This window comes from Anabrus simplex, chromosome 10 (assembly GCF_040414725.1).
Source record: "Anabrus simplex isolate iqAnaSimp1 chromosome 10, ASM4041472v1, whole genome shotgun sequence".
NCBI lineage: Eukaryota > Metazoa > Arthropoda > Insecta > Orthoptera > Tettigoniidae > Anabrus > Anabrus simplex.
This window is the reverse complement of record NC_090274.1, coordinates 34,396,033-34,540,211: the sequence shown is the minus strand read 5'-3', so window position 1 is coordinate 34,540,211 and position 144,179 is coordinate 34,396,033. Positions and strand designations below refer to the sequence as shown.

General features: G+C 38.2%; 3 protein-coding genes across 6 annotated transcripts; all 3 read right to left on the bottom strand.

The window, feature by feature from the left end:
• Positions 1–39,378: 39,378 nt before the first annotated feature.
• On the bottom strand, positions 39,379–101,462 carry LOC136882008 (zinc finger protein 628). The gene is made up of 7 exons (XM_067154498.2): positions 101,289–101,462; positions 100,858–101,040; positions 100,517–100,668; positions 92,453–92,701; positions 75,319–75,495; positions 55,978–56,167; positions 39,379–40,354 (listed from the first exon to the last, which is right to left on the bottom strand). The coding sequence occupies exons 1-7, from the start codon at positions 101,421–101,423 to the stop codon at positions 40,199–40,201; spliced, it is 1,242 nt and encodes a 413-aa protein (XP_067010599.2). The 5' UTR covers positions 101,424–101,462; the 3' UTR covers positions 39,379–40,198.
• A 22,444-nt stretch (positions 101,463–123,906) lies between these two features.
• Positions 123,907–129,802, bottom strand: LOC136881922 (zinc finger protein 93). Of its 4 annotated transcripts, none has more exons than XM_067154370.2 (2): positions 129,397–129,802; positions 123,907–125,592 (listed from the first exon to the last, which is right to left on the bottom strand). In XM_067154370.2, the coding sequence occupies exons 1-2, from the start codon at positions 129,397–129,399 to the stop codon at positions 124,198–124,200; spliced, it is 1,398 nt and encodes a 465-aa protein (XP_067010471.2). In that variant the 5' UTR covers positions 129,400–129,802; the 3' UTR covers positions 123,907–124,197. The 4 variants fall into 4 exon arrangements, 3 of the variants coding, with proteins under 3 accessions (XP_067010471.2, XP_067010469.2, XP_067010470.2); XM_067154368.2 differs by lacking the exon at positions 129,397–129,802 and adding an exon at positions 129,145–129,237; XM_067154369.2 differs by lacking the exon at positions 129,397–129,802 and adding an exon at positions 129,014–129,025.
• Positions 129,803–139,348: 9,546 nt separating this feature from the next.
• LOC136881786 (U5 small nuclear ribonucleoprotein 40 kDa protein) lies at positions 139,349–141,063 on the bottom strand. Its single transcript, XM_068229379.1, has one exon. It carries the CDS (start codon positions 140,980–140,982, stop codon positions 139,948–139,950), a length of 1,035 nt encoding a protein of 344 aa, XP_068085480.1. The 5' UTR covers positions 140,983–141,063; the 3' UTR covers positions 139,349–139,947.
• Between the last annotated feature and the right edge of the window lie 3,116 nt (positions 141,064–144,179).

Here is a 144,179-nt window from a genome sequence, read left to right as displayed (position 1 = left end):
AGGAGGGACGGTCCCCCCCCCCCCAACCACTTTTTGGAGAGGGTCGATGACCTTAGATGGTAGGTCCCTTTAAACAAGCATCATCATCAACATTTTGGAGAAAATATTACATTTTTACTCCATTTTAGCCGGCTAAAACTAGGAATTATTTAAAAAAGCCATTTGTACAAGCGCTTGTCTTATCACATAATTCTTTTCTTTCTTAATTTTGAATTATTAGCGGAAATACGCACAAAATGCTCTTCGTCCCGCTTAACCAATTTGTATAGTGCCACAGCAAATAGTGGAGACCTTGCCTGTGCTATGAGGAAGGGTACCAGGGCTATATACAGACACTGAGGTACGATTTACCATCTTGCCCTGTGCATTCGTCAATCTGACAGTCTCTTTAGTGAATGTTAGTTTTTTATTGTATAGTCAAATACTAATGGATTTTAATTGTATAATCATGCCACATTCCTTTTCAATTGTAATAAATGTGTAATATTGTTCCTTTGGTGAATTTTTTGTTGTATAGTGTTGAAACAAAATATCAAAAACTATTATCGTTAAACTGTCAATCTTTACCCCTCTGTTGAAATTCACAGAGCAAGCATAAAAAACTTACTGTTTTGTAGCCTTTTAAGTTTTGATGTATAAATCCCCTTCCCCCCCCCTCAATATCCCACAAACCCGGGTACTGTTTGTTGTCTGTATACTTTTTTTTTACCCCCACACTTTTAATTCCCAATTGCTGCTACTGCCAGATAGTGAGACATTAAGTAAAGCTTTGAGAAGAAGTGAATTTATCCTTGGTTTGGAAAAAACTGCATTGTGTTACATTGGCACTGTAATAACAAGGTTGAATAGGAAAGAAAAAATACAGAAGAAAAGTGTAAAGGCATTTTTAATGCAGCAAGTGACATGACTGCTTCAATGGGTGAAAACATCTGTCTCCCACATATTTGTGGTAGGCAAACTTAAAGAATGAATGCATCAGCTAACGATCCTGAGGTATACTTCAGCAAGGTGGTAGACTATTCTTGCCTTTTTTTTCGATCCCTTAATAAGAATTTGCGATAACGTTGACAAAGTGACCCCTTTAGAAGGGGTTATTCCCAGCAATTTTTCTAAGTTTTCAGTAGACAAAATTATTAAAGCAGCAGAGATGTGAAGCAGATTGCACAGCAACGAGCACTGAATTAAGAGCAGAAATATCACTATGGAGAGATGACTGGACAATGTCTCATCCAGAAGGCAATAGAAAGCCAAAAATGTGCATTGTTAGCTCTATGTAATGAAGACTTCTTTTCCCAATATCAGACTATTGCTACAAATATTTGCCATCCTGCCAGTCACGACAGCCTCTACAGAAAGTTTTTCAGCCCTACGGAAGCTAAAAACCTACAAGTACAATGGGAGAGAACCGGCTTAATGGCCTTGCATTAGCAAACAACCATATGGTAAGGGCAATAATTAATGTTGAAGATCTCTGAAGTCAAAACCACGAAGGTTGGACATTTCTAACTCGTCAAATGTTGATTGATGTGAACCACTAATACATAACTGTGCATAGTAAAGTTGATGTACTTTAAACATTATTTGGTGGAATAAACAGCCTATCAATACATTATTTTAACTAGTGTTTACTATACTGTAACTATTTCCTTAAAGTAAACTTGGGAAATTTCATCACTACGGAAGTAAAATGTCCCAATTACCCGTTTTTGCTTTGTGGTATGGTATTTTTTTTAAGTTAGCCTCTCCCTTTAGGGAATTCTGAATCAGTACCGTTAATACTGTTGAAGGAAATCATGGAACATACCGTAACAGTTTGTTCTGTAATGGAGTTGTCTATCACAAATAAATTTCTATTTACTAAAATATCTGAAAAACTGAAGAAGGTACCATAGATTTTTTTTTCTATTTGCTTTACGTCGCACCGACACAGATAGGTCTTATGGCGACGATAGGATAGGAAAGGCCTAGGAATGGGAAGGAAGCGGCCGTGGCCTGAATTAAGGTACAGCCCCAGCATTTGCCTGGTGTGAAAATGGGAAACCACTGAAAACCATCTTCAGGGCTACTGACAGTGGGGTTCGAACCCACTATCTCCCGATTACTGGATAGTGGCTGTACTTAAGCGACTGCAGCCATCGAGCTCGGTATGTACCATAGATACAAGATGTTAACAATGATCTGGAAAAGGCCCAGAGAGAAACATCAGAAATACTGGACAGAAATAAAGCCAGAGAATGAAGTCCCTAAAAGATCAGGGACCAAGTGGTCACAGGAAAGAAAACAGGCTTACACTGAAAGAATGAAAGCAATATTGTCTGTTAGAAAGGTGAATCATAAATGTAATGCGCGATCCAACAGGGTCCATACGCAAATAATACAAAAATATCTTCAGCATCTATAATCTTGATAGTACCCTAAGTACATTATAGAACTGCTTGGGAAAATGCTCTGTATTTGAGCTCAATCTCTTTAGCTCAACTTTCTTCATTGGGTTCGCAATTTAGTATAAATATATTTCACCTTGGTTCCAAAATGTATTAGAGAGCAGATTACATGTTGTGAAAAATAAAATGCTTACATAATGATCAGTGTACTCTAAAATTCATAATTACAACTTTTTAAAGAAAACTTCATATCAGGGAAAGATTTGCATGTTACTATGGAACTTCTATTGTCACTGCCTCTCAATTACACAATGACAAACTGTACAGCTAAGCAGTGTCGAAACTCAGAAAATATGCCTCAAATAATGCCATCATTCCATATATTAAGCCATTCAAGAGAATTTTCACCAAAGTAATCTGTTTCTGAAATCTCCCATATATTTTAAATGATTAGTTTTAATCTTAATTTATCCTCATTATGAAAATGTATCTTACATTCTTTTATATGGTCTCTTCTTTGTTGTTTGATTTTCGAATATCAATTAATACATCTAAGTTAACCCTACATCACTAACCATTTGTCTGCTGGACGATGTGCGGAGAGATGAAAATGTTCTTTCCCCGCCCTTCCTGTAGGTAACATTTCTGATACTCCTCCTCAGTATGTCTTAACCTGGGAAAGCGCGGAAGTTCTCTTGTGCTCTATTTCACTGTAGTGTTATGGAGTTGCTGTTGTCTGAGAAATGAATGGTTAGTAATAACGTGACAGTAGGACCTATGGACTGTAGAAGAAAGACCCAGCACTGCCCTCTTTGTATTTATTTCTACATAATAAACATGTTCCTTATTCTGAGGGAATGAGAAAAACCAGTCTCAAGAACGGACTATGCATGTGTTGATTGATCTGATTACACCTCACCTTCAGGACCGGTTTACGCAGCCACTGAGAGCAATGTTAGGTGAAAAACTCAAAGTAACTGTGGAAGTACGCAAACCTGAAAATGAGTAACCCTACAATAATAAAAATATGTGCCTTCTCTCCTTCAAAGTTGCAGAGAATGACTCTCTTCTTTTGCGCTGCTTGCAATCGGGCAGTATGTGATCACCACCGATTAAATACCTGAATGGAGTTATATGTAGGTAGTTATGAAGTAAAAGCAAATAAACTTTATAGTAAATCATCATTCATAAATATTAGGAAGATGCTTAAAGTAGGACACAAATGCACTTCTCAACCATTCTGCCGATAAAGCATGATCCTGTGTTTAATTTCAGAAGGAGTGGTAGAGAGATTGAATCCAGAACAGAATGAAAGATAAAATTTGTGCAATTTTTTCCTCTGAACGTATTGAAAGTGATGTCTGCTCAATGTATTATTTACAATGCAGTGATCAAGAATTGAACAAATGCTTTTCATGTAGTAATGACTTTTAGGTCTTCGAAAATACAAAACTGTGCTTGTAGTCTAAATGTGTATTTTTAAGTTTTGGTTTACTTTCATTATGTGCATAAAAGTAACAATTGCAGATATTAGTGGTTTAATTTATGTAGTCCCACAGACAAATGGTTAGTGATAATGTTGGTTGTGGGGGAGATTAGTGATCCAGGGTTAAGTGGCAGTTACAATTAAATGGGCCTCTGGTCCTACTTGTAATTAACTTGCAGTTATTTAGTTTCTTCTGGAAAAATAAAACAAAGAACACTTGGTTCACAGAGATCTAAATTTATCAATGGTCCAAATTAAAGGCAGAGAAGAGAAGGGGATTCTAAGGAATAAACACCTACGATTCAAACTCATAACAGTTGAAAGAAGGAAGTACACCATTACTGACAACCAAAGGGCAGCCAGGTCCGACAGGATGAAGTTTTGGGAGCGGAAGAAGCTGAATATTTAATATCATCAGACTTTAATGTAGGTATATGACTGATTAAAGTGCTCCAATGGGGGCATAAACTATGTTAAAAAATACATTTCTAACTACTATTAAAGCTGCCAATGAAACTAATAAACTAAGCTTACCTTGCACAGACCATACACCATCAATATAATGAAGATTTGTTTCACAGGATATAAATAAAAAACACAGGTATGACTGAAAATCAGCACTTTTTTTATCTTGTAAATTTCCTACAATGTTTCATATAAGTAACATATCACATTTAACACACATTCAACATAAAGTCGTCACCACACTTGTTTTTTTTTCTTTTACATACTGTTTTTAAAGCTAATGACATCTCCTGGACCTAGTTTGGAAGCCACATTCTACAGATCCTAGAACAGTTAGGACTAGTGCCTGCGTGGCATGAGAGGTTGGTTGATTGCTTGTACGATATTTGTCCAGGATGGCTACCCTTTGAACTTGCTTTAGCCGATTGTTTCTCATCCAAGAGAGCAATATTTACATTGTTTTCCACTATGTACAATAAAACCTAGGGGGAAAGAAAGGCTCCTCCAATGTACCTACTTATACTTATGAAGAGAAATAACATCACTTGTATTCCTCATGAGTATGGCTGTATAAAAAATATTTCAGTCATATCTATAATAATGTCATCCATGCAGAGAAAACTAAGATTGAATGCTACCATCCTGACTTACCAAACGAAAGACTTAAAAGAGTACATCTATGTAATACTTTTAAGAAGTCAGTAATACCAATACTGTGGACAAATCACTTCAGTTTACTTATAGGTCATGCATTAGTGGGTGCAAGACTAAGCAACACTCCTAGTATGGAAACCGATAATTTTAAAAACATGCATTAAAACACAGAGATAACTTGTCTGCTGGATTGATAACAGTAGGCATTAACGAGTTAGACCAATGAACAATATGAAAGAAAACAGTAAAAGAAAAACTGTTTCTAGAATAAGAGGGGTCAAATAAAAAATCAGCAGTTAAAAAACATCATAGTCCTTGAAAACATACAGGCGAGTGACATAACAATTCTTGTGTAGCCTCAGATACTATGTGCAAGCATTCTGATGGCCAGCCAAGGCTGAAACTAGTCCCTAGTTTAGTCATGTAATTAAAAAATACTGCATTTTATAGTATTGAAAAGGTGGACCATTATGACATTAATTTAATAATTATTACTGTGATCACAATTCAATACGGATCAAAACCATGAAGTTTATATCCTATGATTCTGATTTGATGCCATTTAGGCTGCCAGGTGTTGACTGCGATGTTCCACTTTACTTCACCAGATGGCACAGAAAATGGAATTCTTATTAGCGAGCTATGGCTAAGTTTTAATTTTGTTGTGTGAAACCGGAATCAGACCACAGAAACCTTGCACGCGATGACATTTCAATACATGGAATGCCGAATAAACTCTCTTTTTTTTCTTTCTATCCTTCAGAATTTCTACTACCTCTGCTGGATCTTGAGATCTGGAGGCTGGTATTTTACCAGTAATCCACAGAGACAGCCTGAACTGAAAATGGCTGGCCTATCTTTAACAGAATGCAGTCACTCCTCCTTTATGCCAGCGAATGGTTAAATGCTATATATAGTCCATGTTTTCAAGTGGTGCAGAAATATGGACTCTCAAATTTGATACCATTAGTTGAAAGATGGCTTGATATAAGAATGGTAACCTGGGTTGACAAGATCCCAAATACTGAAGTCCTGTTAAGACTTGGCGTATACAAAGAACTTCTAAGGATTGTGAAATGCCAAAAGATCTGTTATTTGCGTCACCTACAGTGAGAGTCCAACTCTTATCCCATTTTGCCACGAGGTCAGGTATGAAGTGAGACAAATCTTTGTAACAAGATTTTATGACAGGATACCCCTCCTGATGTCAACCTAATCAGATAAGTTTATGAGATGAAATGAATGATGTGATATATGATAGTAGGAAGGGAGAGGAAGAAACCTGGTGCCAGAACATAGCCTACTCCTGTTGATAAACTTGACCATAATAGGTACTGTTTATTCCTGTACTGACTTGTATAATCTCATTAAAAACTATTTAACACAGTATTCTGGAAAATTTAGAAATTTATCTTGCAAAGAAAAATAATTTTGATTAGAGTTTACATGAAAAATGCAGATGAAAATCCATTATAATAAACTAGCATATAATCATTTAGGGAAGAAAAGATAACAGAAGGAAAAGATACAATTTGAAGATCTTGAGTATAAATAAGTGAATTCTCATTGTATTTTATATGAAGGTAGTTTCCTAATGTACCATTAATAACGTTTTTTTCACTGATATTATAAATTGTGATAAAATACTTTAAATTTAATAAATAAATGAAAATTGTTACATTGTTTTTATCCATTGATATAGATATATATTGATATACAGAATCTCTATTTTAACTTAGAATTTGACAAATTGAAGTAAGTTTGTATGATCGCTGATGACCAACCAAACCCCCACCTCATGGCGTAACAGCCCTGAAGGGCCTTGGTCTACCAAGTGATCGCTGCTCAGCCCGAAGGCCTGGAGACTACAAGGAGTCGTGTGGTCAGCACGACGAATCCTCACTACTGTTATTCTAGGCTCTCTAGACCAGGGCCGTTATCTCACCGTCAGATAGCTCCTCAATTGTAATCATGTAGGATGAGTGGACCTCGAACTAGCCCTCAGGTCCAGGTAAAAATCCCTGACCTGGCTGCGAACTGAACCCGGGGTCCCGGGTAAGAGACAGGCACGCTACCCCTACACCGAGGGGCTGGCCTACGATCGCTGATGAAGAGAATGTTTATTGTTCTCGAAACGTGTAGGATGAATAAATAGGGTTCATAAACAGAAAGTGTTCTCTCAAGGTGGATTTACAATTGCAAGAAATCAGCTTCATTTTCTGTATCAAATTCTAATCACAGAGGCTTACAATAATTGAAAATTATCCACCTTTTTGATACTTTTTATTTGCTTTTTAGCAAATTAATTCCTTATAAACAGTACATGTTTAGTTCTTATTTGAGAACATCTTCAGCTGTTGCTAATTTAGGTGAATTACTGAGTTTTTAAGTACATTATTTTCAGGTACCTTGTTCCTCTTAAAAACTATTTGAATATAAATTGAACTGAAATGAAATTAAAACTATGTGGTGGTTAAATGGGTGAAATACGAGATGGGATGGATACATAGTTAGCCTACTTAAAAACTATATCTATTAATTTGAATAGTTGTTGTTAAAAAAATTTTCAAACTCTGGTACACTAAAATTATTCCGCTTGACTTCCTGTTAAAAAGTTTTTTAAAATGTATGACTCCTTGTCACTGTTATAAATATTGTTGAATGTTCACTTCTTTCTCTCCTTCCAAGTTGGCTGTGTTTGTTTTGAGCTTACTTAATATATCTTAAATTGAGTATAATGCGGAACCTTCAAGTTGATTGCCGTTTGTTAATTATAAAGGAAGCTGTATAATAATGATGTGTGTTACAGGACACAAAGCAGCTTCAACCGTAGCTCCTCCAAGGTCGCGGCAGGATTGGATTTTAACAACAGTAAGAAATTGTGACGAAGCTCTCCAGGCTTTTGGAACACAACCTAGTGATTAAAAATTGTATAATTAATTTGCTAAAAAGCAAATAAAAAGTATCAAAAAGGTGGATGATTTTCAATTATTGTAAGCCTCTGCAAGGTGGATTTAAATGATTTTTAAATATTTTAGCCTACTCCTTTCGAATAGCACCAAGGTGTCTGCTCACGGCTTTACGTCCATATAATGTAGAAATCACCAATAAGGTGTCATAAGCTTTCGCTCCATATGAACACTCCAGAGAGGTTTGGTACTGAATCCAGGCTTTTGGAACACAACCTAGTGATTAGAAATTGTATACCACCACCTCTCCTGCCCTGCTGGCCAACATTCTGACGGTGAAAAGTTTTTCGACCAACAGAACTCAAACCAGCTAATCATGGCGCCAGACCGCGTAGACTTGACGCCTTAACGACTATGGCCACTAAGCGGGCTATTTGGATCACCTACTGAGAGGTGAAAAACATAGTAGCTGGTGAAGACAAACATCACGGCTGTGCAACATCTAGGAGTGGACAGGCGCTCGAAAAACTGAACAGCCTTTAGTACTGTATATCCAAGGACAAGCAATGCACCCACAGAACATGCTAAAGCCCCACCTCACCAGACCAAATATTTGTTGTACGATTCCAATAGAGTAGAACAAATAATTATTAGAAGTTTTCCTTAATTTCATTTATGTAAGTGATTTTTGACATTGAGATTCATAATTACTTTCCGACAGTGTTCTTACGATGCATCAATGTCTAGGTCTTTTACACTTTTACCATACGAGCTATGAAAATGGAGATATTAAAGAATTTAGATTTTTATTGCAAAGTCCATCGCTAACATACAAATATTTTCAGGCATGATAAGTAGACCAACGATGGTGGTAGATGTTGCAATTGTTTTTAAAAGGTGCAAAACTGCATGTTCATCAGTCACTATTGATCAGGATGATAATGAAGATGAAGGAACAATCACACGAAGAATGGAATCATAAACGGGGGAGGGGTATCAATCCAACTGAGAGCCTACTGCCACATCAGGGCAAAACACTGGCAATTTCACAGTTGAAAATGGCTGAAGAGCTTGAATACTTTAATATTCACAATCAGTGAAATTAAATAACAATTTTTGGTACAAAAACCACAAGCACATGGAGGTAGACGTCTCCTCTAGTGAAATGTTGCTGCATGTGATTTAAAGCAGGCTTGCAGAGTGGTGTCTCAATGGGACACAAGCCACCAATGCCGCAATCCATGCGACAAGCACCTTGCCACACTGCGGTGAAATGCCAGTAATTTTATAACTGTAAAGGTTTAAAGATACTAATTTTTCTTTAACAATTTGCTTTACATAGCACGGACACAGATAGGTATTATGGTGATGATGTATAGGAAAGGGCTAGGAATGGGAAGGAAGTGACCATGGCCGTAATTAAGGCCGGTGTGAAAATGGAAAACCACGGAAAACCATCTTCACGGCCGCATACAGTGGGGTTTGAACCCGCTATCTCCCGAATGCAAGCTGACAGCTCTGTGACCCAAACTGTGCAGCCACTTGCTCGGTAAAGAATACTAATATAATTATGTTAAATTATATAAGAGTTCCTTTTTATAAAACAAAAAAGAGTTTTAATACTGTTTTAATAAATTTATATGGCCAGGGAATATTAAATTAGAGTATAGTAATGCCTGCTTTATCATTAAGCACAACAATATTACCGATTAGTTTAAAAAATGACTTTAAAAACATTCAACCTCAAATACAAGCCCATGTGTCAGCAATTGAATAGTAGCATTCATCTATGAACATGAAGATTCAATTATTCTCCATGAAAATGAAATTTACAATAACAATAATAATGATACAAAAAACAACAAACAAATCACACCAGTACGATATAGGTATCTAAAATATGTAACACTAAATTTTATTAATTTATAAAAATATATAAAAAATTAAACAGTACATTTAAACTACTCACCAATTACTGATTGAATATTCCCTGATTATGAAATATGGCATTTGCTTTATAAAAATTTAATAAAGTTATTCTGTTCAACAACAATCATCTGCAGCTGTAACACTAATAAATAATACTGCACTAATACTACGACAAAAACTGATCAAAATAAATGGTCAAAATAAATAAATAAATAAATAAATAAATAAATAAATAAATAAATAAATAAATAAATAAATAAATAAATAAATAAATAAATAAATAAATAAATAAATAAATAAATAAATAAATAAATAAATAACTGAAAATACTCGGCAAGGCTCATATAACCAGAAAATATGTTGCACAAATAAGGAAGCTGCTAATAAAATCTCTTACTACTCTAAAGTAAGCTGAAAAATTAGCTGTATCTTGCAATGCACATTTTTTAAAAACACACAAGCGCTTATCAACAATCGACTAAAGCAACTGCCAATTTTTGTGGCAAAGGATTGTAAAAACCTCTATATGCGAGTAAATAGACAATGTTGACAACAACCATCTTCTATTGCCAAACAGAACAGGACTGACGATTCCAATAAATAACATTGTAATTGTATTCAGCAGATCTTTGATTTTCACTACGAAAGGTCACAAACAAAATTCTTCAGCTGTATTAAAATATACTCTAACTGCAGGTCCCTCTCAACAGGAAGCTCAAGGAAACATTTTTAAAGTTGAGGGGAGGAATGATGAAGTCACTGCATCTTCACTATTTCGACACAAAGACAAAATGATCAGAAACATTAAGTATGTAAGAAGTGGCATTACTGAGATGGCAGGCTGACTTATACCGCTTTCTCTCTGAATATAACTTTTATTTCCCTCCACTTCAAAAGTCTTTCCCAGAAGATATTCTCCATCTCTATTTAAACAGATCTGAAGCATAGTTGGTAATTGCTACCCGTATTGTTTCATTTGTATGCAAGCAAGCTTGCAATTTAACGTGGCTATTTATTTTGTAATCATAGCCATTGGACCTCCAGTTTTAAATGTTGTCCGAACCACAGGGCTGTGACTTTTCATTTCGAAAATCCTATGTGATATGACCAGGATTCAAAAAGCAGAATGGTGATAATCAAATTCAAGTCTTTACTGCCATTCCTAGTCATTACAGACTTAAATTCTAGAAGACTTTTATGGCTTGAAACTCCCACAAAGGAACTATTCTCCAGCATTTTTTAAATACACTGATGAGCAACTGATTTAGAGCAAGCTGCCATTTTGGCAAAAGGGTGCAGTCGTCGGCTCGGAAAATGGAATAGTTCAGTGTGGTACACGACTGCAATGTCACCAGACCTCGTACTGGCCATGTACGTAACACGTGAGCACAGGATGGGTAAGACATGAAATCTTGGCATATTTGATTGCGACCAGATTGTCAGTGCCATACCCATGGGCTATTTCATCTCCAAAGTTGTGCAACAGGCCTTCCATGGATAACCGTGTTTAGAGAGTACCGTGAGTACATAGATTATGGCAAAACCATTGCCTGGGTCAACAGCCATGGAATACACCGTGCTGACAGGGATCAACCGCCGAATAACGTCAATGGTAAGAGCGGAGAAAATGGGAATCAGTAAGAAGATATCCCAGCTGGAAACTGTTTCTGACAAATGGTGTTCCGTTCAAGGGTTTCCCAAAGAAGCTGCAAGTAAACATACAAAGGGGGTCTTCTTAGAAGAAAGTAAATATGCGATGGAATGAAGATATACTGGCAGAATATCAAAGCCAATGGAATAATAATAATTCTCAAATTCACTGTGCTGAAGTTGTTATTCTGTGGTCCATATTGAACAAAAGAGAAATGACTCAAAATTAAACTGTTATTCCTTAAAAAACCTTGACCTTGTAATTCTTTCTGATCTTTGCTGTTAAAAAATCTGCTCTAGATCTTAATGCCAATACTCATCTCAGTTATGCAAAAATTGCAGCACACTTCACAGATACCACAGGGTTTTATGGATATAATTTTGGTAGAGAACGATGTTGCATTCAACTTGAATAACTAATTCACAATCCCCACAGGATTTTTGGAGCAAAAAGTAACTAAAACCTTTCATTCTAATATTTCACTGAAATTGCTTATGAGCTATAGAAAGTAATCAGCACACATCATGTCTCCCTATCAGTATACAGCTCCTGCAGATTCATGAACCTCATCTTGCAGATTGGCAATGACTTCATCTTAGTAACCCGCAACAACAAAAGGACAACTTACAATGTTATACCAAGTGGAGGAATCGTTTCTTCATTTGGGAGGGAAATGCGTGGCACAGGATTATAAAATGACTAGTTTAAACATCAGACTTTTCATCGGTGGTGTGACCAACATGGTTGGCAAATCTACACTACTATAACAAAAACTAAAGGAAATGGACAAGCCCCAAATGTACAGCCATTAAGTTACAAGTCTGCTAAGTACATAATATTTGCATTGAAGAATAATAAATACAAAATAACTCTACAATTTGAGCCAGGAATAGAGGACAGATGGGAAGAAGAGAATGCTATTCCCAAGTGAAGAGAAGGTCCTAGCAAGTTTGTGGTGCTTATGAATACTAGCACACATACTCAACTTATACATTACGCACTCTCCCTATGTGGATGTAGCTGTCAACTATATCTGCATGTTAAATTATTTGCCCGTCCTTATTCAATTACGACTAAGGCTGTAGGAGACGCATGTAATATACAGGAGGTGAACGTAATGGCTTCAAGAAGACAGCAGTAAGATTCCAACATTTGCAGCTCCACAACAAGACTTCAAAGCAAAGTGATACAAAGTTATGACAAAGTAGTTGATGTGTGTTTGCACAATGAAATTTACAGTAACTGTTAAAAAAGGTGTTACATAAAATTGTTGCATCAATGTAATTTATAAGAAAAGAATTCATGAGTTCTTCCATATGTAGGATTTTGAAAGTTTCTTAAGTATAAATAATATGTAAGAGTTGGTTTACACAGGGCCACTTTCAGTGGCCAATATGTGCCATAGCCATTGAAATTGTGATAACAGCAATTGGTGTGGCAGCCACACCCATGAGGTTGCTGACAAGGGAGGATTATGAAATTATGTTCTTTGTATGTTGCAGTTAAAAAGCGTAGACGAAATCAAACAATTCATGCTCATCCTTCAATGGCTGAAAGATCAATGAAAATACTATATCATGTGCTGTTCAAAGATCTGAGGCAAGATGACAGAGGTTTTTGTTATTTAAGATGACGGAAAATTTGTTTCATGAACTGGGTGAGAATATCTAATGCAGTATCATAAAAATCGACATGAAGAAGAAGGTGGCTGTGGAGCACACACTGGCCACTAAAAAGTGCAAATTGTCTCTTGACTAGTGACAACGATATCTCCAGCATTCTACATTAACATACTGGATGTTAGACTTATAGTTAATATATTCTTTCCCTAATGATGAATTAAATATAATACAAATTTTATTCACTTATACCTTCACAACCTTTGTTCCTCCTTTCAGCATAACTACATACACTATAGTTCATATCAAATGGAAAGCTGCTTCAATTGCAGTAATTTTTATGCCTGGCGCAAATGCAATACAGTGAAAATTTCCAGTGCAGTGAGCAAGTAGAATAATGCTACGACATAGCAGCCACTTTGTTAGACAATTTTGAGTAGCATCTTGAAGCCATAATGCTTCCCATTTGAGGCAGACTACATCATGTTCCTTAATGGCTCATTTCAATACATTTGTGCAACAGTTTCACTGAAGTCAAGGTCATCTGACTGCTTTCTTTTCTGTTCTTTTTGATCCTGCAACTATGCAATATTCCCTTCCCGTCTCTGTTATGACAACTTTCTGACAAACATCTCTTCATTCGGGAATAGCAAACAATAATATCAAATTAACTGAACACAAGCAGTCAAAATTATACATCATATTGTTACCATGTCAAAGTTTGTATGTAATTGGCCTAATCAAGTTCTTTATATATATTTTCCAACACTTGGGGCTTGGGCACTTATCTGTCCAGGGCACACGTTCTTGTAATGGCACAATACAAATACTGTCGGAACGGAACACATTCAAGAAGGGTAAAAGAAACAGAAACAAAAACAAAAAATACCACACAATATACAACTAATACTAATAGTTAACTTCTCTTCAAACACTATTAAACAAAGCATGATCTACCCTTTCCAAAATCATCACTATAAAGTTACAAATACAGTAATCTACAATTAGCTAAGTGATCCAGAATATCTCTAGTTAAGCAGAATGGCATTTTTCATCTTATGTATAATATTCAGGCTTACTGTTGACACGTCAGAGATCAAGGTTTCCTATAACTCTGAAACAAAGACGCAGAGCTAGTCAGAGATACTAGGATCGTCTGCTGTCAGATAGTATGCAGTTATCAGTGCAGTGGAACCTGGCTGCAATTACAAAGGTGGTGCTGATGGTGATTATTGTTTTAAGAGGAAATACAACTGGGTAACCATCCTAAATACAATAAAAAACAGTGAACATAGATCTGAATGAGTGGCCAAGAAAAGAGATGCATGCATTCATTCAATTGTAAGAAGGAAAAACAAAATTTAGAAATTTTATTTACTAACAAATTTCTTCTTCAGTGCTGTCTCCCTACAGAAGGCTGGCAACCATCATGAGTAGTTATACCTATTTCGCACTTTCCACATCAGTGATTCTGTATCGTGCTCGAGATTCAATACCCAGGATAATCTACTCCCCCCATATCCACGATTCCCTTCTATGATCAGTTGTACCAGGCTATCTTTGTCATTTCAAAAGATGTGACTGAAAAAGGTTACTTTCTTGTGCTTTTCAAGGGTTATACTTCACATGATTTTCCACTATGATTGGGTACCTCCTCCCTGATGACAACTATAAATGTTTTGAAGAAAAAAAACAAAAAAAAAAACAACAAATTCCTTGCCTATTGAAAATTTCAATACATGATTTTCTGATTGAAAGTTTCTTTTTTTTTTTGGTTTCCATATTAACTAGCTGTAATACCCAGCACTGCCCCGGTTATCTGAAGCTCACCATCAATATTTGGTAGTTGCTACAATGATAGGATTTTTGACCAATCGAAAATTACATTCCTATTTTTAATCCTGGAAATTAGTTTTGATATTTACTTTTAGGATTTGTATTAACTGTTAATATGTGTGAAGTGAATTCTTCTAGATGTCTTTTGTTGTGACTGACGTTTTACATACTATTTTAGAGTTATTATTGTGTGCCTAATCAAATATGAAATTAATAACATGATATATGATAGTACGAAGGGAGGTGAAATCTGGTGCTGGCACACTGTCTACTACTGTCAAATAACACCAAGAAGTCTTACCATTAATGCTTTCATGGCTCGTACTTACAGACATGATATAGGCTTTTTGGGCTTATGAAATGAAATGTCGTATGGCTTTTAGTGCCGGAAGTGTCCGAGGACATGTTCGGCTAGCTAGGTGCAGGTCTTCTGATTCGACTCCCGTAGGCAACCTGCGTGTCGTGACTCCCGTAGGCAACCTGCGTGTCGTGACTCCCGTAGGCAACCTGCGTGTCGTGATGAGGATGAAATGATGATGAAGACGACGACACATACACCCAGCCCCCGTGCCAGTGAAATTAACCAATGATGGTTAAAATTCCCAACCCGGCCAGAAATCAAACCCGGGACCCCTGTGACCAAAGGCCAGCACGCTAACCATTTAGCCACGGAGCCAGACTTTTGGGCTTATGCCGTGTCAAGAAAATAAGTTAAATTCTTTACATTTTGCAGAGAACTTTGCTCTGCGTCTTCAAAAGAAAATCTTGACGGTTCACGAGGAAGACTTCTCCAAAAAACTTCATCTTATTTTCTTGACATGGCATAAACCCAAAAAGCCTATATCATGACCAAGAAGTCTGTTCACAGCTCAATGTCTCCATCTGATGGATGAATCACCATTAATAGCATCATCAACAAGTTTTTTTTTAAATCGAGATTTGAACTGGCTAACCACAGTGTCGGACCATATAGACGTGATACCTTAACACAATTATGACCATCAGATGGGCTTTATAGAAGATATAATTATACCACTGAAATTCAACAGTAGTATAATTTGTTTGACAACGATGTTGCAGATAACATTAGTAGCTCAAGATAGAATACACCACCCTGTGTTCCAATAGTGTGTTCAATCTGATATTCTGACCTACCTGATTTCAGCTGCTAGAATAAAGTAGCATGACATATCAAATGAACCACAACAATGACAGGATGAGCAACTTACCTAGGTCATATTAACATAGAAGACTAGTATATCAGTGACTTAATCTGTGATATTTTTATCATCTCGTTAAAACACCAATGAAGAGAAATGGACTCAGGATCAGCTATAAGAAGACATAATACAGGCTCTACAACTGCATATAGCCAGAGCTGTTGGTTTGCACACCACTTTCCAGCCAGTGAACCACTGATGATGGCTAACAGATTTAAACATCCGCCATGCCACAACTGATGATGTAAAGGACTGCATCAAAGCTAAATGGATGAAATTGTGATCAATGATGTTCTGTTTTACACTGCCAGATGAGAGAGAAATGTAATGTTATTGGTTTTCAGTCCCACTAACTACTTTTACCGTTTACGTGCCAGTAAATCTACAAATACAAGGCCGATATATTTGAGAACCTTCAAATACCACCGGATAGGCCAGGATCAAACCTGCCAAGTTGGGCTCCTAAGTCCAGTGTTCTACCGTCTGAGCTACTCAGCCGGGCATTGAGAGAGAGAAACAGATCTTGTTTTGGGTGATCTATGGCCGAGTTTTAATGAATTCTGTTAGGTAAATACCAAATGTATCATCAGAGATCTTTAAGACGTCAACATTATACAACATGGTGAGAACCAAATGGACTTTTCTTTTCCCTCCTTCAAAATTCTAACTACAGTACCCCTGCAAGTTTGAACATGTGATCTTGGGATTTGGAGGCCGGTACTCTGCCATTCATCCACAGAAGGAATTTCCACACCACTGCAATGACCAGGTTCCATGCTGGACAGCTACACACTACCCAGCAGTGAGACTACATGCAAGCAGGCTGCACGTCTCTGATTCTGCATAATAAACCCTATTCTCTGACATGCTTACAACTGTACAGTACAAAAACGGCATAGACCCATTCTTATAGCAATCAGTTATTGCAGCAACTGCAATCAACAAGAGATCACCAAAAATTTAGGAAAACATATCACTGAAAATTAAGAATATCAACTATATCCTAGCTTTGACCGTTTCATTTTTAATATCATCTTAATTTTATAACAGTTCCATTTTATGAGAACAAAGTGCTTTGAAAACTAAATGCCAAAAAAAATCTATCATAACCACAAAATAATCACTGGATCATATAGCTTTAAAAAAATAATCAACGGGTACCTATGACAGTTATTTGTTCATTACCATTTAACACTAACTTCTGTACATGGTATACACAATTTGATATACATATGTAAGCAATATATATTGCAGCTCTTACAATCTATACCACACATTAGGGGTCAATTAATGATTATCAATACAATCTCTGTAAAGAGGAGAATTTCACAACAATAATTTCAAGTTTTCTCAGTAACAAACATAGGAAACCATACATCTGATTTCAAATTAACATTAATTAAATGTTATATGAGAGAAATATTAAATTCATTAGAACTATCATCCTATATTTCATAATCAATATTACCAGGCAACTTGACTGCAAACTTGACACCATATCCACATAATTCACTACCTCGTTTCATACAGGCACTACAAAACCCAGATATGAGTGTCCCAGAGTCAGCATGAATACCAGAATGAAAGTTTTAATGCAAACTTAATATTTCAGTTTAAAAAAAAAAAAAATGCTGAATTAACCATGTTTCCATACAACTTATTACATCTGCATAACATGTATTATGGCTACTATTTTCTTCAGAATTTTAAAACATCAAATTTCAGGGCGGCCATCCAAACCCAGTTTTTACAAAACTTAGAAAATGTTTTGTACTGAACATCACTTTTAGGAGCCAAAATTTGTCAATTTATCTCCTGACACTTGCTTGTTCCTTTCCGATATTGATTCAATTTTATTCAGTTATGTATCAGTTTTCAAGATCTGCAGTTTGCAACGTAGAGGATTCTTCAATAACTTCTTAACTGAAAAATCAGAGTTTTTTTTTTTTTTTTTTTTTTTTACAGAAAACAACCCCTCATTAGTTTCTGCAAAACATTAAAACACTGACAATATTCAAGCAACCCAACAGTATGTGGTAATAATGCACCTAATTTTTCAAGTAGCCACAAGGTAGCACATAACATCATTTTTTACTTTTAATATTCTTAGGAAAATTTGTGCCACAATGCAAAGGGGAAGAAGGGTATCCAGATATACATGAAAAGACTAACACAGTTCTGTATATTGTTCCTTACTCCACTGCAAATTCTATGGCAACAAATCTTTGATGTGATTTGTGCAGAATTACAACAGAAAATTGATCTTGTTTTCAATGAACTCTTTTCATTGTAAAATGCCTTTTATATGCATTTTAAGCACAATCACTGTACATTTTTAAACAAAAAATTTTCTGCTGGAAGTATTTCATAGATATTATTTTTAACATCAACCAATAAGTTAGGGCTTTTATACGAAATATTTTGGGGCAAATTTATTAAAAACATAAGTTAAGGAGTTAATTTGATTTATAAGAAAAACGGCAACATTTGGAAGTTTGTTCACTAGGAACATTATCTGATACTAGATTAGTATCATATAACAGGACTCCACACAATACATGCTTACAAAGTTGTTGGTTAGTTAACACAATTGTATTTATATATAAAAAGAAACCATCAGAAAATTTCTGACAATAGATTTTTAAACAATATTTTCAGTACATGGATACTTTCCCTTAGGATGGCCACTCTGAACTTCTGTAAGAATTGCACATATACCACATTGCATTAAACAGCAGAGGCTTTCTCAACCAATATATGCACCCTGAGTTTAAACTTCCCCGATCAAGAACAAATAACTTGCACGCCATACATTCCCTTTAAGCATTTTAAATGCTCAATTATTACTCTAGTGTCCTGGATAGATATTGGCCAAAAAACAAACTTTTAAGAAATATACACTATCATGGCATGTATCATCTACATAGTTACCAGTTCACAAATCACAGCATTTGATATTATAACAGAGAACTTAACTATTTATAAAATTATTCCATTCACTTGCACTGTTTTTCTTTGTAATACAATCACCAGATTATGAAATTGGGGGGGGGGGGGGGGGGGGGGGGCAGGCAGGAGAGAAAGAAAACTTCTTCATATATGACTGTTAAGATAAATATCTCTATATATGCAAAAATATGCTTTAAGTACTTTGAGAAATTTAAGGCCTTTCAACAGTATTTAAGGCAAAATGAGATTGTGAACCTATGGACGCATTGTGGATGTTCCACTGATAAGCAGGAACAACAATAATAGTGCTAAAAACGTGCACAACTATTAGTGATTTCTTGTCAGTAGTTCACAGTTATACTCTCCGAGAGTATCTCTATTTCTAATAGAACTATTAAAAGGAAATCTCATAGGGTGTTTCTGGGGTTTAGATGAAGACTTAATTGACTAAGGATACTAGGAACAATATTCTTTTCAGAAGAAACCACAGAAGTACTAATTCAGACTTTAAAAAAGAAATATATAATTCAGTTTAGTCAATGCAGTCCTTACTCCATACAAGCCCTTCAAAGAATAAAAAAGTCTTCCCATCTCTGCCAACTCTTAACCCATTTGTGTCATTTGATGAGCAGTGGTTACACTAAGTTATAGCATTTTAATCCTGTAATGACTACAGCTTGCAGTGCAACACTGCTTAGTATAAATGCATGCATTTCAAATCCTAATGCACAAGTGTCAGTTATATGCATTCTGAAATGAACTGAAGACTTATTACTTAGGAAATTCCCCAACCTAACACACACCCCTTGATCGACAAACAACAGTTTATCTGCGGTGGCTTTATTCACATTCCTTTGTGATCTCAGTTGCTGGTTACTATCATGGCATTGAAAAGTTGTACTCCTGCAAATGAAGATTAGATAAGAAATCTCCCAGAATACAGTTCAAAAGGCAGCAATTTTAACAATGGCAAAACTGTGTGTGAAGATAATTCTGATGATATTGATATACTATTGATAAACAATAATGTTATTTGCTTTATGTCCCACTAACTACTTTTATGGTTTTTGGAGATGCCGAGGTGCCAGAATTTAGTAATGCAGGAGTTCCTTTACGTGCTGATAAATCTACCGACACAAGGCTGATGTATCTGGGCACCTTCAAATACCACCGGACTGAGCCAGGATCGAACCTGCCAAGTTGGGGTCAGAAGATCAGCACCTCAACCGTCTGAGCCACTCAGTCCGGCAGAGGATAGTGACATCATTAGTGAAAAGTAAGATTTTTTTCAAAAGCACAGGCACTTTCAGAGACATGTTTGAAGGTATGTGTAGCCTTCATACATCCAGTATATCCACAGAAGGCGGTGAGTTGTTAAATAAACTGTTACCTTGCTTTCCAGCCACGAAAATGTAGAACTTCTATCAAGTAACTGAATTTTGAAGGAATTTGACTTGACCTGGACACGAAAATGAAGATAAAGTACAATAAAATAACCAAACAAGTCGCTTGCCCATTCACCTTTACGAACTACATCAGATATCCCACATTCTATCATTCCTATCACAACTTTTCATTCTCTTATCTAGTGTATACTATTATAAAGAGAGACAAAAAAAAAAGAGCATGCAAACAGGATTTACAATTAAATTTCCCCACAGAGAGCTCTACATGCCTTTTCTTCATAACTATAAGTGTTTCCCAGATAATAGCATTTTAATGTGTTAAAAGAGCATTTCAAGCATACAGCTGGGGGGGATTGAGGTGAAAATCAGTATTTGTATACATTAGCAAAAGTCCAAACATTGTCGTGCTTTTAGATTCTGTGAGAGAAATTCTGTAAATTCGGAGCAAGCCAAAGAAAATGCACTTCTGGAACCTTAAAATGTGTTAGAAGTACAAGTAATGTTCCCTGACTACAGGAACTGATATGCTAATTGATGTAGAGGCTGAGGAGAGACATGAAATGTGACAGAGTTTGATCATAAGTAAGTTGTTATTGGACTGTTCACTACCGCTACCAAAGGCATTCATATCTGATTTCTGATTCTGACTACAATGCACATGGAGCTGTGGGTACTGCTAGTCTCTATAACAAACTAAATTTCAGGGTAGTGAGGTTTTATTGACTCAGCTACCAGTAATGTGATATCCATTACTTCAGCAGTCAACTAGATAATAATTCAGAGGTAATTTGAATGCTGAGATTACAACATTACAAAGAAATTCTACAGTCTGTAACATTCATAACATTTAAAAAATAAGAATTAATGAAGCTAAACACATTATTATATAACCTCGGAGAGTTACTAACAGGAAACTTTACAACAAGATCAGGAAATAAATTTCATTGGTAAAACAGTAAAAGTGAATGGAAGATTTTCTTTCTTTCATTTTCATACAAAATGTTTACAAATATTTGGAACAAAAGATTTGGAGTCTACATTACTCCCATTTGCAGCGTTGGATCTGTTCTGGTATACATTCACATCTGGAGACTGAGGAAGCAGTCTCAAACATCTATTTGAAGAAACATATAGATAACCAAACCATAAGCACAGCTGTAGCCTATGGTGTGAAAAACGTCTTTTATTTAACTATAAAAAGATTTTTGCTATTGTATATGAAACAAGTACCTGATTATTTTCCTCCTGATAAAGCCAATTCAAGAATGACTTCCACCTCAAGACACTGAACTTAGCTACTTACGTAGCCAGTATATGATTGACACCTTAGCCTAGAAATTTAATTGATTCATTAAATAGAAATGCTGATATTCCTCGTCTGTATATACTTCCACTGCATCAGAAACACCTGATAAGGAGAGGTGCCAACTTTCAAAAGTAAAAAACTGGGAGTTTTAAAAAATAACTTATCATGCCATATTACAATTCCTCACCGATGATATAAATCCAAAAAGGATTAATCACATTTCACTACTCTATTACATAATTATTTCCATTATTTGTTTATAAACACTATCTGTATAGTCCTTTCCTTGAATCGCTCAAACGCGTAAACTACTCCCTATAATTAAAAAAAAAACCTTCATAACACTGCATCATAATTAAACATTTTGATCAAGAAATAGCTGCGACAAATTACCAAGGAAACCATGTTACGGGGTGAAAAAAAAAAAACACTGGGGTTACTTTTAGTTATAACACAACTGACAATAATTATTCACACCACATACAAAAAAATTTTCTTCCATTGTGCTGTTACTTCATAAGAGCTCCTTCACACAAAGCTACCATCGTGTTTGCATTATTTCAATTGTGATCGTTCAAGATGTGATGATGGTCACATCGTTGGTATTTATGACTAGAATTACTGGTGGAGGTAAGATGATTTTTTCAAGCTGCCAAGCTGACAACATAACCCTGTGTTCATACTGACACAAATTCAGATAGGAAGCATCTTGAGGTGTGGCCTGACTTGTACTGTACGTTATGAGTCTTAAAAAAGCATACAAAAGCATAAAATTCTACTTTGGATGTGGATACATTAATACGTGACATCCAGTCAAGGCCTGCTTTGTGGGATATGAATACCATCATCATCATCATTGTACAGTTCAAGTTTCCTGGGTACTGTTAATGAGCCTCTTCCACTTCTTCCTGTCCATTTACAACTTGTCATGGAGAACATCATGGGATATGAATACCAATGAATCTTCAAATAGGGATTCGAAGAGGCAAAAATAACAGCTGGTAACCATTTTTCTAAACAAAGAGAATCCCACAACATTACAGAAAATTGAATTTGGCAAGTTCACTTGTTCCTAAAATTGTATTATTTAAATATTTTAGGACAAAGAAAAAAAAATAAAAAAAATAAAAAATAGATGGAACAAAAGTATTATTGATGATTATTTATTATTCTTCCATTTACATTTTCTGACTGATATGAAGGTGGTGGTGCTCCTGATGAGGTGGGCAATACGGCCGTACTGCCAAGAAAAGCGCCATCAAAAATACTGGTGGCACGGGTGTAGTGGCTTAACGTGAAGGAGCACTATGAATGAAACACGCTACCAAGGAGCATATTGAAACTACTATCAGCCTCCCATATACCGACTGGCTATCAATGGAATGAGATGATAAAAGATTACAAAATATGCTCTTAAAATTAGGAGAATCATCTCAGCAAACAGAACAGGAAGAAGAAGGGTGAAAAATTGGGAGTCTCCCACTGAAATCGGAAGAGTTGGCACGTCTACAGGAAAAAATAAACCAACCTGTTCAGTATTTCAGATTACTCAGAAGTGACATTTCTGATGCATATTATATAAAAAAAGGGTTCTTTTCCAACCTGAGATTTTATTCAATGGAGAAGAGACATGTATCTGATAAAAATACATACATTTCTTTTCTCTTAAACAGAATACATCAATGGTGTTTTTCTAACTTGCATAGATCTTTATGATACCAAATACATAGAGTAAGGCTTGGCATAATTATGGCACAATATTTTGGGTACACCAGACACCAATCTTTGTACTTAGTTATCAGGAAGCAGTATTTTCTTTCTTTAAGCTATTTTGTACAGAAGAATACATCACAAGAAGTAGTAGTAGTAATGCAGTAAATTAATTCTCTTACTTCTGAATGACAAAGAAATGGGCACTTATGATTTAAGGCCCCCTCAGATGATGATACTGGCTGCAAGTACCAGAACCATGAAACAAATCACAAAGCGTATTTGTCTATCAATTGATGTATCAGTACCACGTTGTACCATTGCCTGTGTCAATGCTGTGAAACGTTGATACTTCAAGTGTGCAACTTACATGAATTTCTGTATATTTCAGAGTGTATGTGTCGATTTCTTTGTAGCGTGCTAACACTAAATCATTTCTGTAGATTGGGATTTTTGGGAAGAGATTTTAAATATGTACACATTATATTCATATTTGTGGGATTCTGAATCGAAAGACTCTTTAAATAGACAACTTTGGGAAACTTCAATAACAGAACTTGTTGAAAAATGTATGGTATGTGGGCCAAAGTCTAGTTAGCAAAAATACATCGCTTTTGTTGTGCTTTCCAAAAAGAACTTTATCAGTGTGTATGTGATCTGATACTTGATACAAATTTCAAATACATGTATAGCAATTTGCATCGATACCTGTAACACCACAGATCTTGATGTGAATGGGGCCCTTTACAGGCAACTAAAACAGCCATGAAAAATACTGTCAATATGAAAGAGTATTAAATACATTCAGTTTTTGTACATCAGTATGCTATTTATCTTTCTCACTGTTACACCAGCAAATCTGCTAATCCAAAGCAGTATACATTCAGGGGAAAAGGATTAGGAAAGCAGATATCCTATACAAGGCGTTCTTATTGTATATCTGTGAAAAGCATCCAAATATCTATACTATCTATGTACAAGCTCTCTATGCTTATAATTCTAGCAAAATCTACAGAGGAAAGGATAACCCCATCCATGATTAAGTAAAATAAATGAATCTATCCATACTACTGTTATAAACTGCTGGAATTCAATTACAAACAAAATTATGCAACTATATACAGTACAAACTACTTTCAAGAAGTTGACACACCTACTATGCTGCCGTGACCTGAGCCTAGACATAAAGAAGAGGACAGTCAGATGCTGTCTTCTCAACTATTTTTACGTGGCGTTAAAATGTGGATCTTTCTGCGCTTACAGAGAAGAAGAGCCAAGCTGTGGAAATGTCGGTGTAAAGGTGGATCTCTGGGATCCCGTGGAGCGATCACATTGCAAATGAGCAGGTTCTTTGCAGAATGAACTGCCAACTTCGACTGACAACACTTGTTAAAAAGACAAAGCTTGAATACCTTGGGCACATTGTATGGAATGAGCAAAAATACCAGCATCTACAAGTCATAATACAGAGAAAACTAGAAGTGAACTCAATAATAGAAGAAGAATTTCCTGGTCAGCAAACTTGATAGAATTTGAATGCACTCGACAAGCCAAAGATACGTATTGATTGGGTGAACCAAAACCTAACACTGTTCCTTAAGCCAAAGATAGCCATAAGACAACCAACATCCAGAATGGATAAGGCAGTAAAGAATATGCAATCAATTCTATTCTACATAAGTTTTACAGGTTGTACTGATGAAATATTTTTGGACTGTATAGATGCTTCAATGGATGTATGGTAGAGTGCAGGTCTGGGAGGTTGCTACAAACTAAGGATGTCATATTTTAGTACTGCGTCTAAGGGGACGTCCGTTAGCAGACATGACTGTATCATCATCATGAATGTCCCACTCCACTCCACACCACTGGTTGTGGCATCATACACAACCATTAACCATGCTCAAGGGAGATAGGGTCATCTTCCCTATCCTTCACCTGAGCAATTCTTGTCTGGCGCATCCACGTTGCAGGGGTGGGTATCCTCCACATCAATAGGCTGGTGTGAAGGAGAGCTGCTGTGTTCAGGTAGGGACCCAGTCTCACGGGGTTTAACGTGGAACTCATGCCCCGGGTTATGGGTGAAGGCTTTAACAGCATCTTAGGCAGAGAAGGAGACCTTCGGAATGGCGAAGATGGTGAATAAAGCAACGCATCCTCTCTGGGGAAAATTAGAAGAAGAAACCACTGCCTTGTGGAGAAGAAGGATCTTCAAAGGCTAAGGGAGAAATCCCTGAGAGAAAATCCTCAGATGTGTTGGCTTAGCAGGTCAGCAGATGAGTAAATTTGTACTTGCTTTCAAATATAATACATGACTGTATATTAACTTTTATATAGCAAAGGTAACTAAGTTTGTAACGACAAGCTTCAAACCACAATTCATAGTAACTTCATGCAGCTAGGAATTACATGACAATACCATTGGTGTTACGCCTGTTTCGTCTTCTCTATGACTGGGGCCATACAGAAGTTTCTTTGCTTATCTTCATTTCTAACATGGTCAAGTGAGTCAATCCTAGTATCCATCACAGCAATCTCGTCTACATAACATGGAGGATCAGTCCTTGCTTCCTACCTAAAGGACAACATTCTACTCCATCACTGTCCTACAAACTTTCATGTTCAGGTATTCATGCATCATCTTTCACAGAGAACACCAGTTATCTGTCTCTACTTGAATCATACTGTGTTAAAATGAAAAATTATGTATATCCTGCAACGCTTTGGTGAGTTAACTTATCTATGTGATGAAACAATCCAACTGATTAAAGCTTAAATATGCAAAATACTGTCTATCAGTTAGAAAGAACAAGCACAAATATCTACTGACAAAAAAAATCACAATTTCTAACTAGCCATTTACTACTATATTCTAGCATGCATTAAAACAGGCATAATTTGTATGTTAATAGGCACTCTTCGTCTACAATCGCTTGATTGGATTGGTGCAAATGTACCCAAAAATATGAATTAGCTCTTGTTATTATTACATACATCTAGTAATCCATGTGATGTCCGTGTGAATCTGCAATACACTATCGCATGAGTATTACTTGTCTGATCAGTCATTACCGCTAGCGAATGAGTGTGCTGACGTTTATCTCTGCTGCCGCGCAGATGCGGGAGTAACTTAGAAAGCAAGGAACCCAGCACGGACGCTCACTTCTAAGCACTAGTAGCGATTGTTAGCAGGCATGGAATACAGATTGCAAGTGATTATGTTCCTGATACCAATATTATAATCCAGTGATTCCTAACATTTCAATCTCAAGTACCAGCTCTCTTGCTTTCTTTTTTAAAACACCACCAATACCTAAATTCTACAGACAATAAACAAAATATTCTGAAAAGTAATATATTCTTTGTTAATGACTAGGTAATAATTAGTAATAAAATATATGCGAGTATACATACTGTAATTTCAAAATGTGAGTAAAATATATAACAAAGAGTAATATATGATACGATGCTGAATTTTGCTTAGTACTAGCCTTCAGGCGCAGTCTATTAGGGTATTTATATTCAATGAATACAAGTCTCGAAAATCTTCGCTCACATAAATATGTCATCCGATACAGCGCCAAGAACCCGACTGCCCTCTCGGTGAGTTTGGTGTAGTCACATGGTGCTTTAATCCAAAGCCAGAATTAGGATATTTAGAAAATACAATTTTCAGTACAGTACCACAGAAAGGTTCAATGATCTGTTCCTTTAATCAAAGAGTCTCGATCAGAAAATCTTGAGAAGTAAGCAGTGAAGGAATACGAATATTCCAAAGAGATCAAGACAGAAAGCAGAGCAAACACTCATAGGTTGCAAACTTGAAGACAAATTTCCCATTAGATATTAGAGGCAAGCAACAGTAATTTCTAAAAAGAAACCTTTTCTACTTGCATTTTACGATTTTATTCATGTTTTAAAATATTACCCAGCCACCTTGCTGCATACTATCAGACAGTATCTCAAGTACTAATGGCTGAAAAATGCTACATAATCTATTTCAGTGAACAACTTAATGCAGACACAGACAGCAATCCATTAACATGCATTATCTGAAGTAGAACATCCAGCGCCAAATCTTTATCTGTCATATTGGTCGGCACATCAGCTGTGTCTTTCAAACTGCCATCAAAGTCTCTGGCTCTCCACACTGCCCCAGGGGCTCCTAATTTGGGAGCATGGGTTGGTGACCACAAGACCGTTAGCTGAGTCCTGGTAGTGCTTATACTTGTGACATGCTCCTCAATTTCATCTATCCTATCCGACCTTCCTTGGTCAACTCTTGTTATTTTCTGATTCCAACAGTATTGGAACATTAGAGGCTTTCATGGTCCTTGCCTTCCTTTGGTAGATACCTTCATTTTTTGAAGTGTCAGACCCCATACCCCCCCCCCCACACACACTTCGTCTTAAAACAATAATCTCCACCACTCTGACTAGAACAATCCTTTCAAGCTTGCATGATTTCTTTGGAGAGGTTTTATTTTTTAAATTATGAATTTTTTCCTTCACCTAGAGGCTGCCCAAAGACAAAGGACCTATACTATAAAGAGCAACAGTTCTGTTAACTACCACAGAAAAAGACCCCACCCTGATCTCCGAGAGCTAGTCACTAGGGTTTCGCAAAGACACGAAAGTACCGCAAACGCTGAGGTAACAGACTGCATCACTCTGTTTATAACGAGTAGTTCCCCCTCGCTGCCAGCGGTGATCACTTATCAGACGCCTTATATTTATATTATTATGAGAGTCTCACACAGTTCTAAACAACATTTTATCAGTGTTCGAGGCAACTGTAGTACACAATGAGGTAGTTTGGTGAGGAATAAACCTGCAATGGGGATGCCTGTGTGCAACAAGCAACATCGACAACTAAGAACTGTCAAGGAAAAAATATAACCCATCTGAAAATATGTTCCTTCTCTGAGTGATTGTTGTATGTATGTAAGTTTGTCAACATCTATAATCAGAATAACAGAAAATCTTTTTTTAAAAAAATATCTCTTTCATTATTTGTTTTCTTCTTAAGCTCTCTCACTCTCTCTCTGTACAACACTTAAAAACACATAAAGAACGGAGCAAACAACAAATCCAACGCTGCATGATGCACTGATAGACACAAACTCATTAACGTAAAGAGACGAGACAAACTAACATGAGGTTACGCTTGGAGGGACACTGGAAGTGTGTCTTGCAGTCTCACTATACGCAAAAACACTTCACATATAAATCGAGGTTTCCATTCTTTTATTAATCATTTTCTTCGTCTTCTGTTGTTGTAGTTATTAATATTTACTTACAAGCTATGTTAATAATAATATACTGAACCTCGTTTTGTTTCTGGATAAGGTAAGACTAGATGAGGTATTAAGTATGTCACATGATTGCCACTAACTCCATTTTCATTCTTCTTTTTCTTCTTAAAACACACACGCTTCACAATACTTAAAACACTTCTGTCATCACTTCCAGTAACGCCTCACCTCGATTGGCTGGCTGACTTGTGGTTCTGAGGCTTCAGGGGACACAAACCTCAATATGATCAAATAAGAATTTCTTATTGCACACAACAAAGTATAAATATACACAGTAGAGACAAACAAAAATTCATCTCCTAATTAACATCTGATTTAAAAAAGGTAAAACAGTACACAAATAAGATACAAAAGCATTGACAGGAATATGAAGTAATAAAAATTAATTTCAAAATTCACTGACGATGAAAATATTGTACAGTGTGTATCAAATTCAGTGAAATTTAATAATATATTTCTTAGAGAAGATGAACATTATTCTGTTATACACAATCTAGCAGTCCCACAGTGTAGCTATGGCAGCCTGAAGGTCCTGGGTTCGATTTCTGACCAGTTTAGAGAATTTTACATGGATCTGAGGGCTGGTTTGAGGTTCACATATTCTACACAAGAGCAACCGAGGAACTATATTGTGAGATAGCAGCCCACGTCTAGAAAGCCGAGAATAACCGTTCAGACGATTCATCGCACTGACCATGCACAACCTCGTAATCTGAGGCCTTTGGGCTGTACAACGGTCGCCTGATAGGCCAATACCTATTAAAGCTGCAACACCAAGGGGTAGTCCGCCTCCGTAGCGTAACGGTTAGTGTTATTAGCTGCCGTCCTCGGGGGCCCGGGTTCGATTCCCGGTACTGCCAGAAATTTAAGAATGGCAGGAGGGCTGGTATGTGGTTGAAATGGTACGTGCAGCTCACCTCCAATGGGGGTGTGCCTGAAAAGAGCTGCACCACCTCGGGATGAGGACACGAGTTTACTTTACCAAGGGGTAGATCTGTTTGATATACGATCTCTCAGCTCAATCAAAAAAAATTTCATAAGAATTTCAAACTAATAACAGTTAGGTCAGGCGGCTTTTCTGTGTTGTACAGTGCCAATAATAATAATAATAATAATAATAATAATAATAATAATAATAATAATAATAATAATAATAATAATAATAATTGTATGGCCTCAACTACCGTACTGCTGACATTTTTTATTTGATGTTAGCTGCCTGCATGTCGATGGTTCTACCAGATGGCAGAGAAGCTGGGACACTGTTGGGCCATCTAAGGCTCAATTTGAATTATCAATCAAACAGCTCCTTGGAGTGGTTTATAAAAGCCAAGGAAAGCATTATATAGCTAGAGGCATGATTTTCATGTTAATGATGAGTGCGACAAGAAATATTTTGAAGCAATTTTAAGATATCTTAATGAATCATATGATTCTGGTTAAGAAATTAGTGATTTTGTTTTCGCGAATTACAGCCAATTAAAATGAAATTTACTTATTTTGCAATAAGTGCGAAAAAGCCACGAAATTCACGGAAAATAACAGTCTTGAAATTGTATTCTAATATCACGTGTGTGAAGGGAAACATATGACAGAATAAGAAGTTCTTATTCAACAGAAGTATCTCTTCATATTAATATTCTATAAAATCCCTTAATAGTACGGCCATGTAGGGTGAAAGAGTAAAAGTAAAGTGAAGTTTATTGATTGGGTGGATCATTAAACCAAAATATTAGTTCTTAATTAAGCTGTATCATATAATGAAATTTGTAAATTGCAATAATAAGTGGTATATTCTGAGGTGTGAGTGGAGGGATGGCAGTAGCAGATGAATGAACTTAATAGGAGTTTTTAAAGCTAGGAAAGATCATAACATGAAGATAAAAGTTAGAATTCAAGAGGCTAATTAGGGAAAAGGAATTGTAAGAATTTACTAAGGAAGATGGTCAATAAATTTCTGACTTCTTTGAAATCATTTAAGAAAACAGTAGGTAAACAACTGATGAGGAATCTGCCACCTGGGCAACAGCCCTAAGTGCAGATCACTGGTGAATGAATGAATGAGTGAATGGAGAGAATAAAACTTGAAACCCACGTCAATTACAAGCCACCGAGGACCTTGGTCTGCAAATACATGGTTAACGGGACAACATCCTCAGCCGTACTGCTAGCCTTTCTTGACCCCCGGGTCCACTTCCTTTCACATCACACAGCTTCTCAGTTATCTGACTGAACTCTGTGAACTCAGTCCAAGTTTACAATTTTTTGATGAGCTGGGAATCAAACCAAGGGCCTTGTCATACATAATTTTCACCAGTGAAGTAAAATAATGAACCAAGATTTACATACAATCTGAAATATAGGGATAATATGACTTACAATTCTGAGAACCTCATATCTTGACAGAGATTTACAGCTGCCTTGGTGTAAGACTGGTGATTGTGTCACCTAACTACCACATTTACATTCACAGAGTGTTTCAAAATTACAGATGTACAACCTGCAAGGGTGATAAAGGACAACGAAAGGAAAGTTATAATAAACATACGTTGAAAAACTAATAGTTTCCGAGATGTTCATTTTTCTATGTTCCAAGTACAAGCCTCCATGTTGGATATCAACAGCATCTTGTATTTGTAGCAACATTTGAAGCAGTTGTCATGGGATCACAAGTTGGCACGTACACAAAGGAAATTGATCTTGGCCATTTCTTTGTTATAACATGTGCGAGGTGCCATGACAACTGCTTCAAATGCTGCTACTAATACAAGGTGCTGTTGACGTCCATTGAGGACCCTGGTGCCCGGAATATAACAGTATGAGCAGGGTTTTAACAGTTGCAAATATGATGTACCTCGGAATCAGTTTCCTGACCTATGTTTATTAGGACTTTTTTCCTCGTTTCATTGCCCTTAAACTTATAAATTTAAAACACCTCATAGATAGCCAATAATCGCTGACTTGTCCTATTAAAACCAATGTTTTGGCCTTCAAAGATTAAAACAGACAAATAATGGATCCAATTACAAGAAATTTAGAGACTTCTGTGTGGGCATTTTCATGCACACCTATTATATAATTTGTCAGAAGGTTTGGAAAAAGAGAACACGATATCCTTAAATAGACAACTGTACATTGAAAATTAAATATGATATAATCACACATCCATCAGCAAGTGAATTTTGAACCCATTTTTACACATCTTGCAAAATGGAAAATTAACACGCACAATTAAAACATACTGGATTATAAAAAGAGCATCAACATATACATAACAATGTGTAAGAGAGCATTTTTTGTTCCAAAATATGTTAAAAACATTTTGAGGACCATACGATATCAACCTCCTTGTAAATTAATTTGCAATAAATTAATAAGTATTCTCCTTCTGTTTTACACCCTCTTCTCAGTCATAAAATATCAATAATACGAATTATGTGGCGGGAAAAAAAATTCAAAGAAGTTATTCATCAATGTCTTCACATAAAAAATGACATGGAGAATTCTTTTCAGGTTTTTCAGTACAAGCAGGTATTTCAAGTTGATGGCCTGTCACCACTGCTGTTTAATGAGACACTGGAAGAAGTATTGCAGCACATCAGAAACCCAAACACTGGGATCAATCCTTAATGTCCTTGCTTTTACTGATGACGTAGCAACAATTGCTGAAGTACTAGATGAGCTCCAGGTATTAGCAACTAAATTAACAGTTGAAACAGAGTATATGGGCATAAAAATGATATAAAGACAGAGCTTTCGAGAATGGATAGAGGGGAAGCACATAGACAGCACAGCAGTCAGAGATACTGAGCAGATGGAAGCCTCCATGCTTGTAAGAAGCTAATGGCATCCCAAAATGGTGTCCCACCACACCAAAATCTGCTTATATATATATATATATATATAAAAGTACATCCAGTACTAACATATTAAGCAGAGAATTGGACTTTGAATAAGAAAGGAAGGAAATACCGTTTGAAAACAAGGTACTGCAGAGGATATTTGGACCAACATACGAGGTGGGAGAAAGAAGTATTACTGAGAGATAATAGAACTCTTTACCGGCCTTGATATTGTGACAAAGATTAAGAGCAGAAGGTTGAGATGGGTAGGACATGTCATGAGGAAGGATCAAGAAAGTGGGCTGTGGTGTACCAGAGGAAAGGCAGACCCAAGAAGATATAAGGAGGATGGGTCTGACAGAAGGCGATGTACCAGACAAACATAAATGGTGGCAGTGTGATGGTGAGGCCAAGCATGAACTGGGGTACCAGTGGCCACAGAAGTGTGTATAAAAATAATACAAATGTTAAAAATAGATATATAAATCTAAATAAAAATAACAAAAAAATAATCTCTTCATATTTTGAATTTCCTTAATATCCTTTAGTAGTATATATCATACTCAGTATGTGAGAAGGAGGGTGTAACACAAAAAAGAAAAATCCATATAACAAACCACTATTAGAAACCACAATTCAATGACATATTTCAATAATATAAAAACAGAATTAAATATTAACAATAATATAAACAATATATGCTCAGAGAAAATGCAGAGAAGAGAGAATGGGTGGCTGTTCAACCCAGCATAGTCAATGTATTCAAAATTTAAATGTTCGGCACAAGATGTTACAATATTCCATGCATTTCTGCAAGAATTTATTAAAAAAAAAAAAAAAAAAAAAAAAAACTGTATACGAATCACAACACTAAATGTGCACTGGGAGCTGCATACAGGGCATTATTTACACAAGTTCTCTTGCAAATAGCATGTAATATCACTGGAGAATATGTAGCAACTTGAGCCAAGCTTTTCTATAACAAAACATAGCTACAGTGAAGTTCTGCACTTGGACATACAAATTAAATGATGATCCAACAACTGAACAATGTGTGTACTCATCCTATTACAGGATCCATGTTCATGTTTTCTGTGTTAAAATGCTAGGAAATGGAAGAAGAAATGATTAATGCAAGAGTTCTGGTACTTATTACAATTCTTTTGCCTATAACCAAGTAGCATGGCCTCTCAAGAAACAAACTGCCTTCAACAAGTTATTAGAGTTTAAGCGAATAATTGCAGTCTAAGAAATTTTTACTTCTGTTTTACAGTCATCAAAAACCTCACACGGAATCTAGTTAAGTGTAAGGTCGCAAGTGGAATGTCTAGTTCGGACCATCTGAAAGCATTGGTACTTAAAATGGTTACAGCATAATACTGGCTGCTAATGTAGAATTAGCTAGTATGTGTATGCTTCGAAACAATGAGCCAGCACAATCAGCTGTGTGTCGTGTCACATTAACAGGAACTCTAGTCGTTCCATACGTTAGTTACCTTGATGCTTCGAAACAGCAAAGTTTTGGACAGCGACAGTGGTTCGTTTGTTATCTCACCTCAGTAGAAAAACACCATGTTGTTAACTATCTTATGCTTTTGCGACTAGTTTGGGTTGCTTACTAATGCACATAAAATTCCGATTAAGAGTTCCTCTTAGATTTCATTACTCATTTTATAATTATTCAAGTTAGTTCATTTACTTAAACTACCATTTTACTATGCTTTTGTAACTGGATTAGGTTTATTGTTCTATCCTCCTTTAACACGGCCTGTAATTATTGGATGGCACCTTACATACACCTGTATAAAGAGGAAGACTTTTCCTACCGCTTTTCCCACACCTGTGGGGTCGCAGGTGCGAATTGTGTCGCACATGTGGATTTGGTCTTGTTTTACGGCTGGACGTCCTTCCTGACGCCAACTCTGTATGGAGGGATGTAATCACTATTGCGTGTTTCTGTGGTGGTTGGTAGTGTAGTGTGTTGTGTGAATATGAATGTATAAAGAGGAAGTATTTAAATGAAATATTATGAAATGAAGTCCCCAGTAGGCAACTTTGTGCGAGCTAACTCGAGAATCATCAAATGAACTATGATGTAGTTTTCATCGTTGTATAAAGCTTTATACCACGAAAGATTTTTGTGTAGGAAACATGAACCTACAGCAGTGGCAATTTTGGTGAAGCAAGCCGAATAAAAAAAAAGTCCTCCAAGCACTTTCGTGGCTTATGCTGCCTAAACCATCAACAGTAGACCCCAAGCATGTATGGAAGAGGTTGGGCATAAAAAGTTCCATAGAAATGCTCATGATGGTATATGCCTGTCTGTAAAAGGTAACCCACAATAAGTGCTTTTATATTACAGTTTGCAGTAAAAAACAAACCTTAAAATTAGAAACATATCCTGAGATTAATTACATAAACCTTATCAAAATAAATTGTTTATTCACCACAATTATCTTAATAAGATAAAAATACGTTTTACTGTATATAATTTGAATGAGTGGTTTAGGAGTGAGTTATTGTCATTTTAGTGAAAGTGCAGAAATTATTTAAATATTGTATGGGGATAAAGGACCAAGTTAATAATAATAATGTTATTTGTTTTACGTCCCACTAACTACTCTTTTACGGTTTTCGGAGACGCCGAGGTGCCGGAATTTAGTCCCGCAGGAGTTCTTTTATGTGCCAGTAAATCTACCTACACGAGGCTGACGTATTTGAGCACCTTCAAATACCACCGGACTGAGCCAGGATCGAACCTGCCAAGTTGGGGTCAGAAGGCCAGCGCCTCAACCGTCTGAGCCACTCAGCACGGCAAAGGACCAAGTTAAAAGGGGCAAGCAACGGCTGGAAGGGCCTTGCGAAAACGCTGCAATGAGCTATGCACACACATCCAGAAGAACAAAACTAATATTGTCTACAAGGAATGCTCCTGTACGAGGCTGGAGCGAGTAGTTTTTAAATAAATGAAGCTCTTAAGAGAGCCATGCTCTTGGAAGTAAACCAACACACAAACTTGATCTTCCTGCATTCATGTAAGCATATTTAGTGAGTTATTTCTCATGTTATTGGATCAGCAGTTAAAATGCATCATGGTCAAAAAGACGTGCAGTTCACATGGTAAAAACTTGATTGAGCATATCGTTTAATATGTCTACAATGAGCTGAACTTTCTTTTGTACCTTTGTCCCCTGACATTTCATATCATTAATACCATCCTCAATACACAAACATTTAAAAAAAAATTCACACTTTCACCTGTGCAGTATATAATAAAAACACAACGGTTAGCCATTACATGGGGGAATCAGTTTATATGATATATAATTTATTTACTATTTCTAATTGAGAGAGAGAGGTATGCATATTATACCACATATGATGATGTTGCTGCTGTTCTGATAGAAGTGGACAAAGTTTCATTCAGAAGACCTGCCGTAGACACCAGAACCCTGTGAAACGGGTAAATAACCGGAGTGTTCCAATTGGTGACCTGCATATTTCACATTTGTACAGATAACTATATCCCACAGATCTCTTTACATATTATTACATTCGTAATTAAAATTGATACAAATCAAAGTACAGACTAGGCACAAAAAGTCACCGTAAAAAAAAGGCAGAGCTAATGGCAATTCCAATATTTGCACGTCAGCACCACCCTTACAGAAACCTGAATATACATCACTTACAATATGTACAAATAAGACTTGATGTGTCTAGTCTTGAGATCACCCTCGACATTTTTTATCTGGCTAACCAGTCTTCCTTTTGATCATTCCCCAATGTGATTTACAAAAACAGCTGTCCATTACTTTCATAACATGATGGGGAATGTTTTAAAAAAACAGTTCCTTTTCCTTGGCTAAAAACGAAGCACCATATGCTCTGCTGAAATTAAAATTTCCTCTCACTTACAAAAACAATAGATCATTCCACATACTGGGTATGAATCAAACACTTCAGAAAAGATTTCCAAAACGATGTTCAACATTGGAAGCATCTCGCAGTGGAAGATCCTGGAATGACAAGTAGCTGTTAAGTCCACTAATACTACTACAACAACATAGTTCACAGCAATTTTCTCAACCTTTTTTCATTCACGGCACAATAATATAAGAGTTGGCAGCAAAGTGGGAGACTCAGTCTTGTGCAAACACATCTTGCCTTCATCAATCGTTTGTAGGCCTTCAGCTGTAATACCATTCGTAAATTTGACTCATGTTATATGAATTATTACATTAGTATTTTATAAAAAATCTAAGTTCAGTATGAACAAATTTCTGATTAAGAGGAGAATAAATAACCAAGCAAATTGTTCTATGGTTCGGGTCCATAGCTGTGAGCTTGCAGTCAGGAGATAGTGGGTTCGAACTCAACTGTTGGCAGCCTTGAAGATAGTTTTTCCGTCTTTGCCCATTTTCACACCAGGCTGTGCATTAATTAAGGCCAAGGCTGTTTTCTTCCCAGTTCTAGCACTATCCTATCCCAGTGTCATCAAAAGGACCAAGTTGGTGCAATGTTAAAACACAAGTTATATTCTGTTTTAAAGGAGGAGAAAAGTTGAAGGTGTGTCAGTGACAGAATCCAACAAAGAGAGAACAAACTAATTCCGAGTGAAAATAATGCGAAAGCAGTACGGCAGAAAACAAGAGGGATAAGAAATGTGAGCGACTTCTGCCCGTTGAACCAGAAATTACCATGTGTTTGTTTTCAACTGCAACATGAATTGTGCTTTTATTAAAGAAGCAACAAGCTAAAGTTTCTCATTAATAATCAAGATCTTTTATTATGAGATGTAAGCCAACAAATAAATGTGCGTATAAATCTTGATAGTGACAATGATGCAACAGATGAAGCTTGGAAGGGTCAACCACGTGAAAAAAGAAAGACCTTTGAACAAACCTAGATCAATTGGAATACTTTCCCTCCTCGTTTCTGGATAGCTGCTTCTCAATTATATACCTCCAATTATCACAGTATTTTGATATTTGTACATATTATAGATAACCCTTCTTTTGTATTTAATAACAATGATGACAATAGTAAAATACTATTAAAATTAAATCCTTAAATCAATTTATTAATTAAAATTAACTTGAATAACTTCCAAATTACATCCTCTGCTGCTGGCTGGTTATATCTGCTGCAAGCTTCTGGACACAATACCACAAATCCCAGTTGCACAATACAAATTTAGGAACAAGGAAACTATTTGCCCAATTGAGGGGTTAAGCATGTAAGAATAACGGCCGAGAGGATTCGTCATGCTGACCACACGACACCTTGCAAACTGCAGGCCTTCGGGCTAAGCAGCGGTCGCTTGGTAGGCCAAGGCCCTTCAAGGGCTGTAGTGCCATGGGGTTTGGTCAGGTTTTGGGGTTAAGCATGTTTTTGCTTATTTCATCTGATTCGGTACCCTTGTTTTAAAGCTGCAAGTTACCAGCATATCGATGGCACAATCCAAACAAAAAGTCAAGATCCAACCAAAGTCACATATTTTATATACTTAGATTCCTTCATCACTTTGAATGGTAAGATGCTTCTGCACCTGACAATGAGCAAAGGTCTCCTGCTACTGTAAAATGGCAATCAATCTCTGATGAAGATGAAAAACACATCAGGAAATAAATGGGAGTTGTATAAATTACAGAAAAACATGGGAAGTAACTACATAACCGTTGATGTTGTGATCATAGCTATAGGGTCCACTTTTTCATGAAACAACCATAGAAACATGACTTTTTGTTTTAAACGTCCCAGAAGCAAGTGATCAGGCTACTCGGCCAGTACTTGAGAAGAACATCTTGGGTGATATGCTAGATTGTGAAACGAAAAATGGCTAGATTGCAAGATTGGACTGAGCAAGGCTTGTACCAACCACGTGAGCTCAGAAGGTCAGTGATCTATCGCCTGAGCTACTCGGCCCAGTGAAAATAAAAACTTCCAAGGCCTAACAAACCTGATACCAGCACCCCCTGTGGGTCGGGTGGTAGAATAACACTGAAGGTATCCCCAGCCTGTTGTAAGAGGTGACTTAAAGGGGGCCCAGGGGCTCTGAACTTCGGAGCGTGCATTGGTGACCACATGCCCTGAAGCTGAGTCCTGGCATTGCTTCCACTTACTTGTGCCATCTATCCTATCAGAACTTCCTTGGTCAACTCTTGTTCTTTACAGACCCAGATGGTATTAGAGCACTTCATGCCCTTTGTGGCCCTTGTCTTTCTTGGGCCGATACCTTCATTTTTACAAGTTTTAAATCCCTTCAATTTTTCTCTTTGATTAGTGTTAAATATAGAAGATGGTTGCCTAGATGTACTTCCTCTTAAAATAATAATCACCACACCACCTGATACCAGCAGGCTCAGAAGAGAACAAGATCTGACTAAGAGGGGTCAAACATGAAAGACGAGAGTATGCTATCCCCATACAACTACTACTACTAATAATAATAATAATAATAATAATAATAATAATCATCATCATCATCATCTCAGCTACTGTGTGCAGACATTTCAATCTGACGCCATATGGCTGTCTACTCGTTAATTTCGACATTCTGTTCTACTCTATGCCCACTAGATGGCAGACCGAGTAAACCAAACCAAAACTCTCTTGGGCATCTTTGGCTGAGATTTAATGAATTCTGTCGGGTAAACACCAAATGTGACACTAGAGATATTTTACATGTCGACATCGTACAATATGGAGTGTCGAATGGACTTTTTCCGCTTCAAAAGTCCGACTACCTCTGCCGGGTTTGAACCCACTATCTTGGGATCCATAGGCCAACACTCTACCACTGATCCACAGAGGCAGCTAACCCCATACGAGGATATTAATTTTTTGTGTTGTTTTATACTACACTCCTTATATACGAACACGAACTGTATTCTAAACATCAAAAGTTCACTGATATCTTTACCTTTTACACAAACACATTAAATAAAATTTTAAAGAGAACATGCATCTTTTTTGACTTTTTGATATGATTGCCAGAGGAATTAACCAGATGCAGCTAAAACCCCAGCCCATTTGGGAATCAAACCCCGGACCCTACGACCAAAGCCTGCAATGCCGTTGCAGGCTAGGGGCTCTCATTTCATTTCTCATTTCTGGTATATACAAATCTACAAGTCTTGGTTACCTTTTCGGAAAATGTTACAAAATAAAATTCATGGCTCAAGAGAGATTAAAATAATTCATATACAGTTAAAGCCACATTAAGGAATTATGGTATAACTGGCAGGCCTTTAGATTGTGTAGGCAACAGATGAGATGACAAAAGCAAATTTTGGTTCCCATGTTTGTACCAACAAAGAGACAAAAGAACCCATTCTCTAGCGTTTGTATACTGTACAATACCCAAAAAAACAGTCTGAGGTAGTACAAGAAGAATTAACAGTGACTTGCCAATGTTAATACCCAGCATGTTGTTTAATATGTATTTATGCAGGTCTCCAACTCATATGGCTCGTCTAACGAGATGGCAGTGGCGGCTACGGCGGTTCCTCCTCCTACCTCATGATCTGCGCCGCCCTCTCTCGGTCACGTTCCACCTCCTGCGGATGCATTCGCTTGCGGTGCGAAAAGCAGTTACCCGAGCTGGCGAACGCCTTGGGACAGTACGGGCACTGGTAGGGCCGAGCGCCAGTGTGCTGGTTGATGTGGAACTGTCACAACCAAGAGAAAGCAAACAAACTCACCCTCACCCAGTGCGCCATGCTGTACAAGATTCTCACCAGAAGATGAAATAACATACATATACCCACATGCATTGCATTTCACAACAACACACACATGAACATACACAGTATATAAGGGTGATTCAAGTCTAAAGCAGTAAGCTAGAAGTTCATAAAGGAGATTAGGAACAGAAAACCACATAAAATTTATACAATCTGTACTTTACCAATCTTCATGCAATAGGATTTACCCTGGAGAAGATCCCCTTGAGTTGCTGAAGTCAATAACAGCCAATGACATTTAAGCCCATAAAAGGAGACTGGAGTGATTTGATTCTACAAGGGATGAGGATTCTTGATTGGAAAAGATGTCTAAGCAGCATGAACAAGAAGGCTAACGATTCCTAAAAATTACATATTTTTAAAAATTAAAATGCGTCCAGTTGGAGTCAGTTGAGATATGAAGAAATAATTGGAGGGTGTAATTAATGGAATTAATGTTGATGGGATCACAATAAATAATCTGTGATATGCAAATAATACTATTCTGCTTGCAACAAGTGCTGAAGATCTGCAGACAATACTAAGCTGTGTGGTCGAACACAGTGCTGCAGCAGGTCTGCATTTAAGCACAAAAAAAGATCAAACCAGTTAACTTGACAGTAGCTGGCACAACACTGAAGCAAGTCCAATGATTTAAGTACCTCAGCAGCGTACTTGTTCACAACTGGAACAATGCTGTTGAAATTAGGTCCCGGATTGTACCGGCAAGGACTGCATTCAAGAGAATGAGCAAACTTTTCTGTAACAGGCACTTTAAGGTCAATTTCCGTCTCTGTTTACATTGGTATTATGTATTTTCTGTCTTACTTTATGGTGCCAAGACTTGAACATTAACAGAGAACACCACCAAAAAACTTTGATCCTTTGAGATGTGGTGCTACTGAAACCTGGTCAGAATATTATGGATTGACAGAATACTTAACACTGAAATACTCCAATGCCTGAACAATGACTAGAGGTCATGCACAACATCAAAAAAGAAGAAACTTAAGTACTTTGCTCATATAATTCAAAATAATATATAGACTCCTTCAGCTTATCTTACAAGGTAAAATTGAAGGAAGGAGAAGTAGGGGAAAAAGGAGAATATCTTGGCTACGGAATCTACGAGAATTGCTGAGAACAAGAACCAGATCGCCCTGATGACAGCCGACATCCAATGAGGATATAGCACAAGAAAAAGAATTCCAAAATTAACTCAGTCCAGTTTTGTAGATATTGAGGGAAATTAATAATTATACCGAGAAACTTGCGAGCCATATTTTTGTATTTCAAATAAAATACAGTAGAAGTCTGCTATTTAAACATCAGGTTTTTTTTAATGTCAGTTGAAAATTCCTATATTAAACTTATATTAAATCTACATTATCTTTCGGTAAAGACGAGAACCCTTTCACTGATGCATCAGTTATTACGAGTGATCTAGCATGTGTTATTTTTTCTCTTATTGATATTTATGCACTCCAGCGATTATACTGAATGCAATTGATTTCTTACTACATCCACAAGCGAGCTGTCACATAGATATTTGAAGGTGATGTAAGGCGTCGACTAGTGTACTGTAAACAAAATTTGAAACAAAGGAAGAGAACATGTTTTCATAATAAATTAGTAAATAATGTGGCCGATACCAGTTGTTAACTCATTGGAAATAAAGGCTGAGGTAAACAATGGCTTGATTTCAATGCTAGGTACTGATATTAAGTAATGATATGATACACACACCTCAAAATACTACAGAGTGAATCACTCATTTCAGAGGTCAGGTAACTTAATAATTTTTTAATAATAATTTTAATAATTTTTTAAAAGCTATATATTTTCAAAATTTTTACTAAACAACCTTATCCGCTTCAAAATACTCTCCATTACATCTAATACATTTGTCCCACCGGTACTTCCACTGTTCGAAACATTTTTTGTACTCATCTTTAGAAATGGCTGACAGCTCCTCCCTCATTTTTTTTCTTGACCTCTTCAATGTTGTCAAGTCAATGCCCTTGCATGCCCCCTTTCATGCGTAGAAATGTCGCACGAAGCCACGACCGAGCAGCGGTCGCTTGGTAGGCGGAAGGTGCATTGGGGCTCTAGTTTGGTTTGGTTTAGGGGTGTTTGTAAGATTATAAGTATACATATTTTATCTTTGTGATGTTTAACCAAATTGTTGATGGTTCATTCATTCCCGGATTTTCCGTTTTCCCGTGTTGTACGTTTTTTTTCCATGGTCCTCCAAAATCGGAGAATCGAGGTTCCACTGTACTGAATTTTACCTGTGATAATAGAGAGATTTACAAAAAGATACCAAAGTTGAAAGTTTAGAAAGGCAGTTGGAATTGATAAGATTTCTGGGAATATACTGAAGACAATGGGTTGGGATATAGTGCAATTAGAAGTACTTATTTGATTACGGTTTAAAGCAATAGCAAATTAAAGGAGAGTTGCTATAGTAGCCCTAGTGTTCAAATAAAAGGATGATAAACATAAAGCAGAAAATCAGAGGTCAGTCAGCTTGAAGTGTTGCTCTGGGAAAACGTTTTTCTACAATTGGCTTTACGCCACACTGACACAGATAGGTTTTAGGATGACGATGGGAGAGGAAAGGGCTGGGAGTAGGAAGGAAGAGGCCGTGGCCTTAATTAAGGTACAGCCCCAGCATTTGAATGGTACAAAAATGGGAAACCATGGAAAACTATCTTCAGGGCTCCCGACAGTGGGGTTCGAACCTACTTCTCCTGAATGGAAGCTCAAAGCTGTGCGCCCCTAACCGCATCGCCAACTCGCTTGGTTCTGTGAAAATATTTTCTGATTATATTAGACACATTTGCAAAATGATTTTTCTGATTATATTAGATACTACTGCAAAATGACTGACTAGTTTGACAGAAGACAGTTTGGATGACGGAAAGGGTATTCCAGTGAGGTTTAACTTGTAGGATTCCAGCAAGATATAGCAGATATTTTAGATTCAGGAGGTCAAATGGACTGTAACATAACAGGCTTTTGATTGGACATATCACAGGAGACTTCTGATGAAAATGAGGGTTATTGGACTAGACAAAAGAGTGGTTGAATGAGTGGCTACATTTCTAGAAAACAGAACTCAGAGAGCAGGCAGCAAACAGGTAGGGATCCTCCTCGGAGGCAACCCTGCCTATGTGAGTCCCAGAGCACACTGACTCGGTCTGTATCATCTAGTAAAGGTCCCAGCTCAGAGTTACGAGCAAAGACCTCAACGGAATCTACAGCAGAGAAGATGGATTTCGGAATGGTGGAGATTGCGGATAAGGCAGCCCACTACTCGGGGAATAGTATGGGTACACTATTCATCAGCAGAATTTGTTTCCAATGTCAGGTACTTCCTGGAGTAAATTTTATTCAGTTTCAAGCCCTAATAATAAAAAAATCGAGTTAGGTATTCATTGCCATACAAGATCAGGAATATTAAAGAGAAAGGAATTTTGATTAAAAGTTTAAACAACTGACTGAAACATACACAAGAAATACACACAAACTACACGTACACCTGTGAAGAGACAGGAGGTCCAACATTAAACCCAGGAAAAAGAAACCCAAAGCAATAAAAAACCAGAGATGAGACAGCAGCAACATAACTTCTTATCTTGAAAATATACAGCACAAGTTTCCACCGTGTTGAATGAAGGTTTCAAGACATGAGAAACATAGCTGTACAACATATTTCAGTTTTCAGTTGCCCTGTTATAGAAAACAACACAGTATGTAGCAAGATTGTTAAAAAGATGTGCTAAAAATAAGTTTTTTCAGCTTCTTCTGTACGTACACAACAATCCCAGAAATCCACTGAGTGAAAGTGATTTTTAAAATAACAGACTGTTTGAGAGGAATATGGCAAGCCAGATCTACATCTGACCAGATGAAAATGCCATGCATTTGTACTGTGCCATTTATAGGAAATTCATAAAATCTGGTCTGATCTTAACAGAATTAGGAAAACTGTGGCATATATGCAAGTACAAAAATAAATAGGTAGATAGTTAAATAAATAAATAAATAAATAAATTATAAAACAGCTTATGCCGTCAAAGCTGACATTTTCATAAATAAAGAACATTTAGCAGTCTGCTCTTTCTGAAGGTCAGAAACAGACGTGATGTATCCCAATTCGACCACAACTGACAAAGTCTGCAAGAAACTCAGTCCCTGATTTTTAGAACAAAAATTTGGAGGGGAAAAAAAAAAAAAAAAAAAAAAAAAAAAAAGCCTATTTCTCCCTCTTGTTTTATCTACGGTTTCCACTAGTTGTAAACCATGGACTTAATGTCGTCTTCATAATTCATGCGAATGTACGGAAATCGGGAACTATTTTGGAAATACCAGTTCACGTTTCCCATGCTAGGAGAGAAGGAAGTGACTGGTTATTCAACATTAACAATAACGTAATGCTTGATTTGATGGTAAGAAATACAGCTAAACACTCATTTTGAATGGCCCAAAGCAGGTGACTAGCATCCACAGGCTACCTGAGACCAATTACTGTCAATAAAATTTACTATCTGATAGGCACATCACCACCTGACATTAGATAAAGAAAGGTATCAGGTGACAGAAGAAAAAGGCAAACTATCGTCACTCCTCACTCCATGTTCGAATGTGAATTTTAAACTTCGAGGCTAAGGGCAAGAAAGAGCCTCTTACGGAAAACACAGACAATTCCATCGTCAATCGAAATTTGCCGAGTAGATATGTGGTGCAGTTTCATATATGAGTATCCCTGAAAAAACGTCTAAGAGGAACCAGGTGCTGGTTATAACCTACCGCACATGACATGGAAGGCACTGAATAGACTTAGAACCTGTGTGTCCCTACATCAAATCACTTTCAAAAGGTGAGATTACATAACTACAGAGCAGCTTTGTGCCCTGTTAATCTTGTTCTTTTTATGCTCCTCCAAACAGCATTATATTCCCTGCCCTCTTATATACTTCTTCATTTGTTACCCTGTCCCTTCAACTGATCTTCAACATTCTTCTGTAGCACCACTGAACAAAGGCAGTTAATCTCTCCTTTTCCTTTGATCTCGTAAGCCCAGGTTTCACACCCATACAGGGTAACACTCAACATGTATGTTTTTAACAATATTTTCCTTGTCATCCAATTGATGCTATTTGTGGTGAAGAGTCTTTTCTTATGGCCAAATGCAGCTTTTGCTCGATTAATTCTACTTCTTAATAAATCTTTAAAAAACTGTTGATCTATCAACGTTCATAAATTCAAGGCAGGTAGATCACAGTCTGAGGTTTTACTTTGATAACCTCCATAACTTATTACCATAACAGGACTTAACAAACAATGCATTTACAAATATATATCTCAGAACTGGACAACCTTACCCTTCAAACATATAGTAGTAGACTACAAACAACTTTCCTTTCCTAGAAATAAGAGCAGTACAAAATATACCTACCCAAAAGGAAGAGGCGTGAAACTGTATAGCTCACAATAGTTTCAGACATCAGTTTTGGAAATTCCCTGTTTTTGAAACATTATAATTCCATAACCACACAGACGATGTTACCATCCCAAAAAGTTTTAGCATGTAATTAGACTGTAATGATTGCAACAGTTATTATAAGTTGTGACAGCCACTTTAATTGGGTAAATGGTACTGTCCTCGAGTGAGAAGATACTGGTCTGAGCAGAGATTGTTCTGAGACATTATGACTGATAATATTGTGAACAAGAAAGAGCACACCTATGTACAACATGGATCGTTATCAGATGTAGTATATAATAATTTTGTGTGTCTATTGCTAGTTTGGTGCAGCCCTTGAAAGGCGAGTGGGGGAAGCGTCAGCTGTGTATAGGATGAAACGGGTGTCAGTGTGGTGGAGAATAATGTTGTATGTAGTACCATATTTACTCGCATAATTTTCCCTCCCTGATTTTTAAAACAAAAATTTGGACACACAAAAACAATTGCAAATTTGATGATGATGATGCTTGTTGTTTAAAGCGACCTAACATCGGTCATTGGCCCCTAATGGTACGAAATGAGACGAAATGAAATGACAAATTAAAAGCCCCAAAAACATCCACTGACCACAATTCAAAACGTGAGGACGAAGAATGAATGGATGGATATGAATTTAAAACGATCAGTGGAACCGACCCACAGTGCCTCATATGCACAGGAGAGCTGGCATAGAACAATAGTAGTACTGGCCAAGAAACTGCTTCTATAGCACATACTGAATAGATGATACTTGTAGTCAAAAGGAGTCTAAAATCCAAGTCAGCGGCCCCTCACAATGGTACTTATCGCTAGGAAAGTAGAACCATGGTATTTGCCATGTTGCGGTACTAATCAAGAGTAGTGTAGACTCGCGGTATTCCACATATTATGGTACTACTAACAGGTAATGAAATTCGCACATGTATTACAGACCTATGCTGTTTCGCACATTGCGGCGCCATTTACAAGCAACGCAAACCTATGTGTTCATCACAAGGGTACTAACCACAGGGACTCGTACTATCCCGTGGTGTTCCTCCTATAGTGGGTATTAATCATAGGCAAGCCAGAACCATGGGTTCCCTTCATCCCATAGTGTCGCTCATATATTGCTGCTAATCACAGATACTGTAAAAGCCATCAAGCCCTCGTCTGCTACTAATCACAAACCTATTTGTTACCCAACAGTGGTACTACGCGCAAGTAAAAGCGACCCATGGCGTTCCCCGCGTGGTGGTACAAATCACAAGTAATTTCATGGTTCTAATTTGATGATCCCTTGGTCGTCCCTTTTAGTTGCCTCTTATGACAGGCAGGGGATACCGTGGGTGAATTCTTCGTCTGCCTTCCCCACCCACAGAGGGTTGTGTGTTTGATCCGCGAGAGGTATTTTATTTTCCTAAAGTCCGCCGGCAAGCCGCTTAGGCCCCCCACCCCCCCTATCCGCAACCTGGGAGTATCACCTCTTCCCCTGCTATGCCAGCGTAGCAGGTTCGTGGAATTGCAAATTTTCCCCCACTTGTTTTACCTACGGTTTCCACTAGTTGCGAACCATGGACTTAATGTCGTCTTCGTTCGGAAATTGGAAACTAGTTTGGAAATTCCAGTTCATGTTTCCCATGCTAGGAGAGGAGGAAGTGACTGATTACTCAATATTCCAGTGCCCGGGGCCAGAACATACCTGTGACTGCTAGTCATAACTCGCTCTTGTCATCAGTCGTGATTTGCACACGTATACTAATTGCTTTCAACAGTGTTCTTACATGTGAATTATTGTGCGAAGCGTTTGTTAGTGACGTGATGGGAAAGAAACACAGTTACGGGCGCACAATTTAAATTGTCCGTAATAGAATTTGCCAAAAATAATGGCAATTGTGCTGCATCTGGTGAATTTTCCGTAGCACCATCACAGTGCATTACTGGCGGAAGCAGAAAGAATAATTACAGTGTACCAAGAAAACAACTTTCTTTAAATTGTTTTGGGGATTAAAAACCAGGAAGCATCCAGAAATTGAGAAGAAAGTTATTTCTTACGTAAATCAATTGAGAAATGATGGCTTTTCAATTTTCCACGAGAAGCTCCAGTTAAAGGCTGCAGAAGTAGCAAAAACCTTGAAAATTACTCACTTTAAAGCATGAAAAGGAACAATCTTTCTCTTCGAAGAAGGACATCTCTATGCCAGTGACTTCCGAAGGACCACAGTGAAAAGGGAGTGATTCATCGCAGATGACTTCAGAAGAAAGCGATGACGAATGACAGGGTAAGTCTATTTCTTTGAAGTGAAATACATACTAATGTAGGCAATTTTACAGATTTTACCCTAATACAGTATTCTATTCTATTGCGTGACATTAAAAGACTATGGTTTCCATATAATTATTATTAGGGAACATATTATTGCCCTCGATTTTTATTTAAAATTAATTGTTATACACATTTTTTATTATTTTGTACTATTTTAGGCATAAATAAATTTTGTAACTTGAGTTAATATAATTATGTTTGATTTTTAATTTCCATTTTAAATTTAGAGTCACATAATTTTCCCTCCCTGTTTAGGGGGTTGGAAAAAGTAAAAAAAGGGGGGCGGGGGGAATTATGCTAGTAAATGCAGTGTATGAGTTGCAAGAATGTTGGGAAGAGCACAACCACTCAGTCTCCAAGCCAAGAGAATTGACCATTTACAATTAAAATCCCTTCATCCGGCCAGGAATTGAAACCAGGGCCCCGAGGACCAAAGGCCAAGATGTACACCACTCAGCCATGGAGCCGGAGATCAGCTGTAAATTTACTTCGGTCTTGAGCTGCACTCATGTTCACACAAGAAAGACATATATAAATAGGAAATGTGTGCTGATGCAATGGAGTCCTGTGGAATAATTAACGAATTTGAATTTTCTCTTCACTCGGGGACAGTATTTGATAGAAACCAAGCAAATGAAAGCCCGTGACAAAAACAGTAACAAATGATAACCCAAGTGCAGGTTAAAACCACACACCTGTGCCCAACCAATTCTGCTGCTGACTTACCTCCAGTGCCAAAAGCTGCCTTGCGCTATAGTCTTCTGTAAATGCCAAGTAGCTAATGTTAACTACTACAAAAATCATACCATTACAACACAACACTATCTGGGTTAAGAGCATGCAATGGCATGACATGACAGGTAACTGTTATAACTACAGAACATTTATACAACAAGCCCTCAAATATATATATACAGGATGATTCAGAAGCAATGAACAGAACATTCAAATCCACGGATCATTCTGAGCAAAACACCAGAAGTCCAAATGCTAATTGTGTCGATATAACTTCTGTACGACAGTATAAGTCCTCCTCCTGCTGTTTTTTCCATACACTGGTGAGCACACATGTTGAATTGTATCTATTTTATGGCTTGACGCTAACCTTATGAAGACGGATATATTCACTATTGCATATTTCTGTGGTGCCTGATAATGTGGTGTGTATACAATGAGCAATGTGTTGAGACCAACACAAACAGCCATTCCCCAGGTCACAGGAATTAACCAGATGTGGTTAAAATCCCTGGCTTGGCGAGGAATCGAATCTGAGATCCTCCAAACTGAAAGCCTTGGCTCTAACCATTCATTTTTGTAATACCTGAAGCCATCTCTTTTCAGTTTCAACTCAGTTAATCTATAAATGTTAGGTTCTGCAGTTTGAATGTAAAACAAGGAGGGACAAGATAAGAAATGAAACAATACGAAACACGCTACAGATCAACCCCCTAAAATTAACTATGGAGAGAAATAGGCTGAAATTGTTCGGTCACGTCAAAAGAATGGGACAAGAAAGATTACCAAGAAGAGCTCTGGAATGGACAGAATCTGGAAGGTGACCAACTGGAAGACCATGAACAAGAAGGAGGGGTCAGGTGGACGATGACGTAAATCGGAGGGGGACTACAATGCGAGATAGTGATGAATGATAGACTGTGGGGAAAAAAGAGAAGATTGGAAGAGGCTCTGGAAACAACCTGCATAAGCAAAAACGTTTCAGGAAGGAGGAGAAGGATGAGATTCTTCAGTCTGCCGAAACTAATTTTGAGTAATAATATCTTAATGAAGTCCTCTTTTCCAGAGGACAGTTGCAATAAAATTCCAATTTTAAGTTCTTGTGTAATTAAACATAAATGTTTATACATTTCTAAATATTTGAGTGTGATCTGATAGAATCTGATGATGTTCTTTCAAGAATGAAACATGACATTCTATTTTAATAAAGTTGTTTCTTTTTCAAGTGCATGGTCTCTCATATAAACCCAGACTGAACACATGGTGATTGTACTCTGCCCAACAGCAGTAGCGGTATGGGAGGTGCGCGCATAGTTCTTGACCTTGCAAGCATGAGTTGCCAGTCTGAATCTCAGCTGTTAATATGGTGAGACAGTTACCATTGCAACACCGTATTTTCGCATGTCAAAGTTCTGGTTTCATCTTAATGGTCGTGTGAATAGTGTACAGAATATCTTAATGGTGTTTATGAAGTTTCTCATTACGATAGGAAGATTGGTGTTTGGTGTGCTGTTCATGCAAGACGAATAACAGGGCCTATTTTTTTTCGAGGCGACAATAAATGCTGAGAGGTACCAAGATGACATTGACGCCGTTCTTCCACTAGCTAACAGAAGAAGAAAAAGCCCCTGCTCATACAGCAGAAGATTCCCTTCTTACAATCTCGGAAGTGTTTGCAGACAGAGTGATCAGTGCTGGTCTATTTCCCCCTCGTTCTTCAGATCTAACAGTGTGTGATTTATACTTATGGGATAAACTGAAATAAAAAATGTACCGAACAAATCCTCTAACACTGGAGGAACTGAAAGAAAACATTACAGTGGTAGAATTCACTCGCGTCAGCCCGAATGGGGTTACCGGATGCAATGCCTGTATAAGCCAGGAAGGACGACACTTCCAGCATCTTTTAAAAGGTAAGATTTCATGTCAGATTGTATAAATGCTTAAAGCAGGGCGGCCGTGTACGACATAAATTCAGCTGAGGCAGCTGCCATGGCGCAGAATACAAACACCATGCGTACGGTCTGAGTTTAAATGAGAGACCCTGCATAATACAGCTACTATATGTTTTCTCTTTCAGATAGTTTATAAATGTAATACTCGCAGGCTGAAGAACGTAAGAGTTATTTAAAAAAAAAAAAAATCTAACTATTCATCCAAGGACCTGGACAGTGATAGGGCAAGTACAAAAGTGGATAAATCTTTATGCACAGAGTTAGTGTAGTTAAGAGGGGAGATGTGCTTTTATCTGAACGCGGTAAACTAATCTGCCCATCGTTTTTATGATGATGTGAAACCAGGCTGATAAGTAGACAGCCAGCATGATTAATAAGAAAATGGTGTTTCCAGTATCAGTATTTTGTACTGCATATACTGTGGGAGTATTTAGACACTATCAGTGGGTACCTTTTAGTTATGGTAATGGCTTCATGCCTCAGTGCACACTATCTGATCAAAAGCTACCGGGAATCCTTTTCTGGACACACAAACTAGAGCCTAGATGTCACAATGACCATCACTCCTACTACAAAAGGTGACTGAGAGCCTAATGTTGTTTAGTGTTATGAGATAGCAGCAGAATGGGTGGAGCAAGCAGCTTGGCGACTTCAGTATAGTTACTGGTTGTCACACAGTAGAAAGCAATCAGTCAGGGCCAAATCAACCCTTTTCAAGTTGCCCAAGTTAACCATCAGGGACATGATTGTGAAGTGAAAACAGGAAGAGATAAGGACATTTTGACCGGCTGCATGTCTATGTTTTTAAATATTTTTTTTTTATTTTGCTAATGGCATAGCCCTAGCATTTGCTCACAGCATGCGGCCCAAACCACGTGGCCACCTCTCTGCATCAGTAAAAGAAAGGCACAAGGCCTCACACCACTAATATTACTTACGATGGAAAAACAAGAGTTGAGCAAGACAAACTGGATAGGAAAGAGGAAAGTAAGGAATCTAGCAACAACATTTAAAAAACCTGACAGCAATGTTAAGAGCCATCTCAGATCCTGTGGTCCAGACTTGTATCTACCAAGTTAGCCTCTGGTGGGTGGCAATTTAATAACGTAGTTTTGCTCCGAATGATCAGTGTTTCATTACTTTCCTGAATCATCCTGTACAACAAGAACAATTAAATGTCTGATAGCAAATCTTGCTGAAGGTAAAAATGTAACATTTATAACGAATGAGAAATAAATCACATAATCGGAAGTTCATAAACAATCAGGCTAATTTACTTTTTCTTTGAATGCATAACCAAATAATGTAGTAAATTAGTTAGCAGCAAAACCACGTGGACATTCTCATGTAATCAATGTCTTGATCACCATCACTTAACGAAATTCCACCTCTTAAAAGTCAAGAAACAGGACATAGTCACAACCTCAGTATATTTTATTTCTTTAGCGTATGGCTTTCAGCGCCGGGAGTGTCTGAGGACAAGTTTGGCTCACCTGAAGCAGGTCTTTCAATCTGCGCATCTGGGCGAGAGATTAAGATGTAGCAAGAGGGTGAACTCAGTGTCAGCATAAAAACAACTCCTGACGAATATCACTAAGGGGTCTTGTAAATGTTTAACGTCCATCTGACAGTGTCATAATATGCCTTAAAATGAAATGAAATGGCATATGGCTTTTAGTGCCGGGAGTGTCCGAGGACAAGTGTGGCTCGCCAGGTGCAGGTCTTTTGATCAATTTGGGCTCACAAGGTCACAACTCTACCGTCTGAAGCAGGTAATTCCAAGTGGGTAGCCCCAGGTTCCCAAGGCTGAGAGGAACGGTGCCAAAGCCAACCAGTGCCAAAGGAGAGAGATAGCGAGTGAGCAGGAGGTATGAGGGGTAGAAGGAAGTAACGTGAAATGGATGGTGCATCACATGAGACAGAAATTTTTTTGAGGAATACAAAGACACCCTTAAAAATATTACATAAAACAAAATTGTCCCCTTTAGGATGACACCTGACACATCTTAGATTTCACTAAAAATGTTATGTCAGGAAAAACTGTCCAAGCACAATGAATGCATAACACTACTTTCAATGCAACAATGGACAAACATGACCAGCCTTTACTCTTATTTTGGATCATTACTGAAAATAGGCCCATGTGCTCACTAAAATATAGAGTCAAACAAAGTGGCTAATCTGCACGTCAATGCATGAATATGTGGAAACACTTTTGTTCAAATTTTTTATAACTGCAAAGAGGCCACCTGGAATACTGGAACACTTCATCCTTCAAAATTGTGTTACAATGAAGCTGTATCAGTTTTCTCTGGAATGTGACTGAAGCCTACTAAAAATTTACAGAAAAGTGTCTCATAGAAATTTTTAATTCAGTTGACATTTCTTCGATATTTTTAAAACCAACTGAGGAATTGTAGAACTATCAATGATGCAATCAGACTAGTCACATGTTTTTATTTTACTTTTTGCTATTTTGCCCAACGTCGCACCGACACATGTCTTATGGCGACGATGGGACAGGAAAGGTCTAGGAAGTGGAAGGAAGCAGCCGTGGCCTTAATTAAGGTACAGCCCTGGCATTTGTCTGGTGTGAAAATGGGAAACCACGGAAAACCATCTTCAGGGCTGCCGACAGTGGGGCTCGAACCCACTATCTCCTGATTACCGCCGGATACTGGCCGCACTTAAGCGACTGCAGCTATCGAGCTTGGTAACACATGTTTTTAAATGTTAGGAATTCTTCAAAATATTTTTCCTGTAAATGTTCTTCGAACTATTCAAGTTTCATCTTAAAAGCACAAATTTTGTACCACATAACACTGATCAATACATTTTTGCATAGCAAAGAAACATTTAAATCATCCAAATGGTTAGTAATGTCAGCCCACAAGCTAGTTCAGCAAACCAGCGCGTGCGTTCTTAAATCACCACAGCTGTAACATGTAGAGGGGGTCAACCTTGGACACTCACACCGAGTTGGAATGGCTGGTCTGAGCCACTCAACCTAGCATGTATGTCTATTTAATGAAAAGAAAAGAACACCGAGACTGACAGCAAGTCACGACTCCCTAAAGTTGTATGAAAACAAACATATTAACCAACGTCCTCTCTGGTGGAATGAAACGCTTATCCCAGTTATTTTTGGCGTTTCTGGAGCTAGCACGGTCATTTTAATTTTTGCCGGGGTTTCAAGGCCTGGTATGCTTCCTGACACACACACAATTTGTCAGGTGAAAATTCCAACCAGAGGAATTTGAACTTACACTGTCCAGGTACAAAGCTAGGAGCTAAGCCATTGCACTAGTCACGACCTCGTGGAATATTGCTCTTTACAGTGCATTATGTCATTTGATAACTACCAGAACAAGTTCATTGGTTTCTTTGACCTATTTCAGTCTCATCCTCGGCTTTGACAATAAGAAAATGACCAAGGTATGATGAATGGTGCAAAAGCGTCCTTTGTAGGGTGTGTACATTTCAGTGGGTTTGACAAGTTTGACGTGATAGCACCTTCAGGCTCGAGGAGGGAATCAATGGGAAACTACCTCACTCCTTATTTTCCTAGTATCTCTCTTGAGTGACAACTAAGTTATCTACGATAGCTAATTGTGGTACTGTTGCGGATCCAACCAGCCTTTGGGATGAGGACTTTTCACATATATATATGTCTTCACCCCCCACAATACTAGAATTTATTTATTATTATTATTATTATTATTATTATTACTACTACTACTACTATACTGCCATCATCAAGAAAACCAGTTGTGCTGTATACACGGGCATGGCTCATGTTAAGATTTATTGGGTGATACTACCGCAAAACATCTACACGGAGATATTAAAGTAATTTGTTAGCCAGGTCATGACATATTGGGTTCCTACAAGTAAAATGTACAAAATATAATTTCTCAAATAATTTAGGTCAGAAAAAAACATGCAAGAACCGATTTGTATTCGTTGTCATTAAATATAAGCAAGCAATTCAAACTGAAAAATGCTGGGGACACATGCTCTCTTGTTTGACTCGCCATGTTATATCTCTAACCTCTATGACATCGTCTGTTCGCAAAGGCTCAACAGAAGATTTACCCCCATTGAATTGGTGTGGAGCTTGGTTGCACGTAATAATAAAACTCGTAGAAGTCAGGACATTAATGAGGCTCTGGTGAGTGTAAATAGGTGAAATGTATCGTGCCTTTTTCATCATGTGGTGGTGGAAAAGCTGAGACTCTGGGAATCGGATTGTCTGTGGGATATGAGTCTCGATCGCCTTGTCATTAATCTGAATGATATGAGCAGCAGTGGTAAAGAGGAGAGATAGGAATCTGACTTGGAAGGAGTTTGTCTTTACTCAGATCCTAATTAGGTAAAAGTACTTTCTTAAAAAAATTTCTTAAATATTGCCTTATCAAATTATATTTCTCCTCTAGAATTTAATTTTACTGAAATATTTAAAGTATGAATTTTTCCTTATATTTGCTGCTGTGAATGATTGCATATTTTGCATATTTTACATATTTACGTTTTGGGCATAATTTCAAATCCACCAACCTTCTGTAATTTATTTCTTTTCTGAGATGTTAAATATCCAGGTGTGATATTTCATTCGCTTGTTGTTTATTCCCTGCAGACAGTGAATATAATTTGCTTCATACTCCATATCATAATGGCATTTTGACTACATGTTGACATCAGTGGCATCCGGCAACAGTCTGATGTAATCGTGGCAATCAGGAGAAGTAAAGACAGTTTCAAGACAACCACACGTGGCTCTTGCTATGTCCTCAGAAGTAGCCCGGTCATTCTCCAATCAAAGCGAAGATCGCGGATGAATATATGATATTCTTTGTTTGCATCAGTTTCGGTTCTCTCGATGACAGCAGAATACTACTACCAGATATAAATATAAGATCTTCAGCTCCCCATGATACCTTTTCTATTATTATTATTATTATTATTATTATTATTATTCCACTTTTTCAACTGCCAAAAAACAAATCTTTAATCAGTTTTGTGGAGAAAGTAAACTACAAATTCTAGGTAAAACAGTACCTACCTTGAGATCTTGGTTGCGTTTGAATGTTTTGTCACACAGAGGACAAGCGTGTGGCCGTAAGTCACTGTGTGTAATACTGTGCGCCCGGAGCGTGCTGTTCGTAGGATATACCCGCCCACAAACTCCACAAGGGAACTGTACTCCCCCGTGGTAGTCTTTATGCCGGTATAAATTAGATTGGGTCTTGAAACTAGAAGAAAAGAGTGCCAAGATAACATATCACACAGAAATTGTTTACGTGGAAAGAAAATAAATGAGAAATAACGGATTAAAGACAAACATCTACAATCTCAAATCTTTCGGAGAAATATTTCATTGTTTCCTACATTAACAACAGGTGTGTAGGAGGTATAAGTGTGATATTTATTGTGATACACATACTCCAGTAGGGACTTTCAAATCTGTACCAATCACTGGTCTGGGGCTTTTTGAGCTTTTCACAAACACCTTTTGCTTTGTAATCATTATAGTTAATGCGAGCTTGTTTTTTCAATAGATTGGGTTGACTTTCTACAATAATTTGGCATATAAAGGATAATCACAGCTTGCACAGGTCATTTTCATAACTCTTAAAATAACGACCATGTTCTCATTAAAACAAATAGGTCAACCAATGGTTGTTATATATATTTTTGTTCAAAAATAATATTACTAGTTATATGGGGCATAGCCTGTTATTTTTAATGACAAACACTACAAATAAACAACACAACCCTCAGAACCTAACATATCTCCACGTTAAGCAGGCATGCTTAGAGAGCAATGTCAGAGATCATCTCCTAAAGTGGAAATGCACATAAAATAAAAATATCACAAATCACTGACTTGAGCAATAGTACTGCAATCTAGAGACATGTAACCCTAACCAAACCTTCATGGAATTATATACAACACTTTAACGGTGTGCATAGATTGTTCCCAGTTTTTCATGCCTGGTCAAAGCCCACTGCAGGCTATGCTTGGAACGCAACTGGAACATAATTTCTGCCACAGTGGGCTATGCTCACACTTAGACAAGAATGTGTTTATCTAGAAAACAAATTAATTACATTTAAATTCCAAAAAAACATTTTTGTTCTGTACTTAACATCTCTTCAACACGTACTACATGTACGTCTGTTTCGATTTCAACTGCCTTGCTTTTGCAGACGATTTAGCATTACTTGCAAATACAATAGAAGAGGCTAAATTTCAAACTGAACAACTAGAAATTATAGCTAAAAAAATGGGAATACAAATTTCATTTGAAAAAACAGAAATGATGCCAACTTTTAAAGTTCATTTACCAGTTATTCAACTGAACAATAATAAAGAGATTAAAATTGTTCAGAAATTCAAATTCAAATATCTTGGGGAAATAATAACATGGAACACAAATGAAAAAGAAGCAATAGAACACAGAACAACTAAATTTAAACAAGCACAACGACTTACCTGGCCAACCTATAAAAAAATAAAAATTAAAAAAAAAAAAAAAATCTCTTTCAATAAACACTAAGCTGAAACACTATAATTCCATAGTTAAACCAGAGGCAACGTATGTTAGTGAAACTTTATTCAAATTAAATGTAAAATCTACAACAAACAAATTACAGAAAACTGAGAGAAGAATTCTTAGAACAATTATTAATAAAAAACACCAAGCTGATGGACAGTGAAGATTGTTGCCTTACAACATTGTCTATCGTGAATGTGAATCAATAATATCTACAATGCGTAAAAGAAGAATTTCCTTTTTCTGTCACATATCAAGATTACCAGACACCAGGAAATTGAAACAACTATTCGATTACTTTTTGAAGAATAAAATCAATAATAATTGGTTCAAAGAAGTTCAGGATGATTTGGAAGAATTGGATATAACTCGGCAACAAATCAAAGACAGAAAAGAGAAGAGGATTTTGAAGAACAAAAGCACAAGTCTCAAACTAGAAACAGTTGAACGGAAACAATATACTATATCGGACACACAAAGGGCTTCCAGGTCGGAGAGGATGAGAAAGTTCTGGGAGAAAAAATTAACTCAAATGTATTGATTTCAGTGCTCCAATGTGGGCGTAAAATATGTAAATAATAAAACCAGCTATGTTTCAATGAAACTGCTGAAAACACAATACCATATCAACTCATGTATTTGACCCCCCTTGGCTTTTCGAGATGAAAATGAAAAAAAAAAAATCTTGCATAGAAGATCCCCCAACGTAATTCATCAGAGAACAACGATTCCGCTTCGAAGCAGGTACAAGCCTTACTGCAGCTCTGATTACATCACACAAATTTGTGAATAGTTTCGTCCATACGACCCACGCAATGGAAACAGGTGCCGAAGTCATGCGGCGGTACATCTGTGTTCCATAGTTAAGAAATGTTCGGCTCGGTTGCGTAGGTCTACTGCAGCTCTGATGACGTCGCACAAATTGGTGAATAGTTTCGTATCCGACCCGCGCATTGGAAGCACGCATCAGTCATGTATATATATCTGTGATTTATAGTTAAGAATGCCCGCCAGAGTAATGGTTGGCATAATTAGCTGCCGTTCTCAGAAGCCTGGGTTCGATTCCCAGTACCGTATTGCCAGAGATTTACGAATGGCAGGAAGGTTGATATGCGGTAAAAATGGTACCGTACGTGCAACTCTCTTCCACTGGAGGCCTGTCTAAAAAAGAACTGCACCACCTCGGAATGTGGAAACGAGTTTACTCTTGTTAAGCAGTATTCACAGTTATTGCTATTAATATAGCAGGCGAGATCATTAACAAAGTGATTGTTTAATATCTTGTAACTCGGGCCAATAGGGATAGGTGTTTTTTTTTTTTTTTTTTTTGAGGAATGAAGTAGGTTTAAAACGTGACAAAAACAAACCAATCATAACAGCTGTTTTACTCGCCAACGTATCTCACAAATAATAATAATTTTACGTCCCCACTTAACGATTCTCGGAGATGCCAAACAAAACATACTATGTGTTAATAAAAAAATGAAGATGATCGTACAAAATTAAACATAATAATAAAACACATTATTGCCACACCTGTAGATATCCATGAATGTGACAAACTTTCCTGTTATTTATTTTTAATCTTCCAGTGGTGGAACTTCTGGCACTTTGCGGGCATACCTAACCTAAACAGAGCAGTCTGTCTCATCTCATTTACAGCAGTTTAGGTAAATCCTGATGTGACAAATGTGGAAAACAAGCATGAAATACACTTCAGATAAAGGTTTGACTTTCAACAGCAGTAGTTATCTAAAGAAAGCTTCTAGTCACTATGTATTACATTCGGAAGTACAACTCGTAATATACACTAATTATCAGCTGGTTGTAAGGCACACTTTTTACAGCATGGCTTCTGCTACACATACACCAACTGGGAATATCAGAGACCATCTCCAGAAATCACTTGGGAATAGATTCTCACCGTATGGACCTGGTTTGGACTTTATAGTCGGGAACAAAACTAAAGTTCCAAAAAAAGATGGGACCTCGAATGCTCTCGATGCATGGCTGACGAGATGGCAGTGAAGATGGCATCATTTGGAATGCCGACATGCCGGTAGCAGGTAAGTTGGCGGCACAAGACAATAATTCAAATGAAAGCAGTGATTAGGTTTACTCAGGTTCACTGGGTGGTAGGCCTACTGCTCAACTAACAGACACAAATGACTGGCCATTAAGTTCTTTTGAATCAATATTGCATCATCATCATCATCATCATCGGTTTGCCCTTCCAGAGAGCCGGGTAGGGTGTTTGAAAACGAGCGTCTTCCAAAGTTGCCTATTCAAAAATATTTTGTTGTCCAAGACAGATTACCAATTCCATTCTCTTCTCTCCACCCTCAGTTGCTCCCTCCATCTTCTTCTTGGTCTTCCAGCTGGTCTTCTACCTGTTATTCTCTTTTCCAAATAAGCACATAGTAACCATTTAAGTCTAGATGACCTAAGACTTTCCTCCATTGATTCATTTAAAAAAAAATTTTTTTGCTAGTTGCTTTACGTTGCATCGACACAGATAGGTCTTACGGCGGCAATGGAATAGGAAAGGCCAAAGAGTTGGAAGGAAGCGGCCATGGCCTTCAGGTACAGCCCTCGATTCATTTAGACCTAGGTTAGACCGGATCTCACCATTTTTCACGTGATCAAGTTGAGTCTTTTGGAGGGCAGTTCTAAGAAATTTCATTTCACAGGCTTCAATCCTACTAAAATCCTTTGATGTTAGTGTGCAGGTTTCCAGAGAATATGTAAGGATGGGAATGAAATATTGCATTGCATATTGCATTATATGATAAAGCGATACCCTTAACCCTTTTCTGTGCGGGATCAAGTATGAAGTGAGACGAATCTTCGTAGCAAGTATTTACAACCGTGTGCCCTTCCTGACGTCAACCTAATCAGAGGAATTAATGAGACAAAATGAATGAAGTGATATGAGTAACTAAAACTGATTATATTTACTTTATATGTAGGCCTAAGAGTCGTGTTCATTTACTGTCTTTTTACATTTTGAACCACTGCCTTCCAACGAAAATAGCCAGTATAACTCAAATACATTCATCAGATTGTTAAAGAATAGTGTAGAATGTTTACATGTATCATTTACAGCTCTTTATAGCCTAGAAGCCACGTGTTCTTACTGCATATATTGCATATTGGAGCCCCCCCTACATTCTTTGGCTGAAAAAAAGTCTACTAAGCGAGTAAATACTGTATTTATAATGGCAGAAAAAATGGATTTTGTAAAAATCTCTCAACTCCTTGCGTTCCAGTCATTTCTTCATCTTCTGGGTATAAACACCCAAAATACGTGCCAGTTGGCACATCAAATAATTTTGTATATGAATATATACATACATAAAAATCTTTAGCACATTCTGATTGGATAAATAATAATCGTATGGCTACAGCGCGCAGGCATTTTTATTTGATACCATTTAGGCTACATGTTATAATTTTCATGTTTTGGTCCGTATTGAAATGTACAATGAAGTCAAATAAATATTAAAATTTATTTATTCCACCTATTCAATACATAAATAGAGATTTTAATTAAGAAATTAAATCTTGAATAAAATTACACGGACATGTTTCGCCCTTTAATTAAGGGCATCTTCAGCCTTAATCTCAATCTGAAAGGTAATTAATCAGGTACCTGTTTGTATTAAAATTACATATGAATGTGAGGATGATGTTGGAAATGTGCTTCAAATGGTGAGCAAATGGTTAACAATAGCTATGATATTCTCAAAATGAAGCCTTAATAAAGTCTTAAAAAACAAATAGTCGTAAATTTATACACTTTCTTGAAAGTCCTTGTTTAAAAATTGGCAACAAATTGTATACTGGTAATTTTATAAGAACGTAAATTGTTACGTTAAACCTTGTAAAGTGGCGTCCTGTGGAGGTTGAGGGCGTTAGAATAATGATAAAAGAAAAAAATGTAGTTGATAATTCCAAATGGAGTATTAAAACACATTAAAGTTAGTAAAGAGACGTTACCGTTGCTCACTTCAAGTGAAGTTTATAATAAAATTGTTACGTTGGAACAAGTAAAGCGGGGCCTTGTGATGGTTGAGGGTGTTAGATAAAATTATCGGGTTTTGAACAGTTCAAGCGTCAGGACAATGATGAAGAATGTAGTTAATAACTCCGAGTGGAGTTTAAACACAATTTTTAAAAATAGTAAAGAGACGCTTCTGCTGCTTAGAACAAGTGGGGTTTATAATAATATAAAAATGGTTAGACTGTTGTCACTCTCGTGCGAAGAGATAAAACTGTAGTCTTCTAAAAGCATGAGTGAAGAAGCACTCTTCTTCACATTTTTAAAAAAAATCATTATTCTAATGCCGAACCCAGGGCCGCCGGGTGATAGGCAGACGCATTACCTGCGACACCGCGGGGCCGGACAACTTTAATATTTCTTTTCACCAGTCAACGGGGATTAATAATCGGCAGCGCAAGAAAGCTCGCTAGCGTGGGTAGTGGACGTAGTGAGAAATCGATATGGATGATCGATCGTGTTCAATTTAAATCTAGCCTTCAGAAACATACTACTTAAAAATGCCTGTTGTACACCATCACATTTTTCTTTCGGTTCAATACTTCACAAGGAAAATTTCAAATCTTGTCATAGAATGTTCAACACTGCTGAAGGTTTGACAAGATATGAAAAGATCTGGCAAGGTTTGATAGAATTTTGTTTTAATGTGGAGGAAAGTCAACCAGCAGTTGTGGTTCTTGGACTAGGAGTGTAATATATTCTTAAAAGGAAGAGAAATGCGCAGTAAGGCATAATTTACATGGAAAAAAGATTGCGATATTCTTCTACATAAGTTTTGTAATGTATTTACTGCCTTAATATCATTTGCAGAGGTTATGTTATATTGCATTTACGCACATGATTTGAATAAAAAATGATAGCATTGCAATGAAAATTCATATCTTATTGCACAAAAACATATTAGGAATTCAATAATAATATTGATCATGTTATCTGATTCCAATACTGGGCGAATTAGCTACTAATAATAATATGCGAAGATCGTCATAAATCAAACATTGCGGATGGTGTTTACTAACAGGTTATCATCTATATATATAAAATAAAGAGTTTTGTCTGTACATTGCTCAAAATTTGAAAATAATGGTATTTCTGTATCAGTCATGTCCATAGTAACAAGGAAATGCATTTTTTAATTTTCCGTAATTTCTGTCTATCTGTCTGTATGTATGTATGTACACGCATCACGAGAAAATGGCTGAAGAGAATTTAATGAAAATCGGTATGTAAAGTCCGGGAATAAGTCGCTACAATCTAGGTTATAAATAATCTTTTTCACACTGAGAGAAATGGTAGTTTAGGGGAAGGCCTAAAATTTAATTCTCAAATATTTATATTATTAGTGGTCCTATCTTAATGAAAACCGGTATGTAAAGTTCTAAAATAAGTTGGTAAAATATAAACTATAAATAATCTTATTCACTCTGAAAGAAATGGTAGTTTAGAGGAAGGCCCAAAATTTAATTCTCGAATATTTGTGTTATTAGTGGTCTTATGGACAATTACTATATAAATAAAGTTACATAGTATTAAATTTCCGATCATTTATGTCTTATACATTTTGACCGTATCGGCTATGATAACGGAGATATTCATGAATATGGATTATTGTTGCTAAGATCGTATCAGCGCCGTCACAAGAAAATGGGTAAACAGAATTTAATGAAAATCGGTATGGGGATTAAGGAACTACTGTCTACGCTATAATTAATTTTATAAGACGGCCTTATATTACAGAGTCGAAAGAAAACTGAATGTGAAGGATTACAATACAATTGATCAACAATAACATTACATTGACCATTGTTTGTTGTGATTTGCTTTGTGTCTCTGTTGCCATTCATCTTGCATGGATGGGATTACTGCTGTATACCGATTTTTTTTAAATTTGCTCTACGTCGCGACGACACAGATAGGACTCATGGCGACGATGGGATACGAAAGGGCTAGGAGTGGGAAGGAAGCAGCCCCTACGTTAATTATGTTACAGCCCCAGCATTTTCCTGGTGTGAAAATTGGAGACCACGGAAAACTATCTTCAGGGCTGTCGACAGTGGAGTTCGAACTCACTACCTCACGGATCCAAGCTCACAACTATGCGCCCCTAACTGCACAGCCAACTCACCCGGTCGTACCGAGTATAACAGCCTGCCTGAAAATTGGCGGGAAGTAGCTGGGTAGTTAGAGATAAACTTCTGATACTACTGATACGTAACAAACTGGTTCATCATAGCATTCGAGCTATTCAATTCCTACTCTGAGGCACTGATTGGAATGAGCAGTGTGCATATTTAACGGAATAATGGCAGAGAAGCGTTCACGGCTGTCTGCGGTCTGGTCATTGCAGCACTGGAACTTTGGATTGTTAGATTGGCACCGTAATACTGTTCTTTAAAAGTGAGAAAATGTGCAGTTTATTAATTTGATCATTTTATATAACATTGCTTTTAATCACTACATTCCTTCTGACGACTTCAGGTAAGAAAACCACAAAGGCAGTCTTTCTGAGAATCCCGTAGCGAAGCACGGGTACATCAGCTAGTACGGTAATAAATATAAAAGCTATCCACTTCCTTGAGAAATTTCTCTCCTATCTTCTCATACGCTTCCGCTTTATTCATTTTATTGTGGTTCTCTACGGAGCTCTCTGAATAAAGGCAGAGACGTGCTTCATACTTTAGCAGTTAATACACACGCAACATCTCCCGGTCATGAAGCCATTTTTGTTGTTTACAGTCCTACATATCCCAGCATGCCTGGCGACTTAGCGTGCGCCGTTAATACTCGAATTACAATGTCTTTGTCAGAGTCTTTAATCAACAGGACATGAATCGAGTTTCAACACACAACTTTTTATAATACAATATAAAACACACCAGCACAATTCTCAAGGGACCAGTTCCCAAAACTGGCAAAAAGTGCAGCGAGTGAAAATGTTTCACCGTGCAAAATGAAAGTTAAAACTATTCTAGGCTATATTACATTTGCAATTTAAGTTTCCATTAACAACACTAACTTTGAATACAGTAGTTACCTTACAGAGGCTTCAGGAAGGAGTCCAAAGTCGCTTTGCTTCAGTCTTGTGCCGGCAATGGTATTCCTTATCACAAAATTCTCCACTCGCTGGATAGCCACCAAATTGTCTAGTGACGTGTCATTTACTGCATAAAATGTTTTTAAAACATCTAAAGCACTCAAGACTGCAGTCTGTGTTGGTACGTCTGTGATGTCCCTGCCCTCCTCACTCTCACTGGATTCATCTCTGAGTTAGTAGGCTTAACGAGTTCAAGAATTTCACTCTCATTCAGATCCCCGCACACAGGCACACCTTCGTCAGCTTTTACATAATCGTCAAATTGACAGGTGACTTCCAGCTGAGAAGAGACACGATTCCGGCTATCTGGCACTTCGAGATGAGGAAGTTCCTCCTCAATAATTTCACTTTCTGTTTCATTTTGTCGGAACCCAGCGTGTCTGAAAAATGCAGAAATTGCAGCAGGAGATATGGTTTCCAATGATACTGCGATACCTCGGATAGCTTCCAGTACATTCCATTTCAGTTCTTGTTTTACCTCAAGCCTATGCATCAATCAGTTAACCAGTATGCTACGACAACGGTGTTTAAGGAGTTTAAACATGCCCTGATTAAGTGGTTGTAGCACACTGGTACAATTTGGTGGTAGGAATACCAATTCAATATTCCGTAGCTCAATATTTGGATGAGCGGGTCAATAGTCTATACAAAGAACGACTTTTGTATTCTTTGATCCCATTCTCAAATAAAATTCCCGAAGCCACTGCTTAAAAAGCACTGATGTCATCCATGCTTTCGTGTTCGCTTAATACGTGCACGGAATGTTACACACACCTTTAAATGCTCGCGGGTTAGCTGAATTGCCGATAATAAATGGTTTCAGTTTATCAGTTGCAGCACAAAAGAACAGTTAATCGTTCTTTGCTGCGTTTTCCACCTTTGCATGGGTCGCCCTTCACCGCAAGAGTCCTTTGGGGTAATAAATTATAGAGAAGTGCACCTTCATCAGCGTTGTAGGTATCTTTGGACTCGTACCTTTTAAGAATTTCATGGAGAATTGGAAGCCAGTCATTGACGGCTTTTCCGTACACTTCCCAATTAACCTTTTATTGTGTGAAGCGAAATGCCACGTTTGGCTTTAAAGCGGTTTAACCATCCATCGCTGCACTAGAAGTCTGAAATACTTAGTCTGTGAGCCAAGTCTTATGCCTTAGATTTTAACACGGGCCCTGAAGTAGGAACTCCTGCAGCTCGTTTCTGGGTAAACCACTCACAAAGGGCAGCTTCAAGGTCAGGATGGTCCACACTACCCAGTTTCTTACTCCCGCTTGGGATGCTACCTTTTAAAACGACGTCTTTGATTTTTTACTTATTTTTAAGGATAGTAAATAGAGTCGAAGATCTTAAATTATACTGCCTGCCTATTTCACTTCTGCTCACACTGCTTTTCTCACAAGCCTGCACAATTTCATATTTTGTAGCCAAATCTAATGATTTTCATTTCCCACTAGACATTGTAATGTGTTAAGTCACAGCAGAACGAACTGGATTTGTTTTATTACCAATACTGTAATGGGAGATCTAAATGCTCAAGTTGGATCAGACAGGCTTGGATATGAAAATGTATTAGGTCCACATGGTTATGGAGACAGGAACCCAGAAGGAGAAAGTCTTCTAGATCTATGTGTAAGGAATGGCTTGAGAATAAACAACAGTTGGTTTCAGAAGCAGCTAAGTCATAAACTAACCAGATACAGTTGGAATGGAGATACTAAAACTCTGATAGATTATTTTATATCAGACAATGAAGCAAGAAAGACCATATGTGATGTCAGAGTTATACCACGTGAAATCCTGGACAGTGACCACAGACTTCTCCTCGCAACAATAAAGCACATTGAAATTTATAGACCTCAGAAATACAGGAAACCAAAAATCAAGACATGGGAGCTAAAGAAGGCAGAGAAACAAGTTGAATACACAAAAAAAAGTGACCAATAAATTACCATCAGATGCATTACAAGAAGGCAACATTGAGTGGACTAGATTCAAAGAAAGCATTGTCGGAGCTGCAGTAGAAGTTTGTGGTAAAACTAATAGCAAAATGAAGGCAAAAGAAACTCCTTGGTGGAACGATCGGGTGAAGATTGCTGTGAAAGCAAAAAATGAAACAAGGAAAGCCAGAGACATATTTATTTATTCACGAAGCACAAGATACAGCTACACTGAGCAAATTTCACTTGCACTGTCAACAGACTATTTAACAAACGTAAACTTTCATAATAAAATATAACAAACATAACAAAATATAACAAGATCAGGTACACATCCTACTAATAACTGTCCAAATCGAAAACCATGAGAATGTCCATGTTCATAGCCAAGTCGTCGTGGGTCAAGATAATCCCTTCACATCAACTTATCTTTAAGATACTATTTACACACCTCTCGAATACACTTTTATTTGATGCTATATCAAGCTCTTGTCTCCTATTAATATTGTTAAAGAGTGTTGGGAGGCGGATTAGGATAGATCGTTGAAGTATTGAGTGCTGAGTGTGGGGAATGTGGAGAAGGTCTTCGGTTCTGGTGGAGCGGGAAGGAACGCGGAGAGAGAAGAGAGAAACAAGATGTTCCGAGCGGTAATGTCCATTTAAGATCTCGTGGAGGAAACTCAGGTCAGCTACCTGTCGCCTGATGTGCAGCGGTGACACATTCATTGCCATTAATACCTGCTGCGTAGACAGATTTCTGAGCTTGGGGTTTCCGTTCCTTACAATTGCAGCTAAGAAGGACACTGCTCTGTCTAACTGCTTAGTATTGGAGGGGGCGGCTGTTGTCCAAATCGGAGAGCAGTAGTTTAAGAGAGGTTGAACGATTGTGAGGAAGAAGTGACAAAGAGCAATGGGGTCAGAAATTTCTGTGAAGCGATAGAGAATGCCTAGTAATTTCATAGCCTTGGTTGTATATGTTTCTATATGGGTCTTAAATTGTAATTTTGTATCGAATATTACACCTAGGTCACGCTGTTGCGTAACAACGGTGATGGGCTTGTCGAGTAGGTAATATGTCGGTAGAGGGGATTTACGCAGTGTTATGGTCATGTGGCTGCATTTTTGTGGATTGGGGATAAGTTTCCAAGTACGGCACCAGTTCGAGAGGGCATTAAGTGAGGACTGTAGCAGAGCTGCATCTGCTGGATTCCTGATCTCCCTAAATATCTTGCAGTCGTCAGCAAAGAGTAGGGTATTCGCTGTTTCGCTGAGTTCGGACGGCAGATCGTCCATAAACAAAGAAAACAGCAAGGGGCCAAGAGTACTGCCTTGTGGGACACCGGAGGTGACTGGTAACCATGAGGATGAAGTGCCTGATATTACCACTGCCAACGGTTATGTAGGAAGCCAGCAAGAAGGGTCAGAAGACTGCCATGTATATTAAATCGTTCGGAGAGTTTATGGAGCAACAGGGTATGGTCAACAGAATTGAAAGCTTTCGAAATGTCTACATAGCAGATATCCAGCTGTGATTTAGCTGCAATGGCGTGTGATGCAAAGCTATGCAGAGTGGCCAGGTTTGTTAGACAAGAGCCACCTGGTAGGAAACCATGCTGCTTGGTTGAGATATACGGCAAAGTGAATGCGAGGAGACGCTGGTGTATAATTTTTTCAAAGATAAAGGATAGTGTGGGGAGAATAGAGATTGGTCGGTAAGATGAAACATTAAATTTGTTGCCAGATTTGAGAAGTGGAACAATATTTGCCTGTTTCCAGATAATAGGAAAATAGCCCGCGGCAAAACATCTGTTAAATAATTTAGAGAGAGGAACGCAAAGAGTGCGGCAGTATTTTTTAGGAAAAGAGGACCTATAGTGTCGGCACCGGTAGCTTTGTTGGTATGAAGAGTTTGAAGAAGGTTATGAAATGCAAAAAGGAAGTCAAAGGAACTAATCTAGAGTAAACAAACTGCAGCAGAAATACAGAGATCAGAAGCTACGAGTAAAGAAAATTGTGGCCGAAGAAAAACAGAAAGCTTGGACTGATTTCACAGATAAACTAGAGCAAGACAGCAAAGCTAATTCTAAACTACTTTACCGAACAATACAAAATATAAGAAGACACAATGAATATATAACAGCAATAGAGGAACCAGATGATAACATAGTTAGGGAGGAGACAGAAATAAGGAAGATCATGAAATCCTATTTTGATCATTTATACAACAGTACTGGGAAAGACTCCAATGATGTAACCACACAGGTTAGTTTAAGCTGCTATGATGAGCCTGACCAAGAGAGCCCGCCTACATGGAAGGAAGTAGGGACGGCCCTTAATAGTATATCCAAAGAAAGATCAACAGGATTTGATGAAGTCAGTGCAGATATGATTAAAGCAACTGGTGCAATAGGAGTACAGTGGCTTCATAGGGTAATTAATGCAATTTGGAAGGATAGGAAAGTCCCAGATGATTGGAAAAAGGGAATAATAATACCTCTCTTCAAAAAAGGAAGCCGGAAAAAATGTAGCAATTATAGAGGGATCACTTTATTGTCTCATGGTTTGAAAATATTTGAGAAAATACTTGAAAAAAGGCTAAGGAAAATAATACACCACAACTACAGGAAGAACAATATGGATTCAGAGAACACAGATCAACTACCGATCTCATATTTGCACTTAGAATTCTGTTAGAAAAGCATTGGGAGAAGGGCAAAGACTTAACACTAGTGTTTTTGGATCTCGAAAAAGCATTTGATAGTATTCCAAGGAAGACTATTTGGAAATGTTTAAGAAAGAAAAATGTACCCAAAGGGCTTATCCAGAAAGTTAAAATGCTTTACGAAGACTGCTGCAGTTGCGTACAGATAGGAAACGGTAATTCTGATTGGTTCCAAACCACTAAAGGAGTGCAACAAGGCAGTACCCTTTAACCCTTACTTTTTATCACTGTCATGGATGAAGTCATGAGAGAAATTAAGCAGAAGAACAACATGGACACCAATGCATTTGCATTTGCAGATGATGTAGTAATTTGGGGAAATACAGAGAAGGAAGAGCCTCCGTGGCTCAGACGGCAGCGCGTCGGCCTCTCACCGCTGGATACCGTGGTTCAAATCCCGGTCACTCCATGTGAGATTTGTGCTGGACAAAGCGGAGGCGGGACAGGTTTTCCTCCGGGTACTCCGGTTTTCCCTGTCATCTTTCATTCCAGCAACACTCTCCATTCTCATTTCATAGCATCTATCACTCATTAATGTAAATCACTTTGGGAGTGGCGACCCCATCGTAATAATAGCCTATATCTGATTCATTCATTACATCCCTGACCTGGTCAATGACTGGAAAGCAGGTTGTAGGTTTTCACAGGGAAGGAAGTCCAAGAGTGGCTGAACACCTGGAATGAACATTTGAAAGCACACGGATTAACAATAAATAAATCGAAAACTGTTACTGTGTCTGTCAACAGGCAGAAGAAGAAAGGAAAAATAATGCTGGAAGGTACACAGCTGGAAACAGTAGACCAATATAAATATCTTGGGTGCATCATTTCAAGTGATAACAGAATACAGCATGAGATTAACAACCGCATTCAAAAATCAGCTCAGTTTTACCATCAAGTTCGGAACCTCCTCTGGAACGAACAAGTTCCCTTAAGATCAAAGCAGATTCTATTCCAATCATACTTCACCCCCATAATAACATATGGCCTAGAAACCTGCACAACAACCCAACAAGTGGATAGCAAACTACAAGCCGTAGAAATGAAATTCCTACGAACTATAGTACAGAAGACAAAAAGGGACAGGGTAAGGAATGAAAGAATAAGGGAGGAAGCTGGTGTGTACCCATCCTTGAATGAAAAAGTGACAAGGGCCCGTTTGAAATGGTTTGGCCATGTCAAACGAATGGACAGTAGAAGGACAGCAAAACAATGGCTACATACAGTCGTGGACGGAAAACGACTGATAGGAAGACCTAGGAAGAGATGGCTGGACCAAGTGAAAGAGGACATAGGAACAAGAGGAGTCAGCTGGGATGTCGTCTTGAGGGAAGAGTGGTACAGTAAAACCTCGTTAATTCGAAGTCGTTGGGACTCAAAAATCGGACTTTGAATTACGTGATTTCGAATTAACCGCCAATTCGCAATTCAGAAGTACCAACCCTTGCCGCGTTACTAAATATTCTAAGGCCCGTTACTGGATGCAGTTAACCTTGATTCACAGTTTATACCATTCAAATGCTATGAAAAAAGAAATATTTCCAAAATTTATCCAAAAATGTGCATTTACAGTATTCAAATAATGCACACGGATTTCTCACTGGTAAACATAACCTCTCGCAACGAAAGAAAGAAAAAAAAAAGCACGATTCAAAGACGAGGAGAAATCTATGCTGGCTCCCATGTGCAAGTGCTTTATTAATTGGATTACTATACTGTATGCATTTTAGATGCCTTGTAATTACACAGAAAGTACCCGATGCCCTTAAAATCGAACTTTTCTATGACTATCCTTGTACGATTTCCCGCCATGGCACTTCTCTCGTACTTCAGAAATGTAAACACTTGCCGCGTCACAAAGTATTCTAAGACCCATTAATACATGCAATCACCTCTCGATTCACAGTTTAAACCTTTCAAATGCCATGGAAAAAAACTATTTCCGAAATGTATCCAACAAGGTGCATTTACAATGTTCAAATAATGCACTTGGATAAATCACTGACAAACATAACCTCACGCAACGAAAGAAAACAAAAAATCGCACAATTCAAAGACGAAAAAAAATTTTGCCGGTTCCCCTGTGCAAATGCATTATCTTTTTGGATTTCTGTACTGTTTGCATTTTTAGATGCTTTGTATTGGCATGGAAAGAGCCCGACGCCCTGAAAACGTAGCTTATGGAACTTTCCTATGACGTGGCGATAAAGTATCTCGCGCTCACGTGGATTTTCTCTTTGCTAAGACCCCCATCCCTCACCCTTGTACGATTTCCTGGCTGGCAATTTCTCCTTTAAAACCATAAGGCCGTTTGGGCTCGCATTGAAATAAAGCAATGCAGTTTTACCGGCAATGACAATATTGTTCGGTGCCTACGAATTTATTATATGAGCCACGATTTTTCGTCAACTGTCGGCATCGCCTGTGTTTGCGGATTCTGTTTTCCCGCACACTGCCTGTTGCGTGATATTACGGCGTTCTTTAAAAGGTTGAATACAAAAGAATTCCGATTTCATTCATCTTAGCAATCATGAAGCGCACTGTAGACGCACCGAAGTGAGTGTAAGTGCGGAAAGTACCCCTCCACGTTCCGGAACGCCTATTATGAAGCGGAGCGGATAAATTTCGAGTTGAAAGTACTCTTTAACATACTATTGTTTTAAAATGTAAAGGCAGTTTCGAATTAAAAGTCTGAATTTCGGTAATGGGGCCGACATTGTACTTCGAATTACGAATTATCCGTATTTCGAATTAAACAATTGAAAAAACATGCAAAACTGTATCTCATGTTTCCGGGAACGAGAGCTTCTTCGAATTAGGCGGGATTTTGAATTAACCGATTTTGAATTATCGAGGTTCTACTGTACATGGACAGACAGAAGTGGAGAGTGCTCGTAAACCACACCCGGGCAACTGGAGTGGAAAACTGATGATGATGATGATGATGACTGTTTTCAAAAGGAACGAAGACTCCCAAACACTACTTAGAAACAGCCTACAGTTTGAACTATGCTGTTCAAAGCACCAAACACTGGAGACAAACAGAAATTTAAATTAACACTACACATTACAGTCAGTTCGCTTTTAATATCACTAATAGGGCCTACATGACTTCTTTGCACGTTACGGAAAGAAACTCGACCTTTTAAATAAACAATAGCACAGTCTGTTCATACCTCACACAGAAAATAAGTTTAGACATGCGGACTAAGGAAATCACGACTTAAGCAAAAAAAAGAAGGGGTTTTACTCTGCGTACGACAGCAATAAATAAAAGCGTCAGATTCAGTCACATCATGAGGAACGACAATTTTTGACAGCAATAATAGCAGCTCAATAAAGAACTCTTCACTGTGACAATGCATAGCCATAACAGGTTGATCAACCCAAGAAATTTGCAACATCCAAAGGAAGTACTGCTTCGTGTGAATCTTGATACGAACGGGGGGTATAATGGTACCAATATAAATGGTCCGTTATTGGACATTATAATGGTACCAATAAAATAGTTTGCAAGAGACCCTGCTGCTGCAATTTTTGTCGATCATTTCGTGGAAGGTTTTATAATCTAAAACGATCACACTAATGTACAAATATTTATTGTACTTTAGTTCGTGGAATGTCGAGAGTTAGGCGGACAAAAATAAATCAATAGTGTTTTGCTAGCTACTTACTCTGAAGAGTATAATTATCAACAACGGAAAATAATCAGTGACATCCGAAAGAACTATCGCTTCATGTGAATGCTTGATATGAACGAGAGTATAAGGATGCCAATAAAATCCTTTGCAAGAAACCCGCTGCAATAATGTTTGTCGATCTTTTCGTGGAAGGTTTTATAATCTAACTGTGTAAAACAATCACAGTACCGGAATTTAGTTCATGGAATATTGAGAGTTACATGGAAAAAAATAATCTATAGTCTTTTTACTAGCTTTTTACGCTGATATATAGTAATACCGATAACGGTAAATAAAACATGTTAAAATCTCTCGCAATAATGGATGACTCAGTGAAAGGTTCTCATTGTAACCGAAGGCTATTGTACAGTTTAATATAGGAATTTTGAAGTGACATCTCGCAATATCCCGTACTCTCTGTAACGGACTTCAGGTTCCCTATGGGAATCAACATCTATATCATAATCTACTGTACAATTATGCATATATTGTTTGCCCTATTTTAAAAGCTTCTTCAGCACATTACTTGGACTCTTCAGATCAAAATTATAACTGTTATTCAATGACAATAATTCTGTGTGGCTATTGCTAGTCTGGTGCAGCCCTCTGAAGAGGGTGAATAGTGTTGGGGACAGCACAAATACCCAGTCCTCAAGCCAAAGGAACTAACCATCCAAAATGAAAATCCCTCAACCTGGCTATGAATTGAACCTCTAGCCCCGAGGATCAAGGTCCAAGACGTTGACCACTCAGCCATAGAGCCAGACAATTGAAAGATAACACAGTATATATATTGATATAGCTCATCATCATATATGAAACATTGTGTAATGAAAAGATATAAAAAATGTTGTGGTTGTCCGGTTTCGATTACAATGCGGTCGTGAAAATTCAATATTCATTGACTTGGCCCTCAACGGGCGACTTAAACGCACTCTACAGTGTGATGGCAGTAGTGTCAGACCTGCAGCCTAGATCCTTTCCCAACAGAACATAGCTCAATTGGTAGAGCAACCGACGCGAAATCGGGAGGTTGTGGATTTGGATACCACTGGTGTTCAGTTGGCCATTTTTGTTCTGTACTTAACATCTCTTTAACATGTACTAAATGTACGTAACAAGACCTAATAGGTTGAAAGTCGGTTTCTATTACAATGCAGTCGTGAAAATTCAATATTCATTAAAATTATTATTATTATTAAAAATGAAAGAAGGAAGCAGGAAGAAGGAAGCAGAAGGTCTGTCCATCCGTTCCTTATACAAATCTATACCGTTCAACCAACCTGAACCAAATATTGTATACTTATTTTTTAGGATTCTGTGGGTAACCCTGTCTACAAGAAATTCGAACAACCCTCTCCATTTCCTAGATTTAGGTCCTTCGACACATTAGCATAGATTAACAGAGGAAAATATTAAATTTGTCGTATAAAGACGAGACAAAAGCTCATTTTAAGCCTCACTACATAAAAAAGAAAACTCAGTATATCCCCACCGAAAACCAAGTTTTAAGGCCCCAAAACTAACCATTTTCAAGATATTGGCACCACTCTACCCTGCTGTAGGAATCGGATGAATAAATGATCGGCCATATCCATATCATTTTTGTGCTTAGCTGCAAGTGGCACATCCCCACTGAAGACTTGTAACTCCTTCAGAATTTCATGCAAAAATGACCTGGCAGCTTTAAAAAAATCATCCAATCGCTGTGCTATGCATGTATCGCAACAATCATAGCATGCCTTTCCATCTTGTGCATTAGCTTATAGTGTGACACTGAAGCTCTGAAAAACTGCAAGTAGAGCAATTCATTTGCACTTAACTGCAAGTGCACAAATACATGTTCCTCAAAAACTTTAGCTTACCCAACCTATATTTTTTTGTATCTATTTTACATCGCATTGACACAGAGAGGTCTTACAGCGACGATGGGATAGAAATAGGAACAAAGGGACCATGGCCTTAATTAAGATACAGCCCCAGCATTTTCCTGGTGTGAAAATGAGAAACCACGAAAAAACATCTTCAAAACTGCTGACCGTGGTGTTCAAACCCACTCTCTCCCAAATACAATCTCACAGCTGCATGAGCCAAACTGCGTAGCCATTTTGCTTACTACACACTATGTAGAGGCAGAATATTGAGAAGGTGCTATTCCTAGACAAACACAACCTATACAATCGCGATGGGTGGACACAGTTCTGACAGGTTTAAGCACAACGTTCTATAAATTAAAAAAGCTTCTGGTTTGAAGTCATTGCGCATTCAAAGCACTCACATGATCGAAAAAATAGCCTAATGTTAGTATACTTAACAACATTTTATATTCAATTAGACTGAAAGGTAAGATACTCACACTCTGCCACAAATGTCGCAACCATATTTGCCCTTCGGTCTATGAGTCTCCAGATGAACTTTCAAGTTCCCCTTCGTAGAGATCTTCTTCCCACAGATAGGGCACACAAACCGCATTGTTTCGCTCAATGCAGTATTTGTATGTAGAACACCACGTGATGAGTATACAGCAGATTGCCTACAAGATGACGATATTCTTTAGAATACACAGAGAAAAAAAGTATTATACTTTTAGCAATGAAAAAAAATCATCAAACAAACAAAAATACATATTTCCAACCAAGCTTAAAAGTAGTCTGCTCATCAACAGAAGAAACACAGACTGTATGGAAGACCAAGAACGAAAAGACTCTTAATATCCCATATATTTGATGTAAATTTCTACCTGATAAGTGTTGTATTTACGTCAAGCTCGTGCTGTAGTAACTCTACCTTTTGATCTAGAGAAAACTGTAATGTTAAGTTCATCATCATTTAACTACATCCTGTTGGCAGAGCACAGTGTAAGAGTACTCTCCATCTCTGCCAATCCAGTTAAATTTCTTCTTCTTCTTCTTGGACTGTGCACCATTCCACGTCTCTTCCTTTCAGGTCCGGCTTGATTTGGGAGATTCATCTCATCTTTTCCTCGATCGGTCTCTAGGTCTCCTGCCTTCCAGATCTTTTACAAACCATCCTACAACTCTATTTTGGCTCATTCTTTTTATGTGTAGCATGAAGGTATTGGAAATATATTAAGTTTTGAATTTATATCTGATGGAAGTGTAATTATTATTCTACACTACTTATAAAGGAATATTTTGTAAATTTAGAGTAAATATCTGAGCAAGTGTGTAATTATGTTACGGTACATGCAGAGAAATATTTTAAAGCAATTTTTCGTAAAATTCACTGTATCCCCATGATTACTTTTAATTATTATGTTATAATACTCTTAAATAATTGTTAATCCTCATCCATTTTTGTGGTTTTAATAAATTTATTTTCTATAATTTAATTTTGTTGTTATAGTATCATAAACAAACAGTGCTACCAGGATCTAATATGATAATGTATTCTGCAATAGCTGTGGAAAAGTAACACTATGTAACTAAACAGGGGGAAGAAAGAATATGTACCAATTTATTCAAGAGCACATCACAAGACAATTTTCAAAATGTAAATTGTGAAAATGTGTTTATTCACTGTCCACATTAATGAACCTGGTATTTTCTGAGTTTATGTCATGTGAAAGAGAGAAACTATAAGGAAACTTTACTTTTCCTGAAGACTATGCTACACTTTCTCACAACAGAAACTCGAGCATCCATCACTGTGACAGTTTTAATAATTCTGAAATGTTTGAATTCAACTCGTAATTTCTCTGCTGATCAAATGATACTCTTGTCTGCATGTTCTTATATTCCAAGTACTAGTTCATGTCACCAATTTTGCTCAAGTATTATGTTTCCTCGGCCATGAGCAAGGAAAAAGAAACTAATAAGGTCATCAAGGTAAGGAAGGGAGAGAATACATTAAAAGTTCAAGAGTAGAGAGAAAAACAGAAAGATTTAAATAATGGGTAGATGAAAAAATGGACCTAATTGTTTGGACTTTTTCTTTTTAAATGACATCAAGCACTGCTTCATACACCAATGAATACAGCAAACCATTGAATGAACAACCTAGTATCAAGATGGTACAAATTTAGAGAGCCAAGATAGAGATAGTAATGGATAGGAAAGAGAACTACCTAACCAGATCTTTAATAACTGCTGGCTGGCAACCATCTTCTACCCCCTCATTTTAGACTTAATTCTTTTTCTCTTCATCCTCTTCTGTCTTCTTTACCTTGATAAAGCAGAAGTACTGGATTTATCCACTCAATAAATAGTCCTTTTCTTCCTTCTAATTTTTATAAAAAATCTAGAATGTGTCTTTTATGCCAGGAAAAGACTGAAACGTAAAAATTAAACTTTAAAAAATAAGTAGCATCAACAGCGATGTAGCAAACCAATAGCGACTACAAATGATGTATTGATGGTCTCACTACAAACCAACCAATCGTTAACCAGTATCACCTGTGTAACTTTTATAATGAAACACGGATGGCACACAATGTAGTGTAATTGTTAAGACTCCTTGTCTCAGGTGGCTGCGCATCGGCCTCTCACGGCTGGGTTCCGTGGTTCAAATCCTGGTCACTGCATGTAAGATTTGTGCTGGACAAAGCAGAGGTGGGACAGATTTTTCTCCGGGTACTCCGGTTTTCCCTGTCATCCTTCATTCCAGCAACACTCTCCAATATTTAATTTCTCTGTCATTCATTAATCATTGCCCCAGAGGAGAGCGACAGGCCTCAGCAGCCGGCACAATTTCTATCTCACCTCTAGATGGTGGCTTCTATCATTCCATTTCTGATACGGTCAAATGACTGGAAGCAGGCCGAGAATTTTCACTATAATTGTTGATTTTTATCTAATTTTTAAAACAGAATGATTAGAAATTATTTAAATTTTCAATTTTGGAAGTAATACATTCATTTAAATATTTTGATAATTATCTCAACATATGAAATACATCACAAGAGAATTACAGTAACTACCTCAAGCTACAATTACAGAACATAAAATACTGATGTTAAATAAAATCTTCATGCACCATTTTAATAAATAAGTCAAGTATATCTTCTAAGAGCTAGAAACCAAACTCAAACTTCCCATTAAATTTGAGGTGCACCACTATTATCTACTTCTATTATTACCTTTAATAGGATAAAGTTTTAAATATTTCAACATCTAACTGTAAAAACCAAGTCAGGAACCTACTTTGGGAGAGCAAAATATCATAAAAAGTTACAATAACTATGAATCATGCCTATTTTGCACCGACTCTCAACTACAGTTTTTGATATGTGCTCTACTAAACAAAGATCCCAGCAGAATCCAAGCAATAGAAATTAAATTCATCAAAACTAGGAATCAAAAGATCCGAAGGGACAAGATCAGAACTGAAGTGAAGAGGAAGGAAGTTTCTTATTCCCAGTATAATAAAGACAGAGGCTTCAGTAATTATGGGCATGAATCGAGAATGGACAACGCAAGAATTGCAAGGAAATACTTCAACCACAAAATAATAATAATCACAACAACTAACCAAACCCCACGGCACTACTGCCTTAACGGACCTTGGGCTACCAACGGACTGCTGCTCAGCCCGAATGCCTGCAGATTACGAGGTGATGCACGGTCAGCATAACTAATCCTCTCAACCGTTATTCTTGGCTTTCTAGACTAGAGCTGCTATCTCACCGTCAGACAGCTTCTCAACTGTTATCGCTAAGTGGACCTCGAACCAGCCCTTAGATCAAGGTAAAAATCACTGACCTGGCCAGGAAACAAACCACGTGACTCTGGGAACGAGGCTTGCACGCTACCTCTCGACCATGAGGCCAGCATTGTCATGGGATTTGATCATTCCAGGTTGTCAACAAGGTAAATGAGAAAGCAGTGAAGGAGAATGCTGTCTGCTTTGAAGCATTCATTATGACCCCTGTCTGCAATACAGACATCCCTCATCCGTACAAGGAGGACACTTCACAGGTGCCCATTCACATGGGTAAGCTGTCAAATCATACCAATAGAGCATCTAGAATATTTCTCTGCTTAAAAGTATTTAAGTTGCGATGAAGATAAATTATATTTATTGTAAAAATTATGCATACATACGTCAACATTATAGACCATTATGCCTTTCAGCGTTCAGTCTGCAAGCCTCTGTAAATTTACTAAATGTTGTAACAACCCTCAATTTGCAACTAGTGCTGTGGCCTTATTTAGTTCTATACCTCTTATCTTTAAATCATTAGAAACTGAGTCTAACCATCATCATCCTGGTCTCCCTCTACTTTTCTTACCCACTGTAACAGAGTCCATTATTATCCTAGGTAACCTATCCTCCTCCTTTTGCCTCACATGACCCCACCACCAAAGCCGGTTTATACATACGGCTTCATCCATTGAATTCATTGTTAACTTAGCTTTTATCTCCTCATTCAGAGTACCCTCCTGTCATTGTTCTCACCTGTTTGTACCAGCAATCATTCTCGCTACTTTCACGTCAGTTACTTCTAACTTATGAATAAGATATCTTGAGTCCACCCAGCTTTCGTTCCCGTAAAGCAAACGGTGGCCTGAAAACAGATGGTCAATGTTTGCAACAGACTGTGTTTATTAATAAGAAGCACGGAGAATTTTAGTAATGTCATAGTTCTCAGGGTGTTGTAAGGTCAAAAAGTGAATATGCCTCAGTAATATAGTCAATTAATTATAAATCATACCAGAATCAGATTGATAAAGTTCAGAAATGTATGTGACCTATATTATAACCAATATCAGAAATACATGCCCAGAAACATAACCCCTTACACTGAAGTTATGAATGAGTTTAACTCAATAGCGTAGCCAGGATCGGCCGATGGGGGGGGGGGGGGGGGTTTATAGTTACAAAATTATAGGACAGAATGAAATTGCTTGTGCGTGTGTGATGCGCGCGTGTAAGACTAGTCATTATAAGGACATTAATACAAGTGATTTATGTTGATATTCAGATTGCAGCACACTACAAAATCTTACATTAACATACAAAACAAATAAAATACGGTCAAGGACAACAGTTTTAGAGCGAATGGCATGTTCATTTTACAATCTAAAATCCAACTCTCAAGGCTTCTTAAAAAATAGATTCAACAGATTTGTTGATTCTACAACTATATCTCTGAATGTTTGTTTATTGTCAGTTTCTGTTCATTTTCTTTTTGTAAAATTTCCATGGAGGTGGTTCTAACCCCCCCCCCCCCCTCGGCTATGCCCCTGATTTAACTATGTATATCATTACTGAACAGAGAGAGAGAGATTTATTAAAGAAATAAATCATCCGTCCTCCAATGAGGGTGACCATTTGGATCCGGAATACATTTTCAATTTCAATGGTTTAAAAATATCAAAAGATGAACATTTAAACGTTAATGCATAAACTTGTGAATAATTCAATAGACAGCTCCTGTTTTCTTCAACATATGTCCTTCAATACCAGAAAAGGAAATTTAACATCAAGGAAACTCTTCATAATCCCAATTTCTGAAACAGTAATTTTTAGATATTCAAGGCTAGTTAGGATATGCTCAACACACAATAATTTCCTATATACCTTTGATAACTATGATTTTGACTTCACTCGTGGTCATAATATATATACCAAATTATTAAAGGAAGAGTACAGTGGAAGTAATTACTATATATTGAACGGATAGCCTTGCAGTAGAATGTAAATTTATTGTATGTAATTTGCTTCTTTTTTTTTTTTTTTTTTTTTTTTTTTTTAGTAAGCTAGTTGGTTTCCTTGTGGAAATAGTTTATTCTATTGTCTGCAGAATATTTTAAAACTTTTTTAATAACTTGGCACATTTTTATTTTGTTCCTATACTGTATATTATTTCAAAAGCAACAGGATTTTGATTGGGGAAGGGTAGGTGAAGTTCCTGCGATTATACTGGGAAGAACAAGAAGGGACATGTAAGGAATGCGGATGTAAGAGAGAGAGGCTTAAAATAAATAGTTTTGGTGAAAGGACAGAATAATCATCTTTGAGGTGGTTTGGGCACCTGCAGAGAATGGAGGAAGGGAGAGAACCAAGAAAAGTACTTGATATGAAAGTAACAACCACAAGACCCAGGGAATGAACAAGGAGATGACTGGTCAAGAAAGATCTAGGAAGAAGAGTGAGAGATGTGGGGGAGGTGTTTGAACAGGATAGAAGCAGATGGAAGTAACTGATCCTCACTTCGACACAGACTTAAAAGGAGAAGGGAAAGATGAAGAAGATGGGTAAGTGCGGGAAACTTTGCAGCTGCTTCAAAAATGCATAATACCAGTTAGGATTAAAACAAAAAATTAGAGAATACAACAATTTACTTTTATTTATTTACCATGAAATTCCAGCTAGTATTGGAAGTCTGACAAACACACACATGCAGCAACTCAACAAACAGCAACTACACATGCTGACGTTCACAAGCAATCATGCTGTAACTCACGCCCAGTCGCCGTTCAAGAAGCGGTGCTCATCGCTGCTGGAGCTAAGGTCATGTTCAGATTGTAGTCCTCTTAGACCAAATGGCCTGGAAAATGATATGCCACTACATCTCCAAATAAGCATGCCTTGAAGGTGATCATACATGATACAAACAAGGCAATAAAACACAAGTCTTGGAGACCTGTTACCCCGTTACACAATAAAATGAGAAATGTGGCATAACATAAAACTAGTGTTGATGGTCACCATCATACTTCAGTAAGCTGTTTTGTCATCTAAATGAATCTCAATTACTTGATCATAAATTCTGAGGTATACTTGATAATAATGTTATTTGTTTTACGTCCCACTAACTACTTTTTAAGGTCTTCGGAGACGCCGAGGTGCCGGAATTTAGTCCCGCAGGAGATCTTTTACGTGCCAGTAAATCTACCGACACGGGGCTGTCGTATTTGAGCACCTTCAAATACCACCGGACTGAGCCAGGATCGAACCTGCCAAGTTGGGGTTAGAAGGCCAGCGCCTTAACCGTCTGAGCCACTCAGCCCGGCGAGGTATACTTGAATTTCCTCTATAGTTTAAAAATAAATCTTAAATACTATCAACTGGTGAACTGGTGGTATGCATAAAAATGTAGTACAGTGAAACTTCTCAATCGCAGGCACCTTTGAAGATTGACAAAATGTATGTTATTGAGAAGTGTCCATTCAGAAAAACGACTATGGATTTGGAAATACATTTTCCATATGAACACTCACAGCTGTAGACAAAAGCTAAAAAATGTTTCATCAATAAAATGAATGAATATATATATCTTTGTTATAGAATATTATGCCTTTCGGCAATTAGTCTGCAAGCCTCTCTGAATTTACTAAGAGCCTCCACAACCCTCTATTTGCAACTCACTTTATGGCTTCGTTTAGTTGCACACCTGTTAGCACCAAATCATTAGAAATTGAATCAAACCACAGTCACCTTGATCTCCCTCTGTTTCTCTTACCTTCCACTATCGAGTCCATTAGTCTTCTAGGCAACCTGTCTTCTTCCAGTCGCCTCTCACAACCCTACTATTGAAGCCAGTTTATTTGCACAGCTTCATCCACTAGTTTATTGCAAACCGAGTCTTTATCAGCTCATTCTAGGTATACTCCTGCCTGCTTCTACCAGCAATCATTTTTGCTATTTTCATGTTTGTTACTTAACACTACCATATTGGGAGAATACAGACATCCTCCCAACTAGCATTACTTTAGTCTTTACCGCTCTTTATCTTTTGTATGGCTTCCTCTATTTCTAACATCAATATCTCCTTTTCTTCTTGCTCCTTCTCATCTACCAGTTCACTGTATTTAATATTTAGCAATTCTGAGAAGTATTCTTCCCATCTTTTTAGTATGTCATCTCTTTGCATCAATATCTGCCCTGTTTCAATTTTTACAAATTTTGTATCTTACCTATTTCATAACCTATTCTTCACCAAACCATACACAACCTTTTTACTTCCCTTTATATCCTCCTGTAAAGTTTCTGTGAAACTTTCCCAGCTCTTCCATTTCTCTTCTTGTACTATTTCCTTACATACCATTTTGGCTTCTTTATATTTCTGCCAATTCTCTATACTATTGCTGCCTATCCACTTCCTCCAACCAAGCCATTTGTTTCTCTTTAACTGCTTCCTTTACCCTGCTGTTCCACCAAGGAGTTTCTTTTAACTTTTTTCCTCCCTGATAGTCTTCCACAGGTGTTTACTGCACACTTTACAAATCCATTTCTGAAACATGTCCATTCCTCTTCCACACTGTTCAAGTCATCTTTAGGAATTTTCTTCAGATCCTCTTGAAACTTTTCCCTTATTTCTTTCTCTTTTAACTTCCATCCCATTATTTTCCTTTTCCTTTTTTCTATTAACTTCATTATTTTACCGAGTCTTAATTTGGCTACTACAACTTTATGGTCTCCTTCAAAATCTGCTTTTGGCATTGCTGTCACATCTTCCAGCTGTCTACGTTTCTCCTTCTCCACCAGAATAAGATCAATCATTGTCTTTGTCTTTCTATCTCCCCAACCATTTTTTTTTAAGTTCTTTTTTCTAACCCATGTATTGCCAACAATCAATCCATTCCTTCTACAAAAAGCTATTACCAAATCTCCTTCATCTTGGTTTCCATAACTACAGGGGCCAATTATCTCTTCTTTTCCCGGTCTGTCTGTTCCAACATGTGCATTCATGTCTCCCATTCTTAAAAGCTAACTTTGTCTTCAATACAACTTTCCAGTTCTAGAAACTCTTCTAAACATTCATCTGCATTCACCGATTGGGGTGCATAAACCTGTATAAAATCCTTGATTCCACTCTCAAGTCCAAGTCTAACTTTAATTATCCTGTCACTGATCTGGTCAATTTTGTCCACATATTGGCGCTAGGTCTTCTCTCAATATAACACTAACACCATTTGTTGCCATCTTTCCTCTACTTCAATATAATCTATACCCTTTCTTAAATTCTTTTTGACTTTTCCCCTTCCTGCATTCATGAAATGTTTGGCCTAAATATTTTTTTTAAATCAATAACTTTTAAAAAATAATGGTGCATCAGCCCTGATGGGTCTTGACTTACCCAGTGACTGCTGCTTAGCCCAAAGGTCTACAGATTACGAGGTAATAGACGATCAGCGCAACGAATCCTCTCGGCTATTATCCTTGATTTCCTAGACCGAGGCCGCTATCTCACCATCAAACAGCTCCTTAACTTTTCTCATGCAGTCTGAACAGACCTTGATCAAGCCCTCAGATCCAAGTAAAATTTCCTGATCGAAGCGGGTTCTCCGAATAAGAGGCAGGGTCACTAACCCTAGACTGCAGGGCCGACACTCACGGATTGTACAGCCAAGTCTTTCTGAAACTTAATGACTGTTGTCTGTGGCTTGATATAGTCTGTTTGGCAAATTAAGAGAATCGTCCTGCCAAGCATTCGATGTATTTATGGCTCAGAGAGGGGCAAGTAGGACTGAACAGTCTCCGAATGCACAGCAGGAAGGCTAACAAGTTCATGCGCCCTGCGGACAGGAAAACTGGCCACAATTTCATCACTCAAACAAGCAGTTTGTCTTTCAATGAAACAAGGAATTTAACTGAAATTCGCCTTGTCAACATCAAACATCCTATAATAAAATAAAAACTATGGCAATTTCATAATAGTTAATACGTTTCGAGAACCAACCATTCTCTTCTTCCATGAAACTTAACATATGTCTAAATCTTATGACTTGATAATACAAACCTCGCCGAAGGGTGAGGTTTGAATAGCAGTCATTCTTGGGTTGAGATTTTCATCTCGTCTGGCTCCATGGCTAGCGTGCTGGCCTTTGGTCACAGGGGTCCCGAGTTCGATTCCCGGCAGGATCGGGAATTTTAACCATAATTGGTTAATTTTGCTGACACGGGGACTGGGTGTCCAAACTTGTCCTTGAACACTCCCGGCACTAAAAGCCATATTTTTTATTTATTTTTATTTTCATCTCAATAATAATAATAATAATAATAATAATCTTATTTGTTTTTATGTCCCACTAACTATTTTTATGGTTTTCGGAGACGCCGAGGTGCTGGAATTGTCCTGCAGTTCTTTTACATGCCAGTAAATCTACCGACACGAGGCCGACATATCTGAGCACCTTCAAATACCACCGGACCGAGTCACGTTCAAACCTGCTAAGCTGAAGTCAGATCGCCAGCGCCTCAACTGTCAAGAGCCACTCAGCCCAGCTTTCCATCTCATAAGTCACGTAGCATTTGCATTATCAAGTTATTCCATTTTGAAGTGTGTTGGTTTCGCTGAAGAAGAGAATGACTGGTTCTCGAAATATGTACAAAACATTATGAAATAACCATAGTTTATATTTTATTATAGTATGTTTGGTACTGACAAGGCAGATTTCAATTAAATTCATTGATTCACTGGAAGTAGTCAATACGGACCAATATGGTCAAATTTATAGATTCAGTTTGTCTTTGTCAGGGGTGTGTGTGTGTTCGTGTGTGTGTGGGGGGGGAGCCATGAGTTCCAATAGTCATCTCTGTGCCAGCGTTGTTCAAAGTATTGTTATACACGAGTACACAAAAGAAGATGGATTATCAACAAACATATACAACCTGGTGTAGGTTTAGTTAGATGGATGTGTTAATGGCATCATTCATTATTTTATGTCTTATTTTATGCGTGTGTTTGCTTGAAGAATTGCGTAAAGCAATTCGTTTAGATACAATGGAGCTGGTCGGTCGCGTACATGAGTATTTTGAAAACAAGTTTGAGGACATAAGACACGGTAGATTGTTAATATCTGTTGGTAGTAGAGTTTGAGATCAAAGCACAAAAGCTATACCGGATTATCAAAAGGTACAATTGGTAGAATTTTACAGGGAAAAAAAAAAAACCTAAAGGAGTCCTTAACCATCCCACCAAGAAACAACCCTGTAAAAGCCAAAAAGCCAACCCTGACAGCTTTAATCGTGACAAGTTACAAAGGCTTGTGCTGAATCTGTACAACGAACGTACTATTCCAAGTTTAAATGACATTATGGCTCCCTGTAAGGATTAGTAAGACAAGATATTCACCGGTGGACTTTATGCAATATTCTAAATTTCTACACAAGAGAAATTATCGTAGCAGGAAATTTCTTATGGAACAAATCAAGCATCATAACAGAAGGAATATGTTTTTATGTGCAATAAGGGATGCAAGGAAGGCAGGGAAACATATTGCAGGCTATTTCTGGATGACACTAGGTGAAAGTTAACCTCACAGTGAGAAAATATGGTTATTGGTTGATGGGAAACTGATTGCAAGGGAGCCTGTATTATAATAGTAGGCTACATGCTGATTCCAAACGCAATTTCATACAGAGTGCACCTCTAGTTTTAAAATCTCAATCTACTAAAGACTATCATGTAGAAATGGACATTGATAGGTTCACTATGAGTTTTTTTTTAAAGTTGCTTTACATCGCGCCGACACAGACAGGTCTTATGGCGACGATGGGACAGGAAGGAGCTAGGAGTGGGAAGGAAGCGGCCGTGGCCTTAATCAGGTACAGCCCCAGCATATGCCTGGTGTGAAAATGGGAAACCACAGAAAACCATCTTCAGGGCTGCCGACAGTGGGGATTGAACCCACTATCTCCCAAATACTGGATACGGGCCGTAATTAAGCGACTGCAGCTATTGAGCTCGGTACTATGAGGCTTAAGGAACAATTGTTGACAAATATATCGCTGAAAATTCAGTTATTTGCATGGATAATGCTAGTTATGTCTCCTGTGAACTGAGTAAAGCAGCAGTGTCTAGTAGTCCTAAATCAGAAATGCAGGCATGGTTGTGGGAAAATAATACGCAGTTTCGTGAACGTATGGTAAAACACTATGAATTAATAAAGCAACATAAACATCAGTTCAAAATGTGATGATGATCATGATGCTTGTTGTTTTAAGGGGCCTAACATCGAAGGTCATCGGCCCAGTTCAAAATGTATGAAACTGACACTATTGCCAAATAAAATGTTATACGTTTACCTCTGTATCATTGCGAACATATTTGGGCCGAAGTTAAAGATTAGGTGAGAAAGAGGAACACAAGGTTTACACTGGGACATGTGATGGAAGTATTGATAAAGCAGTGAAGGCTATCAAAATGGAAAAGTGGCATAAAGTGGGTCGATATGCGAGGAGAAAAGAGGATTTTAAACCGGGAGTGTGACCATCCAACAGACCACATCAGTGAAAGATTTTTCATTAATATTGGTCCAGATAGTTCGGGAGATGAAGAGAATGGAAGGCATGTATAGAGAGCAATAGGAACTTGTAGTAAACTCCTTGGTGGAGCAAGAAAGTGCGAGAGGCAGTGAAATAAAAGAAGATGGCATGGAAAAGACTAATACAAGAGAAAACGGAGATAAGTACGGTATGCGCCAAAATATACAATACTCATTTTCGGGCAGTGCGCATGTGCACGCCTGAGCGTCTGCATGTTGTTACATCGCGATGGCGAATTGCTAGTTCTGTAAAGAACGATGTGCTCTGTGATTGGAAGTGACAATGGGTCTTGCGACGGAGGAAGAAGTGTTTATAGTGGAGTATTATTTTCGCTCGTATGGAAACGGTTATCAAGGTGGGCCGAGTTTAAAGTTAGTGGTGGAACAATATCGTGAACACTTCAATAAGCCAGCACCTAGCAACACAGTTATGCTATCTATTGTTAAAAAATTTCATCGTATGGGTAGTGTAATGTGTCAACGCAAGGGAAGGTCTGGTAGGCCAGTAACTGTGTCCACAAATGAAAATCATGGACGTGTCCTTAATCGGATGTTGCAGTCTCCAAAGCAAAGTCTTTGGCAAACAGTCCTGAAATTAAACATCAGCCCTACGTTACTTCGATGATTGTTTAAAGACATAGGTGGATTTCCGTACCGAATACAGGTTGGGCAACGATTGACTGAGCACGATAGGCATGTCAGGGTGGAATATTGTGCGCGATTTTTGGCCATGGTGTACGAGGATCCAGATTTCTTTTTCAACGTGTGGTTCTCCGACGAAAGTCACATTCACTTGGACTGTTTTAACAATCACCAAACAACTCGCTTTCTTGGTTTCGAGAGCCCAGACACTATAGTCCAGAAACTGCTACATAGTGTGCGTGTGACAATTTGGTGTGCAGTGTCAGTAAACGATGTGCTAGGTCTGTATTTCATAGAGAATGATGATGGTGCACCTCTTACTGTTAACCAGGAACGCTATAGGAACATGGTGATCAGGCCATTTATTCAGGATCTAAGAAGGTTTTGTCGTGCCAGGAACATGCAGATGAATAGACAGTTGTTCCAACAAGACGGGGCGACCTGCCACACCGCTCGACAGACTATGGCTATGCTGCAAGAAACCTTTCCAGGACGAGTAATTTCCCGAGGGGCTGAGTTCTCTTACCCATCACATTCCCCCGATCTCACACCACCTGATGCTTACGTGTGGGGAATGTTAAAGAAGCAAATTTTCAATTGTCCAGATCCACCCAAAACTGTGCCTGCATTATGTCAGAAGATCGTCTCGTTCTTCGGGACTCTGCAGCAACTTATGTTCCAGAATATGTTGGAAAATCTGCGTGATCGTTATGAACACTGCCTACAGTGCAATGGAGCATATTTTGGACATTTACACTATCATCTCAATAAGTAAGGTAACGACAATAAGACTATCAATTTCCAGTACTGTATATTTTGGCGCATACTGTACAACGAAGCAAGAAAAACATATCAATGGATACTGATAGAAGAGAAACTGAAATGTTGGAAGAACTTTGCAGGAGAATTGGAAAATGTGAGTGCAGATAGAAAACAACTTTATAGGCTGGTCAAGGCATATGAAAGTGATCCAGAGAATAAGTATGGAGAGCACTGATAAATAAAAAAAGTTAAAATTGGAAAAAGTGTTTAAATTAGATTTAAGTTGCTCTGACATCATAAGCAACATGTTGCACAAATGTATGGACTCCCAATTGCTAATAATAATTAAATGGCCCTTTTCTTTAACCCTGGATTACTAAGCTTTTATATAGATAAGAAAAGGTTCCACCTTATCAATACAATTTTATTATTAACTACAGAACCGGTTTCGACCCTAAACAGTCATCATCAGCTGTACATTGATGGGGACACTTGGACATATGTTTCCCCATGACTTCTCCATTTAGAAAGGCACATTAACTATTATTTGAAATATGTAAAGGTATCAATGTACAGCTGATGATGACTGTTTAGAGTCGAAACCGGTCCTGTAGTTAATCATAAAATTGTATTGATAAGGTGGAACCTTTTCTTATCTATATATTAGTGAACTATCAATATGGAAATGAAACTTGTAAATCAAGTTACTAAGCTTTTGTCTGCCGGACGACGCGCGCGGATATTAGTAGCTCCCCCTTCTCCCTAGTGCAAAGATATTTGCTTCACTTTCTCTCTAGCTTAACTTTGTGCGAGTCCTGACCTTGTAGAGAACAGTTGTGTCACCGTACATTGCTTTATTCCTTCTCTACAGGGACCCCGTCATCTGAGGTACGAATGCTTAGGTGATGTTACTTTTATATTTTATACGTAGTTGAGCAATTATTTATTTCTTTACTCATTCATTCGTTTACTCTGCATATTCTAAAAATAAACAATAGCTTATTGCACACTGTGACAGAGTACTTCTATTATTAACATTGGAATATATAATTTCATTGTTACGTTCTCATTAGCTGTAAGGAATGTAACCATGGATAATTGGTTTACCTCCGTCCCACTGGCTGAAGACCTTTTGAAACCACCGTACTCTCTGACAGTTGTAGGAACAATAAGAAAGAATAAACATGAGATACTTCCTGAGCTTCTTGAAGTGAAGAAGCGAAAAATTGGCATGTCAATGTTTTGTTTTGATGGACCAAAAACTCTTGTATCGTAAAAACCAAAGCAAGGAAAAGTCTTTCTGCTATCCACTACTCAGGAGGACATAGAAATAGGGGATAACAATGGCAAACCTACAGCAACTGAACTTTATAACGAAACAAAAGGTGCAACAGACTCTTTCGTACAAATGTGTTGCAGCATGTACTGCAATAGAATGACCCTGCAATGGCCTCTGTGCGTATTCCTCACTGTGATCAATATGTTCTTAGTAAATGGATATATGGTTTTCTGCCACATCCTCCGAAAGGGAGAAAAACCTATCTCGAGAAGGGCATTCGCGCAGCAGTTAAGCGGTGACCTGGGGCCTGTTCCACAAACGAACTTTTCACTTTTCAATTCTTGCAAAGAGCAGTCTTTCTGTTCCACCATGATCTAGGTTGTACTTTTCAATTTCTTCGCAAAGTGAAAAGTCTTTGCGAATGAGTGATTCGATCGAGTTTATTCCATGAGCAAACTGTAGGGCCTATAGGCCCAATAATCTATGATTTTAATACTTTTCGCGGCAAACTAGACGGCATAATTGTGGTACCGTTTAAGTTTTCATCATGGGAAAGGAAGGTTAGTATTACAAGAAGCTGGCTGTGCTGGAAGTTGTCGGGGAGAAACGTGACATCCTTTTTGACAACTTGAAAGATAAGATAACCTCTCAAATGATGACACAATGTTAATGAGAGTACCATAAACACATCCACACACAGAAGGAAATTCACCCTTCATTAGTAATCCCGTCGCTATATTATGTGAATTATTAGGCTAACGTACTGTTGGAAATATTACATTTACTATAACATCTACGACTTTGGTAACAGTTCTGCAAATATAATTGATTTTGATGGCCCACGCATTGGTGCCACACCGTGCAGCTGGGCACAATTTACTAACCAATGTAAACATATAAGAATTTGCTCTTTTTCACAAAGGAATTGACTTCTTTTTGTTGCATGTTTCAATAAATGACCGATCATTTCAAGAATATAGTCAGCCTGTGTTGGGGTAATACAAAATCACTGGCGAAAGTCCGTCAAAGTGAGGTTATGAAAATTAATCTCGTCTTTATATGTTCTCTTACTGGATTCTTCATCACTGTCCTCACTTGATACTAACAAAAGCTCACGTCGTAACGTGGTTATATCACTAAACAAAATTCTACGCCGAGAAACTAGTGTACATACTTGTTAATTAACAGATGAAAAGGGAATCTCTCTTTGCAAGGTTTATGAAAACTTTTCACTTCATTTCTTTGCACTTTGCATTTCTGTACCAATGGAGGAACATAACAGGCTTGAAAAGTGAAAAGATTCCTCACTTTTCAGTTTGCAAGCTAAATCTGAAAAGTGATGGTGGAACAAAATCTGAACTGAAATGTACAAAGTTGCAAAGTTCGTTCGTGGAACAGGCCCCTGATTAGACCTCACCTCCAGCTCCACCTTACGCAACAAACCTTGCAGCGGTCATTACATGGTAGGATCTGAGAAATTCTCAATGAAAATCATATAGTGCACAGGCCAGACCAAGCATAACTTGGCAGAAAGAAAATATGTGCATTTTGTCCCTCAAAGCTATGAAGAACGACACTGTTTTATTGTACTGTTTGCTATCGAGCCATGTGCAGTGACCACCGATTAACGTGTGCTGAGTACTGAAATGACACGAGTTTGTGGAAAATAGAAAAATCTGTCTGTACATAGAATGTATTACGTGCTGGATTAGTTATTAAGGTTTTTTTTTTTTTTTTTTGCTAGGGGCTTTACGTCTCACCGACACAGATAGGTCTTATGGCGACGATGGGATAGGAAACGCCTAGGAGTTGGAAGGAAGCGGCTGTGGCCTTAATTAAGGTACAGCCCCAGCATTTGCCTGGTGTGAAAATAGGAAACCACGGAAAACCATTTTCAGGGCTGCCGATAGTGGGATTCGAACCTACTATCTCCCGGATGCAAGCTCACAGCCGCGCGCCTCTACGCACACAGCCAACTCGCCTGGTAAATTAAGTTTTAAATAAATCGTAAGAGTTTTTTACCCCGAAGTCTCGTAGACAAATGCTTAGTGATAAAATACTTCATAGAAGAGCTTAGTAATCTAAGTTTAAAATCAGTTTTATGTTTCATATTTCTTTGGAATGCAGCCGCCCATGTGTTTCCGCAAAATTTATTTTAGTGTAAATCATACAATTTGAAATTATCTTCTTCATCGATACTTCTTTTAATATAAAACCTAAAAGTAGTATTTTGAGAGTTATTGCACACAGTAAATTTCAGTTATATCTCTCTTCCTAGGAGATAATACCAACTCCCCACGTACTGTGCAATGCTACGCTTACAAAAACCTTTTACCTATCAATTTTTCATTCTAATGAAACACTGCGTGAAGGAACAGTCCATCATGACAGAAATGGAAGCAGAAACTTTTGAGATATACTGTATGTTCTCTCTATTAAAAGGAAATTTAGTGAAAACATCTCATGACTTAAAGCACAAAAAATTATGTGTCAAAGCCACAACTAAGCACACACAAACAGAAAAAAAACAGCACACAAAAGGACAATTTCAGTCTGTTCTTCATACAACTTACCGGTCTGAATGATTGCTGTCTGTATTCGATAGCACCCGTCTATCCCTAGGCAGGTGACTCCACAGATGATTCTGAAGGGAAATTTCATTGTTGAAGCCTCGAGAACAGACGGAACATCGGTAAGGCTTCAGCTCCTTGTCAGCCATGAGCACCAGTGGCGGTGGTGGAGGAGGAGGTGGCGGCGGAGGGGTTGGTGGTTGCGGTGGGGGTGGCGGAGGAGGTGGAGGTGCTGCTGCTGGTGGAGATTCTCTACGGAAAAAGACATAAGGTGATTAGTGATAGTGATTTCCTTTGGTTTGCAAAATAAGGTTGACAAGAGAAGAATATAAACAAAATTCTGATGCAGAATTGTTTCATCATACCCTGATGGCTAAAAGCAAAACAATTTTAAGAAAATTTTTATGACCTGTTTATAACCCAAAAAATTCTACGTTCATAACTCCACAAAACTAATGTGTCTTATGATGAAAACTTTCACGGCTAGGTTTCCTTTCGTACACCTGAACAACTTTATAGGTTATATAAAATATGTCCTCAAGTTCAACAGTATGACAATTTTAGTCAATATCTAGAGATATCGGGACATGAAAAGGAAGGATAAATACAGCGTCGTGGTCTAGTGCGTAGGATGCCCTGATTTTCTTCCCAGTCAGATCAGGTCCACTCAGCCTTGAGAAAACAACTACGAAGCTATCCGACAGTGAGATAGTGGGAGCCGCCCAGATGATTCATTGCACTCATCAGGCAGGTTTTAGGGATGTGCAGGCGTCCCTTGACAGATCAAGGTCCATCAGGGCTGCAGCATCATGGGGGTGGGTTCTTTTTGTTTTTTAACAGCCAGTGTGGGAAGACAGAGCAAAAGAAAGAGGATACAGAACAATATAGTTAACCCCATAACTTTAAGAATTAACATTTCCCTTTAATAGTAACAAATACATTCAAGGTTTTAATATAGGTTCTTTTAAAAAATCTAATTAACATCTTTGTGAATCATCATCATCATAATTTAACCGTTCCCAGTTTCCCAGGTGCAGTGCAAGAGCACTCTCCACTTATATCTGCAAGTACACTTTGATCTTAGCCAAGAGGCCATACTACTACTACTACTACTACTACTACTACTTCACACAATTCCACTCCTCTTCCTTGCAGATTATCTTTTATTTGGGAGATCCATCATGTCCTTGATCTGTCCTTAAGTCGCTTTTCCTCCAGATCTTTGTCAAACCATTTTCATGCAACCCTCTTCAGATCCATCCTCTTCAAGTGACCAAACCAACTCAATATTGATGTTGCTAGAATTTCAGTGAGTGGTTTCACTTGGATGTCTTCATGGACCATTTCAGTCCGGGTCTTATCTCATCTCGTTTTCTGCAGCACTGACTTCAGTAATTTCATTTCCGCAGTTTGGAGTCTGCTGTTATCCTTTCTGCTGATGGTGCCAGTTTCCAGATCGTATTTTGTTAGTGGTACAAAGTAGGGCTGAAAATTATAATTCTCAGCAATAAAATAATTGGAATTTTTGGATCAATGTGTACACAAGATGATAACTTAAGTGGTTAAATTGCTAATTATCTTGAAATAATAACAATTATCTACATTACTGGTGACAAACCCAGAATAGTAAAAATATTACTGTGATTTAGAGATATTGACCATATTTTAATTTTAAAAATATAGGCCAATATTTTTCTATTCTATCTTATTTGTGTTCATTAAAAACTAAAATTCATATTCAGATAAACTAATAGTATGCAGTAAATACACTGAACTTAAAACTCTGACCTTATGTTTTGTGCACCTAGCTCCTTAAGTAGCTGCAAGATGGCAAACTCAAGCAAACTGCTGTCACAGCGCAAGAGCACCATCTTTGAAAAGTATCCATTTTCATTTTGGCACATGTTTCAGCTCCACATAAACGAAGATGGAAGAGATAGTGTGTTTGAACACAAGTTATGCCTCCGATGAGGTGGAAAAGGAGGAGCCTTTCCAGACAGAAGTTAGTTGTATCATGTATGGCATTGAAATTCTGTGCCTGATCTCTCTGGTGCAATCTCAGATACTATCACTACCAGGCATTTGAAAGAAAGTCCAGCTTCATGGCTAAATGGTTAGAATGCTAGGCTTTAGTTGAAGGGGTCCTGGGTTCAATTCCTGGCCAGGTTTGGGATTTTAACTTTCATCGGTTAATTCTTCTGGTTACATGTGATAATTCTCATGTTTGGTCCGTATTGAATTTGATGTTTATCAAGAGTATTACAAGAATGTTTATTAAGACCACCTTTTCAACAGCAAAAAAGTTCTTGTAGTTAAGATTTACATAATATTATAAAGTCTTATTCGGTACATGTTTCGCCCTCCTTCACGGACATCATCAGCCTTGACTCAAACCTCAAAGACACTGGTCAGGATCCTGAACAATCCTTATATGTTAACAAAGATTAATAATAAGAATAATTAATAATAAGAAAATAATAAGAATTTTTAAATCTAGATTATCTAGATTTCAGTAAAATATCAAAAACTATAAGTCCATTTCAAATGGAAGCTATTTCTGTTGCAGTCTTTTTTACGAAGTAAAAATACTCTGGCCTGACACAAGAGATAGCCTATTTAATTTGAATGGTGAAAGCCCGTGGAATTGGACATTTCCAGTTACAATCTCAAGGCCAAAATGCTTCCCATTTGACAAAGATAATAAATTCCTTTGATCACCAGCCCAAATGGCCAGTCAACCGATGGGCCATGCCCACTAATATCTATTTTCCTTATTCTTCAATATCAGAGGAGCACCCACACTCGATTAGGAACTTGGCCCCGGGGTTCAAGGTCAAATGGCCTTCCAGCTGCCCAGGGAAAAATCCATCCAAAATTGCCTGAATCCCTCTGTGGATTAGTCGAACCATGTCATACGATGTCAGCATGTAAAAGATCCCTGGTAACACGTTTGATGTTTACCCAACAAAGTTAAATTAAGACTCAGTCATAGGCTATTCAACAGAAATCTACCTGCAGTAGCAGCTGCTGAGGGGGACTGGAGGAAGGGCATTACTTTTTTACAAATTTGATGATTGATTGATTGATGCTTGTTGTTTAAAGGGGCCTAACATCTAGGTCACCGGCCCCTAATGGTACGAAATGAGACAAAATGAAACGACAAATTAAAAACCCCAAATCCTCCACTGACCACAATTCAAAACGTGAGGATGAACAATGAATGGATGGATGGATATGAATTTAAAACGATCAGTGGAACCAACCCACAGTGCCTCACATGCACAAACGCTGGCGTAAAACAATAGTATTACTGACCAAGGGACTGCTTCTATAGCACAATACTGAATCGATGATGCTTGAAATCAAAAGGAGTCCAAAATCAAAGTCATCGGCCCCTCATAATGGTTCTTATGGCTAGAAAAGTAGAACCATGGTATTTGTCATGTTGCGGTACTAATCAAGAGTAGCATAGACTCGTGGTATTCCACACATTGTGGTACTACTCACAGGTAATGAAATTCGCACATGTATTACAGACCTACTGTGTTTCGCACATTGTGGCACTACTGACAGGCAACGCAAACCTATGGTGTTCATCACCTAAGTGTACTAACCACAGGGACTCGTACGTCCGTGGTGTTCCTCATATAGTGGGTACTAATCATAGGCAAGCCAGAACCATGGGTTCCATCATCCCATGGTGTCGCTCTTATAGTGTTATAATCACAGGTACTGTAAAAGCCGTCGCGCTCTCGTTTGCTATTAATCACAAACCTATTTGGTACCTAACATAGTGGTACTACACGCAAGGAAAAGCGACCCGTGGTGTTCTCCGCGCGGTGGTACTAATCACGAGGAGTTGCATGGTTCTAATATAATTATCCTTTGGTTGTCCCTTTTAGTAGCCTCTTACGACAGCAGGGGATACCGTGGGTGTATTCTTCGTCTGCATCCCCCACCTACAGGGGGTTGTGTGTTTGGTCCGCGAGAGGTATTTTATTTCCCTCAAGTCCACCGGCAAGCCGGTTAGGACCCCCTATCCGCCACCTGGGACGCGCTACGTGGGAGTATCACCTCTCCCCCCTGCTACGCCAGCATAGTAGGTTCGTGGTTTACAAATTTGCGTTCTTACTCAACACACACAAGTAAACAAATGCATACTCTGTTTTTCTTAACCTGATCGTTATGTTCGTTAATCGATTGGCGATAAGCAGAATCCAGTTGAATCAACATACTCCTATAACTTATTCCCTGCATGAATTAATATGTTGTAAGGAACTTTAGTGTTTTTAATTTTTTTTTTTTCAAGTGTTTGAGATCTATTACTCCAGCTTTCGCCCAAGTAGTTTGAATAACATGCATGGAAAACAGAAAAACTCATTAGGTATTTGACTCCCAGCCACACAAGCATTCGTGTCCTCTATACAACCCTTGCTGGAATTTACGCTAATATTCGCACCTTTATATTGCCCCACTTGTTCTTGTTTTAAATGAGCTGCTGTATCCGCACACTATATACAACAGATTCAATTATTGCTAAACCACTGTAAATATTATGTGATAGGATATTGACTAATTTCATTAGCCAGCATAACACGCTTCTCAGATGACAGATTTGCAACGCTTGCATTTGAAACACATATTGACTCGGAGTGATAAGCCTTTGTGTATTTCCGTTAGCAGGGGCTAGCTTCGTCAGTGCCCAAATCTCCCATTCTCTGCATGTTAAGAAGTAGGTTCTACGCAGGCGCGAACCAAACTTACCCAGGAAAGTGTCTACAGAGAAGGGCAGAGGCTCAGCATGACCGGCCAGCAAGTTAGAGGAAGCGAACTATGCATCAGATGAAAACGTTCTCCACTAGCTGCATGCTGCAGCTAGTACTAAAACTGAATGCATTATCATTCATGGTGTTAGTATTTTTTAAACCATACAATAATAGTTTCTTAGCTGGAGGGGCACGTGCCCCTCTGCCCTTTAGAGCCAGCCGCTACTGATCACCTAGTAGAGTAAAATGGAGCATCCAAATTGACATGCAGACAGCCTAAATGGCGTCAAATCAAAATGCCTGCACACTGTAGCAGAGTTCATACAATTATTATTATTATTATTATTATTATTATTATTATTATTATTATTAAATCACGTGGAAAGTTCTTGGTCAAACAGAGAAAACTACAGCTGGAAGTAAGCAGATCCAAAATGAACTTACAGCAGTGGTACTTTTCATCCGACACTGGGTTCTTTGACTGCGGCAAAAGCAACACCAACAGCACACAAGAGGTTTTAATTTCAGAGAAACTCACTTCTTACAACGCAGAGATGATAGTGGTGATTACTTAGCAACTTTAGATGAAGTACAGTACAAATGGGCAACCATCCTCACTTAACACTAATCAGAAGGAAAATGGAAGTGATATCACACTTCAAAAAATGAAGGTATCAGCAAGAAAGGGAAGGGCCATGAAAGGCATGAAAATGAAAAACTCCTAGGCCTCGGAAACCTAATTCCCTCAGGATCAAAAAAAAAAAAAAAGGAACAAGAGCTGACCAACTGAGGTCAGATAGGAAAGATGAAGGCGAGGAGATGACGGGTATTAATACAATTAGAAGTGAAAGCTGATGAACCTAACCTCTGAAAGTAATGTATTCATCCGAAAATAATGCTCGTATTTCGATACACATGTACAGTAATCATCTACTTAATTTGATCCCATTAAAATGTGAACAGTCAACACACATGATACTCCAGCTGGGTATATTTAGCGGGTATAGCCTGGCACAAGATAAGATTTGGGACTGATAAGAAAAGAGCCTACTTTGAAGACAGCAGTGTTTGAAGATGTGGAGATTGTCCTTGACCTTTTATTTTTTCATCTTTGCCCTTGTCTCTTCTTTCTGTTGCTTTCTTTTCCCCTACTGACATTTATTAGTTCCCTTCCAATACATTAAACCTAAGTGTGGCAACAAGTGATATATCACTCTTGTGTGTGCTCGCTAAAAGTGACGAGCTATATATCGCTCCCTGATGCAGTCCCTTATTTAATGGCTTGTGGTTCAATCACTTAGAAGAGATGGCAGCACTCATCACTTGCTTTATGGAAAAGAAAGTACATATTTCCAAATAATTTTACCAGATGTTGATTCGTTGCCAAGCTATTTGTGCTGCAAGTCTGTGATATTTTTCTTCCTTCCAACCATGTGCCTCTCTCTTGTTCATAACAATATGGTGGCTAACTCTGAAGTTTGTAAACAATAATGATTTACCTGATTATGTGAATTATCACTGTGATGACAGTGATTAAGTGATGTCAGCTGATTAAGGAACTTTTAATAATGCAGTTGTTTGTAATGAGTATAATGGAAAGTGAACTAGGCAGTGATGATAATGAATTAAATGTACGGCCTGCTCATCTGGCTGTAGGTGTAATATCTGAGTATGGTAGTCTTTTAAAATGTATATATCTCAAGCGCCATATAACATAGCACTGAAAATTTCTGTGGTGATCAACAAAAAGCTCTGATGTTAAGAAATATAAAATTCAGTCTGTGTTCTCAATATTCTCTGCAAAGAATTTTTCACTTCATATTTTCCTGTGAATGGCAGAATTACTTCCCTAAAATGGTCATGCTGTTCTTTCTTTACTTGTTACGTAAAATGAATGTTCATTTGCTGATAACTGGTAACATTTTCAAGTAAACAGCATAAAAACTACAAGAGTTCTGCTTTCTTCTTCCCCCCACTGCCCTGCATGTTAGGCTGGGCTGTTTTCCAGTAGCATTCTTAGCATAAGCACAGGGTAAATAAAAGGTTGGATAATTAATGGATAAATATAAAGTATGGCTAAAGCAGGCTCTCATGTTGTAAGACTGCAGGACAAAATAACAGTACAGCGACTGAGATGGTATGGACATATACGACACATGGGTGATAACAGATTACCAAAAAAATGTACGATCTAAACCTTGAAAACAAAAGACCACGAGGGCGACCAAGACTCAGGTACAAGGACATGGTGAAGATTGACATTCAACAAAGAGGACATACTTTGGAAAGCACTGAAGAGGGAGAGAAGTTCAGGGACCGCAACTGGTGGAGAAGCCCCGTTTGCCAACCCATCGCTTAAGATGGAACGATGTGGGATATGTATGTATGTAATGTAACTTGTTTCACATAGGGCCTAGCCTAAGTGGGATGGAATCTTATTCAAGTTCCTCTCATCATATGCTTCTAATCTTTAGATTCACTCCGTGTGTGCCCTCAGAATTGTCCTCAACCCTGTCTGATAAATTACAACAGCACATTCCTCTTTCCTGTCAATTGTAATAACGAAGATAACCTCCTAATAGCATTTCCTTACCCTCATCAGGATTGTGGTGACTAGCTGTGATCTTTTGCCGTACGGACTACACTTAAACCATTACCCATTGTTCGATAATTCTGTGTTGAACAGTGTCTAAGAATTTGACGTCTGGGTCTCATACCATTTAATTTGCCCTCTGTCATAAAAAGTTCAAAATCATCTCTTCTTATTCCTAATAGTATTTACGAGTGCCTACAAAAAAATTGGAAACAATAGAGTTCTTTACCCATACCAACTCGCTCACACTCCCGCACATCAATGATAAATCTTTTAGCAATTTGCTACTGGTATTCAAAATTATCATCAAACAGTCATTCTTTGCACTCTTTACCAGGCTTAACCACTGCAGGCAATTAATTAGGCCAAGATGTATAAGAGGATACCATAATTAATTTAAAAGGACACTTAACAATATGTAGCTTTTGCTCCTGTTGTTCCATAATTCTTCATAGTTGTTTTCCCATACATATTCACATTATAAACTCTTAAGTCACCAAATAGTTTGCACTTGCCAAGAAGGTTAAAAAAAAATGTAGACACTGTCATTGAGGTGTACTTAATTTCTGCCACACTAGACCTCTACTTCACTTTCCCAGCTTTGTTCAGGGACGAGAAAACAGATAATCGAGACAGGCCTGGCCGTCTACTTTCCATGCATGCCAATATTAAACACTCGCGAACGATGTGTCAAATAATGTTACTTACAGCTGCGGAATATTTTGATGGTTTGTACTGTTGTTATAATGAAGTGGTAAACTATCTTCTCCATCACTGCTGCCATCTTCAAGAGCACAAAGAAATAACATAGGATCCACTCTAACCTCTACTTCAGTCACTTCACACTCCGGCTCCATACCCTAAAAATAAATCAATATTATTATACTTGCATGTCTCCAATTAATAACCTACGTAATCTTACTGGTAATTCTATTAATATGAACGGTGACTGTCTAGACAAGGGGATCGAGCAACACTGAAGACTTAGAATTTCCAACACAACATATCTAAATCTATATTTTATGCTTTAAATGTCATATTATACCTACCTTACTCAATATGGAGTGTAATATACTATGTTCTTTCCTTACATCCTCGGCAGCTCGCGTCTCCACGATAGTTTTCAACTTATCTTGCATTTTAACAGCCATTGAAGCGAATCTGTGTATGCTGTCCAATTTCTTACAGCAATTCATACATACCATTTTAGGTAAACTGTCATCTGAGGATACCTGAAATCCATTCCAAAACAATTGTCACTTCTACCTATTCCACAAATATTTCACGGACAACCATGCGTTAGTCATTTGCAGAACGTCAGAATGTAACACCGCTTTTAGATGCAACCAAGCAAAAACACTAATTCATTAATGATATATATGTATTTCTTTTTATAGAAAAAAGTAATACACGGCTACCGGCGAACTCTAATGGCGAATGACAGTCACGCAAAACGATACAACTAGCAAAAAAGACTCACCGTTATGTACAAATATTTCTTCATTTTCGCTTCCAAATACAGCTTTTTTCCATCTTCGCTGAATATTAAGATACCATCGGTTTGTTCCGCAGTACAAATGCGACATAACTTGTCTAAATTCGGAGCTGTTCCCATTTTTTCCCTCGTTTTTTAACCGACGTCCATTTCATAAAATAGGCCGAGTGTATAAAGGGTTTTCTTGATTATTAACGATCTTTTTACTTATGACCTCTAACGACGACGCCGTAAAAACACCGATGAACAAATGACGCTGGTTACAGCGTCGTATGAAAACGACGCTCAATACAATTCGATTGCGTGCGCTTGAAAAGATATTGCCGATTTCAATTCGAAATAAGATAGAGTATGTTACCACACCTTACTGCGTGTGAGTTGTATGACGGGCAGGGGTAGAAGAACGGGCATGAGATGGGGATCAAGAAAAAAAATTAAGACATTTGAAGATTCCGACATAAGACGAAAACATGCGGGAGTTGTTATTTAACGTTTGATATTAGCAGACACCTTATGTGCTTCCATGCATTCCGCCGGCGCCAAGGTAACAGTGTAAAATATAATTTTCCACAATTAATAAGCTTTTGATAAAAGAACGAACAATCCATACTTAGTGCTATTCGGACTACACGAAGTGGAAGATAAAATCAATCAGCAATAATATAAATGGTGTCTTACGTCAATAGTTTACATCAGCACCGGTTCGACTCCCATTCAGAGTAAACCGTATATTATGTCCAGCTGATGAAAATATCGCAATACCGTTCACAGAACTCCAACGTATATTGCAATATGTTTTGATTAGCAATCCGCCACGTGTGTAAAATGATGAAATAACAATTCACTGACTCAAGAATTCGCCATTCATCTCACGTCTGCAGTTCGCTGCGCAAACTGTGGAGCACAGTGCATAGATGGCCCGTCGTTATGAAGGAGCATAATAGGCCTACCTACCAGTAAAGATAGTTTAAATAGACACAAGTTTGTACTTTTTTTTTAGACTATGAGTGACTGAGTCATCGATTTCTTAATACGGAGATGCTAATGAGTTGCCTACTTAGCTACAATTCTTGACCCTGAGTCTTAATTCGTAAAAAAAAAATACCGTATGGATTTTTAGAGTTGAAGTTCATATCTAAGATATGACGATTTTTTTTAAAAAAAAGAAACAATGCCACAACCCTAAATGTAGATCACCATAGTATTTATCATTCTAGGTACCGGTAACTTAGTTAATTTCCTAATGAAAAAATAATTAAGTAAATTACAAATAACTTAAAGAAAACCATCTCCGTGCGGTGGTAGAGATGAAATGATTTTCGTTGAAAAGGGAGGAGGTGGGCTCAGTACAAACGAAATTGATCAACGTCAAGGTCATCAACCATAAAAAGCAGCTGTTCTACATAGTCCCTTAAATAATGACTTACCTTGCTCAAAGCGCTCTGATGTACGCAATTTCTTCTTTACTTTTTATTTTTACAATTGGCTTTACGTCGCACCGACACAGGTAGGTCCTACGGCGACGATGGGATAGGAAAGGTGTTAAAATGGGAAATCACGAAAAACCATCTTCAGCGCTGCCGACAGTGGGGTTCGAACGTACGCAATTTTACGCACTTCCGCTGATTTAACTCGGGTAATCTTAGATTTTTTTTTTTTTTGCAATAAAAGTGCAGGAGAGATGACAGACTAATAATTGTTCTATTTTTGAAACAGACTTTTTGTATCTAACCCTCAACTGTATCATGTGGTCCCAACATTAGTTTTCACACCCCTAATTCTTGGAATACTATCGGTCTTGGAGATCTGTGCATCTCAGTAGCTTCCTCATTCTCAGTCCTCTTCCCCTGTCGGTAGGGGGCGGCAGAATAAGACAGGGTTTTTTCTGTCTGTCATAAGAGGTGGCTAAAAGGGGGGAGCGTGGGTTGGCGTCCACAGTTCCCCTAGCTGAGTTTGGCATTACTTCTACCTACCTGGCCCAGGTTCATCGCTTTCATCTTTCCTATCCGACCTCCATTGGTCGACCCACGTTCTGTTCCGACCCCAAGGGTATTAGCTTTGCGAAGTCTAGGGAGTCTGTCATCTTCATGCTTTTTGTGGCTCTCATGTTTTTTTGGCCGATACCTTCATTTCTTGAAATGTCAAACTCTTTCCATTCCCCCTCTCAGATTAGTGTTAATAGAGGATGGTTGCCAAGTTTTACTTCCTCTTAAAACAATAATCACTGCCACTACCATCCCAGTCTACTGCCTGTCACTACAGTAGTCAGCGTTGGAGGTGTTGTGTTGGGTTTCATATTGATAACTTGACGACGTCTGGGGGACCACTCGACTGTGAGTGTGTAAGTCAGTGACAGACTGAACATTTTCTTTTGCATTCATTATATTTATTTATTTTGTGAATCTGTTGATGACTATCAGTAACTAGGAAGTGATGTATCTGACATACACATTTCTTTTTGCATGAAATGAACTTCATTTTAACATCTGTACTGACATAATACTCAAGTAAAATTGAGAAGAGTCCACCCTTTTCAATACTAGAATATTGCATTATCTTTTCCAATAAATACACTTTTAACTATTCCAAATTAAAAGAACATGTTTTGTCCCTCATTGGGGACATCTTCAACTTATAGAAGATGCAACCAAAATACATGGCAAATAGCTAAAAAGTAAACATACTAAAATTAATTTAAATGTTTTTAGAAGACTGCATATTTATAATTCGATAGTCTTTTTTGCAGTATGGATGTAAGAGTTCGCTGGTAAAGCTTGAAGATTTTCCAAAATATTTGTTGTGGGATTTCCCTGCTGGTCCCTTTAGAATGTTGATCACGTCTTACATGCAAATGCAGTGCTGTTCAAGATTTGCTGATCTGTCTTTTACTGGAAAACCCGTGCATAAAGAAAAACATTCTTATAAGTACAGATAAGGCTTTTGAAGTAGTTATTTTTTGGAAATCAAAAATGAAAAATAAAGAATGAAAAAAAAAAAGAGTAATAATAATCATGGCCAGCTACAATGTACGTGTTAATTTTTATGTTATATTTTACTCTGCTAGTTGGCACAAGAACTAGAACATTCTTGGACAACCTGTTGCCAAATTTTTAATAATAATAATAATAATAATAATAATAATAATAATAATAATAATAATGTTCTTTGCTTTACATCCCACTAACTACTTTTACGTTTTTCGGAGACGCCGAGGTGCCGGAATTCCTTTACGTGCCAGTAAATCTATCGAAACGAGGCTGACGTATTTGAGCACCTTCAAATACCACTGGACTGAGCCAGGATCGAACCTGCCAAGTTGGGGTCAGAAGGCCAATGCCTCAACCATCTGGGCCACTCAGCCCGGCACCAAATTTTTAATTAATTGTGTGTTCTAACGCCCAGGCACTCTGATGCGAGTCCATTGGTCAGGGTGACAGGCGGTTTGCGATCTTCATTTATATGTGCACCATTTTTGGTAAAGGAGTGAGTTGTTTCTTGCCTCAGAGCTGAGTGTTTCTGTGTCCAGTGTGAGGACTGCATGTTATATGTTGTGTAGTGTGTGAGAGAGGGTGAAACCCAGTGTCAACACTTAGCCTACTCCTGTTGAGTTACATCAGGGGGGTCTGCTCACGGCTTAACGTCTGCAACTGATGGACGAATCACCATCAACAGTGTCATATACCCTCACTCCATGAGCACTGCGGAGAGGTTTGGAATTGAACCCAGGTTTCTGGTACGCATTCTGACGACAAAATATTTTTCTAGCAACAGACATAAACTGGTTAACCATGGTGTTAGACCATGAAGACTTGAAGGTTTTTGGCTGTTGGGTGGCTAGATTTCAATTCATTTTCTTTTATTGTACGTGCCAACATCATATGACATGGAGTGCCGAATGGAGCTTTCCTTTGTCCTGCTTAAATCTGATTATTACTGGTGCAATCTTTTAACACAGAGGTCAATATTTTACCATTGATCCATACAGGGAGCTTAATAGATTAGGTAACGAAGAAATAATAAATAAATACCAGCTATTTACTATAGAGTACATTATGTGAACATCTTATTTTAATTGGGACTCTTGGAGTTGCTACTGCTAAATCATGGGTGGATAATAATGCCATAATACAACTTTATTAAGAAGTGTTGTTTCTTATAAGACATTTTTTGACATAGCAAAACACAAGGAAAATAAATAACAGAAAGAGGCAAGGGAATGAAAAAACATACAAAATTATATACGGTAGATGACTAGCTATTGTTACTTTCTTTGACAGGACAATCACTTAGAACATACATGATTACATTTTGTTCCCTACAGAGGGCACTAGGAAAGTTTTGCAATGTGAGTGAACGCTTTAGACTTTTTCAAAATAATTTTCACCACACTCAATACATTTCTCCATACGTCGAAACCAGTCACTGAACCAACTCTGCCACTTTTCTTTGGTTACATTTTCACACTCTTGATCCCATGCTGCCAGAAGCTCCTAGTCGGATGCAAAACGACGCCCTTTCAGGTTCATCCTCACTTCTGGGAAGAGTGCGAAGTCACATGGGGCAAGATCAGGACTGTATGGAGGGTGATCAAGCACAGTCAACCCTGATTTGGCAAGAAAATCCATTGTTAAAATAGCACGATGTGCTGGAGCATTGTCGTGTTGCAAGAGCCAAGTGTTGAGCCGTGACCTTGGACGGAGCTGCTTGAGAGCCTGGATGACCTGAGGCAGACAAGTCTCACTGTACCACTTCACAGTAACTGTCCTTTGTGTTTCTAGCACAACCCGAATCGGGATGCCCCGTTTAGTGAAGAATACTGCAATCATCCCTTTCTTCACTGACCTTGACTTTCGCACAGTCACAGGAGTACCCTCATCTTCAAACAGCCACACCTTGTTCTGGGATTTTGTTGGGACATCGTAATAATAAAGCCAAGTTTCGTCACCTGTAACAATGCTATTGATGTTATGCAAAGTCCCATTTTCAAACTGTTTTAGCATTTTTCGGCACCATTTCACTCGATGTGCCCTTTATTCCTCTGATAGTGAATGGGGCATCCAAAGGGAACAAACCTTTCTAACATGTAGATGGTCATATAGAATTGAATGAATAGCTGGTGCAGGGATGTGGAGGGTCTCTTCTACCTGCCAATATGTCAACCGCCTCTCTTGCTGCAACATTTTCCTCACAGCTTCAATGTTTTCCTCAGTCACTGATTCAGACGGTCACCCAGAACGAGGATTGTCTTCAACCCCATAATTTACCCTCTGGAACTCTTTGTACCAGTGGAAAATTGTTGTCCAATGTGGACAGTCCTTCCCCAGAACAGGAGTCATTCTTCCAGGTACTGGTCAACAGTTAATCCATGAGCAAAACTGTTGCGGATAATTGCGCGATATTCACCTTTAGACCACACTGACATCTTAACTTGCTTTCAATCCCATTGCTGGGTAACAACTGGTGTGAAGGTCGCGCCTTGCTGTCTTCTACAATATAATTATTAAATTAATGTTGTAATGGTCGTAATATGCATATTATAGTATTGAAGGTGGACCATTAAAACATTAATTTAAAAATTATATTGTAATTATAATTCAATACGGATCAGAACCATGAAGTTTATATCGTATGATTGCTATCTTCTAGACCAGTTTTCACCCCTCACCATAACAAGGGTGTCCAGCCAACCGTTTCTGCGTATTGCAAAACTTTCCTAGTGCCCTTTGTATTCTAGGTAGTTTTCAACCACTTTTAGTCTTGGTCTCCCTCTTGCCCTCCCTCCTTCTATCTGGGACTCCATCATCTGCTTTGGCATCCTTCCATCCTCTTAACATGTCCTAATCATCTAAGTTCATCACTTTCCATTCTGCTGGAAAACTTTTCTACTCCAATTTCCTTCCTGACATTCTCATTTCTTACTCTGTCCTTTCTTGTCTTCCTACTGTACTTCTTAAAAGTTTAATTTCACTGACCTGGATTTTATTCCCCTGCCTTTCTGTCAGTGTTCAGGGCTCTTGCTACTGTACATATGTCAGTAGTGGGCAGTAGTACACCTTATACATCACATCTTTACACTCCATACGTACTTCCATCACAGCGGGTTTCTCATACTCTGATATAATGCATTTCTCTGTTGGATTCTGATCTCTATGTCCAGCTCTGCATCCTGCATCAGTTTGCTTTCCAAGTACGTGAAACTCTTTACAAGTTCAAGGTTTTGTCTCTTTATTTTTACAATCCCTTTCCATTCTCTTTCTTCTTTAGTTAACACCATTGTCTTACTTCCTTTTCTCACTGATTTTCATTCCATAATTTTCAATAATCTCACCCAGTATGTAGAGTTGCCCTTGTACTTCCTCTCTGTTTGCTCCCAACACCACAATATCATCTGCAAAACAGAATTACCTTCAGCTCTCTGTACCCAGATTTTATCTTTATCTCCATCACAATTTCATCTATAATCATTATTATTATTATTATTCATCGTTAGGGCCACTAAGGATCGCGAGATCTCAACTGTTTGTCTTCTTGCGGGTTCACCAGGTTTTCATGCTTTTGGAATGTGCTTTCTTTCCATGCATCACAATGGACATGCTTCAGTCAAGTAGGAACTACTTCTTGGTGAACCTGTCTAAGTTTGCGTTTGAGTGGTGCTTGGAGTTGAATGTCTGTTTCTGAGATTCTGTACTTTAAAAGATCTTTATCAATCTCCACCGACCAAGGATGAATCGTTTTGAGACTTCCGAAGTAGAATAACAAATGTTTACAGATTCTTTCAGTTGGCTATCTGAAGAGGTGAGCGTAAAATGTTTTCTTTTCCGGATTATGCACGATATCTTTTCAGTGTGGGTGTATATTTCTAAGTTGCTCCCAAGTCTGTAAACACCACCTTCAAAACTGGGACCAAGAATTTTTTGGATAATCCTCCTTTCCTTAATTGCCAGTTTTTCAAGCAGGCTATGCGTCTGAAGTGTTAAACATTCTGCTGCATATGTGCTTCAGGTCTAATTACAGTTTGATAATGTCGAAGTTTTGCATTTCGAGAGATGGACTTTATGTTATATATGTTTTGAGTGAGTCGGAAGGCTGTTTCAAACTTGCTGACACAGGTTAAGATGGCGAACTTCTCAGAATGATTGGATTCAACCAATTCACCAAGGTACTTGAATCTTTCCACTTTCAAGATTCTGCCGTGGGTAGTCAGATGATGTTGTGGAGCATGTATGATGTTAGAAATGAAGCGGGTTTTGGTATAGGAGATTTTGAGGCCAATCTTAACTGCGCATTCATGCAGGTAATTGATTTGTTGAGTAGCTAGTTCACGAAAGTAAGTAAGGAGAGGGAGGTCATCTGCAAAAGCAAGGCAGTCAATATTGATACCATTCCGAGTTTGGCCTATTTGAACTCCATTAGGAATTCCTTTAGATTGGAGAACATGTCTCCATTCTTGGATGACCCTCTCGAGAGCACAGTTGAAAAGTAGTGGTGATAGTTCATCTCCCTTTCAAACTCCGGTTTGGATTTGAAAGGCTTCAGAAATCTCTGATCTGAATTTCACTTTGGAAGACGTACCAATGAATGTATTTTGAATGATCTGTCGGGTCTTGTTGTCTAGGCCAAATTCTTGGGGAACTTGGAAAAGCATTGTGTGGTCAGTCTAGTCATACGCCTTCTGTAAATCTACAAAAGTGATGACAAATAGCCTGGTTCCGAGTTTCAGGCAGGCGATAATCCTTTTTAGATTTTGGATCTGTTCTGCACAGGATCTGGATTTTCAGAAGCTGACTTGGTAATCACTTATTTGTGAGTCAAGTTGTTCTACGGTTCTAGTGAGTAAGGCTTTGGAGAGCATTTTATAAGTAATAAGAGGAAGAGAGATGCTGCGATAATTATTGACATTGCTTTATCACCTTTTTAGGAAGGGGACGAATTACAGCTGTGACACATTTGGATGTTATCTGAATCATCTTCCAAATCTGTTGGTTAGTTTGGATGAGGGGTTGTAGCATATTGTCATCCAGTTATTTCCTGTAGAAGCAAGCATTTAGTGCAGAACATTCCTAACAACTGTGCACTGCTATTATTAAAGTATGCCGCTTCAGTGTAAAAATTTTCATTCATATTTGATCTGCCTCCACAACTAACTTCAGACATGAAGGAAGTTCAATATACAATGTCACAGATTTTTTTCTAAAAGCAGGTTAGTTTATAGAGGATTCAAATACACCATTTTATTCCCCAATCCTTTTGCTAGAATATCCTATTTTTCAACATAACCTCTGTTCAATGCTATGTCCTTATGCCACTGTAATGTGAGAACCTGTATGCCTGCATGTTACCACTCGACTGGTCAATGTCGGAGCCAACATCCTGCTGCATCGATAACCTCCCCATTATCCACATAGTGCTTCCCACCGGAGTGCATCCTTCATTGGGACAAACAGATGGAAGTCAGAAGGCGCGACATCCGGGCTGTAGAGTGGATGAGAAAGAACAGTCCACGGAAGTTTTGTGAGCTCCTGTTGGGTGCACAGACTTGTGCGAAGTCTTGCATTGTTATGGAGAAGGAGAAGTTTCTTTGCAATTTTGTGGCTAGGAACACGCTGAAGTAGTTTTTTTCAATTTCCTTAGCATAGCACAATACGCTTCAGAGTTGATAATTTCACCACGAGGGAGAACATCGAACAGAATAATGCCTTCAGAGTCCCAGAAGACCGTAGGGAAGACTTTTGTCGGGTGAACATCGAATGTATAACCATAGATATGGACATGCTGACAAAGTGCTCAATGGACCTTTTCCCATCCATCAAAATCCCACTATGCTGAGTTTGAGCTCATGATCTTGGAGTCCAGAGGCTGGTACTCTACCAATGATGATGCAACAAGGATCTAATTGGACCATTAACAAAAGCTACAATGCTGGAGAAAAATCTTGGAAGACCATAAAGACAAACAAGAGGGTCATTTACAAGATCAATACAGATCTGTCTGTTGAAACATGTATTACAGGGTTACAGCTGTCATTCTTTGGGATGATTGTGCTTGGAAACATGGAGGGGATTCAGAGAAGAGGGCAACTGGCAACAAGATGGATAGAGTCCATGAACCATATAATGAATATGTTGCTGGAAGTTCCAAAAGGCTTTGTAGAAAAGAGGAACATCCAGAAGCACACTCTCCACACAGTCACCAGGCATCTCGACATCGATTTGATGGTACCTAATCAATCCTTTTTGTGAGTAACTGATGTTTTAAGCTGACAATTTTCTATAAGAATTTAATAAATACATGTAGGTTGTTTACACTTCTTTACCAAGAAAAATAATTCACAAAATTAATATTCTGTAGTCGGTCTTCTGACCCTGTTTCCAGACATTATAACATATCTTCCCATTATAAGCTATAAATTTCATTTTTGTTCCGTATTGAAGTGCAAGTATTTACTTGATATATTGTATTGTCAATTTATTTCTTATATCTTCCCATAACAAGTTCCTAAAGTCAAGTTTCTTTTCCATAATTAATGTATCAAAATCAGATCTTGCTTACATGAAGTCTCAAGGAAAAAATCAAAATTAAGCCAATAGTCGCAGGAAAATAAGGTATATATCACATGAAATGAATGTATTCAAGACAGCATATACCACTGGTGGTAAACAGTTTCAAACTGATTCCTACGTATTTGCAGCAGATTTAGCATAGAATTCAGTTCTTGTGCTATGGCTCCAGGAGTCATAGTTTATGACACGACTATCAGTCGTGCCAGCAGCAGTATATGGGAGGTGCAACAACGAGGAGTAACTCCTGAAACAATCAATAACGGCAGGGAAACATGTTAAGAGTACAAATATCTGCAATCCTGCCAAGTGTGTTAATGATTACTAGATGTATTAATGATTCTAAAGTGAACTGGATTATATCAAAGGAGCCGTGATGACAAAACAAAAAAAGCAGATCGTGTGTGGATGATACATGCTTTTCTAAGGGCTGTCAGCACTGTTGAAAGGATGTGCCTCTTATATCTAGCACAACATTAAGGAAGACAGAAAACTCCACTTACAATGAAGAGGAGGAAAAGTAATAGTTAATTCCATTATAAAGGTGTTATATATGAATTTTGATACGTTACAATACAAGGGGCATTCAAAATATAAGTTACACAGTCACCTGAATCGGAGAGCATTGAGCGCCAAGCGTAGTGTATTGTCTGAATAGAGTACACATCCATGGCTGCTGGCAGCCGCACTTGTGCTGTACTATTGGTAAGAGGTCCATCACTTAATGCTTTATTGTCTGTGTCGGTTTTTGTATTGCACGCTTTTTAGCTGAAGATGTCCCACAAATCAGGACAAAACATGTACTATTATAATGATGATGATGGTTGTTGTTTAAAGGGGCCTAACATCTAGGTCATCGGCCCCTAATGGTACGAAATGAGACAAAATGTAATGACAAATTAAAAGTCCAAGATCCTCCACTGATCAGAATTCAAAACATGAGGACAAAGAATGAATATATGGATATGAATTTAAAACAATCAGTGGATCCGACCCTCAGCGCCTCACATCCAGAGAAACTGACATAAAAGAATAGTATTACTAACCAAGGGACTCCTAAAGCACAATACTGAATCGATGATGCTTGCAGTCTAAAGGGGTCCCAAATCCACGACATCAGCCATCATAATGGTACTTATCGCTAGGAAAGTAGAACCATGGTACTTGTCATGGTGTGGTACTAATCAAAAGTAGCGTAGACTCACGGTATTCCACACATTATGAGACTACTCACTCGTAATGAAATTCGCACATGTAATACAGACCTATGGTGTTTTGCACATTGCGGCACCATTTACAGGCAACGCAAACCTATGGTGTTAATCACACAAGTGTACTAACCACAGGGACTCATACTATCCCGTGGTGTTCCTCATAAAGTGGGTACTAATCACAGGTACTGTAAAAGCCGACAGTGCACTCTAAGTGGGGGCTGACCGCACGGTGCTCCTGCATGCTACTAATCACAGACCTATTTGATACCTAACATAGTGGTACTACGCACAAATAAAAGCGACCCATGGTATTCCCTGCGTGGTGGTACTAATCAAAAGTAGCTTCATGGTTCTATTACAATCATCCCTTGGTCACCCCTTATGACAGGCAGGGGATACCGTGGGTGTATTCTTCGTCTGCATCCCCCACCCACAGGAGGTCTAATCATAATCACAATAAATGAAGATAATTGTAAATGATGTGCTAATTAGACATTAAGCTAAGTCCATAATAGAGCTAAGTTTATGTAATCATTAGGACTCGAAAGTTGAAGACCTATAAATTTTCTAAAAAAAACCTATAAAAAGAACTAAAAGTATCCAAAAAACCTAAAAACTAGTAAAAAGGATGTAAAAATGCGATCCAAATTCATTCATAATTTTAGTTTTAATTACATATTTAATGAAGGAATACAATGTTTAAAAATGCGTTATTCTGGTGGTACGCAACATACAGTGCATAAATATACGAGTGAAATAATACTTCCTTCAGACAGTATATCTATTTTTAGATTAACATAATTTTAAAAATCTGTCTTTGTTCAAAAAAGTACTAGCAGAATTTAGAATGAAATAATTTTACCACTTAGAATGAATTCAGCAAACCCGCAATGGACATTCTGGAGAGAGAAATTGAAATTAGTAAAACTGGAATCATATTTGGTTTAATACTAGGGTTACAGAAACTGGAATTCGGAAACATTACCTCAGTTGGCTTTGCAGTGTATCACAATAATCATCTCCTGGTCCTTAGATGTAAAGGATCATCGGTTTTCAGAGAGCACATTGCGAAACACGGAGAAACTTCTCTTCACATCAATAGATGTTAAGGGTTCATATCTGAGGCAAGTGAGATCTTCCTCTTCAAAAACACTCACATGAAAATTTTCTCCTTTCAATATTTCACTTATCTTGCACATAACTTGATAGCCCTGGATTTTCAAGCACTAGTTTCAGTTTACATTTCATTTTCCCTCGTTTCAGATGAAAATGAAAACCTACAACCTGTTTTCCAGTCATTGACCGGGTCAGGGATGGAATGAATGAAGCAGATATAGGCTATTAGTACGATGGGGTCGCCACTCCCAAAGTGATTTATTAATGACTGATAGATGCTATGAAATGAGAATGGAGTGTGTTGCTGGAATGAAAGATGACAGGGAAAACCGGAGTACCCGGAGAAAAACCTGTCCCGCCTCCACTTTGTCCAACACAAATCTCACATGGAGTGACTGGGATTTGAACCACGGTATCCAGTGGTGAGAGGCCAACGCGCTGCCGTCTGAGCCACGAAGGCTCCCCTTGTTTCAGATATGGATCAAAAATATGTATTTACTAGAGAAAAGATGTTTAAGAGGTGATTGATGAACTAATGATCTGAATTGAGAATGGACAGTAAAAATGTAGTCGAAAGAGGGTGAAGATGAAAAAAAAAAAGCCATTAAGACCTTAAAAAAGCTAAAAAAAGAAGAATAATCATCATCATCATCATCATTTCCCATTATCCAGTTCCTGCCGGGTTGGAGTATTTATGGCACTTCTCCATCTTCCTCTTTCCTTCCACGATCTTGTCCCAGTCTAAATTTCGTCTTCTTATGCCGCTCTTCACTGATTCAATCCACATTGTTCTAGGTCTTCCTCTTGCTCTCCTGCCCTCGCACTTTGCCTCCAGCATCTGTCTTGGAATTTTATTCTCCTCCATCCTCTTTACATGTCCAGACCACCTTAGTTTATTCTTTTCAACTCTCTCATTTAGCTTTTCTATCTGAGCTTCCTTCCTAACATCTTAATTTCTAACTCTGTCTTCCCTATCATACTTCTTAGGAATTTCATCTCACTGGCTTGAATTCTACTCTCTTGCCTGCTAGTCAAAGTCCAAGTCTCAGCTGCATAAGTCCGTATGGGTACATGGTACATTGTCTCTTTACTTTTTCTTGATACTCCTTTGCTCCAAACAAGTTTTCTTACACTTTGGTAGAGTGCATTACCCTGCTGTACCCTCCTGCTAATCTCCATGTCCACCCTAGCATTTTGCTTTAATTCACTTCCCAGGTATTTAAAGCTGTCCACAATTTCCAGACTCTGACTTCCAATTTTCAGTGCCCTTTCCTTGCCTTTCCCTTCTCGACATCACCATAGTCTTGCTTTTCTCTGTACTGATTTTCATGCCATACTTCTCAATTTTTTCATTCAGTACGTCTAGTTGTTGTTGCACTTCTTTGCTGTTCTTTCCCCAGATCACCACAAGGAAATCGACTAATAAGAAGAAAAAAAAAAAAAAACGCCAAAAAGGACAAATAAAACTCACCCTTTTCTGGCCTATAATGACCCAGAATAAACTTATATTACGTTTGGCTTTGTCTTTGGACACTTGAGAAAAAATAATTTTTCCTCAACTTCCAAGCCCTAGCAATCATAGATTAGATGTTAAAAAGTACTGGAAGGTGGAAATCATCCCTTAAAACCAAAGATGAATTCATGCTTACTGTTTGCGGCATGTGGTTTAGCATTGTCGTATAGCAACACGACACCAGTTGAGAGAAGTCCAGGTTGTTTTCTGTGAATTGCTACCCGCAAATGCTTCTGTCTGCCCCAGTAACTGGCAGCATTCACTGTCACACCCCTGGTGAGGAAATGAACCAATGGCAGCATCATAATGAGGCGTACATGGAATGATGAGGAGTGAGGTGCTTTGCCATTGCTTTCCTTGCTGGGACAGAGAAACTGTTATTGCAGCATAATAGGTCTGTGAGTAGCACCTTTCATAACATCTAGAAGCACTGATCATGCTCTGAATGTCATTACTCAGCAGCACCTAAACCTCAGTACCATTCATATTGTCACAGCCATAAACGGACTGAGACGGAAGCCAGAGGGAGAGGTTTCTCTGGCCTATAATGCATCAAGAAATAGCAACAAGCAGGGAGGAGAAGGTATAACAACAATATTAATAATAAAGATCCAAAAACATGTCCCACTTAAGAAGAAAGTTCCAAGTGTTTCAAGGTTTCCGAGACAAGCCAAAATTAAAAACAGGAAAGACATGGACAGAGAAGAGGAAAGAATGACACCGAGAATGCATCAAAGCCAGTTGAAATGACGTGGTACAAAGTTGGCCAATACAACATAAATGAATGAATGCTATAGGATTAATTTAAGAGATGCCTGGGGTCACACAGAAGTTCTATAACATTGTGGAGGCCCTCAAATGCTACTAACTTTATCTGGGATCGAATATGCAGTCATGGAAACAGAAGGACGAATAGTAACTGATGACATCACAGAGGTTGGCTAATCAAATTATACTAATTAGCAGGGAAAGGATTTATATGTACTAATAATTAATCAAATATTACATAGAGTATATATTTTTTATTGAAATATGGAATTACTGTATATATGGACTTAAAATTATAAAAAATATCAATTCCATTCAGTATTTTTTTTACTAGTTCCTTTACGTCACACTGGCACTGATAGGTCTTATGGCGGCGATGGGAACGGAAAAGGTTAGGAGTGGGAATGAAGCGGCCATGGCCTTAATTTAGGTACAGCCTGGTTTGAAAATGGGAAACCAGGGAAACCATCTTCAGGGCTGCCGACAGTGGGGTTCGAACCCACTGTCGGCCGAATACTGGATACTGGCCGCACTTAAGTGACTGCAGCCATCGAGCTCAGTCCCATTCAGTATTAAAATTTAATGAAGCTAAACAAAGTAGGCATATGTGAAACCTAATTCTGCACTTCTCACTTTAATATGAACTTCGAAGAGCACACAATCTTTTGTTCTCTGTTATTAAATAAGGGATTATGAAATGTTCTTTAAAGTGTTGCAAAGTGAATCTTCTGTTTTCTCCGAGGACAGATTTACAAAATATTGATTAAAACTGCGCTCATTAGTATAGGTAATGGGGACAAGTTTGAACTTCACACTGTCTGCTGGGATTAAGTCCAACGTTAACTTCACTCTTAAGTTTTCTCACAACATTGCATCAATCTTCCCGATTCCTTCATATCCAGGGTTTTTTGAAAGTACAGTGTCCATCTTCATTTTGCTACATCTGCAGCTTTACCTCTACTACAATTCACTTGTTCCACAGTATTCTTCACTTTTCCAAATTTTCAGAAAATGACATGCAAGTTTTGAAGCCATTTGAGTGCTTTTGTGATGCATGACAAACTATGCTGAATGTAACTTAAAGTCATTCCTCACACTTGCAGCTTTAGTTGAGGCTGAAACTTCAGAGTCCCTGGCATGCACAATGTTCTTAATAGAGTCCCATGAAGCAATGCCATGGAATGCTCAAATCACAAAATAATCGGGAAACCACTGGCACACTGTTGACTGATGAACTGCACTCAAGTGAAAGTATTAAATGTTTGAATATAAATTGTTAATTTGTTTCTCCATTATTGAGAGAACTGTTAATTTATTAGAATTTATTTTTTAATGGAATATGGACTGTATTGATTTTAATGACTAAGAATATGGAACATATCTAATAAACTCCAAAATATGGAAAATAAACACAGCATTTTTTAACTCCACATGTCATGATTCATAAAGATAATATAAATATAATTAATTTTAGTTTCCTAAAAAGATATGTGTTTACATAGAAATCTGTTCCCTGCTAATTAGAATAAAATTATAGAAAATTAATAAATTACAAATATATTAATATAAATTAATATTCTATTTAATTATTTTCCAATCTGTTTTAGATCATACCAATGCAGATGGGGATAGCGATGATGGGATAGAAAAGGACTAGGAGCGGAAAGGAAGCTCTGTAGCTTTAATTAAGGAACAGCCCCAGCATTTGCCCTGTGTAAAAATGAGAAACCATGGAAAACCATTTTCAGAGTTGCTGACAGTGGGGTTCAAACCCACTATTTCTCAAATGCAAGCTGATAGTTACACAACGAAAACCATGCAGCCACTTGCTCTGTTTATTTAGGTTCAAGCACAATTATAATGAACTGTACAAAACTAATTGAATACCAGATGACAACCTAGAAACTAGATAATAACTGTATAGCTTCAGCTACCATGTACAGGCATTTTGATTCGGTGCCATCTATAATGCCTGCATATCAATTTTGATGTTCCATTTTACTCTACCAGATTGCAGTGAAATGGACATCTATTGGGCAATCTTTGGCCAAGTCTGGCTCCTTGGCTGAATTGTCATCGTACACCTTTGGTTCATAGAGCCCTGAGTTTGATTCCTGGCTAGGTCGAGGATTTTAACCATATAAGGTTAATTTCTCTGGATTGGAAACTGGGTGTTAGTGTTCGTCTTAAATCACTTCTCTTCATTACATACAACATATCACACTAACCACCACAACAGAAACACGCAATAGCAAATACATCCCTCTACATAGGGGTAGTGTCACGAAGAGCATCCGGCCGTAAAACTAGGCCAAATTCGCATGAAATACAGACCCCAATATTCGGGAGAAAAGGTTATGAAGGATAAGACGATAAGACGATCTGTGACTGAGTTTTAATTCATTTTTTCAGGTGAAAACCAAATGTGTTGCCAAAGATCTTTCACGTACAGACATCGCACAATGCAGAGTGCTTTTTGCCACCCTCAAAAAATCCGACTACCTCTGCTGAATTTGAGCCTGTGATTTTGAAATCTAGAGGCTGACACCTGATCAGTATACAGAGGGAACTAATTCAGAAATAATAATTTTAATTGGTTGGCAGAAATGAACTATACACACAGTTTAGTTAGTAGCTTACCCAACTGACAGTCACTCTGAAATGAAGTGTCCAAGGACATGTTCGGCTCGCCAGGTGCAGGTCTTTCGATTTGACGCCCGTAGGTGACCTGTGCGTCGTGATGAGGATGAAATTATGATGGAGACGACACATACACCGAGCCCCCGTCCCAGCGAAATTAACCAATGAATGTTAAAATTCCTGACCCTGCCGGGAATAGAACCCGGGACCCCTGTGACCACAGGCCAGCATGCTAACCATTTAGCCATGGAGCTGGACAAAGTTACACTACCAACTGTTAATTTAGTGACAATCCGTTAATCTAGACAGACCTGTCTGTAGTGACATCCCATTGATCTAATCAATGGTTCCAACATTTTCCAGCTGGAGTAAAAATTGATGCCTTGCCACACAAGCTTTATAACATTGTAAGGAAGTAGAAATGATCCACGTCTTATGTAGAATTCATTTCAGAGGAGAGATGTGTACATTGCAATGTCCAGGAACCCACCAGCCTGCTCCCAGAAGAACATTTACTTTCATAACCTAATGAAGAGTAGTACATGGCATTTTCCATTGCTGTAGTAGTTACTAGCATTACTATTGGCTAATGTAAAATGCATTGCGACGTCATTCTCAGGAATGATGAGAATTAAATTCTGTTACCAACCCCTGCAGAATAAAAGCATGCGTAAAGAGAATCTGTAAAGGAGCGTACTGTCCACACAGCAAGAAAATAAGTTCATTTAGTAGCTGTAACGTATATTTGTACTTCCAGGCCAATCTCTGTTATGAGAAAAGTGGACCCTGTGGGGCCACACTCTCTTCAAGAAGCTGTTTTCTACAGTTGCAGCGCATACTGTCCAAATAACAAGAAGAAAGGTTATTTACTGCTTGTCTTAATTCCTAAATAGACAGGTTGGCAACCTTGTGCACCGCCTGATCACATCATCCATGACAAGGCTGTGAGAAGGAAACAAATGACAGTCACTCCTCGTAGATGTTTGCAATACAATGGTACTAAAGTTGCGTGGCACAGAATCTATATATATATATATATAGCAAAATGTCCTGACTGACTGACTGATAATCAACGCACACCAAAACCTACTGGAGATAATTTCATGAAAATTTGAGAACATGTTCCTACAGTAGTGTAGATGCACAGTAAGAAAGGATTTTTAAAAATCCTATTTTAAAGGGGTGAAATGTGATTTTACATTTTTGTTGAATATCTCCGTTTTTGTGAAAATTATTGTACGTATATTCGTTCAAATATTACTTTTTTTATAGCATAAATACTATTTTAAAAGAAATTTTTCAAATTCTGATTTTAAAGGGGTTAAATGTGGTTTTACATTTGTGTTCAATATTTTTGTTTTTGTGAAAAATATTGTACATATATATTCATTCAATCTTCCAAATCGTCTCAATAGCACAGCAAAAATCTTGCATTTCTTGAAAAGTCAACGGAAATGTATTTATTTTCAAGATATTTGAGATGAAATACTTCCCTTGCGTGCATGAATCTTTGGCTTTTGCCAATAAAAAATGGCCGCGGCACTTTCCAACATATAAGTGTACGCGCCAATTCACTCCGCTTCCATGCATTTCAAGACGGTGATCAACCAAGTCGTTAACAAAAATAAAATACAATTAACAGTATATAGGCCTACATATATGAATCTTTGTCAGTGAATTAATGAGGCAATATCTTACGCTACGCTGATAGTGCAACGGTTAAGACAACGGACTACAGACTGCGAGAATGTAGGTTCGAATCTGCCTCTTGGCGGTTTTGTTTTTAACACAGGAATGTTGTTTTATCATGGATAATTATTACCATTTTATATTTTGTTAGTGATTTATGCAGCCGCTTACAGTTTAAAGGAATTATTTCATCTGTACAACTTTTCAATTCCGGCCAAAGCCGGGTCAGGAAAACACATAATTTATGTTCATGTCTTACACTTCTTACGAAAGTCGATGGCCTTCAAAAGAAAATGGGAAATACAAAAATATAATGGGACATAACTCAACTATGGCGCGAGCGAAGCCATGGGCAAAGTGCTAGTATAGTTATAATCCAGCTGGTGTCCCTGCCCTTAAACACTCAGCAAATTCTATACATCCCCAATACTGTTATTACACATACTCCATGATATTTAGATGTATTTGGTAAGAAAAATCGGTACCAAATGACTGGAGAAAGGGAGTAATAATACCTATATTTAATAAGGGGGACAAGATTATATGTGATAACTATCGAGAATCACACTCATATCTCAAGTAGCAAAAATACTTAAAAGGGTACTAGAAAGGAGAATGAGAAGAAAAGTGCAAGGAAAATTACAAGAGCAATATGGCTTTTGAGACGGAAGATCAACACTAGACCCATCTTCAGTATGAGGCAGTTAACGGAGTACAGAACGCATATGGGAGTACAGAACGGATATGGTGATGCTGATGACATTCCTTGATTTAGAAAAAGCTTAAGATAGTGTACCCAGAGCAAAAATATGGAAAGTAATGCAACAGAAAGGATTTGGAAAACAAATGATAGAATATGTGCAAGCAATGTATAAAAATTGTTTCAGAAGTGTCCAGATACCTGTGGGAAGGACAGTGATTTTTAATAAAACTGGAATACGACAAGATCATTCCAGGACTAAGACCACCTGGACGCCCTAGAAAAAGAGAAGACATAGAGAAGAGAACAGAAACGTGGGATGCCCTAGAGAGAAAAGAAGCATACCAGGACCATAATAAATGGCTAAATGGAGGCACATCGTTCTTAAACTTCATACCCAGCTCGCTGGAAGGAATTCACGATGATGATAATAATAAAGGTGTATGGCCTCCGGAGAGACCTGGTGCAGGTCTTCTGATTTGACACACGTAGGCGACTTGCGTTGTGCTGATGAAATGATGATGAAGACGGCACATACACCCAGTCCCTGTGCCAGGTTCATTAACAAATTATGGTTAAAATTCTTGGCCCTGCCGGGAATCAAAACTGGGACCCCTGTGACCAAAGATCAGCACGCTAACCATTTAGCTGGACATCATGACGACAACAAAGTGTGCTGTCACCACTGTTATTCATAATACAGTAGATCCCCTCTAATTTGGCTGCTGGAAAGTCCGGCCGGCACCTCTCCTTGAATGAAGAGGGAAAGATGAGTCACACTGAGGAAAGTGCAGCTTTACAGTCGGCAGCAACTTAGATTGAGCAGCAGACAGAAGCAACAGCAGTTGATGTAATGTTTATAAAGAAATGGCATGAGTTTGCTTCTAATAAAAGGCAACTTACACGAATAACAGAAAAAGATAACCAATTTCTTTTACTTTTTGAATTCTGCAGAGCAAGTTCCTTTTGTTTATGATAGTGTTAGTATACCTTTAGGAATTAAATTCTGAGTTTTTTTTATTCATTTAATTTTCCACCACGACTGTTTCTCTCTCATCGGGAGTGAAACTTCAATAGTGTAGGGAGACATCAACACCTTTCGGGTCAGTACACTTGGTAAAGACACATTATCAATCAATCAATCAATCAATCAATCAATCAATCAATCAATCAATCAATCAATCAATTAATTTTGATCTGCATTTAGGGCAGTCACCCAGGTGGCAGATTCCCTATCTGTTGTTTTCCTAGCCTTTTCTTAAATGATTGTAAAGAAATTGGAAATTTATTGAACATCTCCATTGGTAAGTTATTCCCTAATTCCCCTTCCTATAAACGAATATTTGCCCCAATTTGTCCTCTTGAATTCCAACTTTATCTTCATATTGTGATCTTTCCTTCTTTTAAAGACACTATTCAAACTTATTTGTCTACTGTCATTTCCACGCCATCTAGGAACATACCACTTATAACTTAACATCCAATTAAGGTATTCTATTAGTCCACCTATTCAATACCATCCACTTATAAGTGGTTACAAATACATATAATTACAAACACCTTCGGGACATGTTTCGCCCTTTCTACAGGGCATTTTCAGCCTTAATCAATCTAAAAATGGCAGATGTCTAGTGTATTCAATCTGCTCACTGTACACAGAGGCTCTGTGGCGGATGATACTCTTTTCTTTTTCGTTCACGAGATTGCCGATAAGAGCGTCTACCATCGATCTCCGAACTGTTACCAACTGTTATGACATTGTACAATACTAGTAAATTACATTTTTTTCTTGCCGTGCAGGCAGTATGTGCCGCGGCAATAGTTAAGAGCATCTTGAAGGGAGTGTGGCCCCAAAAGGGAGCCACTGTTCTCATGACAGAGCTTGGCCTGGATTTGCAAAAAAAGGTTACAGCAACATTTTTTCTTGGCGTGCGAGGTAACACCGTGTTTTTATTTTGTGTGGGTTGGTAATGGAAGCAGCGAGTTAGGAATTCTGGGAATGACGTCATGTCAGCGAATGGCTGTGCTCGTACCTGGCCGGCTAGTGGTCAATGGCGCGTGAAATCTTTCATTAGATTATAAAAGTAAATGTGCCTTTTTGGGCGGGCTGGGAGGGTCCCTGGCGTTAGTAATGAACACATCTCTCTTCTACAAGCATTTTAAGGTATAATTCATATATATTTCTTAGCGAAGTTGTGTGTTACAAACTGGCGTGAATACACTAGATTTCTACCCTTAAAATACTAACCTTATGCATTAAAACAAGAAGGTAGCTAATTAGCCTTGTACCGAGCTCGATAGCTGCAGTCGCTTAAGCGCGGCCAGTATCCAGTATTCGGGAGATAGTGGGTTTGAACCCCACTGTCGGCAGCCCAGAAAATGGTTTTCCGTGTTTTCCCATTTTCACACCAGGCAAATGCTGGGGCTATACCTTAATTAAGGTCACGGCCGCTTCCTTCCCATTCCTAACCCTTTCCTGTCCCATCGTCGCCATAAGACTTATCTGAGTCAGTGCAACGTGAAGCAACTTGCCAAAAAAAAAGCCTTGTGACCTTATAGGGTATGTTTAAAATTCTGGTACACCAAGTGTGACATATGGACTACACTAAATAAAAAGTGTGATAAAATGTCATTAAAACACTATCACTTAATCATTCTAAAACCGTGTGTTCCGAGACTAAAACCAGATCCTCTTCTTACACGAAATTTTGAAATCCATATAGATTGTCACTTTGAACTGTCTCATATTTCTCCAAATGCAATGGTAAAAACATATGTCTCTTCTGATTAACTTGCCTGCACCTCCCTTGTAAATTTCTCATGGCCCCCCACCATCCCCTCCAAGACTAAATTGTCATGAGTACATAATAAATAGCCTCCCTGGTAACTGAGGTGGGGTGTGTGTGTGCCATGTTCGTACATTGCATCATCTTAGGCAATTCATTCGTCACAGTTGGCAATGATATCGATCTGTATTGAATTCTAGGAGCGACACCATTCTGCTAAGAATTTCAGCAAATGGCACTGTTGGCTGACGAGGATAGAACGAAAAATGAAACATTCTTTATAATATATTGCTGTAAAAGTATACATATATTTGAGGGGAAATGGGGGGAAACAAATTAGCTCTCCTACAAGTAGGCTAAAACGAGGCAAGACTTATGATTTACCTATAGGACAGTTTAAACCATGAATAACCAGCATAAGCAGAAACGTTTCAGAAAGAAGAAGCAGAAGGTTTTAACCTCGGCACATTTACCAATGACTCAACCAGCACTGTTTTTTTTCTGGGCTGATTCATACAGCAGAGCGCTGGCCTTCTGAGCCCAGGTTAATTGGTTTGATTCTAGCTCAGCTCGGTGGAATCTCAAGGCATTTAAATAAGACAGCCTCGTGTTGGCAGAGTTACTGGCATGTAAAATAACTTGTGAGGGACAAAATTCTGGCACCTCAATGTCACAACTACAAAAAACCATAAATGTAAGTAGTGGAACGTAAACCCAATGCAGTGTCAGAATGACAAGTGACAAATTGACATCTGACCGATTGGCTCATGCAGGGCAAAAAAGGATGAGAGGTCAACAGTAGATGTTAAAGAAAATTCAAAGGTCGATTCTTTCCTTACGACAACAGTAATACTTACAATACTGTACAGGTACAAATAAAATTAACTCTAAAATATGCTTATGTTTGTAGATCACAACAGGGTATCGTTATAAGAGATATGAGGGTTATCAATCCCATGAGCTCTTCTTTTATGCTTATACAAAGTACTCTTATAGGCAAACTTTTTCTCACAGAGATGACATGGAAAGGATTCTACTCCTCCTTCATGCAAACGTTTATGTCTAGCAAGACTGGATTGTTGCGTAAAAGCTTTCCCACATATACATCTGTACGATTTCTCCCCAGTGTGAGTATTTCTGTGCTGAAGCATCGTAGACATCTGCGTAAATGCACGTTCACAAATAGTACATTTGTACCGCTTCTCACCACTGTGTATTCGCTTATGACTTGCAAGAGTGTGTTTATGTACAAACGCCTTACCGCAAACGTCACACATGTAACTACGAACACCTGAATGCACTACTTTGTGGTGTGTCAAAGTATAATTGTCAGCAAAAGCACGCCCACAAATATCACATACATATGGTTTCAAACCGGCATGTCGGCGTTCGTGATTTGCTAGTATCCCACTAGTGAGAAAGGCCTTTCCACAAAGGTGGCAAACGTATGATTTAACTCCTACATGCGTACTCTTATGATATGCCAGATTACCACTCTGGGAATAGCTTTTCCCACAAATATCACATTTATATGGTTTGATTCCCAGATGTAGACGTTTATGAGCTTCCAACGTGTTGTTACTACTAAAACCTTTGTTGCACACGTCACAAATAAACTTCTTTTCTTCAATATGCATTCGAGTCACATGGATTGACAAACGAACAGTTGATGTGAACTCTCTATTGCAATGGTCGCATTTATAAGTATTAGTCTCTTCACGTTCAACATGCGTCAAACAATGTGCCATCAGTCCTAACTTAGTCGTAAAAGTTTCCCCACAAGTTTCACAAGCATGTACGCTTGATTGGTTCTCATTCTGAATAACAGGTTCTGGAGCAGAACTTGATTCTGAAGACACAGTTTGGTTATCAATGGCAGTCTTCGCAGAAGAGAAAACATATTCAGCAGCTTTGGCCTTCACAGATGATGACACATGCGTTTCTTTCGATCTTTGTAATCCTGCCCTTTCCTGAGCATGAATTCGCATATGGGCTTGAAACTCTGAAAAGTCTGCTAGAGTTAAATTGCATTTTTCACACTGGAATGGAATTTTAAAGACACAAAGGCAGAAGTCAGTGACAAGTGTTTTCCCACACCGATTACACTTGTGAGAAACATTCACATCTTCTCTTCCTGAATCACCAGAGGGTCTTGAATCGCCATTCTCAGAGGAGCTACTACTTTCAGTGAACTGTCTATAATCTGAATCGTTAGCTGTATTTTCATCTTCTTCATCTTCCTCCTCTTCCTGATCCTCTTCTTCATCCTCTTCATCTTCAACATCATCGTTCTCTAGGGTCGCTTCCTGCAAACACCAAATAAGAAGATATACTTCCAAATTGAAAAAGAATTTTTTAAAAATTGAATCTGCATGAAATCATAGGTGACTGCAAGTATCCCCTGTTATACTGGTGATATAGCCCTGTCTATAAAGCACAAAAATATTAATGTCATGTAAAATATACTGATTAATGACCTTGCTGGGCTTGGAAGATATTTTCATAAATAGAGGCTCCAGCCTCGCACAACAAAAATCAAAGAAGATACCCTGCTTCCAATTGAACAACATAATGGATGACAGTATGATACATACCGTTTGAGGGATTGGTTCTTAGGTATACTAAATTCCCAAAGTATTCAAGAAACACCTCAAAATTTACAACTGCCAGAATTAGAAGCTGCTGTGGTACTACTTGGGATGCTTCTGCAACAATTCTGAAGTGTTCTGCTTTTGGTCTTCTCTATGGCTGAATATTGTGGTCCAGTCTGGTTGACCAGCCTTCATGGAAAGTGAGTCAACACCCAACTTACCATTTCCATGAGACTAATCACTGGCCTAATCAGACGAACTCCCACCAAATGGCTTTCAGTTCTCAGCAACATCATGCCTCCTTATCTGTGCAGAGAAGCTGCTCTGATTTGAGAATACAAAAAGACCATATGAAACCCAGATCTACCTATTCTTGAAGATATTCCTGACCTCAGTAGAAACCAGCTTAAGTCCAAACATCTGCCAATCAATTATGCCCAGAGATTAACTGTGAGCCGTTCTGTAGCAAATACCCAGTGGAGAAAAGAATAGAAGTTGAACACCAGCCCTCAGCTTTGGTCTTATTTGAAGATAACAACCCTGCACCTAGTTTTAATTTTTTTTTTACTATTTGAATTACGTCGCACCGACACAGATAGGTCGTATGGCGACGATGGAAGAGCAAAGGCCTAGGAATGGGAAGGAAGCGGCCATGGCCTTAATTAAGGTACAGCCCCAGCGTTTGCCTGGTGTGAAAATGGGAAACCACAGAAAATCATCTTCAGGGCTGCTGATAGTGGAGTTCGAACCCACTATCTCCCGATTACTGAATACTGGTCGCACTTAAGCGACTATAGCTATCGAGCTGGGTTAGTTTTAATCTAGCAGGATTCTGACCAATCATGCAATTTAATAATAACACTGAGAAATCAATGGTAAGAGTCTGCCACCGGGGAAGTTGGCCGTGCGGTTAGGGGCGCGCGGCTGCGAGCTTGCATCCGGGAGATAGTGGGTTCAAACCCCACTGTCGGCAGCCCTGAAGATGGTTTCCGTGGTTTCCCTGTACCTTAATTAAGGCCACGCCCTCTTCCTTCCCACTCCTAGTCCTTTCCTATCCCATCGTTGCCATAAGGTTTGCCATCCCTGATATAGAGTATTCAAAATAATTTAAGAAGAGATGTTTCTAAAGTAATTTCAAAGATTTTATTTAGATTGACAATTCATGTGTTTTTAATTTATAACTTATTGATAATATATTGTTAGTATGTAACTGAATCAAGTCTGCAGATTATTTGGTGAACTTTTGGTCACTGATAAAGAGAATGAATGTGGTTCTCGAAACATGTACGAAGATTAATTACTAGGGATTAAACAGTTTTTAATAGTATTAACAAGGCAGACACATTTTTGTTTAGAATATGTTATACACTGCACCAACACAGTGCAGCAAATAAGTGCAGCCGACCTTGACTAGCCATGTTCTGTGAGAAATAAAACAAGATCACATCAATTCACGAGCCAAGGTCAACTGCACGTATGAATTTTTTTATATGTAAACAAGCAGTCACAATATGTTATGGAGAGCTTAATCACTACCTGGTTCGAAAGTTGTTACCATTTTAGGAGGTATTTCAACAGACAAGGAGTAAAGGAGCTGCAATCTAAATTTTAAGTTTTACATTTTTGGTGCAAACATAGTTTTTGGAGACATTATAAATTATAGAGCATTCAGAAGAGCCTCTGTGGTTCAAGTGGCAGTGTGCCAGGCCTCTCACCGCCGAGTACAGTGGTTGAAATCCCGGTCACTCCTTGTGGGACGTGTGCTGGACAAAGCAGAGGGTACTCCGGTTTTCCCCTGTCATCTTTCATTCTAGCAAAACTCTCCAAAATAGTTCCATTTCATATGTCATTCATTAATCATTGCTCCAGAGGAGTGTGACAGACTTTGGCAGCCAGCACAATTCCTATCCTCGCCACTAGACTTGTTCCATTCCCGACCAGGTCAAATGACAGCCTGAGGATTTTCATTTTTATATAGAGTATTCAGAATAATTTAAGAAAAAAAGGTTTTTTTAAATGTAATTTCAAAGATTTTATTTAGATTGACAATTCATGTGTTTTTAATTTATAACTTATTTCATAGTATATTGTTAGTATGTATTTGATTCAAGTCTGCAGATTATTTGGTGAAGTTTTGATCGCTGATGAGGAGAATGAATGTCGTTCTCGAAACATGTATGGCAGATTAATTAATAAGGATTAAATTGTTTTTTATAGTATTGACAAGGCGAACATATTAGCAGTGATTTCTCAATGTTGGTATTAGATAACAGTCAATACAGACCAAAACAATCCGTAATGGTAAAATAATAAATTCCCAATCATGGAACCTGTGCTGAATCTTGTTATAAGTAGGGCAAAATTCAAATCTCCTCAGTGTGATAATGGCACTCCCATAGTCAGCATACTGTGTAGATCAAAGAGACTTTCTGATTTTCAGCTGGCAACACATGCAGCCCTGGAATGGATCAGCACATTAGATCTTGAGGCTAAGCCCTCTTCACCACATGACTATGTAAATAGTTGTACATAATACTGTCATGTGATAAATAATTAAAATATTTACATCCAGCAGTTATGAATGAAGGGAATGAAATATAAAAACGTAAGATTTTGTGGAGCACAGAGTTCGTTAACACAAGAATAAAGGTACAGGTCTCAATATCCTAACTGATCCCTTCCATGCTGTGAGGGCAATGGTGAGGATGACCTCTGTAGCATAAGTCAATAAAGACATCACCGTGCCTCTGACTCCAACCATGTTCAGATTAACTCTTCATGTGAGACTGTGGGTAACCTTCTCTCTTACAAAGACATAGGTCTACACCTACATATACAGCAAGTTAACTAGAAAATTATTTAAGTTGCAGTTCTAGTGAGTACTTCAATCTTTTCGTACTTTATGTTGAGAATTAGCCTTTAAATATGAATTCATTAAATGCCTGGAGATTTTTTGTGAATGTGAGCTTTATTTTTGGGCATATTACCTTAATGATAAGCTTGTAAGTAGATCTGATTACTATTTGATATACTTGAAAAGCAAAGGCGTTAAAACGAAGGTGTAAAAATTAAAGATTCTCAAAACAGTGCAAAGCTGATACTGCCGGGGTCGAAAGGAGAAGGGGGCCAATAATACCTGCATATATTTCGTCACAGTCTTTCCTTATGCTGGTCTGCATCGTCCTAACCATTTTCTTTCCTAAACACAGCAAAAAGATAATCCGATTTCCTGAGAACAACAATTCTGAACACTGCACGTTCACTTACACAAATAATACTTCCAATCTCTCGCCACAACATTATAACCATAACAGCCTTCCACTCAATCTTTTTTTTAAAATATTATTTTATGGATTAATGACATACAACAGGTGTACACTGCTCCGATAACCTCAAATATGTCAAATACTTCACTTTAGTTGAGAGGGGCTCCATCATAACTTTCTGTAGCTGGACGCAAATAGCATTATGATGCTTATGTCACTACAAAATAAATATATAAATACCACTTGCACTGACCATTAGAATGTGTTTCACGAATCTCCTGTCATAACAACGGGACCGAAGCCATCTTTTATAAACAAGCTTGTTTACTATTTCTTCTCTTCCTTTCGATATGAAACGCAAGTAATTACTTCACTTACAACATTTCTATAATATATGGAGGTTTATTTAAACCTGTTGACTACTATAGGACACAATTCAAATCAAACATCGCCGTTCTTTATTATCGCTAAGAATTAGTCTTTCTTCTCTTTGGCATAAAAAACATAAATTGCCGCCCACAGAGAGACGTGCAAGATATGTTTGTACATGAGATCAGATACTGTGCGGTGACGTACGGGTAAAACACATCTTTCTTTCCCTCTTGGAATTGGCTAGCTAATTTCAGTAATGAACGGTATTTTGCTGAAGTGCACATAAATCCTTTCAAGTAGACGGACGTAAACTTCTGTTGCGTTTGTTTATTATATTTGTAGGACTTCCCATTAACCTTGAGTTCTCCAAGATGAATATGGAGAAAATTTTGGAATTCCATGGTCCTCGAACCCAAGTCTCCCCAATTCTGTCATACCTTTCTGTTTATGCCCGCTGACCTCTCCGTTTAGATGCTCCTCTTTGGGACATACCCAATGTCCTGAAAAGGCGTGATGATCGTGCGGAGTTGGACAATTTCCAGCACAAATTATTCGAAAAATGCACAACTACTCTTAAAATCTGATCGAAATAAATAAATCGAATCAGCGCTTGATAAAAGCCGCAGAAGTACCGTATTCTTGAATCCCGTCCTTCACCAGTCAAACTTTCTTCCCATCATGAGAATAGGCTAGGCCTGTTATTTTCATATGATTAACCTTACCATAAAGAAATTATAAAGTTTTTTTAAAATTTAGCAAAGATAATCTCTCGCGCCATTCAGCGGAATGATGTAAGTTCGGAATTGAAGAGGGTGGGTGAGTTGTCTGTACTGAAGATTTACCGGTACGCTGAAAGATTATATTCTTAAGTATCTTCAGTCTGTGTATTATAATAATACAAATACCTGAATAGAATACATACTGCTGTAGCCTGTTTTATTTTTTTGTATTTTAACTCTAGAACTCGCTTCTGGTATTGGTACTGGTACATAACAAGATAGGGCTCAGCCTTGTCATTCCCATCCATTTACCCAAATCCAATTCCCTGAATAAAACACTCAAATCAAAACATCCAAAGAAATTTTTACTTATCAGAAATCCTGAAGGATATAAAGCTTAAAGAATACAAAGCCCAGAACTAATTATCAATTCCGTTGTCACATATCCACACATTTCGAACATGGGTTCTCAAAATGTTTCTTCAGACAGCAGAGGAACAATACATTTATGTACTGTAGTTTTGTCCAATGGGCAAAAGTACTATAAGGCTGCCAGAAGGTACGCAACAAGAAAATGTTGCACTAGGACTACTACAAGTGGACATGGGGAAGACCTTCAAATTTTTAAAAGGAGTTAAGGGGTCACCGCATACCCATAATCTAAATCAGAGGCTATGGACGCTGAATTAGTGAGAACCTGGCTGAAGATTATCGCAACTGATCACCCTGATCTTATTGCAAACTTGCTAAAGAATGGTTCCGTCGTGCGTGCTTGCCCTGTTAACAGGATGCGTGAGTATGAAGAAAACTTGGAGGATGAACAAAAAGCAAGACCAACTAGCAGCTCTCACTGAGTGTTTAGTTGAAGGACTCATTTTAATCTGGCCAACTGAAAATTGTCAGCACATTCGTATGACTATTTGTTACTGTATAATAACGCTTTACGTACATAATCTTTGTATTCTGTATTTTTTATAAAACTTTCAGTTTGTCATTCTGTGGAAAGGTAAGATAATAGAGGAAACTGGATTTATGGAAATGTCCATTCGGGTGTAGAACTTGGGACATTTGCCTGGGAATCCATCCTTGTTTTTGTACATCTTTCATGTCATAAATTGCCTTGTTACTGACAATGGCACAGTGCATTATTCATAACTTCCGCTGAAAGATATGGCAAGTTAGGTATTAATCTTTCAGTCATTCAAACAACTCATCTACCTGCGAAGTACCACTTGCAGTGTCAAATATGTAAATATGGAGGCCTCCTAGAAGAAAACCTCTCTGTGATCCAACATACACTATAATGAAACTCTTGGATGCAGAACCTTTAGCTATTCCTCTTCTCTTGCCAGCATCAATTACTCTTCTAAAGACTTCTTGCTCACTGCTCACTTTGTTTGAATTCCTTACAATACCACCTCGCTCCATTTTCATACAGCAACTAAGACACATGGCACTGAGGCAATGTGATGGTGGGTAATGATGTTTCTTTTTCTGCTTTACGCTGCACTGACACAGATAGGTCTTATGGCGATGATGGGATGGAAAGGAAGCGACCATGGCCTTAATTACAGTACAGCCCTAGCATTTGCTTGGTGTGAAAATGGGAAACCATCTTCAGGGCTGCCGACAGTGGGGTTCGAACCCACTATCTCCCGGATGCAAGCTCACAGCTGCGCGCTCCTAACCGCACGGCCAACTCACCCAGTGACTATGTTTCTAAACGCGACTCCTCACGATACCTGTCTCCGGTCTATTCAACCATACGCATCTCATGGCACATATATAATGCGGAAAGTGCACTGTTATAATTCATTGTTGAGTAGAGCAAGAAGGAGCATTGTCTAGATGTGTGTTAAATGAAATTAAATATCATTTTAAAAGTATTGTCCATTAACAGAACTTGAATTTTTATTTTCAATTTCATCAGCAAAAGGCAATCTCATTATTATAATTAATATGTTAAAAAGTGTTTGTGTTTAAATAGTATTGTAACAATAAATAGCATATTAAGTAAGCGTTTGGTATTTTATTGATTTCCGGTCGAAACGACCGTTCGCAACTCCTGATGTTATACTCGGCACGCGACCCCTCACGGGTTAAAAAGTAATTTGGAGGTATTATTAATTGTTTTAAAGGATACGTGTATTTTGTGAACGTTCATTACCTGGAAAATGCTTTCATCGTTAAATGTGAAGAGAACCTTTTTTTTAAAATCCTTTCAAATATAATGCCTTCTTATCATACTTCTTGCATCTCTTTTCAAGCTCCAGGATATTCGAGTGCAAGCTGTGAACAACGCCCTCCAAAATCAGTAGCTTTCTTCTGATATCGCCTTGGTCTTGAAACAAACTTGTTGGGAGCTGTGAAGAAATTAATGTAGGAGTGGGATTGATGAAGAGGGTGTTTCACTGTAAATACTATGTTCATAAATGTGACGCATGCATACTATGAACAACATAGGTGAAAGATTACAGGCTTGTCTAACCTGTGTCTCTACTTTCATCAGTAAAATATTGCCCCACTGAGGGACCCGAAATCCAGATACCACGATGAATTCAAGACATCCATACATTTTAATTATAGACTGTCATGCCTTTCAGTGTTCAGTCTGCAAACCTCTGTGAATTTACTAACCACTGCCACAATCCTCTCCATGTAACTAGTTCTGTGGCCTCGTTTAGTTCTAAAACTCATATGTTTAAATCATTAGAAACCGAGTCTAACCATCGTTGTCTTTGTCTCCCTCTACTTCTCTTACCCTTCATAACACAGTCCATTATTTTCATAGGTAACCTATCCTCCTCCATTCCACTCAGATGACCCCCACCACTGAAGCCAATTTCCGCGTACAGCTTCATCCATAGAGTTCATTCCTAACTTATCCTTTATCTCATCATTCCGAGTACCCTCCTGCCATTGTTCCCATCTGTTTGTATCAGCAATCGTTCTCGCTACTTCTAACTTATGAATAAGATATCCTGAGTCCACCCAGCTTTCACTCCCATAAAGCAAAGTTGATCTGAAAACAGGTCAATGTAAAGCTAGTTTTGTCTGCAAGCTGACTTCCTTCTTACAGAATAATGTTGATTGCAACCTTGAGCTCACTGCATTAGCTTTATTGCACCTTCATTCAATCTCGCTTACTATACTACCATCCTGGGAGAACACACCTGCTAAATACTTAAAATTATCTTCCTGTTCCAACTTTGTATCCCCAATACGACATTCAATTCTCTTGGATTTCTTGTCTACTGACATCAATTTAGTCTTGGGAAGGCTAATTTTCATACCATCCTATTCACTGAACTATTTTCTAAAACCAAACCCCATGGCGTAACAGCCCGGAAGGACCATGGCCTACCAAGCGACCACTGCTCAGCCCGAAGGCCTACAGTTTACGAGGTGTCGTGTGGTCAGCACGATGGATCCTCTTGGCCGTTATTCTTGGCTTTCTAGACTGGGGCTGCTGTCTCACCATCAGATAGGCTGAGTGAACCTCGAACCAGCCCTCAGATGCAGGTAAAAATCCCTGACCTGGCTGGGAATCGAACCCGGGGCCTCCGGGTAAGAGGGAGGCACGCTACCCGTACACCACGGGGCCGGCCACCTATTTTTTTGTTCCAAGATATTAGACTGCAGGCTTTCGGCACAATTCAAGAGATACTGTAATTTTTTTTTTTTTTCTTCACTCTTTTGTCAGCTGTTTGGTCTCAAGTGACATGGTTTCTAAATATAACGGTTTGACAATCCACTAAATGCTAAAGTTATCGTGTGTGTAGAAGAAACTAGATGTAGTTTTGTGATCTTGCAGGAAAATTCTGTGTCTGGAAGACACAAATAAGCACAATTTTGCAACAGAAAAGTAACATGAAAATCTGCAGTTAGATTCAACAACCTCTCTCCTGCGAGAGGACACCTCCCTGAAGCCAAAAAATTGTTATGGCCCTTTCAGTGTCCATAAATGAGAGGCATATAAGGTTAAGAGAGGGACATATATCTCAGATTTCCTAAAAATGGACAATGGTTAGACTAGATTATATTTTCTTTTTACAATTTGTTTTACATCGCACCAACATAGATAGGTCTTTTGGCAACGATAGGAGAGGCTTAGGAATGGAAAGGAAGCAGCCGTGGCCTTAATTAAGGTACAGCCCCAGCATTAGCCTGGCGTGAAAATGGGGAAACCATGAGAAACCATCTTCAGGGTTGCTGACAGTGGAGCTCGAACCCACTATATCCTGGATGCAAGCTCACAGCTGACGCGCCCCTAACCACACGGCAAACTCGCCTGGTGATTTTTAATGATTTAGTGATGTTATGTAGGACTAAATGAGGCCACAGAGCTAGTTAGAAATAAAGGGCTGTGAAAGCATTTAGTTAAATCACAGAGGCTTGCAGACTGAAGGCATAACAGTCTAGGGGTATGCCTGAGAATTTTAGTGGGGTATGTGAGCAACATTCAAGTGAAAATTTGAAGAAAAATTAAAATATGGAAAGAAAAATGAAGAAAGCTAAATCTATTTACTTTTAAAAATCCTCTTATCAGTGACCATGCCATCAAATTTATGATCCGTTTTTCAATAACGTATTAATGCAATGTTTCACCAGGAATACCACACATCAGAAAACTGAGTCACGCCATGCAGGCACACACATCCATAGAAATTCCACAATTCAGATTAAATATTCTAAGTTGTTACTGTAATACTGAGGCTAATATCCTGTGTTTTGTGAAACTCTCAAACAGGGAATGCTATGTTTTGAACATGTAATATCTGGAAAGTTCAGACTCCAGAGATTAACAAAATATCTTGACTAGTGTCACTGAACTCTCGAAGAAATTGTTATTTGTACACTGAGGGAAGATTAAACGTACTTCAAGGTACTGCAGTATCAGAGTGGGATAAATAATAATATAATACTTACACATTTTTTTTCTTCTCAAGTCCAATGTGGTTCTCACAATTTTGCACATTTGTATTGAATGTCTGTAGCATTTACTGAAGTCGAATAGCAAACAGTGACCAATGCAACTGTGGCTAAAATCTTGTTGAATGGCAAAGTTGAAAAAGAATGGTTTCCGAACATATTAGGATAACTTTAACCTATTCACAATGGACAACGCACCATTTTTGGCTTAATCAATGTCCTTACAATTCCTGGCATATAGAGGATGAAGCAGATTAGCTCTTGTCTAAATGTGTATTTTATGAATAGAGAAATGCTACAGTAACCCTGTGCACAAAAGTGATAAACAGAAAGCCAAGAATTACAGGCCAGTCATCTTGACATGTGTAGCATGTAAGCTGTGGGAAAGCATTCTTTCTGATTATATAGCCATGTTTGCAAAATTAGTACGGTAAATTATTTGAAAGAAGGCAGTTTGGATTAAGTTAAAGTTATTTCAATGAGGCTCAAACTGAAGGATTCCAGCAAGATATAGCAGATATTTTAGTTTCATAAGGTAAAATGGACTGAATCACTATTGATCTAGATAAGGGCAATTGGACTATGTAAATTATATGGTTCTTTTTACAATTTGTTTTATGTCGCACCGACACAGATAGGTTTTATGGTGACAACGGGATAGGAAAAGCCTAGGAATGGGAAGGAAGCGACTGTGGCCTGAATTAAGGTACAGCCCCAGCATTTGCCTGGTGTGAAAATAGGAAACCATGGAAAACCATCTTCAGGGCTGCCGACAGTGGGGCTCAAACCCACCATCTCCTGGATGCAAGCTCACAGCTGTGCACCCCTCAACGCACGGTCAACTCGCCCGGTAATGATATGAGTAAAGAAATGGAATCAGAGATGAGGTTTTTTGCGGATGATGTTATAATGGATAGAGTAATAAATAAGTTACAGGTGTGAGCAACTTCAAGAAAAGACCTCAACAATGTTGTGAGATGGACAGTAGACAATGGTATTACGGTAAATGCTGGGTGAAAAGTCAGGTTGTGAGTTTCATCAAGAGAAAAAATTCCTTTCAGTTTTAATTAACGTGCTGATGTGGTGGTAAGTACCTAGGTGTTAATACAAGAAAATATCTTCATTGGGATAATCACTTAAACGGGATTACAGTTTACAGAACTCTTCATATGGTTATGAGGGTATTTAGGGATGAAAAGGAGGGGGGTAAGACCATAATTAAGTGTATGGTTCTGGTTTATAGGACCCTCATCAGGATTACATGATTCGAGAACCGGAAAAGATCAAAGGAGAGCAACATTATTTTTTTCTGGGCAATTTCTGATAGAAGAGTAGTATAATGAAATTGTTGCCAACTTTAGACTGGGAAGACTTGGGAGTACAAAGATGAGCTGCTCGACTAAGAGGTGTGTTTCGAGCCTTCAATGGAGAGATAATGTAGGATAACGTTAGTAGATGAATAAGGCTAAGTGGTATTCTTAAAAGTAGGAAAGATCACAATATGAAGACAAAGCTGGAATTCAAGTGGACAAATTGGGGGAAATATTTCTTGTTGAGCTGAGTGGCTCAGATGGTTGAGGTGCTGGCCTTCTGACCCCAACTTCGCAGGTTCAAACCTGGTCCAGTCCAGTGGTATTTGAAGGTGCTCAAATATGTCGACCTCGTGTCTGTAGAATTTCTGGCACATAAAAGAACTCCTGCGGGACTAAATTCTGGCACCTCAGCATCTTCAAAAACTGCAAAAGTGTTGGTGAGATGTAAAGCCATACTATTTTAAAATATTTGTTTATAGGAAGCAAAGTTAGGGATGGGAATAATTTACAAAAAGAGATGTTCAATAAATTTTCTGGGCAATTGCCCTAAATGCAGATCAATGGTAACTGACTGATGTTTGTGATAGACAAAGAAAGTGCATTTAGTGGAGTGACAACAGAAAAAGTTGAAACTTGACTAGGAGGATTGCAAAGGAGAGGTTAGGAATCCAACATGGAACGGCTGACACAATGGCATAATATGCTTCACAAGGCTGCCAAGTTAGGTGTAGCTAGTGACAAGATCTTTGGTCTGGTCCTGGTTAGTGACAAGACCATACAACTGGATAGGTTAGACCATATGAAGCCCCATCTTGCGGCGAAGATAGGAATTGTGCCGGCTGCCGAATCCTGTCACACTCCTCTTGAGCAAATTAATGATTGACGGATGAAATGAAAATAATGACAGTGGACTGTGTTGCTGAAATGAAAGATGACAGGGAAACCGGAGTACCCGGAAAAAAAACCTGTCCCGCCTCCACTTTGTCCAGCACAAATCTCACATTGAGTGACCGGGACTGAACCATGGAACTCAGCGGTGAGAGACCGGCGCGCTGCCGCCTGAACCACCACGGAGGCTACAAATATTTCAGTCAGTGTGTGTTCTAAACTAAAATGTAAACACTGTAAAGCTGTTCATTTAAATGAAAAATCTTCATTATTGTCAGCATAATTGTGTCGTGCGCGAGCGGTGTCTGGATTAGTGTGGAATTGCATGCGATCCCTTGATTCCGCAGGATGTAACAAACCCGTCTGGCTTTCCACAGCAACCGAGTGATTATGAATGAGCAGTAGAACACTAGAAGTTGAAACTACAGTACTCTGTTACATCTTCTTTGTGATAACACTAAAATAGTTAATATTTGCACTTAATGTTTACCTGTCTAATATTATTATTAATGGCCTGAGGGGAAAAAGTTGAAATTTTATCATGTTTATTTTTTACAAAGTATTCCCAGCCCAGCTACTCATTCCTGCCATCCAGTTAATGAAAATTTCTGGGGAGAACACTGAACACGCAATTTCAAAGATAAAATCATTCTTGCTTATCTATGAACTCCCTCATTCAACCATTGGGTACTGGTATAACAAAATAACAAACATAGTCTCAGCAACAATTACACATCAAAGACATTTTCTCATTTATTTGTCATGAGAAAAATAAAAAAAGGTAGAATTCTGCACTCCACAGACTATATCTGTCATAATGAAAGTTGGCGTTTGGCATTTCTTAGAGGGAGGTCCGTTTACTGCCTGCCGGGGCGGGATAAAGGGAGTGACGGTATGGTTGCCATGGAAACGAGGGCAACTGCGGTTGCCATGGAGATAAAACTTCTGGGCAACTCATCTTGCTCGGAGTTGCCAAACCTCTCATTTTACTTGTGAGTTAGATATTGTCACAAGCAGTTCAGTGTGAGTGGCATTCTATTTCTGTTTTGTGGCCGATAGTAAGTTTCCGATTGTATTTTAAAAACTATTTACGTACGTACAATCATTGTATTTTAATTTATATTTTGAGTACGATGAAACGCGCCAGGTACTCTACCGCTGGGTGGTGTGGAAAAGAGTACACATGATTTATGACTTCCCGTCCTCCCCGCGCACTCTTTTCCAATTTAACTCAGTTTTTCTTATTTGTTTTACGTCCTGTACTTATGCCAATAAGGTGTGCAGACAAAGTATAGGACAAAGGGCATGTTGAAGGATTTGTCAGGCTATAGGTACCACCCCTGTTAAAGAATAATAATGTTACTGATTTTACATTCTGTAGCACTTTCAAATACCACCGGACTGAGCCAGTATCGAATCTGCTAAGTTGGGATCAGAAGGCCAGCGCTCTACTGTCTGAGCTAATCAGCCCGGTCCCTGTTAAAAATAACGCAACATGAGACCAAGTCAGTCACAGTCACAGCAAAATTTGTCCCATTTGCGATCACTCCCATTACAATGGAAAACAAGAATGTGAACAAAGACCAGTTCATGTCACAGTGGTCTGAATGAAAGAAGGAACAAGTGAGCCGGAAGCGAGGGGTGGAAAGGAATGCTGGAATGTGGCAACATCGTGAAATGGCACGTGCAATGCTCCTCCCTCCAACCTTACCTGTCAAACGCCAACTTTAGTTAAGTCTAGTATAGCTAATAGGTATTCCACTGCAGTATGACTGTCATCTGATCCTAGTAGCTTAATTACTTCCTACCACTTCCTACCGACCTGCATGCATACCCAAAAAATGGAATATCTATGGCAGCATATGAAACTTGAAAGCTATTCCATTCCAACATTTGGGAGGAAAAAGCAACACTTAAGCGGTTAAGGCAATCTTCCCATATATCTCTTCAGAGTACACAATTTCTTCTGGACAGAAGATGAACTATACTCTCTAATGCATTAAGGTACAGCACATTTTAGATGAAAGTTCTATATTCGTGTGTATTAATGTTGGATAGTAACAAAACCCATTGATCTAACATATCAAGAGTGCATAGTGTAGAGCCTTACAAAGCACAGTGGGAGCCCATTTCGTGTCAGACCAATGGCCAAAAGTTTTGGAGTTTTTACTGCTAGACACTGGTAAGGAAATTATCTGTCTTGAATTCTGGGAGTGATGCCATATTCCATTTAGCCTATTTCACCTGATGGCAGTGGTAGAAGCTGAGGGAGGTGTGGGTTACAAAAGTAAACATATTTCTAGGGGTGGGCTGGTAGGTACTTGGCATTTGTAGCGAACACATCATTCTCTTATAAGTTATATGAAATGAGATTTGCATCATTATTTACCTTTGGTTATATCATTTATGCTGCAGAGTGCTTAATGGAGTTTTACACAAAATAAAAGTTACATGAAATGCAATTTCTGCCATTAATTCACTGTCAATAAAGTCTGGTATGTGATATTAGGCTACTATATACAATTGGGAAAAGTCTTCATCATTCATTTAAACACTTCACGCAGCACTTTCACTTCTTCTTTATTCTATTTCACCTATAAAAATTTGTTTATCACTTGAACCTGACATGATGATTGTTTCCTTTGGGTGGAAATCTACATCATTAACACTCCCATTGTGACCAGGTAGCTTATACAATATTCTGCGAGAAGTTGTGTCCCAGATATACACAAAGCGGTCTGCAGATCCAGCCGACACCTTTGAACCATCCGGTGCCCAGGCACATCGCAACAAGTTTTTCTCAAAATTATGTTGATGTCCAGTCAATATTTTCACACACCTTTCCTGTGGTGCAAAAGGCCGCACATCCCAAATTCGGACAGTGTTATCCATACTGTTGGAGAGCACATACGAACCATCTGGTGATAAAGATAGACCGGTGACAGTATCAGTATGACCCTTCAAACGATATAAAATAGCATTCTTACGTAAATCCCAAACTTTGATATCATTGTCAATGCCTCCTGATAGAATCTGCTCAGCTGTATCACTAAAAGTAACAGCAGTCACTTGATATGTATTATTTACTGTTGTTACCTGTCCTTTCTTTCGAGGATCCCAAAGCTTAATTGAACAATCATCAGAACCACTACAAACCAGCTGTGGCCCACGTCTGGCTGGGTGACAAGAATTAACAAAAGTAGAATGACCTTTGAGTTTTTTAGTACGAACACCAGTTTCAATATCCCAAAGACCTACTGTAAAGTCTGTACTTGCTGTAAATAATGTGTTTCCATCAGTAGAAAAATGCAGTTCCATTATTGCCCCTGTATGACCTGTCATCATTGATACGTTCTCACATTCACCGTACACTTTCCACACAAGAATTTGACGATCAAATCCAGATGATGCCAAATACTGACCTTCTGGATGAAACTCGCAAGTGAAAACCTCTCCTTGATGCCCTTCAAGCAACATAATTGGAGCCAACAAACTCGAAGTTCTAGGAATATCACTAGGAACCATACTAGTCCCCTTACTTTGAACAATCTCATTGCGAGGACGTTTTCCTACAGCAACTACGGCTAAATCTTCAGCTTTCCTTTTTATTTCCATTTTGCAACCGGTAAATAAAATGTTAACTTAACCTCAAAAATTCAGCGACACCATACACAGTCAAACACACGCAGATTTGTAAACAGCAAAGAGCTAATTTGATACGTCGCTCTAACTAGCGCAGCGAGTGATCCAGTTGGCCGTGGTTACATTCATGTTGGAAATAAGCAGAGTAAACAAACTTCAGAAATGAAGCAAAGAATTAATTCTTGCCTAAAATTACGTCCTCGAAATGTATTTAATTTAATAACAGGGAGTTGTGCACAATGTGCAGATGTAGGACATATGTTTACATTTCACTTACACAGGAATTTGTCGGAGATGCTATACAGCAAATGTTTTAGTATACTAAAGTATTTGTAGTATTTGCTGAAAAAATACTAAAGTATATGTACGATGTATTTGATGTTAGTCTTCGCTTGCAAGTTTTTGCACGGTATCTACTATTGCATGTCTCGCTGTGCTGAGGAAAGGAGAAAATACAAGTACCGGTAGTTACCCAAAGAAGCGAATATGGACCTTGTTTTACGGAAGAAAACATGAGGCTCAATACATACAATACAGGTATCAACGAAAATATGACGTTTTCTTGACATGGTATCGTAGGCAACGTTGACGGTTGACTCAATACTTAGTAGGTATTGTAGTTCCTGAAGTAGGCTCTGGAATATGTCTTATGATGGTAGGCACAACTCGTATCTCAGATTTTTCAATGACCTGGAGGTTATAAAAATACAAAAACATCACCGATATTCGTTCTGCACTCTTACTATATGGGCTAGTTGACTTCCTTATTTCTTATCTTCGATTTAGAACAATAAACACGGTATCCTTACAGCATTAATAATGCTATTTTCGAAAGTGGGGCCGTGGATTTAGCGTCTAGGTCAGTAAAACAACAGAATGTCATTCAATACGAAGAGAATGTGATATGGGAATAATAGCCCGTCTGCTAATGTTGGTACTTTGCACTCTTTAAAAGCACAATAATATGATAGATATCTCTGTTTTCTTACGAGAAGCGATGACTGGTGTTGACTAATATGGTGGACTTATTAATTATAACAACTCTAATAATATGGCCTCTTCTGTAAATCTAGTGCTCTTTTCGAAAGACTGGAGGTTCAACTGACACCTTTGCCGCAAAAGCAAATTAAATTCATCCAGTCACGAAGGGCTTGTTGTTATGGAAACAGTGACAAGTTGTCTAAGGAACGTTGCATCGTCAAGCTGCGAATGCGTCTATCATAGCTTGTCATTCACTTTATATCTCGTGTTAATCGCACGTCATGCTTCATTCTTTGTTAGTTTAATTCTTTCTCGATTTATGAAACGGCATTTACCGCTTTGTCATCTGTGCTGGATAATATTATATAATACCGGCAATATATAATATAATATTTAATCTCGATAGGTGCTAGGTTACAGGTGCCCTCTGTAATAGCAAAATCCCGTTACATTTCAAAACTAAGATCTAGTAAAATATAATCTGTCCAGAAGCGCTGCTGTTGGCCTGTGAGTGTCGTGGCGGGTCATGTTAATACTGTAATGAACTTAATGAAGATAACCGGAATACTTTTCGAGTAGCCCCAGTACCTGAGAAACTGAAATAAATTCGACTTCGGTGGTTTGGCTACGTAGCTATGAAATGATCCGTATTCGAACGTGAAGAGCGCACTTGCGCTTAGCCTAGACAGACGAGGAACTCAAAGACTACCGCACCGTAGGTCTCTTTCAGACGGCGCGGACTTGACCCGCTTCCGCGCTTAGCTGCGGGTCTGCCTAAAACTACTCACCGATTGTTCAAACAGAAACTTTCAGATGACGCGGCGACGGGGAGTAACCACGCGCGGGAGAAATGTTTGAGCGGAGGGTCCGCGGACCCACGCCCGCGTTTAATTCTTACTGGACATTAGTATTTATGAATGTCATCACACAATTTATCAATTTATTCCTGTGCTTTTATTCGTGTGATTTACTGCGGTTGTCATGGAGCCGATAGGCATCGAGAACTTAAGTTTAGTGGCGGAAAGACGTGGTGTGAGACCAATTTTTGGAAGAATACAAATCCAGGACAAACACAACAGAGGCATGGCGACGGATTTGCCGCAAAATATCTAGTGATTTCGAGAATATATCTGACATGGAAAAAAATACATTTGGTAAATAGTGATCAATAATTGTACACCCTTTTCATTATTTACAAACTACTTACAATAGTGACAGCGAGGTGTTCAGCAGGTTGTATGGAATCCCTCATTTCGATGTTTTCCGGAAGGAGAAGATTGTGTAACTTATGCAGAAGTTCATCACAGGAGGATATTAACATTCGTAAGTAGTTAAAAAACGTGTCATCGTCCATTCTCAAGTCATGAAACAGTGTGGCAGATGCTCCCACCTGACTTCTCTGTCCTATCAGCGGGTGCACCCACATTTTTCGGCTTCGTTTCCTTTTTCTTAAGTGTAGAAGGTAGAGTAACCGAAGACGATGATGGTCCATATTTACTACCTACACTGAAAAGTGTGTTGAAGTGGGTGTGTTGAAAAGCGCGGGGAGTTTCGCACGGCTCTAACTTACACGCTGTGTGTGAAAGAGTCAGCCGAAGCGGATGCACCCGCGCATTATTTATTCACGCGCCAGTCTGAAACAAACCGTACTTAGCAAGTGGTCAAGTGGTGGATAAACTGCCTGCAGAGGATATGCGAGTCCGTCCAGTCGATGCAGCTGATCGCGTCAAATGAAGGTTAGATATATAGCTCCCACCTCCTGACGGGAAATAACGCCAAGATGAAGGCAGTTTTGCTTGTTGACTGTAAAATAGGCTTATAATAAGTAACTTGTGTAGTTAATAATAATAATAATAATAATAATAATAATAATAATAATAATAATAATGTTATTGGCTTTACGTCCCACTCAATACTGTTGCGGTTTTCAGAGACGCCGAGGTACTGGAATTTTGTCCCGCAGAAGTTATTTTACGTGCTAGTAAATCTATCGACACGAGACTGACATATTTGAGTGCCTGCAAACACCACCGGACTGAGCGAGGATGGAACCTGCCAAGTTGCAGTCAGAAGGCCCAGCACCTCAACTGTCTCAACCACTCAGCCCGATTTTAATAAACACAAAGTTCGTAATTGCTGTAAAAAAAATAGTAAGATATTAATGAAGATTTAAAACGAACACCGTATTA

Coding starts and splice junctions, on each gene's coding strand:
- LOC136882008 (XM_067154498.2), bottom strand. CDS start 101,423: ATGGGAACAGCTCCGAATTTAGACAAGTTATGTCGCATTTGTACTGCG. Junction 101,041..101,288: donor AGAAATATTTGTACATAACG/GTGAGTCTTTTT, acceptor AATGGATTTCAG/GTATCCTCAGATGACAGTTT. Junction 75,496..92,452: donor GACAGCAATCATTCAGACCG/GTAAGTTGTATG, acceptor GTCATCTTGTAG/GCAATCTGCTGTATACTCAT.
- LOC136881922 (XM_067154368.2), bottom strand. CDS start 129,186: ATGGTTATAATGTTGTGGCGAGAGATTGGAAGTATTATTTGT. Junction 125,593..129,144: donor AGATTGGAAGTATTATTTGT/GTAAGTGAACGT, acceptor TGGTGTTTGCAG/GAAGCGACCCTAGAGAACGA.
- LOC136881786 (XM_068229379.1), bottom strand. CDS start 140,982: ATGGAAATAAAAAGGAAAGCTGAAGATTTAGCCGTAGTTGCTGTAGGA.